The 144,179-nt window shown below is 41.9% G+C and overlaps 3 protein-coding genes across 7 annotated transcripts; 1 reads left to right on the top strand and 2 right to left on the bottom strand.

Moving 5' to 3' along the window:
* Positions 1-55,487: 55,487 nt before the first annotated feature.
* Positions 55,488-60,393, bottom strand: CRIPT (CXXC repeat containing interactor of PDZ3 domain). The gene is made up of 5 exons (XM_082756304.1): positions 60,225-60,393; positions 60,065-60,130; positions 59,657-59,711; positions 58,894-58,997; positions 55,488-56,205 (listed from the first exon to the last, which is right to left on the bottom strand). Exons 1-5 carry the CDS (start codon positions 60,238-60,240, stop codon positions 56,141-56,143), a joined length of 306 nt encoding a protein of 101 aa, XP_082612430.1. The 5' UTR covers positions 60,241-60,393; the 3' UTR covers positions 55,488-56,140.
* Positions 60,311-80,776, top strand: PIGF (phosphatidylinositol glycan anchor biosynthesis class F). Of its 3 annotated transcripts, XM_082756300.1 has the most exons (6): positions 60,311-60,331; positions 60,520-60,755; positions 62,344-62,435; positions 63,242-63,358; positions 68,544-68,652; positions 80,643-80,776. In XM_082756300.1, the coding sequence occupies exons 2-6, from the start codon at positions 60,528-60,530 to the stop codon at positions 80,754-80,756; spliced, it is 660 nt and encodes a 219-aa protein (XP_082612426.1). In that variant the 5' UTR covers positions 60,311-60,331; positions 60,520-60,527; the 3' UTR covers positions 80,757-80,776. The 3 variants fall into 3 exon arrangements, with proteins under 3 accessions (XP_082612426.1, XP_082612425.1, XP_082612427.1); XM_082756299.1 differs by lacking the exon at positions 60,311-60,331 and having other exon boundaries at positions 60,506-60,755; XM_082756301.1 differs by lacking the exons at positions 60,311-60,331; positions 80,643-80,776 and adding an exon at positions 68,892-70,108 and having other exon boundaries at positions 60,506-60,755.
* RHOQ (ras homolog family member Q) lies at positions 78,433-98,132 on the bottom strand. Of its 3 annotated transcripts, XR_014317138.1 has the most exons (6): positions 97,645-98,125; positions 97,456-97,514; positions 82,998-83,162; positions 82,113-82,208; positions 80,625-81,364; positions 78,433-79,114 (listed from the first exon to the last, which is right to left on the bottom strand). XR_014317138.1 is itself a non-coding variant. In XM_082756303.1 (5 exons), exons 1-5 carry the CDS (start codon positions 97,784-97,786, stop codon positions 81,328-81,330), a joined length of 495 nt encoding a protein of 164 aa, XP_082612429.1. In that variant the 5' UTR covers positions 97,787-98,132; the 3' UTR covers positions 78,433-81,327. The 3 variants fall into 3 exon arrangements, 2 of the variants coding, with proteins under 2 accessions (XP_082612429.1, XP_082612428.1); XM_082756303.1 differs by having other exon boundaries at positions 78,433-81,360; positions 97,645-98,132; XM_082756302.1 differs by having other exon boundaries at positions 78,433-81,364.
* Positions 98,133-144,179: the final 46,047 nt, after the last annotated feature.

Here is a 144,179-nt window from a genome sequence, read left to right on the forward strand (position 1 = left end):
GACACAGCATGCAAAATACAGGTATTGAGCTCTTTCTTTCTATAATGTCGGTCATACTACAAGTTGTTCATGTGATAACTTATTTTCATCTGACTGGGGAGTAATGAAAACACATCTCAAGTAGCTCTAGACGATGAACAGAGTAAATTAACCAGCACAGATCTGGCGTGCCATGGCTAGGGCAGTCTAGCTCACTTTGAAGAGTAGATACACTGTAAGGTTTTGTAAGCATTTCCCCAGTTCTTATGCAGCTCGTTATTACACACCAGAAGGTTGTGCTTTTATTCTGAGTTCACAGATAAGCCGGTCACTGATTCACCCAGGAGGGCTGTAACTTCCCTGCCCCGTGCCAGTGCTGCTTGCCACACGCTGTGACGTGGGTGGTGCGGGTCTGGCCATGCAGCTGTGGAGCTGCCAGTAGCCAAATCATGGCTGTTTCCTTCCCTGCATGTTCTAGCAAGCTATGAGAAACAGTTCTTTTTGTCTGATCCACTGTTAATAAACTAGATTTTCTGTAAATGGGTGGAAATCAATTTCCTCTCTTTCAGAATAAGCTGGTGCTGCCAGCTTGGCTAGAAACAGGGAAACATGTTGACATCAATCATGTCTATATGCCTTTGTACACAGACTGTACACCATCACTGAGGCAAACACATATGTACATTCTCCTCATTCCTTTGAAAAAAGAAAAAAAAAAAAAAAAGATTGAAGTGAAAAAAGAGAACAAGTTAGTTCCAAAAAAAAAAAAAAACCTTTATGTTGTACTTTGAATAATTAGGAATACATGGCTTTGCAGGGCCTATTGTATTCCTCCTGCTGCCTGGCAGTAGTATTGCATGGTTGCATCACCTACATGGCAGCCTCACTTTGTATTTTGCATGACTTATATTTGCCTCATCCTCTGTTTAAATCACTGCATCCAACGTGAACCTGAATCAATGAATTTTTCAAACAGGAGAGTAAAGAATAATCACTGGACTGAGGTAAGGACCAAGACACATTAGAGAGGACGCACAGAGATGAGTAGAGATTGGAACACATCCCTCGTACTGTGAGATACCAGGAGCTCAAGCAATTTGCTTAACCAAAGGAGAGGTCATGAGGTGGCTTGATTGCATTGTGCAGGTAAATATGCAAGGAGCAGGCTTTGGTAGTGAAGGGTTTTCAGTATCTATCACGTAAAGATGTAACGAGAATGATAATCTGGAAGCTTAACCACATTAAATTCAGACCAAAACCAAAGCTCTTTCTTTTCAACAGCTTGGGACAGCACACATAGCATTGGGTGATGATTCTCCACCACTAAAATCAGGACTGTTTTCCAAATGCTATGCTGTAGTATAAACAACAGTAAACTCTGGCACCCCTGTGGTCTGTATTACATATTATTGAGATTGTCCCTTCTGATCTTTCAAGCTAGGATGGCTGGCTGCCCTTCAGCTAGCTTTCACTGGCGCTCCCAGAAGCTTTAGCATTCTTCATCTCTTGCCAAGCAACAACTGGAGGAACAGGGAATTCCTTCCTGACTTTGCAGCTCTCAAATAAAATCAAGTACATTACTTCCTTCATGAGCCTTAAAGCAAAAAGCTTCTTTAATTGATGGGAGTATAAGGTCGTTCCCAGCAGCAGCAGCAAAAAGAGCAGAGAAAGTGTGCTTTCACAGACACAGTGTGACTTTGCACTGCCCAGCTTTTAGCTTCCCTGTACTTGGAGAAGCGGCTGTGGACAAGGGCTAGGGACAAAGAACAGGGAGTGGAGAGGCAGAAATCTAAGAGTTACCTGTCGCTGGTAGAGAGGGTAGTGGTAATCATATAGTCCTGTGCCAAGAAGTGCAGGAAGGAGGCAGGTATATTGGTATTTATCTCTTTTTATATCTCTTTACTGTCATCACGGCAAGGACCAAGGAGAAGCTTGAGTTTCTTAGACACCTCTATGATTTTTATATTAAAGAATCTTGTTTCTTCTGTCTTTTTGAGGGCTAGTGACACCTGATATGATTATGCACTAACGCAACTCCACTTCTGTCCCACTCATGTGCCCGCTGACTGCCCACTGATAACTTTTCAATGAGAATTTCAACTGCTTTTGACAAAGAAGTAAAGTATCAGAGATGTGACATTTCCACTAGGTTTCATGGGAATCAGTGGCTGGGTAGGGGAAAGAGACAAACATGTACTGATGCTAAGGAAGAGGCTGTTGAAGTTGAGACCCTTCCTAATTTCCAAGAGGCAGGGCCTTGCCAACTAACAAGGCACAGACGTATGCTCCATATTTGTATTACATATCCTTTACATGATCATAGAAGCTATTATTCACATAGTATCACAGAAGCATTAAGGTTGGAAGAGACCTCCAACACCATCTGGTCCAACCATCCCCCTACCACCACTATCACCCACTAAACCATGTCCCCAAGCACCACGTCCAACCTTGCCTTGAACACCCTCAGGGACGGTGACCCCACCACCTCCCTGGGCAACTCATTCCAATGCCTGACTGCTCTTTCTGAGAAGAAATTTCTTCTCATTTCTAACCCAGACCTCTTCAGGCACAACTTGAGGCCATTGCCTCTAGTCCTATCACTAGTATGAGCAACTGGATCCACCTGAGTTGGCCAGTGGGCGCAGTTCACACAGAGTTTTTCACTTGACAAAGTGTTTGCAGGATCAAGGTCTTATCTTGTAACCATTCATTAAATCGTATTGACTAACTTCAGTGGGTGAAAGGAAGTGCCTGATTAGTTTGTACATTGTCTTCTATATAATTATTTACACATCTCAGAAGGGAATGTAAATTGTTAGTCCTCTATTCAACAGCACATTACGCTCTGCTGATATATAAAGCATCTGCTTGATATATGCAACGGACTCCCTCACTGTATTTCTCAGAAAAGTAACAATCAAACCAAGATATAATATCCCAGAGTAACACGGTCTAAACTAATATGCTGTAGTGTTTCCAAACCTGTTAGTAAATGGTTCGGTCCACTGTCAAAGACCCACTGTGGGGGCATGCAGGGGAATCGTGTGAGAACCCTCTTATCTGTTGTCACTTTGCTCACTGTGCCTGCATCAGCTCCTTTCCTCAGGTGCCAATGTACTGAAGTCAAAGTTCTTTGTCTCTCTCTTAGTTTAGAATCCAAGTAATTATGCTTTTATCAGGAACACGTTACTTTCGCTTTTTCATATTCACAATGTTAGTTTTTGTATTCCTACACATTTATTTATTTTTCGGGGTTCTCCAACTCCAATGTCTTTTAAAAATCAGGAAAGGTAAACAGGAGTATCCCTATCTATCAATTGAAAAGTCATTGCCATATTAGAATGAGATCTGAGGTGTGTTTGTATTGGATGTGGGGGACAATAACACCACTGTGTTAATAAATATATATAAATTTTAGAACAAATAACTGGCAATCCAAATAATTCTTTCTTGCCATTCATCAGCTTGAGTGATAGAGAAGAATTCACTCGTGTGCAAAATAACATGACTCATTAGGCTTGGGAGGCTTTTTTATTTAATTTGGAAAAAAAAAAAAAAAAAAAAAAAAAAAGAGGACTCTGAGACCCAGCACAGCTGATCTTCCCTTTTTCAGGATGTCTATGAAATGGAGTCAGACATAGATGCAGCATTCCTAAAAGCATGCAATTTCTCTATTAGTACAATATTTCAAACACAAAGATCTCCAAAGTCTGGGGATAATATGTTAATTTCCCTAAAAAATAGTTTTAGTACATCCAGAAAGGAATCATAAAAGCCATGGCCACTTGAAGGGAAAAAGTCATGTCAATAAAAAGCTGTTCAAGATCTTTTGGAAGGGTAATTTGATTTCTGTGTGCTGTGTAAGACTTGGCAGTTTTATTCCAGTAGAACCGTGTCTCTCTCTATGACCTCCCAGACCGTTTTACCACTTTGTTGTCCTCTTTCCATTCTCTGTACCACAATTCCCAATCTCCAGGCATCTTCTTGATGTCACCAGCTGCCTTTATAAATTCATGCACTTACTGTGGCACTAGGATACAGGCTTGGATCTTCTCTCTCCTGCCAGACCACTTGAACTCCACCCTTACAACTACAATAAGCTCGACTTACCCATAGGAACAGCATTATTGTAACTCAGATCTGCATCTGACTCAGCCATAGCTAGAGCCCAGCAGGAAAGATACTGTGGTTATCTTCCTTGGGCTTCATCCACCACATACACAGCCTGGCACTGAGAGCTGGGGGATCTGCTTCGATTCTGGGAGGAAGCAGTGGTGCAAGGGGCCAACACGGAGACCTCAGCACATGATGCTACTTGCCATGGTTTTCCTGGACCAATGCGTTCGTATGGACGTTTTACAAAGCTGTGTCAGCAAGACTCTGAGAAGGATATGAGAAAGCCATGGACAACTGTGGATGCTCTAGACTATGGGGGTACAATGTGTCTATTAAAAGAAATCAGATCACATCCTTTCTCAGGATGTGCATACGCCCTTCAATGCAAAGCAATTCTCCAGGAAGACATCTGGGCAATCCCCCTTTCCAGCAGGCAGTTCATTTTCCTGAAGGAGGGCAGCGATCCATTCATTGTGGGAGGACAAGGGGACGCGGTGGGGAGGCAGGGCTTGGAAGAAGGTGATCAGAGGCTGGAAACCAAGCAGGCCGCTGCCTCCCACGTTGGCCCGCTTTCATCTTTCGATGTTTATTTCCCGGGCTTGCCGCCAGCAGCCGCATGCTCTGCCAACAATGCCGGGCTGCTGGGCATGCCCTGCACGGCGCCCCCGGCCTGCTGCTCCTGGCTGACGCTGCCCATGGCAGGGCTGTGAGCCGCCGTGGTGGCCGAAGCAGCCCTGAGCTGCCACACGGGGTGTGTTGCCCCAGCCCACCTCGCCCTGCTCCTTGCCTCTCGGCGGGCTCCTGATTCATCGCGGCTCTGTGTGAGGAATTGCCTGACCCTTGCAAGCTCTGCAGCTCTGGCCCCGAGCTCCTTCGCCCACTCCCTTCTCCAGGGTTTATCCTGTCTCCACCCTAGAGCAATTCTGAGAAAGCAAATGCAAGCTTAAATCAAACTTTTTTTTTTTTTTTTCTATTCCAAACAGTACTTCATGACGGGACATGAAGTTAGGCAAGGCACACATTTTCCCCTCGCTCTTAGCAGCTCATCAATCACATACTAAACCTCGGTTAGTGCATCAGGAGGGGTAAAACTGGAGTTCAGCAAAGCACAACAGTACCCTTTCAATTTTGGCTGATGTAGCAGGCTTCTCTGCAGACCCAACATCTCTACGCTGTGTCCAGAAGGCAGTGTGTCTGTGAGAATCGTGGTGCAGCTATAGTGGTGGGGCTTTCCTAGGCTGGGGTGAATAAGTGCTTCTTCTAGCCCACAGTAATACACAGCCCAAGGTCTGCCCATGGAAGTCAGGGCAGTCATCGAAGTGTGGTCGTTTGATGCTGCCTCCCGTCTTCCAGGCCTTTTCTCTTCAGGCTGGAGCTAGACAAACACCCCTCTTCCCTTCAGCCAGAAGGAGGAGAAGAATTGATGATGGAAAATGTAAGCTATCATCAAGGAAAGATAGCTGGAGAAAACAAATAACCACTTTCATTGTCCTGTTGAGGAAATCTTGGCATCTGTGGATAAATCCTGTCAGGAAAGGATACCTTGAAGCAAAAAGGATGATGAGCATGTGCTACGTAAACCATGGGATCTGGGAAGAGGGACCTACAAAACAAAAGTGGATGCCTTCTGGGGAAGGCGGAGGAAGCTCCAGCGAGTGTGGAGCCTTGCCTGGTGTCGAATTCAACACAAATAATCCCATCAGCAGGTCAGCTGGCTTCGTGCAGCTGGGCACCTTGAGCTAGTGCTAGCCTGCTTTGCCCTCACAGACCTCTGGCTGTTGCCTCCACACAAAATCTGCTGCAGCGTGGCTGCCCTGCAGCTTGCAAGCATACCTGCTAAATTTACAGGACAAAAAGTTGCACCTTGCCCAAATGAACAGAAAGCAAACTTGCACTTAAATATAAGAACCTCAGGTATCAGAAGAAAGCTTTTTGCCATGTTGACCTGTATAGCCAGCACACCTGCCCTGCCGGGGGACTGCCCCCCAAAGAAAAGGAAAGGCTGCTGAACTGTGTGGGGCCAAGCCTGGGAGACATAGATCCAAAGCAGGTTTTTCATCTGGACTAACTGAACATGAGTGGAAGCAGCAGGGAATGAAATAAAACACTGGCAGAGGAAGAGCTTGGAAGCAGTTACTTGCTTTCTCCTTCAGCTCTTTGCTTTCTCCTGCCTGCACCAGTGCAGCTGAGCTGGGGAAAGAGCTCGAAGCCTTTCTGAATTGTTCTGAAGCTGAGTCATTTGGGTGGATGAAATAAGGACATCTGTGATGCTCCTTTCTCCATTATTGCATACCTTGAATGAGCACTGGCACCGCGGCTGAAACATCGGCCTTCTGATTCAGTTGCAGTCCTCCCCTTCGCGCAGGAGTGAATGGTGATTCCTCCTGCTGGGCACAGGACAGCCAGGCTCCAGGACAGCTTCAGGCAGGCACAACCCATACAGTGACATTCAAAAGTACTCTGACATGTCCAAGCATGACCCAAGACTGCAGGATGTGGTCTTGATCTTTCTTTTAATAAGCAATACAAAACAACTGCTAGAACCGGTCCCCAGTCTACCCTCTTTTGCTTACATGCTGTTCATTAAGCAGCTTCCGTTCATCCCCAGAGTCTCGAATTCTCCTCTTGCAAGTGCGAGGAAGGCATCATTTGAGAATATTTTCCTTTGAAATGTATTTATTTGTGATCTGTAAATCTACTCTGGGGCTCTATTACTAACTTGCGAATTGACATACTTTTATTTTTGTTACCAGTAAACAGCATCCACCGTGACCTTAAAATGACATGGGCTGAAGGTTTTGAGCATGAGGTAGACAATTTTGGAAAGCCAGTGCTTAGCTTTTCTGAAAACCAGGTCCCTTTTTAAGGTATTTCCAACCAAACACATGAAAGCAAAGAAACCCCAAATCATTAATTACTTTTGAAAATTTTAGCCAGGGAACACTTTTTTAGTGCTGGTTGAGGAGTCATTAATTATCATTGCACTGAATGTAATAACAAACCAGACCTCCCCAATGGGCAAAGGCAAACCACTTCTCTTCTAGATTTTTTTTTATGGCAATAATAAAACATATTATTATGCACCTCCAACCACGAATGTTCTCCAAAGCAACTTGATATTAAAACCCAAATCATCTGACTGGATGGGTTTTTACAGATCGTTACAGCAGGGCAAGCCAGGAATGTTATTGGAGTGGCCTGAGGCACAGTACTATTCCATGGAAAACGAATAACAGTTAAAAATGTGAAGTGTTCCAGAATTCATTTTCTCAAAGGGGATTTGTGGCACTGTTGGGAGATTAGAGCCATTCCTACTCAACCAGCTATACTCCCTGTGAGCCCTTCGTTTGTGCCTGTTTCATCTGAACGGTCAGGTTTCTTTCACTGTGGCAGAATATAAATGTGAGCTGGCTCTTCTGTTGTCTGGACTTGTTTATTTTTTCCTCCTTTTCTTTAGCAGCAATGCATTTGCATAGTTTTCCAGGCTACAGCAGCAGCAGTAGGAAAAGGTTGGGCTGAAACCCAGTTAATGCCACTCCAATATGCTCCAGGTTTGCATTTCAGAACTCGGTCCCTGTGATCGTACTCTGTACTACAAGATTTCCCTCCATGCTTTGCAAGATTCAACGTGGAAGCCCATTTTTTTTTTTTTTTTTTTTTTTTGTATAGCACTTTTCATCTGCAGATGTCACTGCCTGTTGGAAAGAGGACAAGCAAAAGGATGTGCATCTCAGCTACCTGTGGTGCCTCCTGCGTCCTCAGAATAGACCTCTGTGCACATCTGCGTGGGGTGTCTCTGCCACTCTAGGAGTGATGCGGTTTTTAAAATGCTTCAGGTAGTGCAGATCTAACACCAGAACGAACAGGGTTGCATTTTTGCACATCTTTGTGAGTTTTAGAGTGAAATTTAGGTGCAAACAATTAAAGACTCAAGAGGCATGGCTGAAGTTTTTTGAAATTTAGGTCTGAGACCTGTATAGTTGCATTAAAACTTCTGTTTGTTCCCCAGGTCTTGGAGGCACCTGACTGTCAGCATGATCTTAGTATAAGTTGAAGCAGCCAAGCAGTCCCCTGGCATCTGCACAGGCCATACTCCTGCTGTAGAAGAACCTGCCAGGAGCTGGGCAACCTTATGGTTGGTGCCTTCAGTCCATGTAGAGACTCATAGACTTATAGCAAAGAAGTTTTGAACTTGGTCTGTGGTTTCAGAGCACTGACGGTCAGTGATGTAAGGCTGAGGATCTCGATTTCTTACATTAAAATCTGATTGTAATTATTAATGTTCAGTGTTAGTGGCTACTGCTGACAGCTAAACATAAAGAATGAAAAAACATTGAAAAGGTTCATACAGTGTCAAAACACCTGAATGATTTAAATTAAATGATCCTGTGTCTGTGCATGTGTACATAGATAAATATAAATAAGTAATCAAAAACATGAAGGTAGTAAAAAAGAGAGAATGTCTTTTGTGTTTTTTTGTTTGTTTGTTTGTTTAAATCTCCATCAGGAAACAAAAAATACAGTGTATTTGTTCATGTCTTTGGGATTTGTGTGTGTGTGTGTGTTGAAGGAAAAATATGAACTGGGAAATACAACTAAAGCCATAATTGAGAAGAGCTGTAGAAATGAAAATTAAAGACAAATGAGAGCAAAAGGGATGGAACATTAATAAACATACAGATCATGCAAATTCAGTGTCATTTATGTTAGGATCAACTGGATTAATGTTAAAATTAATACCTATTACTCTGTGAGGGCTGTCTGGATTTACTACAGGTTGGACATTACAAGCTTGGGTATCTCCAAGGATGGAGACTGCACAACCTCTCTGGGCAATCTGTCACTGGACAGCCCTGACAAGAGCCTGCCTCCTTCATTCCCTCTCACCAGGTGTTTGTACAGACCGTGAAGATCCCCTCTGAGACTCTCCTTCTCCAGGCTGAGCAGCCTCACCCCTCTCAGCCTCTCCTCACACGACAGAGGCTCCAGACAAAAAAAAAAAAAAAAAAAAAAAAAAAATCAAAGAAGTTGAGAAAGTATTAGTTGTGGATTTTCAAACCTAGAAGGGAAGTAAATTGTTTTACATGTACTGTTTATTGATGACTTATTTTTAAGTGCACATGGAGACTTACCACATGTTCAGCTAAGTGGTAACTATTCATTTCCTAAACTGGTTTTCTTTTCCTAGGCTTTAACTCCTAGGTTAGAAGAGGATGTATTACCCTACCTCATCACTGACACAAAGGAAGCCCAGGTGACTAGGCAGGACACCTGGCCTTCAGGTATAGGATTAGGTAAGACAAACTTCCTGATCCCCCACGTCACACACCCACGTACACACACCCACTGGTTTGGCCATGTCATTAGCACTGACCAAGCACGTAGCTCTTCCCAAGCCTGCACAGCAATTGATGCACCTCTGCTGTGGCTGTGCTTGCTCAAGGAAAGGCAAGGCCCCATTTTCCACCCCTTGTGTATCGCCCCGTGCTGTTGGAGTGCTAGCAGGGAGCTCTGGGGTGTTGCTGCTGTTTCCCATAGCCATACCGCACTGTTTGGGAAGCTTTTTCAGAACTTTCTCTAGCTGCTCTTGTGGACTTCAAATGGGATTGCCTTTGGTTAAGTCACTCAGGTTGCACAATGGGCCGAACTACTAACCACATGTCTCATCAGACCTTCACTTCACCAGAGAGCATTTCGGTGAGTGTCGTGCTTCGCTGCCAGCTGCACAGACTATTTTTGCACCTAGGATAGAGCCTGCTTTTAGGACATGTCTATCAGGACCAACATTGACTCCAGGAATGTAGACACAGACATGTCTGAAAAAGCAAGCAGCAAGTTATGGTTGTTTTCAAGCCTCTTCTGAGGCAAGAGGAGGCCTCAGGGGTACATCTCAAAGTGTAAAACAATGACCAGATTAAAGGAGATTTAAAGCACAGATTAAAGGAGCCCTTATTAGAGTACACATTAGAAGAAGTAGGACAACTAGAACATTTTCTCAGGATGTGCTCAGAACCACACAGGAATTGTTTCAAAGAGCAGTGGCTTATGACTAAAAGAGACAGTTTGAAGTGTTTTTGGACATCATGTGTCTCTTGCCTTTACCACAGCTTTAGCCTTGCATGGACAAATAGTCCAATTCCAGCACAAGGGGCATTTACTTTCTTATTAAACTATGCAGTTTATATGTTGGCATTGTCTGAAGCAATGGTGCCTACTAGATTTTTATGCTCTGACTCTTACGACCCCTCTTCTCCACCCTCCTTGTGTTGAACACCTATTTGGGTTAACCTAAACATATTGCCTGGGTGACAGCAAATCATGTGGTCAAATAATAATACTGGTTCCAATGCTCAGTTTTCTAAGCAATCCTACTTCAGTTGGGCTATTTACGAGGATAACAACCATTCTTGTAGTAAAGGAATGCACTATTAGATTATTTTTTTTATTTTTAGCTGGCAAGTAGATGGCCTTTTAGCTGGAAATATCCCTAAGTTGTAAGTAGCTATATGACTATAATAAGATTTACTTGAAGAAACTTAAACATTCATGCTGATCTCTCCTTAAAACATAAATGTCAGAGTAGCTGAGATAACTAACTCCCACTGATTCCAGTGAAATAGATACTAATTACCCTTTGAGGATTTGAACCTGGACCATAACAGAAGGCAAAATGTAACTTAAAGAAATATATAATAGAAAAAGTATTATGACATTATAAAAATAACTTGCATTGCTGTTGTACTGAATATTCTGCACTTAGATGTTTTCTTAAAAAGACTTACAAGATTTATAAATCTGGTTCTACAACATTTTAGAATTCAAACCTGGGATAGACCATGTCATTTATATCACAGCAATCTCCTTAATTTACTTTAAATCAGTTCAGTTTACAAGAACGGACATTTTTTTCAACAGGCTCTATTTTCTCCTATATGCATTTGATAATACAGGCCTCAGGACCACTCAATCGCTACCAGAAAGACTGTAAGTTCTAAAAGCTGGCTCTGAAAACAGCTTATTGCTGTACTTGTTGGAGCCAACAGACCATTGTCTTAGGGACAAGATGTGTATTAATTTTTGATGTTAGCTAACGGCTGTGTGAAACTTCTAAAGAAGTTGTCAATAGTCAGCATTTAACTCAGTGAGACAAGAAGATGCAGCCCACGAGGCTAGTCCCAAGATCTAGTTGACTTTGGCCCCCTAAATCAAGTCTTCCTGTGTAGGCACAAAACACTGCAGTTACAAACACCCAGCTTATGCCTGCAGACAGACATTGAACTCTCCAACTGCCTAGATGACACACAAAACGTTGGGTGTTCTTTTGAGTGAGGCAGTTTTAGATGTACTGGGCTTCGCTCTGAATCTGAATATCCTTCCCTTGCATTTAACAGAATGTAACAGCTTCTCAGATGCCTTTATAGTCTCACCTTGTGAAATGAAAATATTCAGCCAGCTTCATGGTATCTATTCTATCACTTATCAACCTGCTGAAGGCTATGTATTAGCATCCTCAGAAGGACTGCTATGTCTCATATGCATCAGAATCCCCCAAAGCCACCCAGGTAAAATTTAGACGTTAAATCCCAGCTGCCCATTCAGAACTGGACCTGAATCCATCTTTCCTTGGGTCTGGCATAGGCTTTTTGAGTGAAGATTACTACAGTGCCATCTAGTGCCACGTTGCTGATCCTCACATACGCTGCATAGCATGTCTGAGGGCATTGCTCTGTACTCATTACTTCTAGCTGTGAATACTTAGATCTCGAAAATGCAGTCCACTTCCTCGGGAACATTCCTTCCTCATCCCGTCTTTTTTTCAGGGAAGTCATAATACAGATTATATATATTTCTATAACAGACCTTTCAGCAATGCTATGCAATAAAATTGGCACCGAGCAGTGTGACTGTGTGGAATGGGGAAGGAACTGGAGATTATCTTGCAAAGACCATGTGTTCCCTAATCTTCAAAATGTGCAACTTTTAAAAATAGGAATGTGGAAGTTGCTCGGTAAAGTAAGCTTAGAGAAGGGGTCTGATGCCTTCTGGCATGGCCAGTCTGGGTGCTGGAGAGTACCAGGGAGGTGAGGGGAGGTATCCCCGAATGCAAAGATGCACAAAAATAGTGAAAAAGCTATTATTTTCCCTATATATATGGGAAGCAATCTCTGTTGAAAAATCCATAGAGGTTCCCACACCCCAGGAGATGAAAAACTCTTCAAAACTTTCTATGCAATCCTATTAACAAAAATGCAGCTGATTCACGTGGCAATACTCCCTGTCAACTCACCCAGGTCTCCCGCTTTCCCAGACGAGGAGCCCTGAGCGGATCTTGGCACAGGCATGAGAGGAGAGCTGCCCTAAAGTACCCATAGATTAAGAAGTTACCCAACGGGCAGCGTTTGAATTTCTGCAGGCTGAAGCAAGGCAGCGTGCCTCCAGACAGCTAATGCCATATTTCTGAAGTCTTTTTAAAGTAATAATACACAGAAGGTCCTAGTGAGAAACCAATGGGAAATGAGCACTTAGGAACTCGTGAAAATCATGCCGGGTTCCTGTCTACATCTGCAGAAGCTTTTAAACCTGACCTCAGGACATCTTGTGGCCAAGTAAACGTGCTTTGCTAAATGTGACACTCATTTTGGGCACTGTGGTACAATGTGACCTGTGGCCTGTGTGATTAAAAGTAGCTGCTGTCGCCAGATGTTCCACGTGTTTCCCCAGGCTGCTTATTTAGAGTGCTGGCACCATCTACCACCACACGGTCCAGCACCAAGCAGGCAAATGACTTTCTGTTGTCTTGAAGAGCTATAATGTTGGGGTGTTTATCTGAAACAGTTTGAGGCCATGTCCATGATAACAACTGGAGGATGGATAATTTCAGGTGTATGACAGTTTCCACTGAGACCAGTAAAGTCTGTTCTGTGATTTCTCTCATCTTACAATCATTGTAGTTCAAGAACTATACTGGGATTGCTCTTGAAAAGTCCTACTGACACTCCCAGCATTCTCATTTTCATAGCACCTTCAATACTGATCTAAAATTAGACTCTGTTCCTGAACTGAATGTATTGCTCTTCAATATGCAAGCCACAAATTGACAAAAAAAATCCGTCTTGTATACTTAGTGCTGAATTAACTTGCAGTAAGACAAAAAGATTTACTTTTTGCCACATCTAAGGTCATAAAGTAAATAATAAAACTGTTTTCCATGAAGTCTGATTGAAAGTTTTTGCACCTTATTAGCCATCAGAGCAAATTTTGTCTGGTAGCAGAACTATAGGTAAGATAGTAAAATATGTAAGAGAAGTAACATTCTAAAACTCTACGTTAAATAAATATGTATCAAGAAATTAATGCATTCTACAAATCCAGATGTATTATTGCTATTTTATTTTGACTTAAAAATAGGTACAAGCTTTCACATACTTGATATAAATGTCTAGACCTTATCTTACTTGAGTGAATTCATGTCTGTTTAATAAGCAGAATGGTGCCAACAATTTTATAGAAAGCCCCACATGTTTTTTTTTTTTCCCTCTGGAATGTCTCCAAGCAAGTCACACTCCTCAGAAAAAAAAAAAAATGTTTGGCCCTGATCCTGAAAAGACTTATGCATGTGTCAAGTTTTACATGCTGTGAAGAGCCCCATTGATTTAAATAGAGCCACTCACAAAGCAAAATGTTAAGCATCTGTACACATTTCACCAGGTTTAGGATCGTTGTTTGAAATGCATTTATATGTTCTTAACCGTCCTTCCTAATTGGCCTTTTGTCTCTGTGCAGTCAATACAGCCCACTGTTCGGTTTGTGTGTACCCAACACCTTCTTTAACTGTTGTGTTATTACTTCAGCCTGAATTTGCTGGACCATTTCACAGGATCCTGTGAACTGTGCAAGAGGAAACTGCAAGTCGGGAACCTACCTCGTCTATGCCTTTTGCAGATCAAGAGTGCAATACGCTGTCCTTAGGACAATATTAATAGAACTCTGTGAGTTAATGAGAGATATAAGAATTTGATGCAATAAAAAGTGTCTAAAATCCACTCAGCAGGAATAGGGATGTCCCCCCATGAATGACAATAACTTTCATTTTTAAAAAGTTTCTAGTGCTGTTCCTGAAAGAAAAAAAAAAAAAAAACCAAATCACTAATGTGATTTGAGAATGACACAGTCTAGTACCATCTTCCTGAGTCTGCAAAAGATAATTCCAGTCTGCTGCTGCCAAAGTCTTCTCAAATTGCAAAGGAGTGAAAAATGACAGAGTTTAAACTGATATGAGAAGACACTTTTTGCATTTTGCCAGGTAAGTCTTACAGAATGGCAGTGAATCTAAGGTCTTCCTAAAGTCTTTGAGTGAGTGGATAAGCTATTTTGGAGGTGCCCACCATCTATCTTGGATAGTGCTCAAGTTAGAGAACAGAAAAGAGTGACTTATAATCACGTCTGACTACCACCCACTTGGAACATGTCACAGAAACTAGGGATAAAAAAGTCTGATACAGTTTAATTTAGGGACATTTGTACTGATTTTTACTTCACACTCTACATTAGCTCTGATAAGAGTCTCAATTTTAGGACTGTGCTAAATATGTCTTAGCAAATAAACGTACCAAATATGCAAGCAAACTGCACAGACTTTACTCTTTCTTTAAAGGTCAGGACTGCATTCCTATTGTGTCTAGAAAACATTTCACACAGTTTGTGAGTGCTGCCTATGATACATAAAAAAGAGCTGATTGACAGCGTCACAGTTAAGCACAGTACACAACTGTCTCATTCTTTTAAATGTCAAATAGATGTTCCGCTCTGCTATATTTCAAACTTGTTAAGAGACTTAGATATAACAGGTGTAGATCAATTTTTCACTGTCAAGCAATAAATATAACTTAAGAAACAATATAGAAACAGAAGGCTTTAAATATAAATATTCCCTTCTCCTAGGAGTTAAACCAGAACATATCAATACAAGGATCTCAGTGACTTCTGAAGAGTCAGTGACATCTGAGTTCACATTTTTACCACATATAATTGGTGTTTTGCATATAAACTCCTCAATGATATTTAGCAGGTCCAACTGTTAAACCTTTGACCTGGACTCATTTCTGTCAGAAGGACTTTGATCTAGTCTGCTGTCTCTTGTGAGAGTGAAAACCAGGTGGATGGGCAGAGAGAGTGAAACGTGGGTGTATAAACTGAGGGAGAAGCAGCCAACAACAGCAATGGGCCAAAGAAATGGAGGCTGGTGCAGAAATAGCAGACACCCAGATTTCAGAGTTCAGGGCAAGGGTAACTACAAGGGAGAGGGAAGTGGGACTTCAAGCCTCAGTGTGACTTGTGCTTTTTTTTCAGGCTGCTTGCCAACAAAGAGTTTATTGATTTTTCTGGTTATTGTTGGATAATATTAAGATATATGTCAAGTTCTGACCTGCTAAAAGTGTTCCGAAGGCTTTCAGTCCTTAGCCGGAAGAAGATTTTGCCAGTCCCCCAGTCCAATATTTAACTTGGCCATAGGCTGTCTGAGAATGCAGTGGAAGATCCAGCTGGAGTACATGGGGTTGGGCATGGGCTCTGATAAGGAGAGGTGAGATCAGTCTGGAAACCAAGCTGTACAGAAGCCTCTAAGTGTAAATGTCATCTGCAGCTTAATATCACATTGAAATGAAACACATTCACAATGAGCTTTTGTGGCTTTAAGAAAGATTCGGGTGTCCTGGTGCCCTTAAGCACAGCAGATCAGTGCCTGGGATCCTTCTCCCAGCTGCTGTGTCCAGCTGACCTGAGCTGTCTGCCTGGCCAGCTGGGGTGCAGAACTTCAGAAGCCCCACTAAGTAACTGAGCCCTTGGCTACGGTCACTTCTGATGACACTGGGCAGCCCCTTTCTAACTCTCTCCCTCACCCCAGATATCTTCCTTATCCCTTATCCCATCATCTTTAAAAGTGAAGAGGAAATTGGTAAATGTTCACTGGATACCATCACCAGGCTTGCAGGGACTTGGGCTCCAGTGCAATGATGCTGCAGCGCCCATCTCCCTGAGCAATGCAATCCTCTTTGAGCTTTCACGAGCACAGCAGAAGGCTCCCAGAGTCAGTACTTCAACACAGGTCTGCTGGCCAGCCTGCAGAGCAAGAGAACAACAGAGGGATTTATTTTACCTGTTCTGTGTTTCCTGATGTCAAATATTTGTGCACGCACAAGTCAGCTTTCATAACCCACTACAGATGATGAGATATTTAGGAAGAGTTGCTGGGTTTGTTTTGCTTTTGCAGAATTGTCAGCTCAGGAGCTAATCTCTTGCAAAGAGTATCCCATTTCTCATTGCTGCCTAACACACCCATCTCTCAGTGGTACAGTTTCCTATCCCCTCCATTTAATAGCCAAAGCTTCATTTTCATTCTTTATTACAATTCCTTTAGCTTTATACAGTTCAGTGCTATAACTCCAAATAATCTCCATCTGGAATATTACTTTGGCTTTCTTTTTCATATTACTGGGAATCCATTTGGTTTTGTCAGTGTTTTGGTTTGTTTAACTCTGCCTTCAATTTTTTATTTTTTTAAAAACTTTGGTGGTGAGTTGCTGGAAGATTGTTAGCTGAGTTTCTGGATGGGTTGCATTAGTTTCCCATTCTGATTTAAAGGCACAAAATGCTAAAACTTAACAGGTTGTGTCACAGCAGAGATTTCAGTTTTTCAACAGCCACAAATAATGCGTTTTGACATTTTGAGTGTTTCTTTTTTGTTGTTGTTGTTGTTGTCCTCTTAATTCTTGCAGTGCACTTGTGATAGATACTGTCAAGATAATTAGTTTAGATATGAACTTTCACAGCTATTCAGTTGTGTTCCCAACTCTCTGTAATTCCTCCTTGGTGCTGGAATGCCTACTTCTGTTTGTTTGTTTGTTTGTTTGTTTTTAATTTTTTTCCTTTTTTTTTTTTCCTCATGATTATGTAGCTTCTTGTCTCAGGACAAGAAATTATTGTATCAGAAATTATTTTTCCTAATAACAGTAATGTGGATTTTTATATAACTTTTCTTGCCGTAAGATTGGTATCATTCTATTCTTTTCCCTTTTATCCCTACAGTATGTGTTAGAACAGATTTATCTCGTTACCATCGTGCTCAAATAATGTCATGTAAATCCTTCTCTTTATGATTCCTATGCATGCAGAGCAGAAAGCAATAAAGTCAGTCATTCAGGACCAGGTTTTGTTCTCCTTTTCGCAGAAGTAAAACCGGAGACCACTGCTGACTGTTCTGTAGTTGTCAAGGTATTTCAGTTCAAATGAAAACAAAATTTCTGCTTTAATGCATAGCCAGCAGGGCAGCTCTCTCATTGCCAGCAAGATATTCATTCCTAGCAGTCTTTCAACTGTCTTTTCAGAATAGTTACAAAGATAGATGGTCAAATCTCTTTTTTAGCATGCTCTGGAATTACATGGATAATTAAGGGTGTTTTTCAAACTTCTGCAGAAATTCATTGCACTGTGAATAAAGACCACTGATTTATTTTTTTTTCAGTTTCCCTTCAAATTTAAATACATTATAAGTCTATTTTACTTTCTTGATCTTCCTTTCACACACCATAGAACCACGGTGCTGTTGCAGCAGGCTTTGATACCTACTGTTGCAACAATACATCTGTCCGTACTCTGAGGGATCATCCACAGATCCCCTCTCTCTTAACATTCTTCCCCTTCCTTGGGCCTAAAATTTGGCTTATTCATACTCTGCTCAGAGGGCTTTCCGTAATATGACTGAACAGTGCTTGATGATGAAGTGAGAAGAGAAGAAGATTTTAAAAATATTTTTTCTTTTCTATTAATTTAGCACTGCTGAGTGATTTGAGGTTCTCTGTCAGAAAGTACTCAGGTTACTGCTGTGACTCCTGTAACTGCAGTGACCATGGTGAAAATCTAAAAGTTTGAAAAGGAGTTTTTCCTCTCCTGGAATTTCTAAGAGTCTGCTCTTGTCCAATATTATACATTTTATTCCTGGTTCGTGCGTGTAACTTGGGGAAATTCTGCCTCCCAAAAGAGTACCTTTCCTTCAGTAAGTGGAACTGTAAGAGAATCCATCCAGCTCTCCTATGCTTTGCAAGTAGCTTATTCCTCACAGGTAAGCTGCCTTCTTCTGCCAGGGCAGAGCTCTTGGGCTGCAGGGAAAGCGGAGACGGACAGTTTGTGGGCCCACAGCATTTGCCATTTCGGAACCCAGATGGGGTATCCTTCTACTAGAAGTGGTGGGCTTGATTTGCAAAACCCAGCTGCCTATATTATGGCTGAGTGAGACAAGATGACAGCTAATTCTTTCTGGCTGCAGGGCTTATGAATAAATGAAGACTTGAAGAGGCAGAGAGAGAGAGAGAGTCTACGTTCTTGGGGAGTCCTCTGTCACATGAGGAACAGGAAGCATGTCCACATGCAAAAGAAGCAGAGTCAGGGAGGCCTAAATGACCTACAAATTATTCTCTCCTAAGTTTCAAACACTTCTCTTTATACTGTTGTGAGGTAAAGATTTTCCAAGGAACGCATCTGTAATTTGAACACTTCTGACACCTTTATTCCTAAATTTGGAAAGTCTGAAAAGATTTATTATTTTTGAGTAGTAATTGCACTCTTCTCCTGACAGAGCAGTACATCGCACTGTAACAGGACTGACACTACGGCTGCAGCATTCCCTTGTGTCATTCATTCTGTCACACCAACTTTTTCCACCTCTGAAATGTTCTTCAGCTTTTATTGACTGATCTCATCAATGTGCCACAATAGAGACACTGAAAAACAATTGCAAATTCTGGTATTATATGTGGGCTTGCTGGAAATACTTACCCTTTTTGAGAGATAATTACTAAAAACTAATTAAATTTAAATTTGCTTTAGAAAACACATGAATTGCATTATTGTTTTTAAAAATTGCAATGATTTCAAGAAAGCCTCTTTTTATAGCTTCTAGACTCTTATGGAACATAAGTTTTCCATTAAAAAAAAAAAAAAAAGTTTTATTTTTCAAAAGTAGCTGGTTTTACTCCAAATGCCAAAAGCTAAGACATTTGAGAATGTGAAAATCTTTTTCTGTTTTCATTGGCAAAGAATCCCCATTTAGAGGAAAAATCAGCAGGGAAGAATAGAGGGCTTTGCAAGAGACCAGAGAGCATTATAAGTACATTTATTATCCTGGCACTTTTAATATTTCTTCAAATGAGTTTGTCTTACTGTTACAGCTCCCTTACAGTTAAATGCCAGTCAGGTTTTCAGTGTTCTAACACTTTTCAGGACTCAGAATCACATGATATGACATAGTCTCTCAGAAGCCCACTGTATATGTTTGGAATAAAGTCAATGGTTTTGATAACTGTTTACATTGTCTGAATCATTTCCCTTTCATTTTCCTAAAAGAAAAGCCATTTGAACTAATGATGTCTGCTAAACTGACATATAAATATCATATTTCTTTTTTAGATGTACAGATCCTTGAGAATGACTTGGTGGCAACATTTCAAGCATGCTGCTGTTGCACACACCTAAAGTTCACCTCCTATGGTTTGCACAATCCTTTTGTGCAATGTGTTGATTCAGTGTGTGCTCCGTCCCTCCTCTCCTTGTCTGTCCAAATGATAAACTAAAAGTTCTCAGTGCTGGGATAAGAACAACCACTGAGGTAGCTTTTGCATGCACAGATGAGCAAATACGTTTGCCCTCTTTGAGCATCTGGCCTTTACGGTCAAGTAGAAGAAGCTCCTTCCTCACTTTTGAGAGTTAAGGATCTAGAGGCAAGCTATGGATAAATTAGGAAGACCTCATAAAAGAAGAAGACTAGACACCTACTTCTCACCTCCTTGAAATTCATCCCATAGATTTCAGCAAAGTTATTCTTTTATACTTATTAAAACGGGAACAGAGCAAAGCTCTGAGTTTGCAGGGCTATACTTCTGACATAAACAATTCCACCTCAATATCCAAATCCCCTCCCTATTGTCCTGCTCTCCATGACCTGCTCTCTCCTCACTCCTTCTGCTCCTCCTCTCCTTCAGTAGCTCCTGAAATTTTTCACTGGTTCTTCTCTCTTGAGGCCTAAGCTAGAAGGTTCCCTCTATCTCTTTTCCTGCAGGAGAGAAGGTGCTTTTTTGAGAGAGAAAAAATGCATACATATGTTGAAAAAGGCTGATCATAAGGAAGGTGTTCCATAACTTGTTTACATACAAAATTACTTTGCAGATCCAAAATCTGTGTTAGAGAACCCTGCTAGTTTGATTTAGCATGCGTGACTTGAGTCACAAGAAGTAAACATATTCCAGACTTGCTGCTTCTGTCATCTTCCCTCTGTACGTTGCTGTATGAATCAGTGAATAAGGGTGTGAAGGTCAGCTAAGTGACTCACTGAGTATATTTCGAGAGAAGTGAAGGTGGCAGAATTAGGTCTTCCTGGATACATCTATATCTTCAAAGGCATGCTGCCTCTTGTCTAATCCTTTGCTTTTTACTCCCATGAGGCGAGCTGAGGTGGAATATTCTCAGCTCACCAAGGCAGGAGGAAGGAAACGAGGCCTCACTGGGAGCTCTGAGGGGAGGTGTTAGAGAAAGTACAAGTGGGTGCCGTGTTTAGGTGTTCCCATCACAGGGTTTGTCAAGCATGACGGAGCCCAGCAAGCAAAACGTCTGCCCTGTGTCACACAGGACACATAAGCCTTGACAGAAAGCACAGCAGAGGTTACAAAAGAACAGATTGGGCTTTCAGTCCTCTCAGTGTTCAGTTTTTCTAGTACATACAGCAGAGAACCAAGACAGGAAGCCTTGCGAGCTGGCCTTTAAAAACAAACAAACAAAACCCACAAAGACACAAGAAACACTCCTGCAAAAGACTGTTGCATGTGCAGGAGCTCTAGCCAGTCAAGTCTGTGCTGTAATTCCTGAGCATGCTGATTCATCTGTGAACACGCAGAGTCCAAGCTGCTTTGTGGGCCCAGATCACCTAGGCTCGTCACAGGCGTGGTGCTGCTGCCGAGAGCTCCAGTAAACTAGGATGCCTCACCAGCAGCCTGCACGGTGACAGCCAAAGCAGCCAGGACACTTAATTCAGCTGTAGCCCCCAGCTAAGAAAGAAAACATCCAGGATGTTGTTGAGGGCAAAAAGTTGGCATTTGGAAGTCTGCAAAGAAAACTGACGTTTATGTGCATCAGCCATGCCAGAGGCCCTCTGGCAGGGTGTGTGTTTTGGTTGAGTCTTGTGGCATGAAGGGAAGTTCCTTCTGCGGGAGATCCCACAAGGAAAGAGGCATCCCTGGAGAGGCACTGTTTTCAAGGAAAAGTCTGATTCCCAGATGGCAGATTATCTCTTCAGATCTAGCCCATGATGTCACATGCCTTGATGTTATCATAAAGATGACCAGTGTCTGTGGAGGAGTGACTCCAAAGTGAAAGCGGGAACTGTCAAGGAAAAACCGAAGACTGAAGGGTGGTTGCCCCTTTAACAAGATCAAAGAGGACTGCCAAAGATCACTGAAGCCTAGTTGTTTTTACCAAAATGCCAAAAGCCACCCATGGGGCATGCCCATGAGGGCATGGCATTGCATTCACCCTCTTCTAAGATACAATACAATACTTTCCCTGAAGCTGCTTTTATATTAGATTGGATGGCTAAGTGAGCAGATCTTGCAATGACTTACCTTTCCAGACCCACTTTCAGTATAGGGGAAAGTGGGGAAATATCCTGTTGCTTCATAGAAGTTAGAGTACAGAGTAGGAGAGGATTGCTCTCACACCTGGTTCGCTACTGCTGAAGTTTGACCTGGGGCCACCAGTAAAACTGAGGTTTCCAGGGTAGACCAGTGGGACAAGACACCGAGTATGCTGTGCTTGAGCAGCCGTAAGAACCTGAAGAGCCTGATAATCTAAAAGCCAACGCTTTGTTTCAGTACTGCTAATGACAAGTATTCAAAATTCATGAGGCAGACATCCCAGATCATAAGGTTTTGTCATCACTGTTGTTGTTATATCTTTTGGGGCTCTTTATCTTTTAGAATACATAATTTTTCTTTGCCACTACACAAGTAAGTGTGACAATATGGCATTCCAGGATTTACATTTAGGAAATCCACATCATCCCACTATCATAAAATACACGCTAAGATTATGCGTTTGTAGAGCAATGATGAAAGTTTTGGGTTACTTTTATTTTATTTAGCTCCACTTCTTTCATGGAATTGTTTGAGTCACATGGCATGAAGTGTATTTAAATAATCTCTGGAAATAAATTTGTAGATGTAGAAAACTTCATTGAGATTTGCAAGTCATGTAACTCACTGGGTCTTGCTGGGATGGAGTTACCTTTCCCTGCAGCAGTCGATATAGCGTTGTGTTCTGCACTCGTAGCTAGAACAGCATTGATATCACATTGAAGTTTTGTCTACTGCTCCACAACACTAGCACAGCATCAAGACTCCCTCCAATGTCCCCCAAAAGCCAGTAGGCTGGGGGTGGGCAAGATGTGGGGAGGGGACATCACCAGGCAGCTGAGCTAAGCTGACCAAAGGGATATCCATACCATGTGGTGTCACACTCAGCAATAAAAGGTGGGAAAGGGGAAGGAGAGGGGGGCTTCTTGTTATGAAGACGCCTTTTCCAAACAACCATTATGCATATCTGCTTCCTGGGGCATGGCTGAACATCACTCATTGATATTGATGGGAAGTAGAGAATAATTTTTTTTCTCTCTCTGTGCTTCCGCACAGCCTTTGCTTGTTGTTTCCCTCTTCCTTTGACCTTTAATTAAATTATCCTTATCTCAACCTGCGAGCCTTTTTTTTTTCTTTCCAGTGTCCTCCAGCTTTTCTGAGGAGGAGGGGAAGTGAGAGAGCAGTTGTGGTGGAGTTCAGCTACCCAGCAAGGTAAAACCACCACAAAACCCAGTACATTCTTCTCATCACATAATGGCTTCAATTCTCACAAGAGCCTACTCACATTTAAATAAAGACAGTCTTCGATGTGGCTGAAATCTCATAAATCCTTAATCAAAGGACTCTACTGCCTTTGATTGCATGAAAGCAGTCAGGTGACATCAAGACTGGCACTCTTCACCGCGGCTTACATACCGATTATAGATACACTATGTACAGTTTTTGGTTGCATGTGAGAGCTCGTGACCTTCTGGGTTTCCTTTCATGTGCCAAAACACGAAGGGCTGCTTGTTCTCCTAATTATCCATCTAACTAAGACAAAGGAAACCCTTTTGTTCTACTCAGAAAATACAACCTTTGAACTTCAAATGAATCCCATTTTCCCAGCTAGGCAGACATCTTGGGAGGAATCAGGACAGACCTGGACTAGGTATCTATGCCGTTTAGATGCCCTAGGTTGTTAAGGGATCTACATTGGGCAGACAGGTATGATAAGGACTTACAGAAGATCTAAGCCCTTTTTCAGCAGCAACTGAAGGCTGGTCACGATATAAGAAGACGTGAGATGCTTCTGATTAGCCAACTGAATCACCTAATATTTAACATTCAAAGCTGCACCTAAACAGGATGGCTGTGGGAATTCATAGAGTCTGTAGCGTTCACCATCTCCTACATCTATATATGCAAGCAATCAATTTTAGAAGAGCTGTTGATTCTGCACACATTTCAGGGACTGAGTCTTATTCAGGAGCTAGTGCTGATCAGTTGCCTCTCTGTCCTTTACTTTTTTCCCATTAATTGTTCATGAAGTCTTGCAAAGCTGATAGAAGGCACACACAGGAGCCAGAGACCGAGGTAACACATATCATGCTACTGAGCAGACACTAGAAATAGTATGTGACTGAACAGAATTAATTACAAGACACAAGCAGCAATGCAGGATTGCACTGTCCTCATTTCTTTACTGGGATGTTCCATGCCAGTGGGCATGGTGCTCAGTGAAGATGAAAAAAATAAAAACAGCTGCTTGGCCTGTCTTTGGCTGACTACTGCAGCAAGCTATGGGATGCCTTCAGAGGAGGCTTTTTTCCGCTGTATAGAAAACATGGCAGGATGTTATAGGGTAATAGATAAAAAATTCACCATAGAGGAACTTCTTTACCTCTGAAGCAGCAGCAGGAACTTCTTGTAGATCTTCCATAAACCTAATGCCCAAGACAAAAGGACAGAGAAGGTTTCATGCAGGATGACCAGCAGCCTCTCTAATTCTTGCATTTGTGGCCAACCTGAGAGCTACAAGAGCTTCCATCCAGATCCAGCCACACAGAATAGTGCCAGGAGGAAACCTTGTAACCCTTGTAACCCTCAACAGCATGACCCCAGCAAGGCAGGCTTTGTCCTGTGCTGGGACTGCTGGGAGAAACAATGCCTCCTACCAATGTCACTCCTTGCTGAGAAGAATTACTGTCTTTATTCAAAACAATAGCAAAACTGCTTTTGACTTAGGAGAAAACAGTTTCTTCTTTGGAGAAACAAAGGAGTGGCTTTGTATTTCCAGACTGAGTAGCTCTTATCCCAAGAGACTGGAAAAGACTACAGCTATTAGTGATTCATCGGTGGACGCTCAGGCAGGACTTTCTGTTTCCTTGAAATGTTTGATGGAAATGCCAGAATCTGACCTGTTAATAACATTCAAAATTGGAAAGTTACTCCTTAACTTTGAAGACAATTCTCTTGGTCATAAGTAATGTTTGCCAGCTATAATCTCTGAGTGTACAACTTGAAGTAGAGTGGACAGCAGGTAACATGCAGCTAAACAGAGAAATCAACCCTTTGTAATACTTCCATATTTATTCTTTCACTCATGAGCATTCAGGCTGCTTGTGTAGTGCACATGCATACCCTAAAGTCTTAAACTCACTGAATGCAGACGCTTCCAAACAATCTGGGGGCATGAGGGGTGGTGGGAATGCTGCAGACATCTGTCACTGTGATAACACAAGTTAAGTACTTTGTTCTGCCTTCAGTTTCCTGATGACAGGAGTGGAAAACAATTATTGTTTTCCCAACTGGATTCTGAGTTTATTGTCCTGGGAACATTCCTTGCAGATGACAGCTAAAAAGAGAAGAAAGTATTTTACCAGATGTACTTCTAGTTCTTCTACTGTTTATCCCTCCTGCCAATTTGGAAGCCTGTTTATTTGGTTTATTGAATATTACAGCTAACTCTTTAAAATATCATACAGCAGGACTGGAAGAACTACATACTCAACCACTACGTTTTCTTCCTTTGTTCAGCTGTTATCTGACAAGGTCATTACTTATAGAGTGTAGACACCTTCAAGACACAATATGGCAATAAATTGTTCTCGTTTTAGTATCAGTTGTAAAATCTGCAGGATGACTGACAATTATGAACACCTTAGGAAATGAGGTAAGAGTATTTAATACTGGATTCTGACATCTATATTCTGTGTTGGAGGCATGATCTCTGTAGCAGGACGTGTATAACAATTGAATGGGAGCCTATGACATGTTTCATTCTTACAGCTCCACTGCCTCTTCCTCTTACCAAATGATAGTCACTATGAGAAACCTTTTTTCCTCTTCTGTTTTTGCATCAAAGAGGAAAAGATAATAATTATCTTTCATACATCTAGGCAGCTGGAGAGCTTCTTAAGCACTTGCTTCAATAAAGTGTACACTCCTGCCCCTGTGGTCCCTACATGGCATAATTCAGTGATGAATGTATCTTTCACAGGACCTTACATCCTGTGTTGGTCTGTACTTTAAAAATATATATGATACAACTTTTAAATAATTTCAGTACATGTATTTTTTACTGGCTCTTTACAGACATTGATCAATGCCTGTGCAATAATAAGAGCTTTGGAGTGACTCATTTTAAACCTCCTTTTAGCCATACCCTCAGGGAGGAGCAGAGGGTGAGTATGTAACCTTTCAGCATGCATACTCGCAACACAGCAAAATTAGAAATCCAACATATGTGAAAGTTAAAATCAGAACCTTGTACTTTGCCATCAGTGCTCTGAAGGATAAAGGTCACAGGGTCCCACCTGTTTTGGTACCCTCTATAGTACATACAGGGTCTGATCAGCATTGCTAATGGAAGATCTGTGGGCTCCCTCCTCCTCCCAGAGATATTCCACCACTTTTCCCTCTTTTTCCATCTCTACTATCTACTGCCATGTGCTGTATGGGACACAAGTGGAAGCACAAGGAAAAATGACAGTATGTTGTTTTCAAACTCAGAAATATGGGAATGATCCTTCTCTGAGTAACCTTCAGTTCTTGGGAACAATAAAGGTTTGCAAAGGCTCAGGAATAACTTCTTCATCTTCCTCTGAGCCATCCTACAGCAAGTATTCTAGTTCATTTATGTTTTTGAATCATTCAGTCCTATTCTAAGAGGGAGATAAATTCCAGGAAAGTATGTTTACTCTTCTTAGTTGAAGGAGGTAAGTGCATAGACACAGCAGATCAAAACTACTTTGCAGAAAATTAACAAAATGTAGTCATTTAAATGAGGAAAATCTGTAGTGCAGAGCTAAACCTGGCAGTCCAAACCCATTTCCAGGCATTCCTCAAAATGGAATTATTTCTGTTATTCAGAAGTTCTGGATTTAAAGCTTCACATTGTAACAATGAGCACAGTTAATCAGCTTGAACATCAGGCATACTTGTAAATATTCAGAGAGAGTTCAAAACAAAGTGAAAATAACCCTTGAGAATTTAGTTAGGATTGCAAACAAGCAGTGATTTAAATAGAGCTACAGTCTGACCTCCTTCTACAATCCTCCTGTTATTTGATTTCTGTACTTTGCCTGTTATGACACTCCAGACATACACATTAGGATACTAAACACACAGAAGATGAACTAACATGATGTTAAAAATGACCCTTAAAGAAATCCCTCTCCCACAGAAGAAAAAGCGACAGCCTCCCCTTTTGATCCTTCCTTTCAGAGAAAGCCTCAGGCCACATCTCTACCAGAAGCCTTTTCCCCACAGAACCTGTATTGTTTCATATTGGCTTACACTAGTGTCATGAGAGCATATCCTGGTTGTTTTTTTTGCCAGGGGCTGAGTTTAAATGGAGGATTGTTTTCTTTGGGGAGGATAATTTTATTCAGGTGACAGAAAGGCTAGGTTTTGCTGGCTAACATCAAATGTGTATACAAATACATGCAAATCAATAGTGACAAAAGCTATCTTCTGTTGATAAACCTTTCTAGAACAGACCAGATGTTTTCCACCATCTCTGGAAGTCTTATAGGATTTTGGAAACAAAGGGGAAGGCTTAAACTCAAGAGCTCACCTTTGAAAACAGTTACCCATGAGACCTTCCTGTTTGAGGCAAGCAACTAAGTTGATCTCACCAACTTAGGAAAAGAGACAGAAGAGCAGAATCCTCAAAGGGCACATCCATTTACAATCACAAACATGCTCAGATGGGGCATAAAGTATGAGTTTTGTTCAAAGTGTAGTTGTAGCGTCATGGAGCTAGCTCCCATCAGCATCTTAAATGGATTCTGCATCCTATACTTACGTATTAGTACGTACTAGTGTTGTTTAAACTGCTGTTAGCACCAAAGCCAACTGAATGAGACCTCAGATATAAGACAGTCAGCCTAGCACAACTAAATAGATAGTCCTTACATTTACAAAGTCCAAGCCTTACGGCACTTGTTATGGCAAAATAAACACCTTAAGTTGTAGCTGAAAATGAAGTGGAATCTGTAAAGGGAGACGAAATATGCTGTGTATGATACAATGCAGAGCACAGGCACACCCCTCTTGTATTAGCTTGGATTACCTTTGTTCTGTTGAGAAAAAGTACAGTGGTCCAAGATGAAAGTGAGAAATGAAGCGAGAAATGCATGGAGTAAGGCAGCATGGTCCTTGTCCAAGGCAGGTATTGCAGATTGGTAGTCAGGCACAAGGAGGTTCCAGCCTCCACTGCAATTTGTGCATCCTGAGGCCGCCAAGGAATGCAAGCTCTAGGTTAAAAAAAAAAAAAAAAAGAAAAAAAAAAAGAGAGAGGTAGGCATATTGTTAAATTGATGGGAAAGGTCACATATCTGTCACATCATCTGTTTAAAGTAAATATATTTTTTTCCCGAAATTTGACAGCATTAATGAGACTTAGAGATCTATATCTGCAAGGGATTTCCTGGTATCATTCAGTTTACTCCCTAGTACCAATGCAAAATGAAGTGTATCAAGCTATTCCTGACAGATGCTTATTTCATGACAGCTTCCAGTGAAAATGATTGCACAATGACAGCAACAGCATCCCCTCACACTAGTTCATTGCCCTTCTAACTAGATGTTTTTTTCCTAGTGATTAGGCTAAATCTTTCGTTACAAAATTCAGATAATTGCTTCTTAATGTCTTACCCGTACTGGACACAGACAGCAGTTGAATCGACTTCAACTTCATAACAACTGAAAACATACTTAGCATTGTATAGCAATGTTAGATTGATAGAGAGCAATTGTTAGATTGCTCTCTCTCTTCTTCTCTCAGTTCCCTCTTTTTTTTTTTTTTTTTTTTTTTTTTTTTTTTTTTAGCCTAACTTCCTTCTTTCCTTTCTTGGCACTTAGGTTTTCTGAACTGCCTGTCATTTCTACTGCTTTTCTTCCCATTGTCTAGCTTTTCATCCCTTTCAAAACACAGTACCCAAAACAGGACTCTCTTTTCCAGCTGTGGAAGAACAATCCAGTGCCAAGCAGACCAGAAAAATGACCTTCTTTGGCCTATGTATGACCCTATTATTAACACTTCCCAGAACATCATTTGTCTGTTTTGCAATCCTGTCACAGAACTTGACTCATACTCAGCTTATGACCCGTGTAACCCCAGGTTTTCCTCTACAGAAAGCACTGCATGAGGATTTTGAGCTCACTCTGAAGAACAGACTAGGGTAGATCACGTTGTGTTGTGACAGCTGTGAGGAAAGAGATCCTCAGGGCCTGTATCTACCAGCCACCACCAGCCCAGACATAGCTGAAAAAGGTACTGTCAATTATTTTGCACCAAAACCCAGGTGGTATCAATCCCCAGAGAAAGGCTTGATCCTGCCACCTGTTTCATGAGTATAGTCTTACATTCATCAAATTATTTAATACAACAACAAATGGGCTGAAACAACTGTAAAAGGAGTCCATGGGCAGAGGGCAGTGGGGAACAGAGCTATCAGGAGCATGCAGATCATTTTATACAATTACAGGACTTCAGCCTCAAGACTGTCATGCCTATTACCTTTACCCTAAGTATGCTGAATAAAGAACAGCAAAAGGATGTTCGTGCTACTAATTGCTTATTTTTCTTCAGGTGTCTCCTCCTCACCTCGCTTCTGCCTCTGAATTAGCACAGGATTCACCCCACCTCACTGAGCTAAACCTGGCGTCATCTCAAAGCTTGCCTTTTAGGCCTCCTCTGCAGTCCAGGAGAGGAAGGACTACCTACCGAGCTCTGCATTATCCCTCTCCAAAATAAATGTTTTAGATACATGGAGTGTATCACCTTCTGAAAGTGGTGTCTCCATTGACTAGCGAGGAGCATAAAGGACAACGTAGGACCAGATGTCTACCTCTCCAAGAGCCATAGAAAGGCAATCACAGTTATTTCCTTAATGATGGCTCGGGCTCTCTAGTCCAGCTGATTACTTTTCCAGAACAGCGCTTATAATCTGTTCCATGCATAGCCAAACTCATGATGTATGACAATCCACACAGTTTAATTTAAATGCTGAATATCCTCTCTGTTCTCTGTCTTCCACACATCCTCTGCCTCTATCTCCAGTTATCTGTAGCAAATTGTCTTTTCCCTGCCATTCCTGGCAATACCTCAATAACCAGCAGCTGGGTCACATTCATGGAGTCACAAGAACAAGACAAAGCTATCAGTTAAAAAATGATATCACCTCTCCCTGACTTTCATTTGGCCTGACATAAACCAACAATGGGATGTAATTATTTTTTTTGCCTGACTACATTTCTCAAAGCACGTAGAAGGAAGTGTAATTTGCTATCACAGCATTTTTTTCCTTTTCACACTTGGCTAACCACACTCTACATTTCACACAGATCTTTTCAGTCAGCTGCTGCAAGTCATGGTCTCAACATATCAGAAATCAGAGGCTACGCTGCCTCAGCTTGCTTAGAAGCCATAGCACTCTACACTAAAACTAAATAACTTTTACTGATTTTATTAAAACAAATGTTTTGGTAGCAAAATTCATAAAATACAAAATGCTCTCAGAAAAGCTCTGCTAACAGATTTTTGAAGAGTAGCTTATATCATTATACAGCACATGTATATGTAGTTATGGTTCTGTTTCTGGAGGAATCCATGCAAGAACTGGAAGGTCAACATCATTTCCTAGAAAGGCTGATAATCATCAGCTAAATTTGAGATGCAAAGGACTGCAGTTATGGAATGGGTCAGAAGCTGACATTAACCTGGAACAACAGTAGAAAATAATTTTCTCCACCCAAGCTGTGCCTGCAGATTCATTTAACACCCCCAACTTATTTCCCTGAAAAGTATTCTACATTTGCCTCTAACGGATATAGAACTGTCCTTCTGAATTGATCAGTTAGTTCAGTGTAACATCATGAGAGAGAGAAGGGTCTGGAAGTCACAAGCATCAAGATGTTTTTGAATATCCTGCTCTGCTATATTTGTATTCTCTAACTGGAAAAACTTAAGTGCATTAAATTAATTAGGTAATAGTTCCCAACACCACTAGCCTTTATTGCAGCTGAAACCTTTTTGTAGTGCTGTTGTGCTCGGTGGTCTAGAGTTTATCTATTTTTTTAACACTAGGTGGTGCCAAGGGACCACACATATCGAAAAGCTGACTAAAGAAGCAAAAATGTTCAATTTAAAGGCAACATAGGTGCCATTGGGTCCGTATCTTGTTCTGTGAATTAGTTCAGTTTCTACTGTTAAAATATCTCCTTGTCTAGGAAGTGACAGGAACAATTCTATGCAAGATGACAATAATTCAAGTAAACTCAGAGGTGATTTGGTGCTGTAGCCTACAGAGCAGACAGTAATTCAGCAGTAAAGTTTCAATACGTGGATATTACCTGCATGGGCAGGTCCAGATTCATTTGGTCCAAAACCTTTTCTCTGACAGTGGCTGGTACAAAGTGTTTCAAAGGAACCTTCAAGAGCTTCGTGGCAAGTAAATAGTCAGACTCCTAGCCTTGGTCTTAGCCTGGTGCCTAGCACATACAGGTTGGCTTAAGCTCCAGTTTATGAAGCCAAACTTCCCCCAGAGGTGTTTCTAATTCAAAAAATAGGATGTTCATGTTAGATAGATAAATACTAGCTGACCTATTTTATAAGTTAACTACAATTACAATGCTAAAAAATACAAAAGTTGCAAATTATACAGGCTTATATAATAACAAAGGTTCTAAAAATCTTCATTTTCCTAGATTTAGTACTTTCTAGAGTAGAAAATATCATATTTGCTCATCTGATAGTCTTACTGGTGTCAGTATATGTGACCAAACTCTGTAATGAGTAAGAAACAAATTTAGAGTAATTTTAAATCAGAAATCCACATACTGCTTTAGAGCAGTATTTCAGAATAGAGGTATTCCACGAGGGAGTTCCTATGAAACTATTATCTGTGAGATAATCATGTTGATAGTTTGCAGGAAGACTGTCATTAAGTTACCAGTAGGAAAGGAAAGAGAGAGAAGGAATATTTGAGACCTCATTAGCATTTCTATTCTGATACTCCTTTGTTTCAAGTTATTGATGCTTTTCTCCTTTTCCAGTACAGGTCTGCCTGTTTGTATACAGTTAGATTTCTGTGGAAGGAGGAATTTATGCCTGCCAAGGACATGCAAGAGGGTGCATTTACCTTTTTCTAGGTTTCTGGGGAAGGTCTCAGTTGATGGAGTTATTTGTCAGTACAGGTGCTGGATCCTGGCCATGCTATCTGAATAGTTATCATAAGGAACATCTCGTACATGTTAATGCAGCTGCACAGAGAGTCTATTTCCTCAGTGAAGTGAGTACAATTTCATAGGTCCTTCTGACTTAAGTCTTTCAGAAGCTTCCTTGGATCTGTTCTTGATGTATAATTGTTCCCTGGGAATTGGACTGTGATTTCTGCACAGTGCTATGTCTCAGTGTCCTTTGTGCAGCAGAATGTATGTAAATAAATCAATTTACTTTTAGAGGACCGGTCTGCAAGACTACAGATATCTCTTGCAGATATTTCTTAAGCAGGCTTACAAAAAGCAAGGCCCGGTCCATAGGCAACAGAAATGATGTGATGTAGCCCACCATAAAGGGGACTGAGCACACAGAAAGCACTGTATCTCTGTTGCTTGTATATCTTTCATTTACTAGAACTATGCTGCCTCAACAAAGTCCCATACAGAAGCTATAGTGGGAGGGTGCACAGGACAGGCAAAGATACTGAGAGGAAAACAACATTACACCTGTGCCTAACTGATGCTGATGCTTAAAGACTCAACAAAAGATTACAACAGCTGTGAAGAATGAGGAAAGGTCAATAATACATGACTGTCTGGATGGCATGGTAAACTGGACACAAGCAGAAAATATAATAAAACATAAGTTACAGATGTAAGAAGAAAGAATGCAGACCCATACAGCAGATGAAAGCTAGAAGATCTGTCCTGAGAAGGTGACATTGGAAAAGACTTGGAATTGAATACGGTGGGTTATCTGCTTGGCACTAGCTACTTGCTTCTGATGTGATTCTGTAGCCAGGAGGGCTAATGCTCTCCATAAATGTACTTCTAAATCAAAAGGGAAGAAGCCTATTTGACAGCCGTGTGATTAATCTCCACCAAATTCAGTGCTGGGGCACTGAGAAGGCTTAAATAAGACTCACAATTACCATTAAAAAATTGAAAATGTTTTGTAGTGAAAAATGTGAGCAATTTGCTTTGCTTTAATTCTGAAACAAACCTAAATCTGTAATCTCCCGTGCAGTTCCTCTGCAGATTAGCATTGCTCCACGTGCCCTCTGAGTCCAATACTCCAAGCTTACAGTACTTGGGCAGATTAGGTTCCTAGGATGGGTTAAATATTCCTGAAGAAATATTCCTGAAGCTGAATATTCCTGAAGAAAGAGAGTGAGAGTGACAGAAAATAAGTCCTTTACCCATTCACTAGGGATCTAAAGGGAATAAGGACTGCAGTTCTTCTTTCAGCCACCTCCAGGCTGAAGTCACATCCACCTGAGCAGCTCCTTGTGGTGACTCCACCACCCAGGGAAGCCCAAGTGAATAGAGCTGTGTGCTGTGGCAGTGGGAAAGCTGGTGCCTTGGCTTACTGGTATCTGCAGGATGGGCATTCACTTGTCTCAAAACCCATGCTGAAGCCTCAGATTGCTGACAGGACATTCATGTGTCCTCGTTTCCCATGATTATGTGAGTGGTCCTTGCCACTAACTGTGCAGTGATGGCATCTGAAGACCTGAGTTGCTGCTGACACATGACTACAACTCATGCCATCTGGGAATGAGTGGCCTTTGTGGGCCAAATACAACCCGTTGCCCAGACTTTGAGCTGTCTTGCCTTAAGCATTCCTTCACAGTCTCATTTCTGAGCGTTGTAATTGTAGATCATCTGCCAAAGACTGATTAGCTTCAAAAGGCCAACTTCAGTTTCCAGGTGTCCTGACAAAACCACCTACACAGCATCAATTCAAGCCCAAAGTCAGGAATGGGAAAACTAAATGATACTGCTGCAGTGCTCAGCAAGCAAGATTTCCACACTAGCAAACAAAACAACAAATAAATAGTTTTATTTCTAGTTAGCCCTATAACTTAACCCTTTTTAACTGGAGAAAAGGAAAAATAGCAGCACATCCACTAGATATGCCTGGATAGTATGTAATACCCAGGTCAACCACATAACTCCCAATATGAAGCTAGAAATATATCCATCCTCATTCTCCAAAAGCTATCAGGGCTGGCTGAGATAACCAGCTACTGCTCACGATGCAAAGTTCAGGCTCAAAACAGATGAACTGATGGGCTGGTCTATGAGCAGCCTGTGTAGGGGATGTCCATCCTTTAGACTTGGCAACCAGCTTACAAAAACAAAATCAGAACACATCATAATTTTCAGCCTGCAAGACAGAACTGTTACAGAGTGATAAAATGGCCCTGGATGTCAGAACTGCTTTTCCCAACTACCTCTTTTTTTTTTTTTTTCTTTTCTTTTTTTTTCCCTAATAAAACCAAACTTATAATGTTATACAAATCATGCCAAAAACTTCAGCTCCAAAATTGTGAGTTTTATATACACGCTGAACTACAAAACTATGCTTATGTAAAATGAAGTAGGAATTAAGCTCAGAATAAGGAGTAATGAGATCTTGATTCAGATCACAGCTCATTTACCAGTTAATGACCGCTAACAAATTTCATAAGCTACCTACATCTGAATTTGCCGTTTGGAAAAAAAAAATCATAGTATTACATGCTTCACAGTGAAACTATAAGGTCTAGTCTATTAAACTGTGAAGTGCGGTGAGATACTGAGAAGATGTTAGGAACAAATAAGATTTATTTGAAAGTACAGAAAATGATCTGAACACAAAACAGATTTGGCTAAATTAATAGGAGGAATATATACTCTGTTTCACTCTATTAGGATGAATGGCATTTTGCCTGGAATATGAGTCACAGGAGAACTTTATATTCTAAGTGTAAGACATTGCTAGGCAAGACAGGAAGGGGAGTAGTAGTCTGGAGGATAAATTGCAGGAAGAAATAAGTAGGAATACGCTGAAATGATAGCAATAATGCATGAAAAACTACGTTAAAACAAAGGTAAATTGTATCTTATTACTTTAAAAGCAGTTCAAGCTAAAAGGCTCAAGGATTCTGCTGAGAGAACGAATCAGATCACAAAGCACAGCATTCATCATGTGAGAGCTGAGGACAACACATCTCAGGCTGGGAGACCTGGCTCTGGAAAGAATTTTCAGTAGAGTTTAGATGAATCACAGTCTGAGCTCTCATGAGTCACTGCAAAACCTTCATTAACCCTTGTAGGCCCAAACAAACAGTTGCAATACTAACTGCAACTCCCAGCTCTCCCGGAGAACAATGAAGGAATAGCAGAAACAGCCTTGGGAAAGGGGAAAAAAAAAAAAAAAAAAAAAATCTTTGGAGAAAGGAAGAAAGTGAAATGTGATAAAAGCCAGAGTCTCAAAATCCACAAGGAGATTCCAGCTGGCCGAGGCATCATACAAAAAGGGCATTCTGATCCTGCAATGGCACAAGGGCTGACAGCAGGTATTTTTAGCTGAAAAGGGATGATTGGAACAAGAGAGCTGCAAGTGGAGAGAGAAAGCCTCGCCATAGTGAAAGAGCCTTGCTGTGAAGGTCCTCCCACTTAAATCAAACGTGGGATTGTACCAACAGAACCAACACCAAAAAGGAGCTGCTTGTTGTGGCTTGTGAACATCTTTTAGCACTTGTGAGAGGCCAAAAGGCCAGCACAGAGGGTTGTGAGGACTGTGGAAAGGCACACAGAGATGCCTGTAGCTGTTCCCTCGGGTGATGCTAATCAGCGTAGCTCTGCTGGCTACATGGCCCCAGCCCAGCCCCAGCTCCACACGGGCTGTGCATAGGCAGCACCAGCAGGAACAGCAAGGGTGGCTCTAGCTGAGGCTCTCTTTACTCACTCAAAGCCAGGGAGCCTACCAAAAGATAAAACCCATGGGCTGATATCTAATATTGCTATGCAGCACATTTAACTAGTGCTGTGCAGAGGTGTTTCAATTGTCCAAAAATGTTAAGCTACCACCAAACCTGGTACTTGCCATAGGGTTAATGCAAAGAGCTACCATGCTGCTTCTGGACTGCTACAGCGTGGTTTACTACTCCATGGTAATTTGTTCATGTTCTAGACCTCACCAAAGTTTCACATACAGCCTTTGGAGGGTTAAGGACTGTTTGGTGAGCACCGAGTTTTACCTACTTCTCTTCTGGCATGCTAGCAGTGATGGCATTTATGGCAACACGTTGCCTTCTGCACTTTCTTGAAGCATCCCATGCTTGCAGGCTGACTATCCATCTGTTAGTGAAACATTACTCATTGCTTCTATAAAGGATCCCCATGCCACATGAGCTAGGTGCCAAGTCTTATTCCCAACAGCTTTCTTGCTCTCACTTTCCCCGTGTCACCACCTACATTTGGATATAGCAATCAACAAAGCCTCTCCACCCACAGCCCTGGCCAGTTCAATGCTAACTGGATATGCAAGCCAAGAACAGAGGCAAACCAAGAGGCAGGCTAGCCAACGGAGGAGGCAAGGCAACCCAAGAACAGAGGGGAGAAGACAGCAGTGTTAACTAGAGCTGCAAATGATCAGCAGAATAACTGGAACACTGAATAACGTAACATCAGTGAACACTGTGCTTCTGCTGATGGTCATGCATGGAAACCCTGAGATCTTGTCAGCTTTGATCATCTTGACCTCTGAGGCAGCCTAATTCCAAGGCTGTTATAATTCTGTTATAAAAAGAGAAAAATACCAGTCCGGGATGCATTAAAATAAGTATCTTATGTAAGACTAGAGCTGATTAATCTGCTGTATTCAGCAAAGATGAGGCCTCAGTTGCATCCCTATGTCCTATTTGTGTATCGCTCTTCAAGGAAATTGCAGGCAAGCTAGATAGCACACAGGAGAAGCCACCAAAGTGACAGGTTTAAGAAACATGACCTGTAAGGCAAGTCTGAAAGAGTAGATTTCAAAAAAGGGAAAAACTGAGCTAGGCAAATGATAACTTTTCTAAAGGGAAGTAAGGATAAGAGGATATTTAGTTACTGTCTTTCCTTTTGTCTTTGAGTTGGATCAGTTTTAAGTGGTTTCATTTTCAACATGGGAGATTTCTGCCGGGTGAGTGTTCTAGTACAAGAGTCCTGACAGAAGCCCCCAAAAGCTTCTGTCAGTAATGGGTGAGATAAACGTGTGCTAGGAATGATCTACAGAATTTCCATCCTGCCTTGGTGGGCTAGGAGGGTTAAACTGGGGGCTCTGTGGAGGACTCTTGCATCCCCCAGTTCCTGTGAAACCACGAAACCGTGTTTGCTCCTGGGGTGGCTGGAAGGGACCTCCATCTAACAAGGATGGTGGCAGCTGAATCTATGCAAGCGAGTAGTGGCATCATAACCAAGGCTGTAAAGGCTGAAAGAAAAGAAACCAGAGACTTCAAATAGCAGTCTCACAAAGGAGAACACCCAAAAACTAAATCGGAGGACTGATTTCCCTGGCAGCGTCAGCTGACTAAGCCTCTGGGGGGGAACATTGCAGTGAAAGGGTAAGGGGCCACATCAGAAGCAACAGAAAGGGAAAGGAATTTGGAAATGAAGCAAGGCCACAGGCCATCGGTCTTTTGAGAGCGCAACAAGAGAAGTCTCAGTGGAGAGGAGTGAAGCAAAGCCATGCTAGAGGGTATTCTGGATGGGATCAGAGACGTGTTGGAGGCAAGGAATGTGATTAACAATTCAGTGTTACTCAGATCTCGCCTGCTCTGGAAACATATGGCATTACAATAATCACCACCAGGAACTCTTCGAAACTAAGCACACAGAAACCACAAAAGCATGTCAGGGCTGAAATGAGAAAAGCTTTGAGTGACGTTTCTGAGTGACAGCAGGACAAAGCAGACAAACTGCCAGTGTAGGACTGCTACATTTCATCTTTACTGCTTGCCAAATGCAGCACTCTGCAGTGTCATTAACAGAATCCAGTCTTAATAAATGTCATTTGTGAAGAGCATTCACAGACCCTGATTTAACGCATCTATTACCAACACTACAAAAATCCTGCTCTGAGTCACTTTTGATTGAATGTGTTCACACAGATGGCAGTCAGATATGCAAATATCACATCCATAGGACTTACAGAAAATAACTTCTTGCAGCAATAACCTGGTCAAAAGATACCCCTAGAACTTTTTGCACATTAAATAGCCTAAAAATATGTTTGCTAATTTAATCTAGGTTTTACTTGCTGCTTTTTTAAAATCTACTCACCTATGCTTTCAAAGACAAAACAATTCCCCCCCACCCTTTGATGCACTTTCCCTGGGTTTATTTATAACGCTGTGCACATGCCCTCCGAATTTTGGTTTGACAATGTATTAAGCTTATTACCCAGGGTCTCACTCTAGGCTGTCAGTTTTATTTAGATTCCATCCAGATTTTAAACTTATGCCTAGGCTTTGATTTATCTGGCTTGGTTCAATGCCCAGTGAAGTTAATGGAAAGTTCCTATTGACCTGAAACAAAGTTAGATTGAGGCACGTTTATGTGTCTAGCTTGATCTGACATCAAAATTCATTTTTCCATTAGGTTCTCCATATGTAAAGTGGGTTAGCAAACTGTCACAAAGTCCTGAATTGCTTTCTGAGCACAGAGATGTGAAAAAGAGCATTGCTCGTGAAGTTCTGCTCCAGCTCTTATTGAAATGACCAGAAACTGTTTCATTTACTTCAGTGGAAGCTGAGCTGGAGCTGCGTATCAGTTACATTCATTCCAGGATTTATTCCAGAAAGTAAAAATCTAATATAAAAAACAGATGGTTTTGCCCTTTTTGGGTCTTTATTGAATTGGAGAGAAGGTAGGAGCTCGGTGCTGTTCACAATTGCATGAATTTCATGACATGCAATCTCGACTTAACTTTCCAGAGTTAGGTGAAACTCTCAGCTTACATCTTAAAAAAAAAATAAAAAATAAAAATAAAAATAAAAATAAAAATAAAAATAAAAATAAAAATAAAAATAAAAATAAAATAAAATAAAATAAAATAAAGTGTGAAGTAAGTTAACTGCTTTTAGCACTACAGAGAAAGGTAGAAAAATATAAATCCTAAAACCTCAAAAATAAGAAGGCCATGTCCACTCCCCTAAAATGACTTGGGGTGAAATGCTATGATTTTTAAATCAGCTTCATGGTTTGGAGGTCTGATTCACTTTTAAGTGCTTGGTATTGCTAATGCCTCTGTCTCACTATGCTGGATAACTTACTCCCTGTGCTTTGACTTTTCCCCAAGACTCTCAACAGAATCAGCACTCCCATCATGCCAGAAACTGTCAAAAAAAAAAAAAAAACACCCAAAATTTTAAAAGGGAGAAAGACATGTAGCATGTTGGAAAAATTAAGTTTATCATGAGATAATATGGAAAGGGATAAAAAATTGCTGTTTAAACTAAAGCATTATAGTCTGCCTTGATTCCTGTATAAATCAAACTGTAAGATTTGTAACGTGTAACTGTAAGATGTGAGAAGATCTGCAAAAATGTGTAAGAATGCACGGGGTTGTTTTTTCTAGAGGGAAATCTGTTTCAGGTGTAAAATGCAACACAGCTTAAGTAAACATTTATATCTGTGAATGCTTGTGCATGTATGGATAGCTATTTGAAATTCTAAGGCTCAGTCACTGGTACAGAAAATATTACTGATCGCCCCATCTAATTCTGTGTATGATCTACTGCTCATCTGCTGTACCAAATTTCTTCAACATAGAAACTATTGCAACAGCAGCCTCATCATACGCTGCTCATAAAAATGTCTAAATACTTTATTGGCTCTACATACCTGGATGTCTAACACTGCGTTGCTATTCATAACAAAATTGCTAGCAGTTTTCACAGGAAAGAATTTGTGGCACCACCTGTGCTCCATCCAGGCTGGATGCGGCTCTGGGCAGCCTGCTCTAGTGGTTGGCAACCCTGCCCAGAGCAGGGGCCTTGAAACTGGATGATCTTTAAGGTCCTTTTCAACCCAGGCCACTCTATGATTCCATGATTCTCTATGATTAACTCTGACCTAAACCTGCACCAAAATGGGGATTTAGCTGAAATAGTAATAGGTAAACAAGAAAACTTTTCTAAAACAAATCAGTATCTGATAATCCATATTCACAAGGCAAAACCCCCCTGGTCAACAAGCGTATTAGGCCATGCTTACTTTGACAAGCAAACATGAATTCTTGATGGATTGCTCTTCTCAGGATGGGCTGTTAGGTTCTCTCTTCAACTGCTCTTCTCTTAAGCACCTTTTTTACATTCTTATTCAGAAGGTATTCATAAATACAGTATGGGAAGCCTCAATGTGGTGGTCTGATTCAAGTTAAATAGCCATCCCTACCTAAGCATGCTTCACCCCAGGTAAGTGCCCCAGGAAGCTGACTGGGGCTTGGGAAGGTTTCCTCTCTTTTCCTGTAGGACTAAGGGTGCTCGTGGTTCGTTGGTTAGGTTTGGGGGGTTGATTTTTATGGAGAATTCTACACTGTGGAGTAATGCTATTCTTGTTTTGTAAGTTTTTTGAGTCAATATTTTGGTTGCAAGGTTGCAAGGAAACTTTGGGAGAATTAGAAAAATTTTCTTTTTTTTTTGTAGAATACCCACCAAATAAAAGCAGAACTCTGTGAAAACATTGTAAGTTGTATTTATGTCAGCGAAACTATGATAACTTACTATTGTAAGGATGAAGAACAGCTGAACCATTCATGCACCGGAAAACTGTTAAAATTTCTCCCCACAACCTTCTCTTTTTTTTTAAGTGAACAAACTCATTCCTTAAGCTTTGCTTTAAATAGTTTTTGTTTGTTTGTTTGTTGGTTGTTGTTTTTCGTTTTTTTTTTTTAATCTGCCATCAGGACAAAGTTTTCCAACTAAGCCTTTAAAATGATCAAATAGAGCAGAATAATTACTTCCCCTGTTTAAAATATGACAGCCCAGTCCATTCAGCCTAGAATGACACTATTTAGTTGACTCAGATGCATTTTGTAAAATACTTTGTTCCACATACTTTTCTGCTGCACTACACTTTTCTATTTATGCCAAACCCCTCCAGGTCACAAAGTTATGCTGATGGGTCTATAATTTCTGATGTTTCCATGGAGCTGAACGGGTACCATTTCTCTTTTTCAGACCTTGCAGATCCATCCAAGAGATGGCATACCTGAGCTGACTGCCAGAGGTTCATAGACTATTTTCAGTTAATTGCTTGAGTAAAATGAAAATTAAGAATGTCATGCTTCTTGTATACGACAAAAGCAAGGAGAAATTGTAGATTATTATCTACTGTTTGATCCGGAACAGCCACTGCTCTACATAAAGGTGTTGTCTCAGATTAATAGGTATGAACAGATTTTACCTTGTTCTAATTTGTCCGGTACACGTCTTCACAACTTGGCTCCCTGTATCAAACGGGGTAAGCATGCCAAGTAAGCACTTACTGCTGCGTGCACAGCCCACACACGTTTTCCAAGTGTTACAATTATCTTTGTAATGAACATCTTCTAAACACAGTGCAAGACTGACTTCGTAGTAAGGTGGGGTAAACTGCAGATGCGTCATTGAGGAAAGCCTGGATGGTTGGAGTGTCATGACACATGAAGCAAGACTCAGGGGAATGGGTTGTTTGGCATCTCAAAGGAAGCTTCAGCTGGATGCTGGATGCAGGAAGGGAGTTGGGCTGGGACTGGGCCAGGGGAGCATGGGGGCTGCAGGTGTCAGGCAGCATGCAGCTGAAGCAAGAGGCAGGTGGCTGGGCCTTGCCCTTTCAGAAGATCCCTTTCCCTGTCAGAAGGTCCTAAAACAAAGAACGGGCTGTTCTAGCAGGGCTGTGGAGGAAAGCTCCCAGAGCCCCATCCTGAGCCAGTCACAATGTTAGGGCAGTGTAAGGTCTGACTCTGCACCTCTGTTCGCTCTGCACTTCTGCTGTCTGTCTCCAACTGGAGGTAGCCTTTACACCTTGCTTAACTGTCTGATTACCCAGAATTGTCTTTGCACAGCTAATCCATGATAGTAGTATCATTTTATATCATCCTTTTGGAGGCTGTTTTAAGTTCCTTGTTATATCTGTATTTCTTTAAAACTTACCTGTCTAGCTTGAGAATTGAGAAAGGTGCTGATCAGGAATGTCCAACATACAGATTTTGAGCGTCACAGCTAATGGCAAGGCTGCACCATGTGGTAGGCATCCAGCTGTGTCCCAGGGGGTTTTGAAGAGCCAGATAGAGCACTGTATTCCTACTTCTTGAGTGATAATTTTTTACTTAATGAGATACGCTGTTGCTGTGATGGCCTATTTTAACTCAAGGGTCAGCCAAATCAGACACATGTACAAAGAATCTTCTTAATTTAAAAAAAAAAAAATGCTGACCAGGGTTTTTATTTCTTTTTTGCCATTTTTAGTAACAGGGATGATAAATAATCTGAGCTTTACTCCTACAGATTAAATTTGTATGCTTTAAAATCTTCTTCACATTCCTTTAGAAATTCTTCTACCACTGATAGTCTTACCTTTTTAACTCTGGATATTCACATAATAGCAGGTTAGAAAGTCCTCCAATTACTTCCTCTGTTGTATGTCAAGGGCAAGCATTTCAGTACAGGTTAAAATGTGGCAGTATTTAAAGACCAACTAAAATACCTATCTTCACTCAAAGAAAAATCAGCAAGTGGTTACAAACATATTTGTTATTAATGAAATGAAAATAAGAACAAACATTGACATGCATGTTTTTGTTTATCTTTCATTCTGAGAACCTATTCAAAGCCACCTTTTAAGATGTTTCTCCTTTAATTATGTATGACAACTCATTACTAAAGCCAAAGACAGGTCTTGAAAGTGTTTACATGTATCTACTACCTCTGTGCACATGGAGGTTGCCTGGGCTAACACGGTGCTTCACTGAACAAGGTCATACACCAGGTCAGGCAGTAGGCTGACCAAAACAGTATCTAGGAGCAATTCAAAAAAATGAACACTTAGCAAGTGATGAGAAGAGAGATTTGTAGAGCTCATCCTTCACTCTTAGCCTGACTGTGCTTTCCCTTTATTTTTATAAGTTCAGTTGTCAGATTCTCTGTTTCTCCACTGGCAAGATGCTCAATTCTGTAGTTAGTTTAACGCTATGATAATGTTGTCGCTTTGTTAATAAATGGTAATGAAATTTTTAGGCAGCACTAGAGCAATGACTTAAAAGAAGGATTGGAATGAAGAAAATGACAGATAACTGGAAGGAACTACATACAAAAAGAGGCAAATTACGGAAAATGTGAGAATTGCTATACCCCCCCCCCAAAAAAAATAAAAAAAATGTCTATTTTGCTCAGTTTCTTGTAATCCTGGAAAATTTCCTTTCTCTAAAATAAATACTCACTTCTTTCTGGGCTGCAGCCTTTTGTCTATAAAACTGAAAATAATCCTATACCCAGTGCTTTTGCTGTGACTCATTTCATTCAGGGATCATGGCTTCTGTGTGTCAACTTGATTCTGCTTCGTTGTAATTCAAAGTCTGGGAGGAGGTTCCTCTTCTGCTACAGTGCGCAGGGGGGTCTACTTTCTCATCCCCTCACATCAGCACACCCACTATTTGTAAACTTGGGGTTCTACTTGGATTTTCCACAGTTCATTTGATTTTTTCTGTCTAACAAATTCACGCCATTGTCAGAGTACTGGAAAATGACCTTATGAGTGTTATATAAGACCCCACATTTAGAAGAACACGATAATGGGTCTTGATTAGTGACTGGTAAAACAGTTAAAGAAAATCAAGTTTAATCCTAAATAATTATCACATTGCCATAGGGATTAAAATTTGTCAGAATTCAAACTTGGTGAAATCTCTGCCACATTCATATCTAGGTGAATTGTTCAAGACTGGAAATGTACCTGAGTCATAGGTTTTGAACGCAGAGCTTTCAACACTCACTTTTGAACTCTCACTTTTTGAACCCTCACCTTCTTGAACAGATGGAAAGATGAAAGGGCAAGTTGGGATGCAAACTCCTATTCCTACTCATTCTTCAGAGTAACCACAATAGGTCAACTTCAGATTTCTTCAGCTCAGAACACACCACTCCCAAAGCTGTTTTTAAGTGCTGGAATGTACACCTGCACTTCCCATTTTCCCATTCAGCAAATTTCTCTTTGGCTTTTTGGTCTGTAGGCCTCATTTGTTGCTGTACAACTGTAAATACCCCTAGGGCAGTTTTCTATATGTCAGATATTTGCTTTCCACTAGAAGCTCATTTCTGTCCTTTCAGGTATGCTCAGTGATGTTGTCTGATGAAGGTCATGACGAGATGATGATCACTGAGGGTATTGGCAGGTTCTCCCTTTATAAGCACCACTTAACACCCTTCTTTCGCAAGTCAATTAATCTCCAGCTGTTTTATGGAAAAGATGTGTTTCTTTCAGAGACTTGGATGTTGTGTTGAATAAAAGAAAATAAAACTGAAGATAATAGTAAAGAGAATAAAGGATACATAAAGAAATACGTGAAACAGTAGCTTCTTAGGAGGGTAGTTGGAAAGGATGAAATGGGAAAGTAGTTGTACCTGTGGCAAAAAGCAGTCCAGGGCTCGTCACTCTAGATAAGCACTGAAAGCGATAGCATTATATTTATTTCTACAGCTAGATAGCAGAAAGCTCATGGCCTGGTAAGGGATAAATCTGCACTGCTCTAGGCATTCAGAATTCCCGCTGAAGTGAATGCCTACAGCAGGAGCATTGCTCAGGTAAACACTATGCAAACTATGCTAAAGAAATATCTTTACCCAGTCAGACAAACTTAATCCTAATTTTACATTCACTATCCTGAAATCCTTCCACAACTGAAACTCCCAATACCTTCATTTGTTAAGAATGACATTTGAATAAAGCTGATCGTTTTTTCTCTGAAGTAGAACAACATTTTTCTTCAGCTATACGTGTTGTCTATACCAGTGCTGCTTATCTAAAGTTTTCTCTTTTTATGGCACCAGTGCACACTCCATGCTAATCTTTGGCAGCTTGTATCACTTGGAAATTGCAGAAATCTGACCGCCTGCTTTCCACCTCACCAAAAATCCTGCCTGTGAGCCAGACATATATAAGATGTGCCTCAAGGTAGACTGATTTAATCATTTGAATTACTGTTTTAATCATGATTTACTTTGGCAGATGAAAATTCCTGACTTGCATAGTTGATTTAATCTTCTTTTCCATTTCCACATTTTTGTTATTTCCCTCCAGAAAAGTTTGATTTTCATTGATTAATAATCTAGTCACTTTTTGCACCAGAACGTAGTCTCTGCTTTATATTGGCTCTTCTTTTTGCTAATCACTAGTGTGTTCTAACACTGTTTGCTAACACTAATATGTTCTCTACATACATAAGTACTTATACAACATGACATGTATTTATTCATATTTCTTATGTTTATATTTTACTATCCTAAAAAAGGGTAACTGATATTTTTATAGTTGAATTCTTTTTTATTCCTGATTAGTGCTGCTGTGACCATGGGCAGCCCCATAGAACTGGCACAGAAATCCTCCTCAGTGCTTGCTTTATTTAGCCTTCACCTTTCCTTTCAGGATCACTCCTACACATCATTCAGCATTTATGCACTTTATTTTGCAGGTACAAATCAGACACATAAAAAGAAAGAAAGTGGTTGCATCTAGCAAGTCTGCAAGGGAACTGGTTGTATATGGACAACCACATGGTGTGTGGAATGCTACAGTTTAGGTGCAGGAGGTAAGTCTCATTTTCGGAAGTAAGTGGTGATTCAAAGGGTTGGATTTGCAGCTAAGATTTACATCTTGGTACTGCAGTACTGCTGTGTTCTTACAGACAAGAACAGTGCAGATAGTCTGTGGTTTGTTTGTACCACTAACAGACTATGACAGCGACGTCAAAATATTTTTATTTGGTAGGAAATTAGAGTTTACATAATAGAATTTTACTATATTTTGTGTAGTTATTTCCAGCTGTATTTCCAGCAATGGTCTTTCAGCCCATGGAAATGTTGTCTCTTCTAACCCTGCATCCCAATCAGACCTCTTGAAAGGTTGCATATAGAACACTTGCCATCATCTACAGGCAAGAAAGAATTGGCAGGAGGTGCTCCCTGTGAGAGGCACATAATTGAGGAGTTGGCACCTCACCCTGAACTGAAATAGCCTCATAGACATGCTGCAAATATTTTCCTATTGCCCAGACTTCTCAGCAGTGAGGGACTTGGCAGGGAGCTAAATCCTGTATGAAGGGTGATTATTTTGTGATCTGCTTAGTTAAGATCTAACCACCAAGCATACTTATTTTACTGGCAGCTGCTGGTGACCCTGCTGGTCATCTGCGAGGCTTGCCAGATTACTTTTGTAAGCAAGTCAGGGATACCTATAACTTTCAGACTGATGCCTTTTTTTTTTGTGTAGGCAAAAAGATTTCTCGCAAATGAAATTTTGTTAACAGGTTGAGGCTATCAAATAATCAGCGTATGCCCTAAGTAAGGAAAAGGAAAAGGAAAGGGAAAAAGGAAAAAGGAAAAGGCCCACATACCAAAGAGACAAAAAAAAAAAAATGTGTCAGTGACCATACTGTATTTCTACTGTACTCTGAACTGCAACACAAGGACATTGGGGATTGTTGTACAATTGTGATAGCAGAACTGACAATGCACTAGAAAGATACAGACTTAAAAGACTTCAGAATATTTCCTGAGCAAGCAATTCTAGGGGGCCCTGCTTGAGCAGGTGTGTTTGCACCAGAGGACCTCCAGAGGTCCCTTCCAACTTCAAACATGCTGTGATTCTGTGATGGTAAGGTAAGGGCAAACATCTAACATGCCATTTTGTGGACACATATTCATGGCTATGCTTAGAGTTGACAAGCAGCAGGCCAGTCACCAGCGCCATTCTTGCACACTTGCAAAAACCAAAATCCATGGAAGAGTTCATGATGCTTGCTGGTCAAGAATGAAATGGAAACAGCTCCTAAATCACAGTTTAATGGTACTAACAGGAAAAACAATTGCCAGAAACCGATCACCATATGTGGTACATATGCATTAAGTTTGGAGAATCCATGTGAGAGCAACAGCGATTTCACAGCTTTGCTCTCACTTCTTGTTAGCACCTTGCAGTCTTCTAAAACGCTTGCTAGAGTATGCAAGTACTTAATTCATAGCTACCCAACAAAAACCAGACAAGGTGTTTTCTCACTGTTGGCAGCACAATGTCACTGTAACACTTTGCTAGCTGGAGTCTAAAATGACCTACTCATTTCCACCCCAAAAAATTAAAGACAAACCTACTCCTCCCAAGTAACTACTAACAAAGCCCCCAGAAGATGAACTTAACTACAGATCTACAGAGATAATAAGGCATTTTGGTGAGATTTGCACTGAAATCACATTCTGGGTGACCTTTAAGGGGCTGGAGCCCGAATCTTGAGTATTCTGTCCTATTTCAAAGTATTCTATTGTTTATTTTCCAAAAGATGCACAAATGAAATGAAATAAAACTAAATTTTTTTTTTTTTTTAAAAAAGGAGGAGGAAAAAACAGGTTTCTATAGCCAGTTCCCCCTTTGAACAGGCAGAAGATACAGGATTCATGGAATCTGCTTTTACAGTGTCCTCCATCCCGGCTGGTTGGCAGAATTAGAGTGCAAGCTACAACTCGCAGCTGGTATGGCAAGTGTCACACTGCTACAGACACTGCTGTCTGGTTAGCTGCCCTTTGGAAGTCACAGACCACCGGAGAAATAGTGAGGCAAGAGAGCCATTAGTTTCCAGAACTGCCCCTTTTCTCAGCACGAACGCTTCAACATCCTTAAATTGCAACTCTTCAGATACACGGAGCATTTATGGTGCCTTCTGCAGGATCCAAAGAAGCGAGGATGAAGCTGTGTTTTTTAGACCTCTATGCCAAAAATATTCTTAACCCTTTTCCTTATCCTAAAGCAATTTTCAAAGACAGGTTTGCAATGGTTTGAATGACATAACATATCATATCATGAGATACCATGCAAAGTCTATAACATTGCAGTAAATCAGTAGTGCACTTTCAGCATGTTTTAGTACATGGAGAATGCTTAATTGTCAGTAAACAGGCTACCTTGTTCCTCCTGTGAAGGGAATTTATTTATTAGTAGCTGGAAACTCCAGTTCAGCAGTCCCATTTGCCACTTTTTGCAAAAACAATAAGGTTACGCTATGGTGTTTCTTAAGATCTCTGGGATCAGATAGTCTTTCCAGATCCTTATGCACAGGAAAAAGATCACCTGGTATTGCATTGCTATTTATCTGCTAGTGGCAAGCTGAATTTTTATTAAAGCTTTATTGGAAATAAGCCCACAATAACAGTAAATCAGACAGCAGTTATAAATAAGAAGGAACAAGTGACATTTTCTATATATTAACATGAAAAAGCCATGTTTTGTACCTTATTCATACTGTGCAGTACCATAATGTGACTTTTAATCTGATTTTGAATCAAAAGTTTACCTTCTATATATGTTTAGGGGTTTTCTTTATTATTGATTGATTTTATTATTGTTTGATTATAATACCTGTTCTTTCTACGGTGTTCTTGGTTGTACCCATTTTATAAATGTAACGTTTTCCACATGCAAATGTGCTTTCAGAGAGAGTTGTGTACTCCTCGATGCCCCACATCCCTGTTGACTCATCTTCTTGATAAAATGTTGTCTTACAACAACCTGGATATGCCTTAAACTTAGGTATAATTGGGAGAATATATCATAACTCATAGTTGTCCAAATAAGACCAAGTTAAACTGATACTGTTTTATATATGAAATGTTCAATAAATTCCACATTCCCTGCCTAAATTTAACCAACACTGAAAGTTGAACAATTAAAAAGAGAAAATCTTCAGTAACTAGCTGTATAGCCCAAAATATTAAGTACTGGTGGTAAAACTTATGTATATGCAAGTGCACATAAACACAAAGTGGTTTGGAAAACTGTTTAAATGGTCTTCCAGGAAAAATAAATAAATAAATAATAAAAACAATGCTCTATTTGGTTTCTGAATTAATCAGCTCCTTCATTATAAGGGCTCCTGTGTTGAACTCTTGTCTTATTCTGCCCTGGTCAGACAGTAAATTATACAGTAAGTGTTACACACAACAGAGGGACAAGCCATGTCCTATCAATATACGTGTGCCACATTTAAAAAAGAAATAAGTTCTAACTCCAACCTGACCACCTTCTTTGGTAGCCTTGGACAGATCAACCAAATGGTTCTCATTTATCTACCCTGCCTGCTGTTGCAATGGAAAATAAGCACTTAGCAAGTGCTCAAGGACAGAAGCATGCACTTGTGCACTACACGCTTTTACTGTTGCTAGTGTTACCATTTCCTCCCTCAACTGAGCACTATCTCTTCATTATCAGTATAAAGGCAGGAATAAAGCCAGAGCCTATGGCACTTTATGGTAGAGCAGTCTTTACAAAACTTCCTTTTACAGCTAGCATGTGAGAGGTGCACTTGTCAAAACCTCACTCATTAATCTATATATTCACCTCCAAACTAGCCTCATGACCTTGTCATATATAGAGATTTATACTGGAGAGGATTTTTAAACTAAAAAAGAGTAGGTTGAGATTAGATATTAAGAAGAAATTCTTCACTCAGAGGGTGGTGAGGCCCCAGCACAGGCTGCCCAGAGAAGCTGTGGATGCCCTATCCCTGGAGGGTCTCAAGACCAGGCTGGATGGGGCTTTGGGCAGCCTGGGCTGGTGGGGGGTGTCCCTGCCCATGGCACGGGGTGGAATTAGATGGGCTTCAAGGTCCCTTCCAATCCAAACTATTCCATGATTCTATTAATTTAATTATTTTAATCAATAATAAGATGGCAATAGAACAGGGTTACATGCCAACTACTTAACAGCCATGAACACCTTTCATCGCACAGGCCCAGTTACACTGATGTGCTAGTGAACAGGAGTAAATGTATCAGAACAGTAAGCATTCATGGCAACCTGAAAATGACATAAACTTAAAATCCTTACCTTTATGTCAGCAAAACCAATAAAAGAAAATCAATGGTCAGCAATGATTCCCTGTAAAATGGCCTAGTAACAGTGTTTAAGATGCCTGTGCTGAGACCCATTAGCCAGTAGAAAATGGGAGTTTGCACATCAACTGAAACAGCTAACAATGCTGATATTTAATCATCATAACTATGATGAGGCAGAAAAAAAATGAAATCTCAACGTTTGTTTTCCCAATAAGACTTGGCAGACAAGCATGTAGTAAGTGCATTTGCAGGAAGTTCTTACGATTTGCTCTGAAAAACACCCTTAATGAATTGCGAACATCGCCAAGTTCAGTCTGTGTCTTTCAGTGCAAAGAGAGAGACAGAAAGGAAAGAAGTTTCTGGAGCTTCTCTACCACTTGAGAGCTAGTCTGGAAATGCCTGCTTAATTAGGTAGTTATTTGGCCATCACTTCAGTGGCGTCTGAAAAATATACTTGCTATTTACTGCAAATGAAAGGCATCAAAAAATCATTCAATTTCACAAATGTTTGTCTTCATGAACCATGTAAGAAAGCAATCTTCACCAGCAACACCCACATGGAAAAGGCTGCCCTCAGTTTTTCCTTCAGTTTCTTGGCAAGATTTCAAACAAATTCTTCCAGGTCCCTTCAACACATCTGTTCCTGTTGTCCTAAAGCGGGTGAAGCAAGCACTCCTTATCAGCAGAGAACCCAGGTCTTCTGCTGGTGTTAGCCAGACACAGTGAACACCTGTACACCTCATGCAAGTTTTGCTAAATGAAATGCAGCCCCCACCCATAAAAGTTGATGAAAAATCAGTTTCTGATGAATTTCAGATGATAGCTTCTTCCATAAAAGCGTAAGTCCATGAGGAAGAGAATCACTTCAAAGCCAACTGCTCTTCACAACAAGGCACATTTATAATCTTCACTAAAGAAAGATTTGGCCCTTATTTGTAAGGGCTGTCCTCATGCCTAATCAGATTGTCCATCCAGTTCTGCTGATGGGGATGTTTTTTAAACACCATTACTCTCAGAATTTTATTCTCAGTGTAGCAGCCCTATCCCAAACTAAGTTTTGCCATATCAAATGTAAGCAGCCATCGCCCTAATTCCACATTACTCTGCCAGTGGTGGCAGACCTGATTTAGGAGGGTTTCCCACTAACATCCATCTGCATTACTTCTAGTCCCCATGATCAATTTTAACTTCCCTTGCTCAAGCTTGCTTCTTTGTTTTTAAACCTATCTGTCCATAGATGCAGTGTAAAGAGTGCCTACGCATACAGCTGAACTTTGCCAGCTCAGTGCAGGTCAGAGGGCCTGGCACAAGGACCCTGCTGAAGCAGATCTTCTGAGACAAGGAAAAGTACCATGGGACTACAGGCAAATTCTACGAACTGAAGTCATTGTACTTCCCCTGAAGGCACTGGGAACAAAACTTTGTGATGTAAGCAATAAACAAAACTCCTTTAGCTAATCAAATGCTACCTGCGTATATTTGTGGTGGTAAAAAACAATATTCAAGCACATTCAGAAGTACTATCTTTACTTAATTTCAATACCATGGTTCGAACATTAGCACAGGAATTTGAGGTACTAAAATTCTCTCTGTACTTGCACCCTGAAAAAGCCTTTTTCTTCCCTGATACTAACCCTAAGAAATCTTACATTTGCTTTCTTGTTATCTACAGAGTGTTCTGCTGTCTCTGACGATATAGTTTGCTCCTTCTCTTGGCTTACTGTCTGTCAATGAATAATGCATTTCTCATGCTGCGGACTCTCTCCATGGCTGGGAAACATATCGCTCTGTTAGGAAAATGTAGTGACATGCTTCATTGTGGTACTTTGTGCAGCTGCTTAATTCAGTCTATTGTTTATTAATCTTTGCACATATCTCTTGTGTTTACTGATAATACAAAGGCACCACTCATTCTGCCCCGGAATTTGTGACAATAAGATGGGCAGAGGGTCCTGCACTAAGTGACTCTGGGCAGGGCAAGGCTCAGCCAGTACGGAACCAGAGTATCTGTGCTCTAAGTTAGGCAGCGTGGAGAGATGGGCTGACTGCAGGAAGATATACCAGAACAAGTACGTAGGTGGAAGAGACAATCTGAAACCTGTACATCTCTTATTTTGCTTAATATTGGTGCAAGTCTGGGCCACTCTCAAGAAAAAATCAATGCAAAGAGGTCAGCGTCATCCCTGCATATAAGGCATAAAGTCTTTCTTGCTCTGCTTCTTATAAGGAACACAGTAAGCCTAAGAAGGGGGAAAAAAATACAAATAAAATAACCCTAGTGCCTTTTAGTGGCATCCCAAATGAAAAGCCTGGATTGTCCTTTCTCTAGCTTATGCAGTAAAAACAGTATAACAAACAGGAAGGCTGGGAACAATGCGAGGACACCCTGAGACAACAAGGACCCTTCATAGGTTACTGTTTTCATCCCACCGGCTGCTACAAGCCCATAACATTTTTATAGCTATTCCCTCTTTTTCTCTCAATAATCTGCATCAAAACATGGTTCTTTCTTAGCTCACTAATAGCTCTAACATGCAGAAACAGCATGGAGAATATAGGAATTCAGTAGTACTGAGAAAAATTCTAATCCAACTAAATCTGGCAGCACAAATCTCTTACATAACCTGTGAACTGGAGGACAGTCTGATCATCTGGGAACATTGATGTGTTCTTCTTACTACATTAAACAAAAATGGCAAATTTCCATAACAGATTTTCTTTTGCTTTTCGACACATAATGTTGCAGGAAAAGAATCACATGCTAATGAGAAATTTCTAAGATCAACAAAACATGTGTTTGTATGACAATTCCATTATACTGGAGGTATATATAAATTTAAAAGTTAACTTTAAGTTAATTTACCAAAATTGCTTTGAAATGCAGTGCAGCTCAGAAGCACAGGACAGGGCTTGTGGTCTTTATTTATAGTAGAAACTCTCCAAAACAACACTTTCTGAAGAAAATGGGCATTTCTGAAGCTGACTGCTACATCAACAAATTTTACACAGACTTCAGGAACTAGGCCTCTCACGAGACTAAAAAGGGTTCAGAGGTACAGATGGAAGATCCTAAGCACAGACAAACCACTAGCACAGCAAGCCATGGTTTGTATCCACTGTAAACACCCTCCCTGGAAAAAACAAAACAACAACAACAACAAAATAACAACAACAAGCCAGTTCACCTCCTGTTTTTTCACCTGAGATACATTATAACACACAAAAGCAGCTGCTCAGTAAATGGGATACAAGAGCATAAAAGCTCTATTCACAAAATAATTGTCAACAAAGGATTATATTTTTTACTTCTGTTACAAAGTGAGGTAAGAGTTCGTTCAGTGCCAGTATTTCACTGTGCAATAACCATTGAATTGATACACTGCACTCACAAATTACAAACAGACAAACTTTTGAAATAAAGATATTAAAAAATGTTAGGACAACAAGAACAGCATTTTTACAGAATGGCAAAAATAATCTTATGGGATGCATCCGCAAAGGGTGAAGAGTTTGGAGAATAGCAGAGAATCTGCCACCTGAAATCACCTTAAACAAGACTTACAGAAGTCTGAAGGTGAAGGATAAGTTGGAAAAATGTTTAGTATCTCCTAACTCAATTAAGAGAGAAGAAACAAAATAAAATGTACCAGAAAAAAAAAAAAAAAAAAAAAAGAATGGATGATCTAAAAAATACGGGAAGTCCTATCAAAGACTTACAGAGAAGCTTAGAAATCGTAAACCCCACCTTATTTGTGATTTTTAGATTTCTTTTCGTCAAGATGGGACTTCTTGCAATTGTTTTTAAATGCTACTTCCTACATCAAAAATTGCCTTGCAGCTATAAACGCCAGTTAATGTTTTCGGATGGTTAGAATTACTTGGTTTGCAACTGTTACTCCTAATATTCGTCATACATTTAGCGTGATACTGCCAGTGCAATAAGGGATACCAGTTACACGAAGAGTACCTTACAATGGTAGAGGACAGAAAAAAAAGTCAGAAAATACGTATTTTCAAGCCAGGTCCTTCAATGCCTTACAATAAAACCAGCATAGAGTAACTGAATTCTGTTAACTCTTCCCTCACTACAAACTATTGTCTCCATCACGACAAAGGAAAGACTTTCTCCAAAACATATGCTTCACATTAACTACGGTTTTATTTGTGCTCTGTGGCTGTTGTCAGGGTCTGTGTGTTACAGAAGTGTTTCTATGTAGGACAGTGATCCGTATGTGTACTTGGCTGTCATGGTGACCTCGTGATTTGTTTGTCAGGTGGTTAAAATACTTTTAAAATTGTATCACTCTTCTGAATTACACCTCTTTGTCCGTTTAAGTTAGTGAACAGGCACAATGATTTACACACACATACATGCATTTTTTGCTAAATCCAAAGACAATCAACATGAAAACAAACTTGGCCCCATTTTTTGCATTAGTTTTGCATCACGCCTTCTTTTTCATTCTTATGATAGTATAGCTTAAGACATAAAGGTGCACAAGAACAGCTTAAAAAAACAACCTTTCTTAGGGCTGCTACACTTTATTGAGCTGTTTTGGGACTAAAACAAGCAACCAGGTAAGGATATGGAACCATACACTCTGCCAACAAGTACTTGCTACAAAACTTGAAGCCCTTTATATTTTTCTTCTATCTCTACAAAGAATGTGCCATAGAGATGTGCAGTAACATTAGAATTCCTTGATTTGCTTGGAAACAAGCAGACTTCACTATGCAGAAATAAAGCTGCAGGCTGCCAGCTAATCCCCAAACCTTTGCTGAATTGTTCATGTAGGTGACACTTGAGAAATGAAAGGTAGCAGCATTCCTCTTCTTTTGGAAGACCCACATCATTCCATCATCCTGACAAAGCTCCTCAGTAAACAAAAGAATTACCATTTTAGTAATTGCAGGATGTCAATATATTCGGAGAAGACATTTCTGAATGCTCACGAATGGAAAGTTAAGGATGACAGGAAACGTCAAGCAACCTCTTTTTGAAGACTACTTACAGCACAACCACAGCACAGCACAAGCTAGGAGCAAAGAGAGAAACTTTATCAACCAGTACTCTTTCTTTATTTTCTCCCACTAACATACAGAAAGAACAGTGGTTGTTCAGTCTCCATTAGTCATGCGTTAGAAAAGAGAACAAAAGGAAACCTAAAGCAGAACATCTATTCATAGGGAAATTCCCATTGAGTTTTTCTGTTATGATTGAAAGAAAGTTTCAGAACCATAAGAGATTGACAAGAAGGGACAGCAAGAGGAGTAAACACTTAAATAGGTCTAATTAAAACTCCATCAAGAATTAGAGTAATATTCTTTTCCTATAAACTGTATGCACAGTAAACAGTTATTACTCCTCATAACAGAAACTGCTTTCTTATGTAGAAATGAACAGAAGGACAAAAGAAATGCAGAGTCACACTCAGCCTCACATGTTCACAGCTGTTTGCTTCAAGTCTTATCTCAAACAAATGCTGAGAAGCCAGCCAGTTTTGATCTTTCAAATTTGACATGTGTATAAACAATTACATCATGGAATTCAAGAGTCAGTTTACAAGCAAGGGTGTAAAAGCCAGACTAATTTAGGAAATAAGGAGACCGAGACCTAGAATTAGAAATTGATGCTCATTATTTTATTGCCTTGGGCCACCAAATGCTGTATGTAGAACTCCTTAGGGGTTGCCAGAAGAATAGCTCACCAGCCCTATTGCAAAAGCACGAACTGGCAGAGTAATGCACTGCATTTTAGTAGCTTAACAATCTGCAATATAAAGAACCCTACTGTTTCAACAGAACAATTGAATCAAACTCTGAAAAGCAGCACTTCAAAGTACAGGACATAATAGGGATGAGAGGAATTATAAATACGCATAACTAAACGAAGATACTACTTCCATGAGGTAAAATAAGCTTATATTTACGCATCTATAAAGCATTACTACCAGACAAGCAAAAGACTGGAGATGCAGCAACAGAACAATGCATTAATCTCAAGGATGTTGGTAACATAGTTTCAACCTGTCACTTTGAACTGTAGCAGTTGCTGCAAACCATTACTTAAGTATCAATTAACATTAGTGCTAAAACAACAAAAATCAAATATCATGTACATTTCTATACAAACAATCAGGCAGTCTCTCTCTCCCCTCTCATTCCATGCAAGTGTATTATCTTCCAGAAGGTGATATTCACAAATGATTTCAGAGAAAGGTTAACGTACAAAGTTGCCTTAGTTAAAGTCCATGAAAAGACTGATCAATATAATTAGACAGAGGTTTGCTTGTAGTTCTTCGTGTCCAAGACCTTCTTGCCACACATTGAGCAGATGCCTATAAGCACACAAAAGGTGTGTAAATTATTCCAAAATCATTAAGTCTTTTTCTTCAGAAACATAGCCTCTGTGTTTTTGTAAAGATAATTTTCAACTAAATGTTAAATGAGAGCTCATTGACAATCTGCATGCGCACCCCCTCACCAGATATTGCTAATTCAGAAGCAGTAATATGATTTCTAACACAAATTAGTATTTGCAGCATATGTGTAATACTTCCACTTGAAAAATAAGCTCTATTTTGAGAGCATTATGATTCATAACAGCACCTGAAGCCTCCATAATTTGCTTGAATACTGGAGGGCAGCCAGGAAAGGCTCCCATCTGGCAAACAATTAAAAAATGGTGTGTTATTAAACTCTGTAAATCCTGTAGTCTGAGAGAAGTAGCTAAGCTAAGGAAATATAAGCACCAGCAAACTGCTAAATGGAAGATTAACAGGTGGGGAACTTTAGGCAATTGAGAAAGTTGAGTACGATTTCATAGAATTAAACTATTTAGAGTAGCAGAAGAGAGAACTAATGGACACTAACAATGCGAGAGAGTTGAAGTGAAGATGACCACTGTTGACATAGAAGACTTTGACCTAAACCCAAAGAGTGGCAAGACAGAAGACAGGAGCAGCAAAAAGTACACAAGTTTGGCAGGGGCAAAGGAGGTAGTTTCTCAGTGTTTCCCTCTTTTTCTAAAACGGAAAGGTGCCAAGTCTGTCCTGTAAGACCACATCTCCTTTTACAAGACTGTTCATCAGCAGACAAAAAAAAATTGTGACAACTATTTCTGTTGCCTCTCTCCAAATCACGGGCTTTTACATATTGACATCATGTGACTGGACACACATTTGAGAGCCCACTAGGAAAGAAAACAGCGGCGAACTTGCCAGGAGATTTGTTCTGGAGTTCAAAATCCAGTCCACCCACTGTTCACTCCAGGTCTAAACTGAGGAGTAATTAACTTTATGTCTCTGAATTTCAGAGCTACACAACAGTTGAAGCACCACGCAGTAATACTGCACCTGCTTCAAGAAACATGCCACAACCTCATTCAATGGTCAGAACTAGAACCTAAAGCACATGAAGATTAAGTTCTGGCTTTTAAGAGGTTTCTACCTGGAAAGATACACAAGCAGGCAAAGATGAAATCCTGAAGGCCACCCAAAACAATGATAAGTTTAAGAGCAAGGTTCTACCATATGGGATTTAGGCAGCCATCTGGTGAGCATCTAGCAACTAGAAAAGGCAATGCTCCTACAGCAGACTGCTAAACCACTGATTCAGTGACACTGTGCAGTTATAGAACAATTAACGTCATTCCATAAACAAAACTTACTACTGGTTAGGTGCTGCTCTACAGCTAGCAATTGGTTCAACCCCTGTCTGTGGGGGTTCTTCAGTATTAATGCTGTAACTGAGTTCACGTTGTTCTTTTTTCCCCCTTAGAGAATTAAAAGTTTGAGCCCTTTTGCTTATCTACTCAAACCCAGGTGACTGGTAAAATTTTATAACCCTAAGGCTCTACATGAAACTTGGTTGAAACTGATTTTTTTTTGTTCCTGAGGGAACTTCTGAACAATTTTTTTTTTTTTAATAGTGAAAGCTTTTAATGAATACCTGAGAAAGAGAGCTTCTAGGCATATGAAGAATTTCAGCACATTCATACATTAACTCATAAGTACAGAAAGATTTTATATATTACGTACTGCAATGTCTTACTTTCTAGGGACACTGATTAAATTCTTATTTTTCATTTTTATCTTAAGCCAATCTTGACTTTCAATGCATGAAGTATATTCACAATTGGGCCACAGACTCCCTTTTGAGAAATGAAGCTCTCAATTGCTTATGTTAAACTACTGAATGAATAAGGATACAATGAGGAGCAAAGACATCCATAAGCATAATTTATCTTCAGATACAGTTTTTTTAATTACTTTTACACCCCAGTTTATTTTTCCTATTTACTCCCCAAGTATACTATTTTTGTTAAGCTAGTCTATTGCTTTACCACGACTGGATTATTTTTTAAATCAGTACTTCCAAGTTTTGAATTTAGCTATTGCAAGAAAGGTATAGTGGAGAAGGGGGCAGAAAGAGAACTGCAACAAACAAATGAATTTCCTTTTTTCTTTTCATACCAGGAAAAAAAATCAAACTTGCTAGATGACAGTTTTCAATACAATTGCCAAGATTAAGCTTACTTTTCATCTATCCAATTCTACTGCTTTAGATACCAGAAATATTTTAAAAGAAGTTGAATCATAGAATGACTTATGTTGAAAAAGATCTTCAGCAGTCTGTAGTCCAGCCCCCATCCCACTCAAAACACAGCCAACTTGGATGAGGCTGCATGGGACCTTTCAAGTCAAACTCTGAATGCTTCCAGTACAGATTGCCTGAGCTCTACGGATCTGTTATTACAATATTTGACCACCCTCGTGGTGTAAATTAGTTTCCTTGTATGTAATTAGAGTATCCTGCACTTTAACATGTGTCCATTGTCTCTTATTTAATTATTGTGCAACCCAGAGACAACTCTGACTTCGACTTCTCTACAGCTTCCTATGACTAGTTAAAGACAGCAATTAAATCTCATCTCAGCCTTCCCTTTTTAAGGCCAAATTCAAGGGTTCTGCATGCTCTCTAATTTCAAGCCAAACTGTGTTAATATGGTATTCAGTGAAACTCACCTTTTTTATAGGCACATCCTTGACAATAGTGAGACCCTGGCTGATGGACGGAACTCTTACAAATCCGACATATTGCAAATTTGTTCTTCCCATACGGATCAAACCTGGGAAATAAGGAAGAGTACTTTATGAACATTGAAATAAAGGTACTTCCTCTGCCTCATTCTAAAAAGTCTAAACCAGAAGACATGGACGGAAACTCCAGCAAAAAATATGATTAAAAAAAGGAACATACAAAGGTCATTTCTAATAGGATACACAAACTCTACAGAAAAAGGCCCTCCTTCGCTAGTAAGAGAGATTTCTTGCATTATGAAGACCAAATTATTAAAAACAGAACTAAAAACGTATCTTTTTACTAAAATACAAGGTTATTTTGAACTTAAAATATCTTCCAGCAGTGCCCCCTTGCATAATGTAACAGAACTCTCCCAGACATTAAAGAAATGCTCAAGAGATCGTATAGGCAATCTTAGCATGGAAAACAAACCTTTTCAGCTCCTCTCTTAACATAAACATCAAACCCTAGCAGTTTTAGGGAAGACTGGAGCAATGCAGCTGCCTAGGCTCTGATTCAGCTGAAAGCATTCAAGAAATACGCAGGGATGTAACTTGTACCAAATCATAACATGCCATAACCCACACAAAGAATTTTTTAAGAGAGTATTTGGGGTGAGTTTTGAGAAGTTACCAAGCTTTACAGAAACCAGGTGCCAGCTGCAGAAAACTGACGCTTTAGCTAAAGTCTGGCTTAAATACTGACCTTGCCTTCTTTGAGGTCAACGCCTTGTTTTCGTTTAGCTTTCGGCCACCGCTCTCTACAAAAGGAACAGAACCACAAAGCAGTAAATTTCCCAGTCTCAGGGATACGTGGGAGAGGCTCAGCTTGCAGCTTTTACACAAGGAAGTCACAGAGATAAAGCACATAGAGGCACAGGACACCAGGCCCAGCACCCTTGTTTGTATACGAGGGGGAAAGCTGGATATGTTCAATATTGAAAAGGTCAGGGCAAACAAATCCCCTGTGGATTAAATTAGCAGCGAAGGGAACTCCAGGAGTGGGGAGTTAACCCGATAAACTACCACAAGTTTTAGCCTTAGGACTGTAAGGTGGCTACTAGGGCAGGGAGCCGGCCCCGAGCGATGGAAGCGTTGATGCCGGGCGCAGCACCTGTGGTGTTTCTCGCCCCGTCCTTCCACGTATCGGGAGTGATCACGGTGCCGAGCTTCCTCTCACCTACGGAAGGAAACGTTAGGAAGGAGAAAGGTTAAAACAGCGCCGAGACACCCGTGGGGGGGACCGAGAGGGATGGGGGGGAGCGGGGACTCACACTTCTCGCACACCATGGCTGCCCCTCACAACACCCGCCGCCTTCCGGGCCCGCCCCGGAGCTGACGAGCTGCTCTCGCCGCCGTTTCCCGTCGCCGGGCGGCCCCGGTAAGCGACCGAGGGGGAAAGCGACGGTGTCAGGGATATGGATAAGGACGGGGCTGGGACCCTGCGGCCGGAGGGAGAGCGGGGAAGGGCGGCGGGGCAGGCTGCTCCCGGCGCGGGGTGCCGGGTGTGGGGGCGGACGGTGCCGCGACATGGCCGCCGCTGACGCCTTGGCGCTCGCTGCCTTGCAGGGCGCAGGATGCGGGATGCCGAGGCCAGGCGGCTGTGGGCTGCCAACCTGCTCCGCGCCGCCGCCGTGCCGCTGACAGCCGTCGTGCCGGCTTTCTTCATGGACGGGTTCACGGTTCTGGGGACGCACCTGGCCTGGCTGTGTGTCTGTGTGCTTTGTGTCGGGACCCTTAACGTGGGCTTGTGTCTGGTCCTGAAGCCAAGCCTGCCCCCTAAGAGAAGTTCCGTGGCTAACAAGGTAAGCGCGTTCTTCACTTACTGCCAGCCGACGCGGAGGGGAAGATAATTTTTTCATTGATCTAATCAGATGAGAAAGGAGTTGGAGTTTTTGGTGGTGAATCCTTGTTTTCCATGAATGAGCTGAGTGCAGCACCTGTTGTTAAATATCCTGAAAATATTGGAGAATTTACTTCATTCCTTACCTGCCAGCAGCCCCTTGGGTGAGCAATTCCCTGCCCATTTCTTGCCGACACACTGTGGGTCCCTGGCAAACGCCAGGGCAAAGCGGGACAGACCCAGAAGTCATCTCCTGGTCCAGGCCTGACCCTCAGCGTTACAAGGAGACACTCTTCTCCTGTGTCCTTACAGGTTTGAAATCGTTTCAAAAAGAAGAGAAATAGCGTGTAGGATTTGAGGTGTAAGAGAGAGAAGAGCAATTTAAACAAAGTTGTTAAGCTTTAAAAAGTGAAGGGAAAAAGTACTGCAGTGGTCGCAGTGCTGTGCATGACTATATCAGCACACAGTATATACCTAGGAGAAACTGTTTTGTAGTTGCAGACTGTAACAGAAGCATTAAAGGTATGAATCCCAACATATTAGGCTTGAAGAGGGCAAATTCAGTGCAGCACACAACCAGTCCCTTGAGGGCAGCTCGAGAGTTGTGCGCTCCCCATGTGCTGCTGGGTAGGACAAAGTCAAACACTCAGGTGGTGACTCTTAAAGAGTTAAGCAGACATCCCTTAAAGCAGCATCTTTGTATGTAGCACTTCTGCCCTAATATCCTGCTGACAGAGAGGGACGTAAAATGCACAAAGTCATCATGGAAAACAAGAATTTTAACCATCTGTGACTTGAAAATGAAGTGGGCATCATGTTCTAGGTGAGATTTCATCCCAGCCTATTGTAAGGAACGAGTATCAAAAAAGTGTTCAAGTGAGATTATGGGTTTCCATCGGTGACCTGACCAGAACAGACCTAACCAAAACTCTTTATCGAGTGTCTGTACTTCTGTCCAATACAGTGAGTGCCCAGAAACTGTTGTTTAAATTCATGGACAGTTGTTGGTGTTTTGCAGATCTATGAAAAGTCGTGAGTGTTTTTCAAAGGGATTTAGAATTTAAGATGCCAAATTCAAACCATAGTGGGTTTTATTTCATATAACTTTATGTATTATGTTTGATTTTGCATGTCTTTTTTCATGTTAAGTACTTTGTTGCTTTTAAATACTTTCTCACATTCTGTGAAAGATGCCTTTTAATGAATGGATGTAATGCTCTGATGTAAAGCACGTAAAAATATCTGATGAAACTATCTCTGTTTATGTTGTCATTTCCAGTTGTATTTTTTGTATGTTTGTCTTAATATTACAAGGTGGGTGAAAACATTTTAGATGGAGTGAGTGTGGTCATTTGTAATTCATTATTTAAAGTATTAAACATAAGGAAACCTGTGTGGAAATGCACCATGCTGTTATCATACTATGCTGTAGCTAAAATTAAATATCTAAAGAAATGTGTAGTGCTGTTGAGAAGATATTGGCTAGGTATGTTACTTATGTTCTCTCTTCTTTTGAAACATTATTCTGATATTTTATTGCTCTTTTTTAGATATCCAGATTTCTAAAATGCTGTATATACTTTTTCATGTCTTGCATACTATTTCATGCGATTATTGTTCTTTATGGAGCACCTCTCATAGAGTAAGTCAGAAGACCCTATTTTTCTCTAAACGCTTTAATGGGGAGTTCTCCTTGCTGATATTGGTATAAGTTCTTGTGTGTTAGCTGGCACATCGGATATTTAACGATAAGTTCCTGGCAGGGGGGAGAAGGATGGCTGTCTTTGTGTAGAAGTTAGCTCTTACAATTTCTCTGTATTTGGAGAAATGTTTCAGGAGACAGTTACAAACAAACACTATAATATTTGTTATACTTATGGGTACAAATATTTTCCAAGTTTCATTTCTCCCATAAGCTTCTAAAATATGCATCTTGCTTATCTTTCATCCTTTTGATATTAGTATTTTTAATGATAATTAAGAAAATAGGAGAAACGTGAAGCAACCTAACTGATATTTGAGAGAGATGATCAATTACTGACTAACAATGACATCGTCTAATTTGGGTTCATGGTTGCTTCCAGAATGTCAAACTAGAAAAATGAATATTGAAGTAAATAGCCAAACGTTCTTCAGAACTGATGTTATGTATGAGGTATATAATGTATTTTTTAAAATGTTGCAGGTATCAGGCATTAAAGTAAGATGCTACATTGCAGTCTTTGTTGAGGTAACAAACAGATACCAGATTTTTTTTTCTATTTTTCGTTACTGTTTTAGAGTAAGAAGAAAAGACTTCTTCTACATGGGGCTTAAGAAAGCATGCATGCTTTCACAAGTTGACTGAGAGGGTTTTTTCCTAAGTCTTGGAGCTCTTTAAAAAAAATAAAAATAAAAAAAAAATAGTAGCTTTACCTCACTTTATTTTGTTATATTGCTTCTTCGTAGGTCAGTGACTGAGACATTTTTGTTTGCAGTTCTCCTGTCTACCTTTACTACTTTACAATGTTTATGTATGCTGGGACCAAACATACAAGCTTGGATACGGGTATTTAGTAAAAATGGGTAAGTTCCATTTCCACCCTGGTAAAATTTAGAATAGAGTGAATTAACATAAATGAGATATCATATTTTATTTTTTTTTCTGAAAAGAAAGAGGAAAAAAAGGAAGCTTCCTGAATTATGGGTGCTTTTTCACTTTTATTTTTTAGGGCCTGTGAAAACTTTTCTGACAAAATTAATAGTTTTGAAGATGCTAAAAAAGTGTTCAAGTGAAATTATGGGTTTCAATTGGTGACCAGAAAACTGACATTTTACGTCTCATATCCAGAGACTAAAATCTTGCTTTATTTGTTTGAAGGAAGTAAAGTTTCAAATGAGCATTTTAGTGATATAAAACCATTCTGCTGGCCAGTGTGATGATCATTAAAGAGAAAGGAGTCTTGTGACTGAGCTGCATAGGGAAAATCATACCTTTATAAAGACAGTGTTTACAGTAGGAATAGTAAGCCAGAACAAACACACTTTTAACAATATTTTTAACTTGGGTGTAATTGTGAAAATAATATATAATCTACTATGTAAGTACATAGTCTTTGTCAGTGCTCTCTTTCACATTTCAGAGAAAGCTGTTTTCAAGCATTATTTTCTTCAAGAGTATGTTTAAAGGAAAATAAGCTTTTTTTTTTTTAACCTTGTAAAAGCTCTATCATTACCATGTATTAAGGATAACTTATTTTTCAGAAATATTCTATCTCTTCTGCCTTTTTTCGCTCATTAAGTAACAGGAACATTGAAAGGCTGGAACTCTGAAACCTAAAGAAGCCCTACGTATGCTTGAAGTTTAGTAATAAGATCTTAGCCTTCATTCCCGTATAACAGTTCATACGGGCAAAGTCTCACCTCCAAAGAAAAGGAAAAGTTGTATAACTCTGAGCTAATGAGTTGTTTGTGTTTTAAACTTGCATAGAGAAGGTCAAAAATAGACTTTTTGTAATTGTTTCATGTATAGTTTTTTCTATGATCTCAGTTCTCAGCTTACTGAAAATTATCTTAAATGCTTATCCAAGTTGGTTATGCTTGCTTTTGATTTTCAGTGGAGGGAGTGAATAGAGTAATAGAGATGACACCTTGCAATAATTCAATAAAAGCATGGAGTTGTTTAGCCAAAACAAATCCTTGCTGATTCACTTAGTCATTATTGGAAGTTTTGCAACTGGAAATCATAGGTGAATTCCATTACTACAACAGATGTTTGACAGCAGTCTGTCTTTGTGCTAGGTTAGATTTTGAATGCGTGTCTGTTTCTTGCCTAGTCTGGATCCCAAAGTTGTTGCAGTATAATTATTGCATAGGAAACAGGTTTGTCTTGCTTTGACGTTTTTGCTGTGACACTTTGTATGTGTTTCTTACTAGTGAGCCATGTGATGTTATCAGAATAAAATGCGTATTTAATGATGCTGTTTAGCTAGACTGCCCTTTGAACAAACACAGACTACAAAGAAATACTATAGCATTTTTTTATGGATTGCAGCAAAATGGTCTTTTACAAAGAATTCTGTTGGCTTTTCATTTGACCTCTTGAATGAGTTGGGAGGTCCTGCACTTAGGTGTTAGCTGACTGTAATAAATCACGCCTACAAGGTTGTTTCCTCTGACTTAATAGTTTGGAATGAGGTGGGACGGGTTGAACGGAGTAAAAGGGCAGTAAGGTGAGATCAGCACGGCTGTGTGCCTTGAAAGAAAAGTGTACTGAATTGAATTGCACTGAGACAGCAAGCTGGGAAGTCTGATTAAGAACACAGTGTAGAATGAAAGAGGAACTTGTTTACAAAAAATGAGTACAATTTAGACTGAAGTAATCGTTGACACTTAATTTTTGTTACTTTCATTTGCCTGTGCAATATTTAAAAGATGGGGATGTGCTTGTGCTTTTGTCTTCACAGAAAAATGGAAAAGGGCATCTCAAAAAGTTTATTGATGTATTAAGTGTAAGCAAGTGCTAGATGTTAATATTAATTAGCCAGCTATTGCTCTGGATACCTACTCGTGATGTTACATTGAAGTAACTTGTGGTATATAACCGATTGCATTGTAACAGCTGTGGTACAATTGTGTCATCTGCTGTAAACAGATTGGGGATCATTTTGTGAACCTTCTAATCAAGTGGTCACTCCTAAGAAAGCCAAAAGATCAGTCCATCCGTCTAAGTCACCTCACCTGTAGGGGGCAGATGCCACATGCCAGCTCAGGATGACATGACCTGTGACGCTGCAGGTTTATTGCTTGTATTAGCAGTGTTGGGGTTTTGGTGGATGAGGAAGAGGTTGTTTTGTTGGAATGCATGAAACACAGTTGTAGCTCAGGCAGAAGATTTCACATGCTTCGTGTTTTCAAACTGAGTGCGCTTTTTGAACAGATTGAACCTAATGAAATAAAAGCTCAAATTTCTTAGAATTTTGTAAAGAACAATTTGCTCTTGCCTGAGGAGTCTGTGTACATATAGAAAGTGTGAGAAAAGGAAGCTTGTGCATTTTGCATCATCAAGACTTGAGTTTTAAGTGGGCTGTACATAGGGCTCTTCTTCTCACCGATTTTCCATTTGAGAAGGGATGGGCCCACTCCAGCTGTCTCTGGACTCCCTGTGCTGACATGCACTGTGATGACACTGATCATATGCTGTCGTGTGCTGCTCTGAGTGGATAGAGGGAAATAAAAGCTGTGGGAAGGCACATTGACACTAATGGAAGTAAGAGGCTTTAAAGGGTGTTTCAGTAGTTGTTGGCTAAAATAGCCTCCCACGTAAAAGTCTAGAAGAAACCAGCTTTCGACTGCCAATTTTTTAATTATTTTTTACTCTTCCTTTTGAAGACAATTCATTTCAAGTCCCTAATCTGAGCAATTGTGTTGAAATTTCTGGTGTCATAACAGATGTAAGATGTTACTTGGGTGGGAAGTAGATTCTATTTGGAGCTTGTCCAAAAATACAGTATAAACCAGTAGCTTTACAGCTGTGTCCAGTTCTCATTTCTCTCATCTCATCACTTATACTGTCCTGCTTACTCTCACAGATTTGGGAATGTCCTTTGGAAAGGTGGGCATCATCAAAGTGCTGTACTGCTTTGTATTTCAGTACTGCCACAGTGCAGAAATTCTAGATCTTGTCTTTCTAGGAGCTGTCTTAATAAATTCTTTTTTTAACTAACCTCTTAATTCAAACGTTATTTAGAACAGCGCTTAACTTGTATAATTAATGGGGTTAAATAATGATTTGAGGTTTTAAAAGGTCTTTATGCCACTAGTGATAATTCATCATCTTAAATATCACTGGTCTTGCCTGCAGAATCATTTCAGTTCTCATTTATTCGTGGTCTAAAAATACAGAAATCTATAAAACATGAAGTTCATAAATGTTTCTACCGTTGCTCCTCAGGTAAAAGAAGGATTTGTGTGATGCATCAATGAATACCTGTAAAAATCCTGATAGGTGACATCCCATGCAGAAAAGAGAGTAATCAAAACATGGTTACTGTGATACGATGTTGGAGGACGCAGCATGCTGTGTTGGGGTAGCCGGTGTCCGTGCTGCAGAGGGGATGAATGAGAAGCTCATGTTGTTGCCAGACTGCCAGTGGCTGTCCTTCACTCGGGCACTGCACCTTGCTAATTCTGTTGTTTTGCTTTTGGACTTGGTCTGGTGACTCCATCTGGTGCAGCAGGATGTGTGTGGATTTACCAGATAGAATGTCTTGTGAGGTATAAATGTACCTCAGTCAGCCCTCGGTGTATTCTCCTGGCTCTTTCACTCCCTTAGGGCTGTAGTGAATGTTCTCCTCTCCCTGCTGGCTCACAACTGCCTGCTCAGTTACTCAGCTTCTGGAAATAATTTACTGATTTCAATGTGTAGACTTCTAAATACTTTTTAAAAATACAAATAAATAGAGTTGTGTGCTTAAATCTAGTATTATAAGTTACAGGGATGGGGTTAATGTAGAAGAAATAGTGCCTGTTTCTGCCCCCAAATGTTAGCATTGAATTATAAATATTGTAATCTGTATGACCTTTAGTTTGCAAACAACAGAAAATGTTTGCCCTACACTTGTATTTCTGTCAAATATTAAATGCAGCAGTGAGTTACATGTACTCAGAAATAGTGTGAAATTTTGGACTCTTCTAAACAAGGGTTAAAGGTTTAAAGCTTTCTTGTCATGCAACCTAAACATTATTTTTGAAGATTGGGGTTTGCTGCTGTCTAGACCTCTAGCCATAAAAATGCGCCCCCGCCCCCCCCTCAGTTGCCTAAAGTTGTATTTGTGTTTATAATTTAAGATACAGCAAATCTAAGATTCAGATCTCTCCTCTTACAGATTTGGAGCAGGGATCTGAACCCAGTTCTCCTGCCTCTCAGAGCTATGCCCTATGGTGTTCTGAGCTGCTCTTCTCTTTTCTTAACTCGTACAAAGAACGCAGATGCTCATGGCTTGAGGAAAGCAAAGCAATCACTTGATAAACTGATAATGGACAATAAGTGCTTAGCTACTAAGTGGAAATCCAACTTTTCCAAAATTTTTCCTAGTGGTAGGAGGCTATAAGCTCAAGACCAAGCTCATTCATATCTGCTGTGGTACACTATGCACTATGCGAAGCAAAAGGAAGCCTTCAGCATGCAAGAAATACATCCTGCTGTCAGCATAGTTGAACTGGGATGCAGTGTGACTTAAGGGCAGTAACATGCAGGCTGCGTTTACTTTGCAGTGTTTCTTTTCAGTTCATCTAAGTTTGCTTTGCAATATTAACGTAGTGGACTTCTCTTTTAAATTTCAAGTTGTCTTAGGCATGAAACAATGGATCTATGCTACAGAGTACTTTGCGATCCCATACTACCCCTTCACCTCTGTTTTTTCTTGCAATGCACATAGTGTTTTTGTGATGTTTTATCTTGCTGTTATTATGGTGTTTCAAATTCAATAGGAGTGTTTTCAGGTAAAATAAATTAGCTTTTTCAGTAAACACCTCAAGGGAAAAAATCTCTTTAATAAGTGGTATAGAAAGATTGTGATTATAGTGAAAATATGCAACTTACATTTTACATATAGTTTGTATATACCTGTTAGGGGAAATTTGCATGCAATTTATCAAATATATTGACTATTTGTTTGTAATCTTAAAAATCTTAGGAGACATCAGATCTAACATTCTGAACTGGTGACTTTTATTGCTGTTGAAGTCTTGTAACACACTTCTCTTGCAGAGCTACCTCCATCTGGGAAAACAGTCTACAGATTACTACAACATGCAGTATACTAGGAGCTTGGTTTGGAGCATTTCCTATTCCTCTTGATTGGGATCGACCTTGGCAGGTTAGTATCTACAACTTATCATAAATATATTTATTTTCTGGATATAAAGCTACAAAATTGTCCTGCAAGCTACACAAAATTTCTCTGAAACTGTACAGGTGTACTGGATTTACTCATACCCTGTTTCTGTAGTGTTGTGCCAAACATTTAAAATGCCATTAGAAGCATCTGTGCTTACAGAATGAGGGAGTAAAATGCAGAATTTTTGCCCTTCCTTCTTACAAGATTCTTTATTATAGATTTATGAGCGTGTTCGCTGCATGCAAGTTTTCTCATGAAGTAGAGCTGTAAGGGTTTTGATATGAAGAAGCTAGACAAGGAGGAAGAGAAATGTGAAATGATGAAGATGGCTCCAGGTTTGTCTACCTTTAGTCCGGTATCTTTTATTGCTTATGGGTAGGAAAGGAAAGATGCTCTCCTAGTGTGTTTTAGTTCCCCTCTATCTTCCATAAAAGCACTTAGCAGAATGCATTTAAAGTAGATTTGGATTGATTTGTGGAAATGGTGCAGCCAAAGCAGTGTACTGAAAACTTACCTTCTGACTTCAGGGGAAGGCAAGGATTAGCTTCATAGTTGCACAATAAAAAATGTGAAGCTGGCATTGCAGATTCCGTTTTTCTGAATTCACATCTGTGCTATTATCTTCATGTTTTGTTTGGTATGGCAAAGTGATTCTATTAAATATAACCGAAATCTGCAATTGCTGTAAAATGATGATACTGGTACCAATTCTTCCTGAAGATCCTCAGTGGATATTTTCTTTCCTCAGGTTACCAAACTCATAAACTCTCAGCTGAGTAGCACCTAGCAGGCCTGTTCTTAAGCAGACAGTTTCAAAGGTTTCTCTCAGAAGTCAGTATAGCAGGCAATGCTTTTCTCTCAGGTATTGGAGAAGCATTGTGGCCTAGAGCTGTAACAGAAGTTTGTCTTCCAAAAGTAGAGAACAGCCTGTTTTTATACCATCAGCCTTCTATACACCACTGTAAAGAGACATTAGCATTTCTATTTCAAATATAAGATTAGAGGAGTAGAATAACACCCTAAGTATAAAACAAAGTTTTCATCCCTGAAACAGCTTGCTTTTATTTTTGCAAGTTATTTCATCGTCAGTCTCACATAGAGACTGACTAGTGTTGGCAACTAGTTTATTGTTGCTGGACTTTCCTGAATGTCATCCAGAAAAACAAGGGATTCGTTGAAATGCAACCTCATCTCTTCTTGCAATGACCTTTTTGCAATGAGAAACAAGTGCTTCTTTTCTTGCTCAGCTAGGATTTTAAAATGGCCTGTCGCATCTGGCAAGTTTTGTTTTATTCACATGCTTGCATTTAAAATTGTCTGTCTTCACTCACTGTCATTTGTGCTGTGAGTCAATCCGTACAAGTGCTGATGAAAACTTGCATTTATACAAGCGTATAATGGCATGTTGTCCATTCCCCTGCTTTGTTCACATCTGTCAAAAGGAAAAAGTCCAAAATGCTCTGTCTCCTTTTCGCTTGGTGTAACTCACTGAATTACTCTACGTGTTGCATTTCCTCATATAGAACTTCATCTTCTGGAGTGAAAACTGTTGTGTATGAATAATAATTCAGAAAATATTAATTGATCAGAATTTAGGATTAGAGTGACTCCATGTACATGAGTTTTGGATGATACTTGGTGACTTAAATGTAATATTGAGTGCCATCTGATACATCCAGAAACTCACATGGGACTGCTGGATATTGCACAGGACATAAAAGGGAACCCATCACCTTCCAGAACAGTAGACTGAAGAGTAGGATGCCTAAAATGGCACTGCACACCCATATTTAGGTAAATGAATACCATCCACAAGTGTGACTGCTCATCTCTTTTAAGAAAATACATGCATGTGTGTACACACACACGCACACAAAATCTCTAATAAGCTAATATTCTATGTATGAAAACTTCACCTTTTATGCACTGATGGTATAAGGAAAGATTAACGAAAGTCAGTAGATTCTGATTAACAAAGCAAAGACATTTAATAGCTTAAATCAGGTCACTTTAAATACAGTTCATTTCTTTACTTGTCCATTCCCTCTCACTCCACAGTAGGAGGCAGAAGTTTGGTAATAGTCTGGTGGCTTTCACTGTTTGAGAAGTCTTCAAAGTCATACAAACCAAATGTAACTGACTGAAGTTAAGCTCTGGAATCTATACATCTAAAAAGATATTATCTGGCTTCTCAGAACAGCAAAGCATCTGCAGAAACCTCAAATACCATAACTTGTTGCTATTTCTGGGCATGAATGCTTCCCAGGGAACTCAGGAAGCAGCAAAAACTGTGGGTCTGTATTTCTCTTTCCTTTTACCATCTCCACCCTCATTTCTGAAGTACTCTTGATACCAAAGTTATCAGGGAAGAGTTTCTGGCTACCAACTCCTGCATAAAAGTTTTTTTTTTTTCTGTAGCTAGATCAGAGCTTTTACTGCTGTGTTCTTTTCATTATGTTCCCTTAATTTCTTCGCCATCCCCACTTCTCCTTGTAGGATTTAAAAGCATGGAGTGGGTGAAGAAATCTTACTATTCGTTTTTGAGTCTAAACTGCTCGATCATTACTTTAATCATCATCTGAGCAATTCAAGACCTCAGATGAATGGAGAAGTTTGCTTATCACTTGTGCAGGCTGCCACTTCAATGGTCTTTGAAAATTACAGGTTTAAGTGCTAGTTCTTTTAGGATCTGCTGTATAGGGGAAAATGAAAGAAGCTCCTTATGAAATATAAAGGTTTTAACAATTAAATTATTGCAGAAAATTGACAAAGTGAAGCACCAAAATTGTAACACATCTTGAAGGCAGAAGTAAACATCCTTTAAAGTAGCTTGCTTAGAGAATCCATTTGCTCAGAAGTCTGCAGTCATCTATTGATTTATTTTTTTGTTTTGTTTTGTTTTCCTGAAGGTGACCTCTTAAGTATTGGTCACCAAGCACAGAGGGGGGAAAAAAGTGCAAGTGTCCTGGCCAGACATTTTCAGTAGTTGCCCAGAAACACTGCTTCCTACTTCAGCCAAGCTGACGTGTGTATGAATGAGCTTTGTCGAAACACTGAACTTTTTGCAAGGGTCAATATGACTGTTTTGTCCGTCTGTCCCCTCCAAGTATGAATTCGGTAACACAGGTTACTACATGTAGTAGCTCTGCATTGCTGTCTCAAATCTTCAGAGCCAAGAAACATTTCTGTCATTTCTCCAAAGTTCTGTGCAGAAGCAACGAAACCTCTTTCTGCAAGAGTATTCTTCCTGCTACCTGATGTCAGGTAACTACAGAAGCTCATGGTAGACTCTTTCACAGTAGCAATGAAAAACAAGAGGTCCTTTAAGGTGTTGCCTTCTGCCTGAAGTAGAGGAAAGAAAAATGGTCCTAATAAGGGATTATGCTGTTGCTGCAAATCTGCTTGCTTTGGGAAGAAAATCTTTAGTGCTGATTGCCTATCTACTGAGTGATTGATCCAAGCACTGACTTATTGATCATAAAAAAAAAAAAAAAAATACATAACATAGTTATGTGCCTAACGCAGTTGTGGAAAGAGGTTCTTTAAAAGAGGAAAAAAATCAAAACCAAAAATCTCCCCTCCAAAAGACATGGGTTGGGAGTGTTTTGCGTAGAACCTAATCCAGCCAGTACGCTTACAGGAACGCCTTCAGATTAAGCCCCAAACCAGGTCTGAAAAAATCATGCAGATATTAACGTAGGCTCAAAAGTAATTACAACCCATTCAAAACTAAATTATTTCTAGGCATCTGCATAAACAAAGTATTAATCTGTCAAGCTTTTGACATTAGCTGTTTCTTATATTAGTGTAAAACCAGAAAGCTTGGGGATTACAATTCTGGTTTTATCTGTCTCAGATTCAAGAAGGGACTCAAATGGTTTGGACCCAGGACTGGGTTTTGAGATAAGGACAAGTTTCACTAGTGCTTGGCTGCTTTTTGTTTTTGTTTTTTTGTATGTTAGACTCTTTGTTGCACACAACCTGAAAAAAAAAATAGTGGAAATGGTTCTCCTCTGGAACAGAAAGTGTGCTTTAGATATTAGTTATTATGTGGCTGTTTTTCTACAGACTGGGGCATGAGAGGCTGGAGAGCAGCCCCACAGAAAGGGATCTGGGGGTTTTGGTCTACAGCAACTTGAATCTCTGCCAGCAGAGTGCCTTGGCAGCCAGGAGGGCCGACTGTGTGCTGGGGTGCATCAGGAACAGCGCTGCCACCTGGGTGAGGGAAGGGATTGTCCTGCTCTGCTCTGCTGGTGCGGCCTCACCTTCAGTGCTGTGTGCGGTTTTGGGTGCCACAGTATAAGTAGGACATAAAGCTATTAGAGTGTCCAGAATAGGGCTACAAAAATAGAGAAGGGTCTGGAGGGGAAGATTTCATGAGGAGCAGCTGAGACCCCTTGGTTTGTTCAGCCCCGAGCAGAGCAGGCTGGGGGGAGGCCTCCTGGCGGCCTACAGCTCCCTCAGGAGGGGAGCGGAGGGGCAGGCGCTGAGCTCTGCTCTCTGGGGACAGCGACAGGACCCGAGGGGACAGCATGGAGCTGGGACAGGGGAGGGTCAGGCTGGGGGTTAGGGAAAGGGTCTGCATCCAGGGGGTGCTCGGGCACTGGGACGGGCTCCCCAGGGCAGTGGGCATAGCACCAAGCTGCTGGAGTTCAAGAAGCCTTTGGGCAGTGCTCTCAGACATCTGGCTTCATTTTTGGGTGGTCTGGTGTGCAGCCAGTTGGACTCAACAATCCTTGTGGGTCCTTTTCAACTAAGGATATTCTGTGGTTCTGTGATCGTTTTAGAGAGTGGCATTAAAGCCTTGAAGACCGCTTGTTGCAAAATCTGGATCTAATGTTTCTGTTGGTTATGGTTAATGTTTGTGGTGTAACAGCGTGTTATGGAAACACAGCTGCCTCTGTGTCTTATAATGTAAAGGCAATTCATTATTTACAGTGTTGCAGAAAAGGCAAAATTGTTACTACAAGAATACATACATACATACGCTGATACATACAGCCATTCTTCTGATGCGACTTGGTTGCTGCTTTGTGGCCTTAAAAGAGCAATTAAGGAGAACAACAGAACTGTAGGTTGGTTTTTGGGTTCCTGGAGTTTCCCAGTCCTCAGCTGTTTGTACTGGCATCTATTCCCACAGTCACAGGATCACAGAATCATCTAGGTTGGAAGAGACCTCCAAGATCACCAAGTCCAACCTCTGACCTAACAATAACAAGTCCTCCACTAAACCGTATCACTAAGCTCTACATCTAAACAGCTTTTAAATCTTAACAGAAGAACTGAAAAATGATATGGTAGTCATCCCCTTACACCATGATTCATCCTTAGATGCTCACAAACCAAAGAAAACATTTGTTCTGTAGGCACACCTCTTGCGACACACAACAAAACCAAGGTAACAACAGATTTCTCAGAAAATCTTCACTTTATTTTCCTTGTTCATATGATAAAAAATATTGCATACAGGGGATATTCAGACTAGTGGGCCTGCCTACATTTAAATCTAATAATGTGAAATGCATGTTTTAGCATATAACAGACACCTGTAAGTAAACTTAATAGGAACAGAATATTGGTTTGGAAATAAAATGACATTCATTGTCTGAATGGTGTTTCAGAATGGAAACGAAAAATGTGTAAAGCATTCGTTAGAATTACAGAATATATTGCTCAAAGTCATTTGGTGTCCTGATGATTCATTTCCCATTATTCTGTTGTTATTCTTTAAGTAACTTTTTAATATCTAGTTTGGCCATGCCTATTGCCCATTTGCTAGTTTTCAGAAAAAAAAATATTTTGATGCAAAACAGTTGGTCAGGGTGGCCTACTCTGTGGTTCTTCCTTGGTTATGGGCTTCATTCTGCAGACCTGTCTTCAGCAAAGGTAAAAATGTAAAGACAGCTGTCTTACAGGAATGCAAGTCCCTACAGTAGTTACATTTCTGTATTTAAAAAAGCAAACAAACAAAAAAAAACCCCACATTTTTCAAGACTTACTCTGCAAGACATATTTCAGCTTACTACAAATGTCAGACTGGTAGAATAACTATTTGCCAGTGTTTTGTGATTACTGTCAATTTTTAAAGAAATTTTACAAATAATTTTTGAGGCTTAATTATGGTCATTTACCTAAGGTTATTCTAGATGATGTTCAGAAGTTTTAAAGAGTCAGGCATCCATCTCTGATTGCTTCCAGGCCTCTGATACCCAGCAGTTATGTAAGGATTAGGGCTGGTTGGGACAGTTCCAGCAAAGAAATAGGAAACAACTGCCTTTGCTGCAGTTTCTCATTTTGTTTTCAGACTGACTATTTCAGGTTGATGGTGTGCTTTCAGTAACCGCTTGTGATTACCATCTGAGCTTTGCGTATCATCTGAGAAATGGAACCTCAAAAACAAAACACCACCGAAACAGAGTGGGAACATTTAGGTGGTACTAGATGCTATGTGACGCATCCTTTCTTTGCACAGCCTGAGGTAATTTAGTTGCAGAACAAGATGGTATAATTGAAGACGAAAACCTCATCTACACACTATATGCTGTACAACTAATATTCCAGACATCTCATTCAGCATTGACAATAACCGAATTTTGGAAAAGTTCCTGTTTTTATTGCGTACTTTGACACCAGACTTTTTAAACATCTTTAAGTTCACTGTGTACGTGCCCACCTGTTTTTTTCATAGCGTTAACTTCGATCTGTAGTAACTGTTGATAATGATAAAAAGTGGCTTTGAAAACATACTCTGTCTACAGTGTTTTTATGTCACTAGGTGACAGTGAAGTGTACATTCCTACTTTGTACTAGATGAGTAAAACTTAACAGGTAGAACTCAAGATAGAAGTGACAGAACTCAAACAAGCTGACTGACTGCCCTGTAGCTAGCCAGTGACTCTGAATATTGGCCAGATACCTCTTGGACAGCTCCAACCCAAAAAAGACTCCGTGAAGAATCTTGGGTACAGATCTTTGTGGTTACTTGAGTAAGGTGAAACAGAACTACACATTTTCAGACTATGTTGCTATTCTTAACGCAACTCTGAGAGTTTCACTCCTGGTTTTGCTTTCGCATCTATTACTTACTGGGAAAGTTCTGTTGTAAAAGAAGGTGCTTTATGTGAGTAGAAAGGACGCTGTCCAGTGGGGTGTTTGTTTTGGTTTTGATTTGTTTGGGTTTGATTTATTTTGTCTTATTTTGTCTTGTTTTAAACAGAGGTAGAAGCGTGTTCCACTTTAGTGGGGTTTTCATTGTTTATTTAAAGGTATGTTTTCATAATGTAAACCTTAATGGTGAGGACAAAGGCAGTTATGCTTGCTAAAATTTTAGAACACAAAAACACAGAAACAACTTCTAGTTACAAATACCAGCCTGAAAAAAACTTCACACTTTTCTTCTCCTCGGCACGTGCTTGTCAACATACACAGTCTGTACAATGTGATCAGACACTTCTAGTTAACGCTCACACAACCAAAATAGATTAAAGGTACGTACTGAATTTTTTAAAACAGTACAGGTTAAGCAATCTGGAATTTAAGGCATGTTAGAAACAGAGGGAAAGACTTTGTGCTCATTTATTCAGTTTTTAAATGAAACAAAAATCTTACATAGCTTTCCAATTGACAGTCAGAAATGGATCTTTTGAAGTAGCAACACTACAAAAAAAATCCTAGTTTAGGACTATGAGAAAAGCACTCAGCTAGAGAATGGGACTGGTTTACTTAAATAAACAAAAATCCCAAACCAAACAGTAGATTGCCCCCACTGCATTTATGTAATTAAACTTCCAGCAGTCAGCTGCTTACTTTACAATGTCCTTTAAAACTTCATTGGGGTGTTACTGCTCTGGTCTGTAAGAATTGGCCTTTATGTCATTATCAGTGTTTATGTAAATCCCGCTGCATGGGATGCAAGTTGCAGACTCATAACAGAGGACAAAACTGTCATGCAGCCAGAAGTCTGATTTCATTAGTTACGTGCATAGTACGGCGGAGCTCCCTTGCTGTGATCCTGCAACATGCTCTGCTTTCCATGCATGTGCTAAGCATTCGCACATCAGCTCACAGGTGTTCTAAAGAGCACTTGGGAAACTAGCTCATTTATGTCCTGAAAGGCTGGCAAGTTCTGTTCTCAGTCCTTGTTCTTAAGATAAATTCTTACATACATGTATAACAGAAAGCTTGCAATTCTGCAGTGTCTGTTTAGCTAGCCTAAAGAAATTCTTGTTAAGTCCCATCACCGATGCCAGATGAACAAGGGAAAAAGAAAACTGAAACAGCAGAAGTCAGGATTGTTTTCTATTAATCATTGGCTTCTGCTCTATGCCTTAAAATTCAATTTTTGTGCTTCCTGAGCATGTAGGTGGGGATTTGTTTTTGCCAAGCCACTGTTCAGCTTCCTAGTAATCATATACAGGTTGTCAGAACTGGCCTGTTTCCACATGCGTTTGATATGTAAACCGACTGTGTTGGTCTTAGGCTGTGGGGATGGTAAGCTGATGCTTCCCAGCTGCTGGGATACACGAGGTATTTCAGGACAGTTTCCTGAAGAATGTTCTGTCCTGCCTCCTACGCTCCCCATATTTTTCCCTCCAGATCAACTCCTTCCCCCTCAAAAACATTTAATTAGGCAGTGATGCCTAACGTCTTATTCCCCTGCTGCTGCCCCAGCCCAAGCATGACATCAGTGATGGAGCAGGGTATGTCAGCTTCCCCATGGCAAAAAGGGGCATGAAGTAGGACAAACTGAGCTGAGTAGTGCTCAGAAGGAGACAGGGCTGTGTTACAAGTTGGATACATTAAACAAGTGGAATGGAAACTTTTGAAAAAGGCAGGTGGGTATCAGCTGCTTGGTGTTAGCTAAGTGATAGATATCTAAGTCAGGGGTGCCAAACCAAGTTTAAGAGAAAATACTGAGACAGGGCAAAAGCAGACTGATCGTGCAAGTCAAATTCATTTTAGAAGGTCCAATGGAAAGTGATTGGATCTCAGAAGAATGAGGCCAGCAGCTAATGCAAAGGAAAGCAATCCGCTTTCTTAGATAGACAAATTGCACTGCATTTGCCACAGAGCAAAAAGCATCCAGAAGGACTGTTATTTCAGTGCAGCTTAAGAGCTGCATCTTAATCCGTCTTTGATAATTTGCTTCTTTAGATACACCCTTGAGTGCATCTGGCTATAAATAGTCCAAAGGCCAGCAGTCAAGAACAAAAGGTGCAGAGCTAGTATCATCACCTGTTCATTTGGTTTTTGCCCTGCTTTAAGGGTTAGCAAAAATAGCATAAGCACAGCAATTCTCTTAAATCCAGGCTTTTAACTCCTGTACTTAGGGAGTTTTAGGAAGGCCAGTCAGTCTGCCTTCAGAACTATTTTGGGCCATTTGACCAGTGTAAGGTAGGTGACACAACAGTAATAATGTACCTGATGACCTAGTGCCCTTCTGTGGCACTAGAAGGGTGGTGTTTCTTTTCTCTCTCATTCACAGTCAATGAGGAGTGTTATACGGTTTCTCACCTTTAACCCTTCCTTACCTTTGCTGGCTGCCACTGGTGAGGGTTGGATTTCAGAGGTCACGCGTTAAGTGAGGCAGCCTGAAATGTCTGTGAGGTAACACTGGTTTTTAAAAAGCAAAGCAAAAACCAAATGGTTCGGAGGGCAGATGGAAGTATCAATAACATTGACAGTTACATCATTCAGAAAAACTATTGAGAAACTGTGCTCCACGTCACGGTTCAGTCAGGAAAAGAAGCTGCAACAATCAACAGAGATCCTTTTAATTGTAGCAACATTTGCCCACTATACACAAAATACCAAAAGATACAGGGTGAATGGGTCATCGGGGATACTGATTTACCGGTTACAGGAACATGACAAATTCAGAGTCCGACATCTACTTACACTTCTGAAAAGCAAATAGGCAACTAGAGATTCACCTAATGTAGGTAAAATTTAATGAAGGATCATTGATCGCTCACAGATAGAGAATTTGATGCAAAAAAGACCACTGACTTGTGAAGCCTCTGTCCATAGTTTAGTAGCTATTAGAGTGGTATTTGACTTCACCAGCGGATAAGAAAGTTTGATTGCTGTTTCCACCAAATGTTACTGAGTGAGCAGCCGGGGTCACAGGGAAGTGGTTTGTTTTTTTTTTGCTTTGTCCTTTACACACACGTAATAGCCTGCAAAATGCTAGAAATAACTTGATTAAATTTTATTTAAAAGTTGAAAAGATCTACCTGAAGCATAAGTTTAGCCAAGGCCACAAAGTCATGTGAGTTTTAAATACATGTAATATCTTACCATGCCAAAGCATCTCAAGGTTTTTTTTTTATAGAAGATCTACAATGCCACTGTTAAATGAATGGAAACAAGCAAGTCTTTGGTTTGAGAGGCACCAGCCAAAACATTCTGGCAACAAAACCAAGTAGCAGAGAGACAATGTCTGGAAATGGAAGAATGAAACAAGGTCAATAAAGAGTACCTAAGGCACCTTGTTTATAGTCATCTTTGCTACACTCCTTAAGACCTCCAAATAATATATAAAACTGCGAATGCTAAGGAATGTGAAGATGAAACAGCAGAGGACAAAATAAGTTACTCTTATTCCTAGTAAAAATTCCGATGATTGAAGGAGATGAATAAATACATTTCTCCGAGTGATAATGAAGTAAGAAGAATTAGAGCTAGGAAGATGAGTGAAAGGAGGAACCAGTACCATTAAGAATAAATTCATTTGTTAGTCGTGAATTGCCAGTCAAAATGAAGTAGGAAAAAAGCCTGGGCACTGAGATGTAGATATATTCTTCAATGTCTAGTGCATTTCTCAGTCTCAAGTACTATAGAAGGTGGGAAAATAAAATCCCCCTTAATTTAAAAAATAAAGAATAGGAGAGTGCAGTCTGTACTCGCTTAAGAACTATACAGCAGGAAGTGCAAAATTGACCCTGCAATGTGCAAAGGAGAATTTTGAAGAGGGATGGGAATTCAGTTTATTCTACAATAAATATTTTTAATTGCCAGCTTAGTTGGGACCTTCATCAAATGCAGCACGTAGTTGACTGGTAAAATACGCTACATCTGAGGATAAAACGGTTGCAGTTTTGTTTTGGCCCTTCCTCCGTGCAAATCCAATTTAAAAGGGGGCGAGGGGTCCATGACTTCTCTTCAATACTAGATGCTTTGTTAAAGTGAGTCAGCTGTATTGAGTCAGTTCCCTATTTTTATGTTAGCAAATAAAGCTTATAATTAAAACACTCCTAGAGTCTTCATCATTTTTATGTTTTATATTCTCTGTTATATTATAAAATACGGTATTTTTCCTGAACTGGGTGCAATGTTCAGTTTCCAAATTTATGTTCCCTTCCTTTTGCTAGCCAGAAAGGGAACTCATCCTTTTGCCTGCTCTTCAAGACCAAAAGAAAAACCTCTATTCATCTCAATCTCTGGCCTTATTTGAGCAGTTCATTTAGACACACCTCTGAAAGTTTCAGAATGTCATGAGAAATTGGAAGGAAAGACTGAAAGAGGCAGACTTAAAATAGAACAGTTTCAGTTGGAAGGGACCTACAAAGATAATCGAGTCCAACTGTCACAAAGAAATCTTCAGGTTTCCCAACGTGTGCAGCAGAACAGGAAGTTAGGGTAGCTGAACACTTCACGGGATATAAATACTTCCAAGTTTTTCACATAGTTTTGGGAATATCAAACTAACGTCTGCAATAGCCAGAAGCCTGGTTACATTTTAATGTGTATTAATTAAAAAACTGTACAACAGCATTTAGTGTTCATGAAGATGCACGTATGACTGTTACACTTTTGGCATTTTTAGGAAAGCACATCAAGCTTTAAAGCAGAATGAGACTGCATTGTCTTTCAGTACCTAGGTTACACTGAGAATTTGTGCTCACAAAGTACAAAAAACCACAAACATTCTTCTCAGTGTCTGTTTTTACCTTGCATTCTCCCCTCAGGTATGGCCCATTTCCTGTTCCCTCGGAGCTACCTTTGGCTATGTGGCTGGTCTGATTATTGCACCTCTGTGGATACACTGGAACCAGAAGCAGCTTACATACAAAAGCAGATAACTGGAGCAAAGAGAGACAAGGTATTTCTTTGTGCAGATTCCATACAGACTGTGCAAACGTTTTTTGTTGGGTTTTGTTTTGTTTTTTAGATATATATGTATATGTGTAGTCAAAGCCAGAAGACTATCCAAATTCAGTTAGAGTATTTCAGGCCAAGCATCTCCACTCAATAGCATCACACAGATGCAGTTTCAACATGGTGCAGTTTTTGCTTCCTCTAGACTATGTAACCCTGAGAGATTGTACCTTCCAGTCTTAATAAAATATTTGTAACAGACGTGGTGGCTTCTTATTACAAGTTCATTGAGTTTGATTTTATTCCTCTGGATTTCACTGGTGGTAGAAGGCAGAATCATAGTTTTAGCTTTCACACAAGTTCGCCGTGTACCTTAATGCGTTGCATTTAAATTCAGTAGAATTTCACAGTAAGCCTGGCCATTGTCAAATGTATCTCACGTGATTAAACAGCAGTTTATGCATCTTGAGCCTATCCTCTTCTTCACCGTGTGTTTCTTTGGAGTCAGAATGGCTATAATAGCTTCATCAAAAACAGTCTTCAGTCCCTTCTGTGTTAAAGCTGAACACTCCACATAGCAGTAGGCTCCTATCTGTCAAGAAAATAAGTTAATTCAGTAGCAATCTACTTCAGCTGTTCAGATCTCTGCATGTCAGAAATTTGTTTCTATAGTGACACCACGAAGTTTGGCTGCGATCTTGAAAATTTATCTGAATGTGCTTCCTCCTGTAGGAGACACTAGATTTGTGTTTTCGCCAAAGATCCGGCATTTATTTAAGCTGGTTTGGTTTATAAAGGAAGCATATTAAATAAACTCTTTGTATTGGCAGTGGGGTCCTCAGGCATTTTTTATAATTAAACAGCGAAAAAGAACGATATAACCCATTTCCGTTTCAAAAAAAGTCTCTGTAAAACTGTCCTGATGAACAGGATCCATGCAGTGTGTTAAAACAGTGTATAGCATTCTGAAATAATTTCCTAGAAATGCTTTCAACATCTTGCTTCAAAATGGGGCTTGGACAAGATGACCTCCAAGAAGGGTCCCTTGCAACCTCAACCATTCTGTGAGTTTTTGATTTTAATTATCTCCGATTCACGCTTACATAGTTTTTAAGGAGTTTCTAGACATAAATTTAGAACTATTACTAATAAGCTAGTGCTATTCCATAGATCTAAGCTATATTCAACAATATAAGTAAATATTGTTAACTGGTAACTAGTCATAAGGTTTCATATGCTGGCTGGTAAAAGAAATGTAAAGAAAGAAAAGTCAGTTGCAAATAGATGTGATTTTTTTTGCTTCTTTGCTACTTGATTTCATTTAGGAGTATCCAGTTTACCTCTTTTGCTAATTTCTGTCCTTGCTCCGCAGATAAAGGCTTCTCTTTCATATCATTCAGTCTTGCCAGAGTTTTTGGGTCATCACGAAGATCAATCTAGCAAGAAAGATTGAAGTCATGTTGGAATAGTTTTTCTAAACAAAAGTCAGCAGGTTATATGACATCCTCATTTTAGAGCATAATTATGTAATGGAGTATGGCATGTAAAAAAAAAAAAAGGTGTCACGTCATGGTTCAGATTGTGGATCCTTACTGCTTCAAAAGCTCTAGAAATTTAAGCTGTGAGTTCGTGAGCTACTTTTAATCCAGAAGGACCACACATTTACTCCCTAATTCAGCTCTTCAGTTAGAATATGAGAAAGTTTATCTAGCAGTGCCAGCAAAATTAACCCAAATATAATAGCAACATGTTGGTCACTTCATAATTGAAGGCCAGTCCATGGCCCACGAGAAGCAAGAGGAAATTGTCTCAATTCTCCCCTAGATCCTTTGCTTCCATAAATAATGGATATGATCAATGGTTGCAGACCAAAGTATTCCAAGTAACATTGGAGAGTTATTAGATGAACAACCTTTATTCCTACAATAGTGCTATGTTAGTATGAACAGACACTTCTATTCAGTAAGTCCCATGACTTGTACAGAAAGTCACCCTGAGGGATGCAGCCAACCTTGCCACCCTGTTTACAATGTACAGATTTTAACAAAATGAAAGTCCCTTATTAGAGAACAACACAGATCTACTCTTTTCTGGCAATTGTTAGTGCTGTTCTGCAAAGCCAGAAGGCAGTGCTGCTCAGGTCCTGCTGGATGTGAACTTTCAGCCCGAAGAAATCATACAGTGAACTGATTGATTTAAATAAACTAGAACAGAAACAGATATACCTGTGTTCCTACTAGTAAAAAGGGAACATTAGGTGCATACTCCTTCAACTCTGGTACCCATTCTTCCTTCACGTTTTGAAATGAAGCAGGGTTTACCACTGAGAAGCAGATAAGGAAGACATCGGTCATAGGATAAGATAAAGGTCTCAGACGATCATAGTCTTCCTGAGAAAGAAAAATTCTGTTATCTGCAATCCTAAATTGTTGCTTGTATTTCATTAACTGTATATTCAGGAACCGTACTCCTATTTCAGGAAGTTTGTTGAAGCAAACTTTCTGAGTGTTTACAACTATTCCAGGTTAGTTAGTGTGGCTGTGAGAACAAAATCTGCACATAAGAGTAAGTATATGTGAATGTAAATATAAAAATAATCTCAGTGTTAAAACCGATAGAAACTTACCTCTGTAATAGAATATGTGGAAGATTGCTCTTTAAAAAGTTTTCATTTAAAGGAAAAAAAAATGTTTACAGTCCAAACATACTTGCAGATCAGAAGTTAGCATCTGTTTTACCAAAGAAAAGTTAGCAGCTGTGACTGCTACAGAGCCACCCAGGTTATACAGAACGAGGCTAGATAAAGGCTGCTTAATGCACTTAACTTAATGTGCTCTTTTGGATTGTATGTAGAAGTGATATTTGAGTTCCTCCTTAAAATTTTCTTTCCAGCTAAGAAATTTTACTGTCCTGTGCTAATGATCGGGGCAGAGGAAGGAAGGATCAGAAGGGAGCTCCTTTGTCCAGACTCTGCTTTCTGTAAGCAAGCTCAGCAAACAGCGGGAAGGAACAGGAATTAAAGATCAAGAACACTATCAAGGGAACATTAATGCCCTTTGGGAAGAACGTGTCGCTTTGAAAAGATTATTATTTGGGTCATTTAGAGCCACAGCATTTAAAGCCCCCAGTCCTACTGCTAGTGCATACAGTACCCTGGCAAGAGGTACTTGGGAGCACTGTCCCTGCTGTCAAACAGACACAGTCCCTCTAGCAAGAGAGACAGTGGGGTTTGCCTTACATTTTAGCTAAGGCCAGGAGGGAATATGCCCCAGCTTCTTTTTGCAAGGATTCTTTTCGTCTGTAGTGGTGAATCAATGCCCTGGTATTCCTACCTTAGACTTTTGTTTTCTAATATATGTCACTAATACTGAGCCCTGTCATTGCCAAGATGGTGAAGGATGACAGGTTTCTGCCTTCTCTTCCGCAATAAACACCAGTGCCTGGTTAATCAGGGGGCTAGGCAGCCTCTCTCTTCGCCACGTAAGCTCCCCATCTTAATTAAATCGCACAAATAGCAGAATTACTTGTTCACTGAACGTAGACAGAAATGTAATTCAACTCCATGTTTGAAACAAGCCAGAAAATCCAATTTTCGTTTCCTTGGCAGCTGTCACATTACTAGATTAACCTATAGTTGCACCCTCAAAAAAGCCCTTCTTTGATTAAACGTTAGGTTTTTAAGGTTGTGTCAGTAGAATTTAGAAAACATGTGAGAACTTTCTTCCTCAGAACAGCTTCTGCTAGATCCATCTTTTCATCTGGAAGTCAGCAGCTATGGGAAGAGGACTGTTAGCATGAAACGGAGAAGAGATGAGAAAAGACGTGTGGGAGCAAGCACAAGAGGAGATCCTGTGCAAGCGAGGAGGCAACCACTGGCCAGCACTCTCCGGTGTCCCCATTTGGGCAATTTGGGTTATACAGACTTCGCTGCCAGTCCTATACACTCCGCAGTTTGGTCAGTAAGCCAGAGCATGCTGAACTGTGAACACGGACACACCATTTCACAACCCCAGTAGCCGAAACTACTGTGAAGCGTTTTGACAGCCCTTTTGGAAGATCTGCTGTTTCTCTACTACTGTCGGGGTCCTGTCCTGTTTCAGAAGAAAAACCTAGTAAGCTTGTCTTTTGAGCCATTATGGCTATTCATCATAGAAAGCAGAAATAAATTTTTTTTAAAAATCACAACTGCATCTCAAAACTATTCCACATTCAATTGTTTGTGTGTGTGCTTTACGTTTCACTTAGAGCCTGCTCAGAGTTGCCACTCTGTTTTCTAGGGTGGAGATCAAAATCCTAAAAGAAGCTTCCCAACTGCAAATTAGACCGGTCCCCAGAGTACAAAATCTGCGTGCAGGAACACTCGCACAGATCCGTCAGTTGCTCTCCAATTCAGCTCTACTAAATCATATGCAGGATATTACTGGAAAGGTTTTCCTAAAAAAACAAAAAGTAGTACAAAGTCCTAATTTATGCCTACCACCAAAGAGTTGCCTTTACTACACAACATGTTTCGTAAAAATCTCTCACCTGTGTTACAATACTGACCACGTTAAATATTGCAACGGAAAAAACATTTTACTGTCGCCAGTAAAATGTTTTCCTGCTAGTCCATTGACTTTAAAATATCTGTGAGTTAATCCATTTCAAATTACAGACAGATGGTTTATTCTTGGCAAATACTCATCATTTGCTAATCCCAAAGCCAAGTTACCTTTGCATGATTTACTTCAAAACTTTTACATTTAGTTTAGCATTTTTAAGTCCCACTGGATACAAATCCTTGTACGTTTGGCCACATCTTGGCAGTGCACGTGACGTCCCAAGTGTTCACCGGTGATCATCCGTGAGTGAGCAATTTTAGTGCTTTTTAAGGAGTGCTGATTGCTGATCTGTCCTGCCCCTGCTATTTATACGCCTCTGGATTTATACCCTGCTCCGTCTGCACTGGGCAAGCTGCGGGTCCAGCCTGCGTAATTAAGATGTTAAACTGAAGACAAGTACAGTGTGATTGGATACTTTACGTACCACAGCCACAGGCGTACGTGGTATTCGCTACAGTGACTTCACTGCATTGACGCTTGCTTAAATTAACAGAGAATTTGGCTATACCCGCCAATGCTGCTGCCTGAAACAAGCCAATGCTGTCAGGCTCTCCTTCAAACCTCACCTGTGCTATGACAAGTGTGTTCATATTGATACTCATAATGGCCTACCACCGCTTGTTTTAGTAAGACAGGTAATTCTAATGTAATCTTCCCCCACACCATCAGTTTTAAAGCATCCAAAACTTGGCTATTTTTTATCCTGGTCCTTCATCCTCCTAAGATAGAGCCTGGCTTCAATGTTAGCAGCCTCCAGTGGGCCGTCTGTGTGTTAAGGCTCCTTCTGCTCTCCAGCAAACCCCCAGAAAATAACAATCCAAACTGAAAGCCTTCTCTGGCGTATTGCTGCACTTGGTAAAAGAACCTGAAGTACCACATGAATTTAGGCTGCATATTAGAGAAGCCTGGAAAAAAATCTGATCGCTTCAATTATAATTTATTTCCTGAATCTAGTGTAAGGGAAATAAATGTGGCTTATTCTAAAATTAAATGCAATGGCAAAATCCAATTATCCTAGTCAGTCAACATAAATTCCAATTTGAGTGCATGGACACACGGCACTGTACAGCAATTAAACTTCCAATCTAACTGGGGGAGGCACTGCCTATATATTTAGGCATTAAAAATATTTAAAGAATTTAACTGGAATATTTTAAGAATATAAATAAGATGGGTAAGGAAGCCACTAAGGATCAGAATATGCACTAAGCTCTTAAAAATTCCAGACTGTGCTGAAATGGCTCGTTCTCCAATATTTCCTGGACTTTAAAACAAAAAATGTTCACTGTTTGCTGAAGCAGATAAATACAGATAGAAAAAAAACATGCTGAAAATGTAAGAGTTGTAATGACTTTAGGCAAATTGGTTGCAAGTATGTTGGCTTAATCAATGTTATATGGTGCTGTGATCTATGGACACCCCCTTGAAGACACTAAATTGCAACAGGAGCATCTGTTTTTTAAATAGTACCTCTGCAGTAACCCAGGACAGCTGCTAACAGAGAGGAGACATGGCAAAGGAGACAAGATGGAGGAACTGGTGACTTGGCTTCTCAGCTGCAAGCTGGGAAGGACTGGTTTCGGGTTGGTTTTGTTTTGTTTTTAGGAGTGGAGAAAGGAAATCCATACTTTTAAATTTTCATTTCCCTCTAGTTTTGATTTTCTATGGGTAAATCTAGCATTGCCTGTATCTTTAGCTCCTTAAAGTCTCTCCTGTAGATGTCCTTTCCATTTGCTAGAGTAACTCATTATCTGCCTCTCCAGTTTTCTGCTGCCTTGTGCTGGAGTACTGAATCACCGTTTCTCATCGTATTTTGGTTCTTCAGGTGGATTTGTCTTAATGCATCCAAAATGTGGCTATTTCTTTACCTGACCTTTAACTTCTCAAAAATAGAGGAACTTTTTTGCATGCAGACTGAAGAATGGCCTTGCATTTCTGCAGCTGTGTATTGGTCTTCATTGCAAAGGTTTGCTCAAACCAAAAGCAGAATGCAGTGCTGTATTTCAAGTTGTCTAATTGATTTTAAATTAATACTTTTGCCCAGTTCCATGGATATCATCTGGGAGGCATAGTTAAGAACACAAAAACTGTATTTCTAACTCTGCAAAAAACATAATATGTCGCCCTGAGCGAATTACTATTCTCTCTCTACTTGCATCTTCCCATCTGTTAGGGTGTCCCAAAGGGGTTTGCTAGCTTAATAATGCATTAGTCTTTGCAAAGCACTCCAAAAGCTTTTGATGTACACAGCTTACGTGCAGTGGGATATTTTTTAAAAATAAACTCAGACAAACTGAAGTCTAATGATCTCATAAGCATGATTTTGTTTGGTTTATCAGAAAACTGAATGCAGAGGTGCAGGCATACCTGTGATCCCACAGTATTAGAGCCTCTATTTTATGTCATCCCCCTCTTCCCTGACCAAGTTAAAGTGGTGGGGACTGAGGTCCTCACCCCTCTCTCAATACTGTGAGACCACAGGCCTCTTTCTCCTCCTCTGGAATGGGATTAGGGTCTCTGTATCCCATTAGGAGAGATGAAGAACAATTAGAGAAGCCTTCTTGCAGTCAGGACCGTCCCACACCTTGACCAAGACATTTGGGGAAGTGCACACCTCTAAGGTCTGCTGTTACAGGCAGTGAAGAAGACGTGAACCTAGATCATTCTGTTTTCCTTGCAAATATGTGGGCTGTTGTCCTTAAACAACCAGCAGAAACCAAATTCCAGTACTTCATTAACACCAGTGGCTGGGGCTCTGAGCAAGGTGTGTCATGCTTGTGTCTGAATTCAGGCCTCACTTTGTACTTTGGCAGAAACAAAGTTAATGACTTGGAAAGAAATGTAAAGTATACATCTCCAGTCACATAATGCTGACAAACTTATTAAACAAAAGGAGAAGCCTACTTCTTTTGTATTCTGAAAAGGTATAAGGTGGATGGAGGGGAACAAAATAAAGCCTGAGTGGTCTCTGGAAGAAAAACTGGAACTTGACAACTCTGGGTTTGTGCCTCTGCGTTAGCAACCATCTGTTGCTTTCACAGCTTACAACAGCAATCACAAGAGGAGGTTCTCGCTCCCAACCATCTGTTTTTAGAGGGGAAGCCAAAAATAGACATCAGGCGGAGTTGCTAGAGGAATGCAGCCTTCGTGTAGCGCAGGGCAATGACAACCGCTGCTCACAGGGTCTCGGGGAGGCACACAAGCGTAGCGAGCTGCTTTCTGTGGAGCCGAATCCCAGCTGTAAGACCAAGTTGTAATCTGCTCCATAGTAGGATGGTTGCAAATACAAACATATACAAGATTATACAGTCCATACAGATTGCCGAGCTCTAATTTTACCATTTTTGGAGTGCATTTCAAACCTATCCAAGGTTCCAGTGTGTGTAGTTTTCCTCCTAGTAAAGAAATTTCCACTTCAGTAGGCCCCTGGTAATATTTTGGTAAATGTAACGAGCAAACCGTAACAACTGTGGTGTCTAACACATCCCCGGGGACTTAGCAGCAGCTGACAGCTACCCCAGCGGGCAGATCCTACTGTCTCCCCCAGACTATTTGGGATGAGAGGCTGAGCCGCAGCCCTGCCATAAGCCCCAGCGAGCAGCTGCCTGCCCAGAAGCAGTGCAGGAAGGTTTCAGGTGCCGGGCTGAATCACGCTGTGGTTTCTGATTCTACTACGTACTAGGTGGGGGAGGAGAGAGAGGGAAGTGGGCTGTACTGCCCTATAGGAAGCACAAATTGCTTCCCTGCCTTAAAAACCAGCTCTCTACAGCATTTCAGCACGGGCCGCGTGCACTCTGTAGCCCTTTGCAAGCTGCAGCCCGGCCTGAGGCCGCACGGCCTGACACCGCTGCCAGGCCCGGCCTGCAACACAGGCCCTGTCCCACAGATTGCTACGTTTGATTTTGTGATTTCCTACATCTGCAGACAACCTCCAGCTGCCCCTAGTTTTGGGACATGCGAAACAGGGTGATCACTGCCTGGCTGCAGGCCCCCAGACCCTTCAGTGGCTTCTGGCGATGTGGCCCACACGCCCAAAGGCAGGGTCGGCCTGTTGGGGCCTGTGCTCTCAGAGGTTTCCCAGGGAACACAGAAAGCGGCTGATTTGGGTCCAGCAGCTATTTTTAATTTATAGAAAAGGCTGCAGGAAGACAGGCTAAATGCTCTCCCATTGTATTCTAAAAATGAAGTAAACCGATGTAAACCCATCTCTAAGCTCCTGTGAGGAGGGCTGTTCACAGGACGTATGAATTATACATTGAAAAGGCCCAGTGTTTGCGAATTAGGATTTTTCTTCTGACAGAACTTCCCTTCTGGCGTATCTGAGATCTACGCAGCTGCTTACACGTCTGAAATGCTTTTCTGTGTAGAGAAATAACCAGCTGAAAGATGGAGCCTATTAAGATGGATTTTAGAGCCTTGAGACAAGGACGGAATATGCCCTTTATTATACATAAAAATGCCTTTAATTGATCAAAATTGATCCCAGTCTTAATGTGGGTTTAAGTACCATCCAAATCCTACATCTTGGCATGTGGTGCTGCTAAACTATTTGCCTAGACAGTCTCAACAAAACACTGCTCTCTATCACCACAGTAACTTCAGCTTGCCAGCCTCTTCCTGGTGTTCTGAAAGTAAAAGTCTGATTTTTCTCTGCAAGACTTAGTGTTTTAGCATCTTTAACATGGATTCAGCAGACTGCAGGCACTACCAGTGAACACACTTTCACTCAAACACACCTAGGGCAGTTGCTCAGCCACCAGGAGCTCCTAGGAAGCGGCAGGGTGACTGCCGTGGGCAAGCCCTTTCACTCGTTATCCAGCAGAAATTGCGGCTCGGAGGTGCTGTGCTGGTTTCCTGCTCTGTCACTGACCTTATGAGTAACACTCTTCCCACACCAGTTTCACACTTGCTCTGCGAAAGGAATTCACCCCAGTTTTGGTGAGTGTGGCCAGGAACAACCAGGGGTTTTCATTCTTTCACATCGGGTAATCAGGGAAAAACAATTAAATTCACCCTGGCACAGAGGATCTGGTCAGCACCTGCTGTTAGGAATGATGGATTCTTTCAGTATGTTTTTACAGGAGAAAATGACTGTCAAGTAGTCTGTTTTCACTGAGAAAACAAGCCTTGGAATAGAGGTGGTTTAATACAGTTATCTGTGTCACGGCAACAAAGACTGGTCAGTCAGGGGTCCCGCTCCCTTTCACTTTTCACAAATAAATCCCAAAAGCACATTCTTCAGTCCAGTGCTGAGAAACACAGCTTTGTAAGACAGAAGACTAAGACTTCATCACACTGACTCTGCAAGATTAATTCCCATCACACAGCTGCATAGAGGGCATAAGCTGCCAGAGTACCTTTGCCATCACGTGCACTCCATAAACGCATCACGGTGAAAGTTCCCGGAATTAAAGGTGCTCCTAGGAGCCTTCTGCATCTCATTTTACGTCAAGCCCCGATGTGTCAGGGCTAACAGCTGCCATCGAAGAACGTGGTAAAACATCTAGTGGTTTCACTGCCACAGATGCTAAGGCAGCTGAGAAACCTTCTAGGGTTTCTCCTTCTGAGGAGAGGAATACGACAGCCACCTCGCTGCCCATGACTGGGCTACCTGTGGGTAGCAGGTAAAGATACACGTTGATGCCCACGTTGCTCCTGGCATCCAGCTGTAATTCACTCCAGCACTGCATCCCAACTGGACATCAGACAACCCAGGGCAATGAGCCCTATAGATGATCTTTCAGCATTCACGGCTGCATCTGATTTAGAGCACGAGCTGCCTGAGGCACATTCGGTCTGTGTTTCATTCATCTAATGCAATTAGCTCACCTAGGATGCTGACAGATGCTCCCTTGCTCTGGAGAATAACACTGCCATCTGCATTTTGATACACACACCAGCAAGTGCCGACCACTGCTAAGAATTTCTGCCCACGTGCCACAAAATGGATGCAGCAGGGATTAAAAGAGGACGAGGACAGCAGCAGCTCATGAGTCAACTGACACAACCTTTACAGAAGTGCTGGAAGCATCACGTAGCATTCAGGCATTTTTCTTAACACAGATCACCCAGTCACCAATCCAATCCAAACCAACAGACTGCTTAGAAAACCGCAGCAGAACAGAGCAGTAAAAAGATGTCATTCCCCTCCTCTTTGGCCCAGTTCACTTTTTTTTTTTTTTTTTTTTTTTTAATTAGAGGAGCCACAGTTTTGTTAGAAGCGTAACTGCTAATTTGGAGGTTAAAAAAAGTCCTGAATTTCTGTCCCAAAGCATCTGTTTTAACAATATTGTTTTTTTATAATTCCTAGTAAAACTTCAAGATTTGGAATCAGTGTTTTATATTATTTCTTAAAGCCCAGGTTCCCAGAGTACGATGATTACATGAAGAAAAATAACATCCTGTTCACTTTTAAATGAGCGGTGTTTCCAGTCCCCTGTGGACACAGAGAAAACCTGAACACACAAAACTCAAAGGAAAACCACTTCCAGCAAAGGGCAAAAGAAAAATTCCCAATCCGTTTTCCTTTTCTAGGTTTTTAGGTGCCTCCTAGTGTGGTCCGGGGATAGGAATAGCTGACTCATCATTTTGAATGCCTGGGACTGACAAAACATTGGTATTGCTATTAAGTTTTATGTTCATTTTGTCCGTGTTCTCAATAAAGGAACAGGAACAAAGCACTCTGAGCTCAGCAGTAGGGTGCCTGCTGACACAGAGCTGTGGATCAAGCCCTAGCTGACGTTTTAAGTCCTTTTGCACTGTTTCTTGCCAAGTAATTGATTGGGAGAAAGGTCTTTGCTGCGGAGGCAGTACTCTAGATGACGTCTGGCTTGAAGGTGTAGATTAGAGGCTGACTCAGGAGCTAAACTATAAATGAAAATAGCACTTTTTTGAGACTTTTCATATTTACCAAAACATGAAGAGCTCTTTGCAAAGGAGACATTTCAGTCAAGAACTCTGACTACACACACCAGCTTACAACTGGGAGGTGAGAGGATATGCAATAACGTTATACTGGAAAAGCAACAATTATTGCTTGCACTCAGGATTGCCTTTTTAGATCATGGTGTTTGGATAGCATAGGAACATGGCGCTGTACCTCAAAGAAACCGTAAATGAGCAAAATTCAGAGAGAACTCTGTCACAGCCTAAGCCCAGAAAAAAAAAACATTTTTACTTGACTACACAATCAGTGTAGTCAATCACTTGGCCAAGACATTCTGGATCTACATTTTCACACAAAACCCTTACGTTTGGTTTTAAGATAACTCAGTCCCAACCTTCAGAAACGCTGTGGGGCTTTGGACACTCTGAAAAAGAAACAGCTGTCTTGGGTTTGCCACATATATTCAGTGGATCCTCTTGGGAACTCAGAGCAGTATTTCCCATCCTCAATTCCCCATCTGGTGATCACAATACCTGCCTGTCTTTCTAGGAAAGGTGTGACGCTTTCAAGGTGTGAATCACAGTTCACAACACGGTGTTGGAACGTAAGCTTGGCACTGGGATTATTATTATTATTGGAAGAGCATTTTTAAAAGCCAATCTGAAAGTAAAAGTCCCTTTCTCTTCAAAGGGAAAGCCCATTTTTGCTCAAGTATTTGTCTACTGAACTGTCATCATAGAGACTGTAGGCTCACGTGCATCACTTCCTCCTTTTGCCTAGAAATCTTAAAATTTCAGAGGGGGAATCCGGGCGCGTTTCTATTTTCAATTACCTACATCCAGCCAGTTGCTGCTGCAGAGCCGTTCAATCTGCACGGCTGGCAACACCCCTAAGGGCTGAGGCTGAGCTATTCATAGGACAGCACATTCATAGGACAGCACGCTGGCCCGGAGCGGGCTCGCAGGCGGCCGCAGCAGCTGCTGGCCCGGCCGTAGCAAGGCGAAGGGAGCAAGGGAGAGCACGTGGGAGGAGGGAGGTGCGGGGTAAGGGGACAGACATGGGGCAGAGTGTTCATGGCTGATGTTTAATTCTTGGAATTGCCAAAATCATGCTAATGATTGTAGCAATTGTAACTCCACAATGGTTTTGTGTTGTGGGAGACCGTGCTTGCGTGCTGCAGTTTGCGTTCGGCGCTCTGGCCGCGCGGTATCTGCGGCATATGTGGTCCGAGGGGGGAATTCCTGTTGCACAACAGAGCAGCCAAAAGGGCCAGCAGCTGCCGCTCCTTTCAGGATGCCAAAGTGGTACCTGCTAAACCAGGACTACCTGCCACAGCCAAGAGAAACATTCAGCAAGGATTACGAAGATGACTGCTCTTTCTTATTTATAGCAACTGCTACGAGTTGTGTGTCCATCCTTTTTAATAACCATGCCCCCATCCCTCTCTTTCCCACAGGCTCATTCGCAGTTATAACCACTTGTTTATACACCTGGCCTTAAGGCAGGCGCTGATCTCGCTAATATTTGAGTTAGATTTACACACTTCGGCAGCCTGACCAAGTTTAATACAAAATTGCTTTTAACATCGGTTTTAACTCAGTTACAACAGCCAAAAAAAATCAGCAGATCTGAATTAAGGGGGCTGCAGCTGCAGCAAGAGTAGCCACCAAAAACTGAACCAACGAAACCAGGCAGCAGCTTGTTCTCATGTTGTGCTTAGTGAGTTTCGCAGCTACTGTCTGGGTGACAGCTGAGAAGCCACCGAGTGTCTTACCCTGCTCTGCTCCAGCCTCCTCCTGGCCTGCCCCCAGCTCTGCCAGCCCTTTGCTCCACAACACACCGGGACCCCAAGGCTTCCACAGGTACCTGCTCAGCACGTACTGGAGGAAATCGACCACACCATGAATGAAAACCCCACATCAAAAGGGAAGGAGAGGAGGATGAGCCCTGACTGCCACTTTAAGCAGCAGGCTCCAGCGTGGAGCACAACCCCCTAGAGGTAAACGCTGTGTGTCCTCACGGTTACTCCGGTCATTTGGGATATGGCAAGGGGACACGCAGCCCCTCTGTGAATGCTTGCAGGCATTTCTCCAAAAGCTTTGCTACCACGAGAGCTGGCAGTATTATGCTTGGTATTATGAAAGATCAAAATGATCACCACTTGGTCCTAGTTCAAAAGCGCTCTACCAGGGCGAAGTCAGCAGACTCCTGATGGAGCCACGGTTCCCTTCCCAGGCTTATTTTACCTGGCAGCCGTGCTCCATAAAAACTGTACTGGCACGCAGTTACTCTCCCCCAGCAAGCAGAGATTGAAAAGCCAAAGGCACCCAACCAGCAGCATCACGAGCACCTCACAGTTAAACTTTGGCAGATTTCTGCTCCCAGCTCTGGGCAATGCAGGTGGAGGAGTGAGGGGATGAGCCAAGAGCCAGCCAAAGCCAAGGGCTGTGCCCAGCAGCAAGGCTAAAAGGAGCTGCTGCTCCACCTCCGGGAGGAATTGCCCGAGGAATGTCCTCCCTAGGATGGCAGGGCCACCACAAGGACCAGTTCCCATCTGCCTCCATGGAGCAGGAGCCGGCCTCCGCAGCTGCAAAACCAAACGGGCTCCGAGCGCCTCCCCTGCCCAGCAGCTGTACTGGCTATTTTCTGCTGAACCACGGCCACAGTATTTTCAGCCAAAGCGCCTGGATGCACTGCACGCACACAGAGGGGGGAAGGTCTGTCTGCGTGTAGACTGAAGCTTGTGAACTGTGTCATTTTCCCCTGCTATATATAACCTGAAAAAACGGGACTTTAATGGATTTATTCTCAACCTCCTGGAAACGCACAAAGACGCGAGGCATTACGTGCTCAGTGCAGTTACTACATGTGATTTGCCTATGTTGTGAAGAAGCTTGCTAGAAACGCATCCTGGGTGTCATGAACTCAACAGCTTACAACCCCTCTGCCAAACAGAAGTCTGTCACAAGTTGCTAAATACATAACCATGCAAGCTACAGACACCCACAGGCTGATAAGTCAGAATTTCAGGCTGACGAGCCTGCTGCGCACCAGCTAGAAACCAAAAGGTCTCGATTCCTGGCTCTGCCACGGGCTCGCCGCATGGATTTGGAGCGATTGAGAAGTCCAAGCCTTGGTCACGCTCCGTGCCCCAGGAGATGAGACCTGCAGGCTGTACCGACTGGCTCTGCCCAGGGCTGGGGACAGGCAGGCTTTGAAGACAGCGAACTGCTCAGATGCCACACAGTAATCGTGTGCTGCCAAGTCTGGAGAAAATGATACTACCAGGCCAGTACTTTACAGTAAAACTATTTGGGGGTGAGAGAATTAGAAATGAAAACACCGATGTACGCTGGCACAGAAACCCTATCTTTGAGCAGCAATGGATCCGAGCTGTACAAAAGTCTGTACAAACAGCAGGCATGCACCAGATACAGCAGACTGCTTCCTCAACATGGAGAAGGCACCAGCAATTCGTGGCTCTTCTGCTGTTAACTACATAAATCTTTAAACTTGGAAGTAAGCTTTCTTTTATCCCCTGGCTCTAGGAGAATGGCTTGTCAGCAAATCCTCTCTGATGAAGGAGGAAAAAGAAAGAATAAAATTGTTGGTCTAGGGTCTTTACATGGGGTCCCCGTGAGAATCTCCTTAGTCGTGCTGCTTGTTGGGATGAGGCTTTCATGGGCAGCCCCAGGTGTCCACCGCTTCCCCCCATACGCTGAGCTGGGGTGAAGATAACAATAAAGATTTTAGTATCACCTGGTAGGACTGACTAAAAGGAGAGTTTTGCCAAGACCAGACATATTTGTAAGGGTAGCTTCATTAAAACACTACATGAGCTAAGGCTCCTCTGAGTTAGGACAGCAAGTTCTGGTCCTGGGTACATCAGAAGCTGTAATGTGAGTTTAGGATTTCAACTTCTCACAATTTGGACAAGAAAAAAAAAAAAAAAAAAAAAAAAGCTTACTTCAACTTTTTACAAATCTAGATACACAATTTAACACTGAAAAGTTTTTCTTAGCTTAACAGGAATACATGCTCACTGTTTGCTGCAAACTGGCCAGTTTACACTGCTAGCTTTAGAGGGGGCCAAAGCTCTCCCCGTTTGGTACTCAGCACATTCAGGCAGCGAGGGATACCACAAAACCACATTAGTTAAGGTTACACAGAGTTGACAACACGCGCTCCCATTAATAGTAACAAGTCAGCACAAGCTGTTTGAGACAGCATCCACAAATAAGCTGTGCATACGCACGCTAGCGCTAGGTGCTTATTTTTATATTTTCCAATGCTCATGATAGAAAAATAGATGGGTATTAACGAGATGCTTTAATTTGCCTGAGCACTAACTAGATCCTCGTGGCGTAGCACACTTGAGCGGCATTTTACAACAAGCTGTGTTTTGAAAAACCATTTACTACGGGAAAGCAGGGCTACGACAGAAATAACAGATGAACTTAGCTTGCATAAATGGGACTGGTCTGTGCTTGGCTCAGTGAGGTCACAGTGAAGTCAGCCTTTTTGGTAAGAATCTCACCCTTCAGCTACCAGCTTTTTGGAAATGAGGCATGTTTCCTGTAATTCTCCTCGAATGGGGTTTATTGCTGTTTTCAGGCCTCACAAACCCACGAAGGACTGTCTGAGTGCTGCTTCCCTTAGGGCTGCACGCAGACCCGAAAAGTTGCTCTGCTTTGGCCAACCAACAACTGCTCGATGTCGGATGGGAGGCACTCGGTCTGAACGCACAGCTTCAGCTGCACCCGGGTCCGGTGGGATTATTTTAGTCTCTGCTGGTTACGGCAGGGAAGCGCGCTGAGGTCATGTGAGACCCAGCCACACGCTCACACGCCGAGAAGTTTTCATGTAAGAAATCCCCAACTTTAAAAAAAAAAAAAAAAAACACACACACACAAAAAAACAACAAACATGCTGCTTTTCTATATATACTCCGGGTCTCCTTGGGGGGGTCTCCTGCACCCCCCGGGGCCGGGCCCTTTTCCCTGGGGCGCTTTTTTTGTTCCTCCTCCAAAGCCGAGGGGGGGGCTGCGCAATGGGGCCCGTCCAGCGCCACCACCCCTCGCCACGCAGGCTGCCGCACCGCCTCGGCCAGGGGACCCGCTTGGATCGCCTAAAATACCCGTAAGAAAAAAGAAAAAAGGGAAAGGACCCGAGTCCAGTCCCGGCTGGGTGTCTCACCTGTCCGGCGGTGTCGTAGAGCCCCAGCAGGTACTGCTTGCCCCCCACGGTGACGCTGACTGCAAGGAGGGAGAAACGGAGCCGGTGAGGCGAGGCAGGGCAGGGCAGGGCAGGGGCGATCCGTGCGGGCACCCCCTGCCTCCTCCCTCCCTCCCTGCCTCCCTCCTTCCCTCCCCTCGCCCCCCTCACCTGCGTAGTGGTCGAACACGGTGGGCACGTACTCCTCGGGGAAGGCATCGTTGGCGTAGCTCATCAGCAGGCACGTCTTGCCCACCGCGCCGTCCCCCACCACCACGCACTTCAGCATGACCGCGGCGCTGCCATGGGCCATGGCCGGAGCCCGCCCTCATGGCGCCGGGCCCCCCGCCACCATCGCTGCCTCCTTCTCCTCCTCCTTCTCCTCAGCGGGCGGCCCCCCCGCCATCCGCCGCCGCCGCCGCCGCCGCGCTGGGCCCGGCGGGAGCCGCCTTCCCCCGGCCGCGGCCGCGCAGGGGAAGTGCGGGCCGGAGGGAGGCGGAGGGCGGCCGCGCCTGGGCGAGGAGGAGGCGGGCGGCGGCGTCCTGAGGCGGCGAGGGGAGCCCCCGCCGTGGTGCTTTGGGAGGCTGCCGCCCAGCTGAGCGGCCTCGAGCCTTTTCCAACCTGAGCGATGCCACGCTTCCGTGACATACTGGGTGTCCCCAGCCCTGGCAGCGGTGCCCCAGGCTGTGCAGTCAGTGGGGAGTGTGCTCCCTCCGTGCTGCTGCTTGCAGAATCGCCAGTGTTGCTTCACAGAATCAGCCCTCAGCACTGGCACAATCTCAGCCAAATGGGTCTCATCCATGCCATGCCTCCGTCTCGCAGACCGATTAGTCTGCGCTAAACATTGAGAGCAAATGAAGATGGGGAGCTGGTAAACGAAAATGCTCGCCTTGGATCTCCTTGCCACACGGCACAGCCACAGGGAGTAGCATGTCTGTGCAAGTGGAACCTCATAAAACGTCCTAAAAGCCCCACGGCCAACACAGAGCTATGAAATCTACCTTAGGAGGCAAGGGTTGTAGATGCTCAGGCTGTTTCATCCACAGAGTGTTTCTTGTACTTGTTTTTCACCCTCTATAGATGTTTTCCTGCAAGAACACACTGCAATCCAATAAGAAGGATTTATGAGAAATCTTCGTTTTTTTGTGACAATTTTTATTTCTAAGGACATTTTTTGACCAGTTCCAACTTATGAACTCAACCGTTACGTCAGCATCGCATGTGAGTGCTAAAAAGTCTTTTTTTTCATATTATGAATTTAAATTTTACTTTCTAGGGCTTCGGTAAGACCTCTCTATACGTGTGAGGCAGAGCACTCACTGTGAGGAAGAAGCAGAGCTAGACTGCTTTAGGAGTAAGGCCTATTCCAAACATTCAGGTCAGTAATGGAGGGAGACGTGCAGACAAGATCCAATAGACTATGGGAAGTCTGTGAGGAGATAAATCAATGGAAATCCCATAGTTGACCATGCAGCTAGATGACAGAAGATAAATACGTATTGGAAAGCAATTTCTGGGGTATACAAACTTCTGGAAATGAGAACATGGGATGAGAAGTAGAATCAGAATGTCCTTTGTGTGAATTAGCAGCAGTGGGGAAAAAAGATGGAGCCAGGCCTTTGTAAGCAGCAAAAAAATAAAATAAAATAAAATAAAATAAAATAAAATAAAATAAAATAAAATAAAATAAAATAAAATAAAATAAAACCAACAACAAACAAAACACACAAAACAAAAACCTATTTGGTCTATGGATCCAGGGAGTAAGTGTTAACCTGGCTAAACTCAACAAATTTTATAAAGATAAATCTGTCCACCTGAATTATTAACTTATTTCTAAATTTCATCTCTAAATTTACACAAAATTGTTATATTAATCAGTTGTGCTACCACTCTCTGTTGTGAGTACACTCCAGCATTTCTCCATCCAGATCGTCTTGGTGATGCTGCTAGATAAACCGCTGTGTCTCACTTTGTCACCAAATTGTCATGTGCCACTAATGGTGACATCTCACCACAGAGGCGAATGTCTTCCCACAGTGGGTGAAAAGACTTCATGGAAGAAGCCAGTACTTGAGGAAGCATCCCAGAAAACTCCAGGTCCCAGCAGTAGCTCCAAATGATACGTGAGTAACGCTCATATTAGTCCCACAAAAGTCAATCAGAGGATGTGTTTTTTTAGGCATGCCTGGGTTTGCAAGATTGGAGCCATGTTTTAAGATTCTCTACAATACTTACAGGCTTACAAGAAATGTAAAGTCTTTGTGAAAGTCAGTAGAAAGGGCAATGTCATCTGAATGTCCTGTTTGCAGCCTATCATCTTTCAGACCAATCAATCTCTCGTTTTCAAACAGAGTTCTCAGTGGTGTAAGCAGCAGAAGGTAATACCGGAATGGACGTAACACAAGCCCGTATTTCAGTCTGAATGATTTATTGACACCATAAACGGTGAGAACACCATTTCTGCAATTTATGAATCAGATCATTAAGTTTTGCTTGTCTATCCAAGATTAGGTAATGCAGAGATTGTTGTATAGAGCTAATACAGAGGAAACATTACATATTTCTACTGTGCTAAAAATGGATAGGCAGTTCAATAGCTGCAGATACAATTCTTTTGGAATCTCAGCATCTAAGCCATCTCCAATATTTTGTTTTCATAATTTACAAGAGCAGTGATACTAATTTCCTCTCAGTTTAAAGGGTCCCACCTGCGTGCTGGCTTCCCTCGCAACGTTTTTCTTGAATATGGTGACGGTCTCCATGCAGAAAGCACGCAGTCTGTAAAATTAGAATAAAAGAAATAAAGAAAATTATAAGCCATCAGCTGTAGTCATCTGATTGTTTGAGCACACTTGCTCTTTACAGTGCTTGTGGCAATCCTCCGTTATATGGAAAGCCCCTGCACAGGTCTCTTGAATTATCTAATCTTATCCTGTTATCCTATTACAGTTTGGGATACCTTATTAGCCACCCTAAATGATTTCCTTCCTCTTTGCATGGATGTAACTGAGATGGGAGCCTTTCCTTAACTTTATGGAAGTGTCATTACTTGTGTCTTACCAGTAGGGAAACAGTGGCACCAGGGCTAAAACTAGAGCCCATTGCTGAGAGTGAGATACGATGTTTTAAAAATAAATTTGGCACTGGACACTGGAAAGTGTCACAATCACTAGTCTATGTGCTTTTTCTTAATAACGTTAAGCTTTAAAGATGGTCAAAGAAAATATATCAGGGGAACTCTTTTCTCTGAAAAGACAGCTCCTTTGAGGTGAACACTTTCTGAAATCATGTGAATTCCATGAAGATGTTTCAGGAGAAGCAGAAAAATGTTCCGGCAGCTTCAAAGCATCCAGATTTTATAATTTTAGATCAAAACATTTCAATTTCTAAATAGTTATGGTTTCAATTTAAGTTATCATAGTGTTAGAGCATAGTGTAAGATAAATAAAAAAGTGACCTCATGAAACATTTCAATCATGCCCTTATTTTTTTCCCAAAAGTTTTTAAAGGGATTTTGAAAATTTCAGGTCGTATTCCTAATTAGTGCCCATACCATTCCTACCTGCTGCAAATCACAGGAGGAGGGTCCCAACAGGGAGAGCAAGGTTCTGCAAAGATCTCAGGTATGGACAGATGCAGTTGGTCTTGCCTCAGTTTGAGAATCAGGAAGCAGAGACCCGGTGTTCCTCTCTCACTTTCCTCCATGCAAAGGCACTCGTGAGATACTCAGCTCCTTGGATTTGTTTGTAGCTCCAAACAGCAGCATTTAAGTGACTATCAAATCCACTATCCATCTAGCAGAAGCAGTGAAGATAATGGATCTCCTGTCAGGAGGAATGCCTCTTGACTAAAATCAAGGAGAACTCAGCAGCAGCGCTAATGAACGAATTCTTTCATAAGAAGGGAGATAAAAGTGACCTTAAAGGGGATATTACATCATTCTAAGCAATGCATTTAGGCAAGAGTAAAGATCCTAACACAAATGCTCTGGACATGGCACAGAAGCAGTGAGCTAGAGGTTGAGATGCCTTCAGACACCCGTTTCATCCTCTGGAAGGAAGAACTTCACTGGGTCTGTCTTCTGCAGAGATCAGCCAGCTAAGCTACTGCCGACATCAGTTTCCGTGTTATTGCCACCCACTCTCCTTTCCAGGTGAGCACCCCTTCGTGGCTCATGAGCACCCAGTTGGGTGGTTTTCATTGCCTTAGATATCTCCAAATGACTAGGTACTGCAGTTCGGGACAGCTCTTCTGGTGCTATTCCCTATTCAGCAAAGGGGCCTGAGCAGAATAAATCGCTTTTCAGCTATTTAGCACTGGGCTAAGTGTCAGAATGAAGCAATTCTCTTCCCCAGGCCAAAGTAGAGACAATTACTTGCAGTTCACCAGATATTTTGTTGGAGATAAAATCCACCTCACGGTGGGGTTTTTGTACACCGACAGTCACCACCATTGACAGCAGAGAAGAGAGGACAAAGCAAGCAAGGGCTTCCTCTGAGCACTTAGCATCCTCTTTTCATGCTACCTATATGATTCCATACATCACCATAGCATCAGAGCATCCCTTTCACTGTTGCTAAGAAATGTACACCTCTGACTCATTCCAGTGCTCAAGACTGAGTAGTCTAGCATGGCTGTTATGTACCACAGTGTACCAAAAAGGAGAAAGAATCAAGATCTTGAACCTTGGCTCCGTGCTAGAGACCAGAAAAGATATTCTTGTTACATGAACAGGACAGGATTTATTTAGGGAATTCTGACTCCTTCCATGGCTTGTAATGTCCAGTGTAATGTGGGGGTAAGGAATGGTGATGGGTGGGTTATTGGGAAGGGGGGTGGATGGCAGAGAAGGGGAGAATTGAATGGAAAGGTGGAGAACCTTGCAGTCACCCCACTCAGTCCTGCTCTAGGAGCTGAACCTGTCCTGTGCTGGGAGGGAAAGAGTAAATCCTTCCCTGGCAGTCCTCTTCCACAACTTGTCATGTAATTTGGCATGTGGAGAATGCTGAAGGGAATCCAAAATAGATCTGAGGACAGAAATCCAGAGTTGGGGGAATCTAACATAGTATATGTGAGCTGTTTGCTGTGAAGCATGCCTGCAACAGCAGAGAACCAGAGAGCAAAGAGAAACCCTAAGTGCTAATAGCTTATAAGATGCTAATGGCTTAATAGGGCTGGAAGGGAAGAGAGTGCTAGAAATTTTCTCAGGAAGGGTTATGTATATCCTGATAGGAAATGGAGGGAAGGGAGAAGAGGAGACACTAGTCATTTTCTTCTTCTGAGGTGTTTGTTGTAACCAATGTGAAGCCGTCATTTCTGAGGATTCTCTCACCACACTGGCAGAAACTTCACCTTCCCAGTATTTCAGCAAGTGGTAGTGACACCTCTCCCAGCACAAGAGAGAGAGCAGGGCCTGGCAATCACAGAGTTCCCTTTGCTCATTTCAGTAGTGCTGTTGTCGCAGTGGTAACTACAAGCACCCAAAGAACCTCTAAGATCTTTGAAAAATATGTCTCTATTAGAAACGCTACTTTGCAGAAAACGTTTAGTAACGTATGGTTAAGATTGCAACTTGTTTCCATAAAGTCGAGTTCAGCATATTTTAAACCTCTGAGAAACCAGAAAGTACAGAGCATAATAGAGCAGTATGAACTCCAGTCTTTATAGCAGTGCCTGCAATGGAAATAATTCACTGTTCCAGTAAGCATCTTTCAGAGAAGATAGTATATAACCGGTATGGCACAGGCACACCTTCCCTTTGGGAAAGGGCGCTGCATTTACACTTACACTTCCTTTATATATATACACTGACCCAATTGCATAGAAACAGTTCCATAATAATTAAGTTTTCTCTTTCCTGCTAGACACCAGGTAACAATATGTGGTCCCATATATATTATTAAGCCCACAGAATATTTTTCCTACTTTGCCCGAGTGGCAGTGGCTAAAACGTTCTTGTGTCCCAGTGCTGACAGCGTACAGAGCTCAGCAGTGAGGAGAGGCAGGCGGTGGTTATCTCAGGATATATATATGTATACATACACACACGTTTTTCTTTTGTTCCCACCCCCAGAAGGGATGAGTGCTGTGGGGTTGGGCTCCAGCTGTGAATTATGGCCTCCCATACATCCTGCCAGCACAGTTTACCCAGCCTGCTACCATTTGGCACAGCAGCGCTGAGCTGAGTAAATACCACCGGCTCCCCATCCCTGCTGCCAGCTCCCAGGAAGGAAAAATAAAGTTTGCCTGAATGTTGACCTAAGCGCTGTGTTACCTGGCTTCCAAAACTCTGAATTCTGCTGAAGCTGGTATTTTTTAGTGGCTCTAGCTACTGTTAGGAAGCGCCAGCTCTGCTTTAATTAAGGGTTTTCACCCATCAGTAAGAAGGGAAGGTGTTTGTATGAAGGACCTGAAATTCGATCTTTCCTTAATCCTCAAAATATGACTTCTGCGGGCATCTTTGCGATTTATTGGGCCATGATTCATGAAGAAAAAGAAAAGCTGAAGTTACTCGAGTCCTGAGGTTTCTAGTAAGAACCAGATGCATGAGGGAAAGGCAGAGTGTTTTTGTTTTGTTTTGTTTTGTTTTGTTTTTTCCTTCGGTGTGTGGGGGCTGGTGGTTTGGTTTTCAACATTTTCTTGCTGACGGGCTCTTTTATACCAGGTGGGGTTTACCACTGTTTTACTGTTTTCTTTATTGCTTTTATGAGTTCTGTTTTCAAAGGCAGTCAGAAAACACTGAGCTAAGGATAAGTAGGAATATGCAGGAGTGTGCTGCGACCAAGTTCACCGCCCATTAAATCACTACGGAAAGAGATGTTTGATGCTGGGCACAAACAAGAGAGATAAACCTGATCTAGATCTTTGTAGCAATAGTTGTAAAAAAAATCAGTGCTGGTATGAGTCAGCCCAGTCGCATCAGCTTCACTGATGTCTGAATTTGGTCAGTGGAGGAATCTGAACAAAGAAGGTCTTGCCTTAGAAATAAATTTGACACGGCCTTTGCGCTGCAGAGCAGTGCAGGAGATGGACAAAATGATTTCAGGCACAAACAACTCCAACACTCCCAAAAGGAAGATTTCTGTGGCAACCAGTAATTATGTGTGATTGGAACCAGACAAAATATTTTCAGAGAGCTGTTTCTTCCTGAGTCAAAATGAGCTTCTTTTAAAATGAACACATTCTTAAATGAAACGGAACGTCTTCACATATGTTCCAACTTGTGCCCCATGCCTCTCCCAGAAATAAGTAATATGATCACTCATTTGCTAGAGCAACTGCCAAAATGCTGGGAATAATGGCTGTAAATCTTCTGAATTTCAAGCTTGCTGAGTTGTTTTAGATTTGCCTGCTGGCTCCAGACAAATCGCAGTTCCCTTACTGGTCGTCTTGCTTCATGCAAACTGAGAAAACAGTAGAAAACTACTTAATGTTTTCAGACAGAGGAACTGTGCTGTGTGTGCTGCCCTTTAGCTAGAAAAGATACAGAAGTTGCTGCTTCCTTGTGCGTGGATCTGTAGTGTCTTACTGACCACGAGAAACCCAAAGAGACAGACAGGAACTGAAGGACGTGAACATTTGCAGACATAGCAATCCACCCGGTAAAGGCTTCAGAGAAAAGTAAAATAGGCCACCCTACACCTAACATAGTAACATTGCATAATTATAAGTGATCTTACGAAGTACTCCAAAATCACGGACAACTTTGAGTTTAAAAACTCATTTTCTTTATGTTGGTAGAACGGCACGGAGCATAGATATGTGGCAGTCAATTTTGTGAGTTTATGAGCAATGGTGTTGCATTAACAAAAGGACGGATTAATTAAATCTATCATCATTAATGTACTTCTTTTGCAGGCAGAGTGAATCAGTCCTATTTGCTACATCGCGCGTTCCTTGAACGGCAATCTGCAGTAACCCAAACACCTTCAACCTCATTTGCATCATCTATACCAATATGTACTCGCCTCCCAGGCAAATCTCAGGTTAGGGAAGTACCACCTGATCCAATGGTACTTTCAAGAAAAAGGATGGAAAAGAGTTAACTGTAGAAAGCACTAGCAGAACCAGAAAAGGAGCGTTCATGCTAATGACAGCTTTTGTGTAAGTGCCCTGCCACCTGTCTGACTGCCTGCAGGAAGCCAGCCTTTGTGCTCTGCTAGGGTATGCCTCAGAACATTTTAATGGGATATGGCCTGGATTTTAAAGAGCCATCACTACAGGGGAAAACTTGGTTCAAAAAATTGCAGCCACGCTAGACTGCAAAATGAACAAAGCATTTCCAAACCTGACTGGGTCTGTGTGTGTGTGTTATTCCTATATATGCACAGAAGCTCTTTTTTTTTTTTTTTTGCAAGAATTATATTCTTCTATCATATTGTTTGTATTAAGAATCTATAGAGGTTTATTCTTCCCCAAAATCTGTGCCATGGAGTTATAATTCCATGAGTCCCACCTTACTTTAATTGGTTTCATTAAAATTTCTGCCCTCATGACTGTGAAGAAAAGGTGGAGATGTGAACTGTAGAGCTTCAAGCACTAGAAGAAATTTCAGCAAGTCTGAGGATTGAATTTTGGGGTCTGACTCTTCATTTCACGTATTTGGGGTTAGTAGCATGGTTACCCTCAAGACTAGAAGGGCTGAAAAAAAGTGCCGTAATGCTCTCACAAGGGTTAGAGAGGACATTTTCTATTATGCTTCCTTCCCCACCCCAAGACTAGTACCAAATTACATACGTTGCTTCAGATTTCCAACATTTCCCAATCTGGATTAATTTACATTTGGAGAGAGGGTGTGAATTAAACTGTTATAAAAGGCTTAGATGCAGTGCCAACTTGTTACTATGCTCTTTCAAGCATCGAATGCTTTTTCTATTAAGGAAGCTCTCAGAGAATTTCTTGCATCTGGAAATCTCTCTCGTTGTACAGCTTATTTATAAATGGAGAATTAGCCATACACAAACAAATGCATTCATAACAAAGCAGCTCCTGGAGCCTTTGCTGCAGCTGGAGGTTCTGTTGTATTGTGGCCTATAGCAAGGTGTTGCCTTCTTCATGGAGATTTCAATCTGAATAAAACCTAGCTGTTACAGGGGTGCAGAAAGCAAGACAAAAGACTGAAGCAACAAGACAAAAACAGGACAGAAGAGCACACACTGAATTGTTACAGCCGACACAGTGAAAACTTGCAGCCTGCAGCCTGAATGGCACTTACAGGCCAAAGTGAGAAGATGGGCCCGACGCCACTTCTTAATTCATTAGAAAATGACTTCAGTTTGCATGCTTCATTTCACACATGCCACGGGAAGCATGCCTAGCCACGAGTGTGAAAGCCCTCCTCATCTTCTGCTCTCATTTTATCCTGAATTCTCTTGTATAGCAAGTGCCTGCAGGCAGGTACTTCCAGTTTCTGCCAAGCAATGTGATGTAACTCCTGTCCACTGCTGGCTGCAAACATCACATCTATGCCATGTTTTCTAATCAAGACTCTCGGGTATTGGATGAGGCTTCATCTGATTCAAATTTGGCTTTGTAAAGGATGGTCTCATTCTAGCTGCTGTTGATATCAGTATCGGGGCTGTGCTGGTCACTAAGGATTCTGCTAGCAAATTGTATTCAAGTCCTGCTCAAATCCTCCCTTGGCAGCATTCAGAGAAACCTTTCCCCTATATATTATCTTAATCAATTAGCCTCTGCCAGTTTTTGTAGGCCCTGTAACAATTACTCAGGGATCACAGATTTCCCAGCGAGTGCAATTTCCATCCAGAACCATTATTGCCCAACATATCCTCCAGACTCTTCAGTATGTTCATCTACTTGTGACTAATAGCCTGTCCTCACTCTCAGCTCACTGCTACCTGCATAATCATCTTCCTTCCTTCAAACTAGGGAATATGGCAAAGAGTTTAGGGCTGAGCACCTTTAGTTTATCTCCACTGGGCCTGCAGAAGCAGAAGGGATTCAAAGCCTTCAGAGAGAATTGGTGGGTTTTTTTGTTTTGTTTTCTTTTGCTTTGCTTTGTTTTGTTTTTCTGTTGTTCACTCATTTGAATCAACACCTAGAAGATCTTCAGAGATTTTGCATTCCCCTTTTACTGGATTTCTTCAGTCCACTGGGGTTATGTGGCTGGTATTGTGAGGCAGCTACAAAACACAGCTGTTCTCTCACATCACCAGTACCAACATCAGAGACAGCCTAAATGCTGTGGGCAAAGGTCCTAGTCCTTTCCATCAGTTCATCTTGGTTACTTTTCTCTCTGACTCTTTGCTGAGTGTGAAGACTGTAAGTGTATGTACCAGCATGCAATTCCTAAAATGTAAGTAGTAGTTTTATGTTGCTTAATAGATGAGATAGAGGTGAAGTGATGTGAACTGGAATGTAAAGAAATTACCAGGTAGCACGTTTTAAATGAGCAGAAAACAACTGCTTTAACACTGTATACTAGTGTTGCAGAACTCATAGCCATCAGTTGTTATGGCAGCAAAAATGGATAGATGGGCTTTAAAACATTAAAAAGATTTGTGGAGGGTGGTCCCATCCTTAGCTATTAAGTACAATTGTCCAAATGCAACTTTCAAATCAGTAAACTGCTAAACTTTGTTTGCCAAAAGCTGCCATAAAGTTCTAGGAGAAGAAACACTCTACACGGAGAAACATTCCCTGAGCATCAGCTCTTGCACCTTGTTGAGGATACAATGTCAGTCTCAATGAACTTTGGAGTAGCACAAATGTTTTTGTATTTTGCTTTAAAATTCTGCATTTGGCTAATGCTTTGTATGGCAATTGATCTGTGTCGTACAGGAACTTATACATACTGGTCCATGCATTTCTGGTGAATATGTCACTTGGAACCAATAGGATATTGTTGGACCCTAAGCAGTGAAATATATATAAGATAATTAGGGGGTTTCCTAGTAAACACATACTCTTCTCTGCCATAGCTCACAATATAGAAATCTTCCCTTACTTTTTATAAACATGTTAAATGGAAACTCAAAGGATGAGAACCTGTTCACTCTGTGCTTGCATTGCTTTTGAGTCTGTGATACAAAAAGGAGGCTGCAAAGTGATAGAAAACACTGGTGTGCTGCTGTACTGCTCCTGACAAAACCTGCAGCAGATCTGGCTATTCTTGTCATTGTAAAATAATCAATGAAAAAAAATACTACTCTGTCCAATGATATCCACCTACGAAGCCATGCTGCAGCTAAGGTGAGAACCATTCAGCCAGATAATTTGGAATAAAAGTCTCAAATCCCAGTTCCTCTAGGAAGGAGACTGCATTTACTCCTGCTCAGCCTAGCAGGCTCAGAGCTCTCCCGAAGCAGAGAGGTTAAATTCACCGCTCCAAGCAGTCCTACCCAGGAGACTGCCCTGAAGCTTTCAACAGGGAAAGGATTTAATTAACCAAATTCTCAGAATGTGATTTTCCTGGTATATTGCAATATTCGGTATAATAAACGACTGCCAAAATGTATGCTGTGTGATTCATGGTACTGGTTTGTTTAGACAACTTTTAAGATGATCCCTAAGTACAGAAAGAGCTCAGGCACCAGAGGAGGAGGAGGGACTTCACTGAGCAGGTTTGAATGTCATAGATGCACAGTTATGGGTTAGTAATTGTATCACGGTTGACAGATGCTGCAGCAGCCATGTGACTAGAACATGACCTCATATTTCTGCTTTCTCCCCTCCTCCCAGTGATGAGGGTAGCGCTAGCACGTAAATAAGCAAAAGGCATTTACAGGAGGCTAGTTTGTGAGTTACTTAAAGGAGAAACCTGAATTTGCACCCACAGATATACTATGTATGGACTATTAAGCAGCTTCTCAACAGTGGCAATTACGCAAAACTCTTTTATCCTCTTGGGAAGCAAACTACAGTTGCTGTTAGGGTAAAAATATTGAATCACGAGTCACATGGGCTTAGATCATCACTTCCCAATGAAAAATCTGCAGGAGGGGCCGTAGAGGGAAGAAATGCCTCAATGATCTGTTCACAGGATTACCACACAAACAATGAGGCTGCTGCAAGCTCAGATGTCCTCCAGGGATCTGTGGGAGGATACTGCAGCAATAAGGAGGTTGTCTCTGTCCTGCCTCTGCTCAAGCGGCTCTGGATGCTCTGGCAAGATGATTTTGCAGGAGGCATATAAGAGCTTCTGCCTTTTTTCCAGGAGTCCTGGGGGCTAAGGACTTGCCAGGACAGCCTGGAATGGTGTTTCATTTATTGGGGATTTTCCAGAGGTACTGAGCGTCCCCATAAACCTGCCCATTCCTTTTTGCGTAGATTTTGGATCATGCAAGTCCCAAAAGGGTTCTTGGAGGAAGAAACAAGATGCTCTCTAGACAGCTGAACAACACTCAGCATGAAGGGCAACCCACCCTGGAAATTTACAAAGATGTGATCAGTCCTATAGGGATAATTTTCTATCATAGCACTGTTACACAGGGACCAAAGCTGGGGCTGCCTGAAAGTTAGAAGTTCTAGAAGTTAAATTAAAATCTCAGCTTTCATGCTGACCTCCTGACATGTTACACCATGCATGAAATGGCAATAGCAATTTTTTTCCTGAGTTATCCCAACAGAAAGTGTTTTAAAAATGCAGAGATTTTTTCATTTTTTAGTTTTCTCACTAATAAATCTCCCACTTACAATTGTTCCTAGAAAACAGACATGAAACTTTTCAGCATGGCTTCAATGTTGTTAAATAGACAAAAAGATTTTTCTGTACAGTTACTCTTCTCTAGCCCTTCTTTTCTTTAGCATGTTGCTTATCTTCTCTTTGAATTGAAACATGTCGCAGTTATTCTAATCTACCAACTGCAGTAGTAATACTTCGGATCAGTAAGATTCTAGTTAGTCTTCTTAATGTTGACAGTGTATTGGACCAGGATGGAATTTCTCTGCTTTGGATAACATGAGTTTCAGTCATGTTTTGGTTTCAGATCCAGGAAAGCCTTTGCTTGAATAGGTCTGACTAGATGTGGTAACTGTTATTTTAATTACCACAACTATAGTGTTAATGTTCCTGAAAGCGCCAGCAGCTAGTTGGCCTGTTGCTTGTGCCCTGCTTTGATGCTGACCTGTTAAATGACTTTGCTGACTTGAAAACCAGCTAGTTTCTTGCCTTTTTCTGTGTAGAGTGTTGAACAGACAGGTGCTACTGGCAAAGCCCTCACACAGGGCAGGATGAAGGCCACGGGGTGTGGGCAGAGGAAGGGGCCTGTGGTGACCTCCGGAGGCATGCATGCTGCTCCAGCCTCCCTCCGGTCTTTACAGCCTGTCAAGCCCATCTTCCTCCATTGTTGTGGCAGTTCCCCATGCCTTATGTTCGGCCTCGATATTTTCCTGGAGATCTGACAGCGGTTGCTGTGACTACACATCAGTAATCCATGGCTATGTCATGGCTCCTGTCCCATCCCTGCCCAGACTTTCACACCCACGGCTCTGAGATACTTTCAGCCAGCACTTTCAGTCAGGAAGCCTTTCAACGGCAGAGGGGAAGCCTGCCCGTGCTAAAAGTGAAGATGCTCATCGGTACTGGAGGGGATAATCCCGGCTTTAAGGTCCACGACCCGCCTCGGGCGCGGGCGCCATCTTGGGAGCCGTATAGGCGGGCGGGGCGCCATCTTGTGGTGGCTGTGGGCTGGTGCCATTGCCCTCTGTGTTACGAAGAGTAGTAAAAACATCTCAAAGTGCTTCTCGGTGCAGAAAGTGAGGGAACAACTGCGACAGCAGCCCCCCTCTGATGCCTCTTTGCCCTTGGTATGCACCACATGGGCGCACGGCGCTGCACACCCTGCAGCAGTGAGGAGAGCTGGCACCCCGACAGGGGTGGCAACCCCACCAAAGCCCCAGCTGTGGGGTTTGTGGGTGTCTTCCTGAGCACCAGCTCCGTCCCAGCATATGGGAAGGACCTTCCCAGTGGAAACCACATCAGCAGCGCAGGACTGCCTCTCAGCAGCTGCTGAACAGGTAAAAATATTGTGGTGTTAAATAAGCATTATTCCTGTTCGGGGTGAGCCTACACCTAACTCCTTTTATGTGTACATGGCTGAAAATACAGTTTCCACATTTCACCAAGAATTATTATTCTCGGGTATATATTTTCACCTGTTGCCTGGCTTGTGATAATGTGTTTTCTAGTAAAAACTGATTTGCAAGTAAGCATTTGGGAAAGCAACCTACTGACCAGCTCCACCTAAAGAGGTGATGATGGTGCTCAGAAACTGGTGGAGAAAGCCAATTTATCCCCAGTTTTGAACTGGTCTCCCCTGCTGCCAGACAGAAACAACAGACAAGTGGCTCAGATAAACACTGCAGAGAGTTCACACACCTTCTGGGGCTTACGTACTTTCCAAAGCTGGATTTGAACTGAAAGATGAGATGAGCCTGGTGTAGGGATAAATAATAAAGCAGCAACAGTCACTTTCAGGTTTGTCACCTGTCTTCCCTTAGGTAGTCTCCCTTTATCCATCTTCTCACTAAAACCTTTAAAGAAGTGTTATTTAGACCTCAAATGTCTCATTTCATTGGATAAAAGGTTTTCAGAGAAGTACTCTGTATTCACAGTGTTATGAACATAAACATCTACATTTGAGTGAGTATAAATTGTCCATTTAAATGCCTCTAAACATTTGGAAATCTGCCTCTTAGTGTTCAGCTTAATATTTTTTTCTTTTGTTAGTATTGTTAAATTAAGTAGTAATCAAGTAATTGCTATTATTTGTTAGAATAATGCTGGGGTGAAAGCATCAAACAACCTAACGCATACTTCACTGTTTTTACTTGACACTGTTCAGAAATCAGTTTTACTGAGGTAAAGCAGTCCAAGGCCTCTGTGTGAGCCCCACCTAAGCCATGGACATTCAGGAGTGACAAAAGCTCATTTTTACAAGTTTGCACTAAGGTCACGTGGCTTGAGTATAGACCACCTTTGTTTTTATTTGACTACACACCTGACCTTCTACAGCCAGTCTAGGAGGAAAACTTAATTTATTATACAAGGGTTTCAGGATATGCACCCTTGTAAGTGCTATGTCTTGCTGTAAATGAAATTTTATTCAGGGAGTAGATTAGATGACAGTATCATGGGCAATTTGTCTAGGGCTTTGCAATTTTCTCTTTTGACTTGAACTGGGAATTAAATTAAGCTGCTAAACTCTGCTTTTCTACTCACAATCTGCCTAATCAAAGCAGGAGATCCTCCTGAATATCTAAATGCCCAAGTTGCTGGTAGGAGTCCCTGATAGATTTCTCTTTTAAATTTAGCACAGCCCAGAATAGTAACTCTTACATAACATATACACAGCACATGTGGGGCTTGCTACAATTTCAGTGATAGACTGCAGATTTCCTGCCTTGCAGAATAACTAAAGCAGACAGCATTTCAGTCATCCCTCATATATATAAAGCCTGAGCAAATAAGTTTGTTCTTATGGAGCATAGGATAATGTTTCCTTTAGATATCAGAATATAGTTGACAAACAAACAGACTTAAGCTCTGGTCGTGTGTCAATGAGTGACGCCGTGGCCTCCCTTTACTTCCAAACCTGCAGGTGTGCTGGACAACCTGTTCCTGACAATAAAGGGGGACAGGAGACAAGAACTTAAACTCCACCGTGGACAGGCTATTGGGGTTGTTCAGGAAGTGGAGTACTCAGATAAATATGATACCTGCTTATTCATGGCTAATTGTCTGTGGAACAGACAATTGTCTGTAGCTTGCTGAGCTGGGTAGGAGGCAACTGTTCTGGCAGGCCTGACAGCAGGGTACCCTGTCCTCCCAGGGTTACTCCAGTGCTGTTACGCTGGAGGAAGCAGCAAGGACCTTCACAGTGCTTAGTCAGGTGGTGGTAGTCATGTGGGCTCTTGAACAGGATTTCTATCTCACAGGGATCCACAGATACAGTGTCCTAGAACTGCTGGCGTCCTGCATACAGAGTACAGGCTGGACTAGCATAAAAAAAAAAAAAAAAAGGAAACTTACCAGGAAAGGCACTAAAGCATTAGTCAGGTTAACCTTGAATTTTGATTCTGCAGAGTCGCCTGGGTAATTTTTTGTCTGCTAAGTATCCCCGCTGCTGATTTGGTAGAGTACCCTTTTCAAGCAGGTGTAAATGGGGATGCAGACAAGGCAGTGTGACCTCAAAACCAGTGGAAATGTCCCAGTTAGAAGGCTGATGTTGCACTGGTTTAACTGCATGTCCATTCAAATCCTGCTTACCCTGATGGAGCTCCCCCTACTAGACCAGGACATGCACATACACGCATAGCTGCGCTGAGCTTGAGCAGTGTCATGCTGTATTTTTAACTAAATCATTGAAATGCCTCAATGAATATTAGGTGTGGCATTTTTCTGTCCCCCAGACCTGCAGCAGTGCTCTGAACCTCCGCTCTTGCCTCTTAGGAACCAGTCTGTGACTGTTTTCTCTGCTGATACAGAAGGTTGGGCATAGAACATGCGTGGAGTCTTCCTTCCTGCTTGCTTCCCTGCAGACCTAGGATGCTCTTGATCCCCAAAAGAAAAGGCAATGCTAACTGGAAGGGTAGCTTGAATGCAGGGCGTTGCTGTCCATAGCCATGAATGCACTCTTTCTGCTCCCTCAGTCCCAGAACTCCCCAATTCAGTGTCATTGTTGATCAAAATATGATCTGTCAAAGGGGTAAAAAAAACAAAATACGAGGATCCTGCCTTTGTGTAGGCAATAGACTGGCACTAAACCCCACGGTCAGGTAGGGAGGAAGACTCCAAAAAGTAAAAATTATAGTTGTAGCCTTCTATGGGTGTCTGAAAGTCTTGCTGTAGTTCAGGCTGTAGTGGCACGATTTTGGCAGTGAAGAATAGTTGGCTATTGGGGGTACTGGATCCCCCGCCGTTCATAATCCCTGTCAGAAGAGGATGCCTTCCTTGAAGTTTAACTACATTTCAAAGGAGAGCCATGGGCTTTAAACAGGAACTCCTGGGTTACTTTACTTGGTCAGTCCTTTGGAAGAAGTCATCCTAGAGTATCATAATTGATATCGTTGAATCCAGACTATCTGAGGCAAAGATTTTGTCTTGCTAATTAAGAGCGGTGCTATTGGCCTTCGTGGGAGTTTACCCTACGCTGTAGGTAGAAGCAGCCACTGTGAAGCAGTTGCAAAGGTTTAATTAAAAACAAACAAACAAAAACACCTTGATTAAAGGGGTTAGGTCAGAAGAAAGATTTATAAACAGCCTTGTGGAAGACATTTAAATTATACAAATACCTTTTATAAGACTGAAGCTTAAGAAATACTTACATAAAATATTTGGATTGAGGGTTTTGCCAAGAAACGTTGGAGAATTATTGGAGAATTTAATCAGGTTCTTGCTGGTGCCCTTCATGCAGGTCACCTTCATGCAGACAGCCACCACAAGGCTCTACTTAGCAGCGTCAGAACTGCCCTTAAATAATACATAAATTTGAGGTCTCCACGAGTTATTTTCACCCTGTCTGTATGAGAAGAAAAGCAAGTATTTCCTTTAATCCTGTGTGGCTTCTGCATTAAAACAAGCCTTGATATTTATCCCTGGCCATCTGGATTTAAACTGACATATATCCCACAGCTTCAAATACCAGAACATCTGAATTACCAATGTGCTCTTTAACCCAGAGTGTTTGTGCTTAATCACACCAAAGGACAGAAAAGTCATTACCCTCGCAGAGTTTGCAGTGGGTTCCTCCAAAAACCTAGGTGGTTTTGCTCACACTATTTCCTTTTGCTGCTGTGTTTGCCTGTTGCCCATTCTGAACTGAAAGACCATGACTAAGACCAGTCAAGGACCAGGCTCCGCAAATAACCGAAGTGGTACCAATAGGATTATGCCCGCAGGCTTTGTCAAATCAGGAGTTTCCTCAGGCAGTACTAATAACTACCGACTCCCTTTTTATACATCACACTAGGCTTCAGCTGCGCATTCGCTAATCCCTGGAAAAGAAATGCTGAGGATGTAGGAGATGGTGTTCCACGTACTCCCCACTCCATGCTTTATCACCAGAGGAAGTGACTGGTGCTGGCATTTCAAAATCTGTTACAATTGTTCTTAGACCGAGGCGGAAATACTATCTTGAAAAGACAAAATGCACATTTCTTGCATAGGTTCCTTTGGAAAAATTTGTTTATTCCACTTGCAATTCAAGGATTTTTGCTTTTGGGATTCTGGAAGCCTTTTAAAAGATTCAAAAAAGAGCACATTCAGAGGAAATACCAACCTCATCAGAAAACAGATATTTTTAAACTAGAAAAACATTTGTCCTCATCCAATTCTTACATTAGTGTCTGGCAGTGATTGAGGGCAATGAAGTTAAGTGGCCAAATTTCTGTCCTTGCAAACTGAAGCAGGTAACTGCTACATCTGAAAAATTGCTACCATTTGAAAGGGACATGGAAGAAAAAAAATACAGGAAAATCAATGACAGACTCTAACTGGTCCCAGAGTGTCTCTGTTTCTCGGGATATCCGCAGATGGTATGTCCAGTGAATATTTATAGGTGAGGGGGAAAGCAGTAACACTGGGAAGCCTCTGGTTTCTAAAACTGTGCTTCTTGTTCTCAGGGATTTTTGATTATCATGAGATCTGCATCTGCTTGTTATTAACTAATTATCTGATCCAGTTGCCTAGCAAAAATTTTGAAAGCAGGTGGTGCGCTCACTCCCCCCGCTTACATTTTCACTGCAGTGTTTGACCATTTGCCTCCTTAGCATCTGCTGAAATTCTCACAGACAATCCAGTCTTCTGATTCAGGATCGTCGCTGTTTAAGACCTTCTGATTGAGCAGTTATTAAGAAGAAAAGCACAAAATCTGTACTTAAAAGTATAACACAGAAATATAGCAAGAAAACAGTGGCTTTAACCACAATGTATGCCTTTGGTAGCAGCAGTCTGTTTGGCAGCATTTATGGAATTTCTCCAGTTTGGTCTTTATCAAAAACCACAGTGCAATGAGCACGTCTGTGATAGTCAAGTGATGTCCTCTTACCCTGAAGTTTGAGCAAGCTGAGGTAAGGAACAGAAATTTTAGAAGTTATGTGCTGAGAGTGCAGTCTGCGAATGTACCCACAGAAAGGAAACGGGCTATTTTTGGTCAGCTATGACTCCAGATTTATTGAACCACTTTATTTCATACAGAAATGATCTCTCTGGTACGGTCCTGAGGCTCTGCAGCGCTTCAGGAGCAGTAGGACAGAAGAAGGGAGCAAAGCACAAACTGAATTATAAAGAATATACATTAAAATGAAAGAAAAAAAATAGAGTGACAAACTCACGCAAAAAGATAGGACCTCAGGCTTAGTGCCTCCCTGCTACTGTTATAGCACATTCCACAAAATACAGTTAGAAAAGGGCAGGCACCACTGCACTGTGCTTGTTTCTGTTTGTTTCTTCTTCCTCTCCCTGACACAGGATACTTCTTGAAGAGCAGTATATGCACCCAAACTGCGTTCAGGACCACAACATCTTTAGTGCTACAAAAATAATAGTTCCCTCACCCTTGCTAAATCCAAATATTCAGAAACCATGACTCAGATGACTGAGATTTCAAAATGATGACTGGCTTAAAACTCATATTGATTTTTTATTTTTATTTCCAAGCAAGTAAGAGCCTTAAAGATCTTCAAATTGTCATCTGTTTTCTGGGCTCCGTGTTTTGCTCTGGAGTTTTGGTAGGTATGAGAGCTCAAAGCTTGAAACGAAAGTGCAATCATGGAATCACATGACTAGTGGCTGTGATGTGCAACAAAATCCTCAACAGCCAGCAGGACCGTTTCGATTTGTATATTTGTAAGATGGAAAAAATAAAGAAATTGGGCTTCCGTAGCCTAGTGCTGAAGAAGGATATAATGGATCTGATGCTCAGCTACGTGGTTCCTGCACTTCAGGCAGGAGGGGAATGACAGCAGGCAGGGAAGCAAAAGTATGTGTGAAGTTTGGATTCATACCCTGGAGTCCTGCAGGGGCCGCAACAACTCTTAGTGTGAGCCAGAGCATCCGCAGGGCCAGCCTAGTTTGTGCTCTGCTTCTTAAGGTCTGAAGCAAAGACTATCCAAGGCTCAGTGCATACCTGCTGTGCTCCCCATCTCCTCCGTGTGCTGGAGCTGGGGGCGCCCCATCCCTGGAGGTGTTCAGGGCGAGGCTGAACGGGGCTTTGGGCAGCCTGGGCTGGTGGGAGGTGTCCCTACACACGGCAGGGGGGTGGAATTAGGTGATCCTTAAGGTGCTTTCCAACCCAAACCATTCTGTGATTCTGTGATTCTGTGATTCTGTGACATTTTGCATACAAGAGCTCACATTTTTTAGCCCATATAAACGTCTCTCACACACATGCACAAAGTATTTGGTTAAAGTGACATTATCTTTCATTTAAAAATTTGTAGTGAATCCAGGACATACTGATACTTTACTGTTTTGAGATAAATGAGCTTTGAATCGGGATCTGTTGTATAAATGAACAGATTTGGGAACAATTTAAATTATTTGATTAGGGTTTTTGGAAGGAGTTTGTGGCATTTTAAGGAGTGAAGCCTCAGAGCCCTGTCTGTTAGCTTACTTATGTTGCTGCCAGTCTTCGTTATTGTTTGCTGCTTTGATGCAACTGCAGAAAAAAGCTCCCAGTTTCAGACTCCACGCTGGGTAGGGGTTTGCTGTGTGTAAGCAACAAGAGGTGCTGAGTCAGCCTGGGCTGCTGCACGAGCTGTGATTCTGGGCAGCAACTGAGGTGCAGATTAGTCCCCAAGCTGCTGAAGGGTGTATGTTTCTCCTGGAAGGCCTGTCTGTATGTTGGCACCCAGATAGGGGTGCCTTTAACAGGGGCAACTTATAAAAGAGTGTCAGGAAAATAATTTCTTCAGTGGGGACAGCTATTTTTAGATTTTCTGACCTTTATTGTGATACATGTTCTCTCTTACATACACACTCTGATACAAGAGCGTGCAATTGAATAACACGACTGAGCCCTCCTGCAGCACAGAAGTGAGCTCTGCCAACATCAGAGCTCTGCTTAGGCAAAGCTGAATTTGAGCTTGTCACTTTGGATTAAAGGTCATAAAGAGGTTGCAGAGTAGCACTGTGTGATACCAGTGTTAGGTGGGTGATTTTGAAACTTTGGTGTAGATGGCTTGTCTACAGCCAACTGAAGGAGCTAGTGGAATAAGCAAAAGCCAAGCTGAGGTGCTGTAGTTGCGATGTGCTGTAGTTCTGAAGCCTGTGTAATACCCACTGCAACAAAGCTGACATCCAGCAGATACAACAAGAGGTAACTAGAAAGGTTGAGGTGATTTATGTCAGTTCTCTTTTTAAATCCCATTGCAATGCCTGAAGACTGTAATGGAATAGCCAACCATATTTTATGACAGATTAAGAAGACAAGGTATGTATATACGTATATACACACACACATATATGTTTACCCAAGAGTGAGACCAGGCTCTTTGGTTTCTGTTAACATATGCATTTCTTATGCAGTACTAAAAAAAAATCAAAATGTTCACTTGGTGGGCACTACCTTCAACACTCACTCCAATGTCCACAATGAAATACCAACGTTGATGATCTGTGTTCAAGTAAGAGAGTTTCTGTCATCACTTTAAGCCACAGGGATGCACAGAGCACCCCCCTCAGTTATCTCAGCAAATGGTATTTTGCAGCATTTTGGTAGCCATGGCTCATTTTCAGCTTTAATAAAACCACAGAGGGTTAACAACTTGAATTGGGTTCATTCTTATTACCTTCTTGGACAGCTACAGTACTTGGCATCACCCCGGGGGATTGCTTAAGAGTTCTCTAAACCAGTAACTGTAAATGCAGTTAATGATCTAACTTTCTCTTCACAACTATTTAAATAGAAATCACTTTCTGAACTCAAACAAACACACACACAAAAGTTTAAATCAGGAGCTCATTTAAAACCATAAAGCCATGTGATCCAAATTTTCGGAAATAGTGTAGAAATTTTGCGACCCTCTATTGACAGTGTAGCACCTCAATGCCAGATCCTATGGGAGAGGAAGGCGATTTTATTGTAAAATCAAGAGCTGAAGCCAAACAGATATCATTGATTCACACTGCCAGTCTCTCTGTCCATACAAGCACCAGGATGCACATGTCCAAGCAACCTGCTGAGCAGCCAGGCACAGCCCTGTGTGTGCAGGTGTTGAAGTAGCCTGTCCAGTACGTGGGCACCGAAAACGTGTCCAGGCAGCCTGGCCAGGATTCCTTGCAGTGATGCAGAGGACAAGGACATCAGCGACTGAGTCCTCCTCACATCCGTGTTCTTTACAGATGGGTAATCATCTGCTGGTTTCGTATGCACCTTTTTGTATTCTTTTGGAGCTGGCACTAACAAATCTCTCCATCCTGGCCCAGCTCCATGATGAATCAGGATTTACTGCCCTTTGTTCTCTCAGCAAAGATGTCCTGAGAAGCTGCACAAAAAATAAAATTAAAAAAATGACTTGTTCATCTAGATGCCAACAACACTTGCTGTTCCTCCAGTCTTTTTCCTACCTTGTGTCCCTTCTGGTACTTCCACACCCAGACAATTCCCATTCATATCAGTCTTAGCATTTCTATTGCAGTTCTCTACAATAGCAAAAGACTTCCCTCAGTCAAAGTGTGCTCCTTTGAACCCTTAACATCCGTGTTTTCAAAAGCCACTTCCTGCTCTTTGTTCCTTCTCTTTTGCTGGGATTTTTCCGTGACTCACCCCCAGTTCTCACCACTGGGTGCAATGGCAGCCATACATATTTTCTAAGACAGTCCTATTTATAAGGAAAACTGTTCATGCCAGTGACTCACTTAAATTTTTCTGTTTCCAGGGAGTTACATGACACCAGCTGTGGTAGCAAATTGCAGATTCATTACATGCTGAGCCTTTCCATGATACAGCAATTTCATAACCTTATCCAGCATTCATAAATTGCAAACAAATGGATTTTTGTACCTGATATTCTGTTATTTAAGACAAGCTTTGACCTCACACGAGTTTATGGAATTATTTGATACAGCCTTAAACACGAACATGATTACTGCCTAGAAATATGGGGAAATTATACTGTATGTACCAAAAAGCCTAAATGTGCCTAATGCAAATGCTTATCATAGAATCATAGAATATCCTGAGTTGACCCAAAATGTTCATTGATTCCTTAAAGGCCAATATGCCTAAAATACATGAGAATGTAGTACAAAGCACAGGATGCCTCACTGCTGTTGAACACCAGTCACTTGACATCATTTACAAAGGTCCCAGGAGGAGGGTTACACAACCATTTCACTTGGTTGCTGGCAGTGGTGTAAATGACTCAACATCAACAGCACAGAGTCCACCCAGAATTTTTTTCGGTCATATGCACTGTGTCAACATGATGAATGCCTCCCAGGAAAGGAAAACGATAGCGAAGAGAAACCGTGTTGGTATTTCTGGTGGGCAGAAGGTTGCTGAAAGCTATCTTTTTCAGTTCTTCCATTTCATTTTCCAGGTAAAGGATTGACTGTAGAGATCTGTTCATAGATACGATCTATCAGAAATAGACAGTATCAAAAATTAGGAGGTGAAGCTGCCCCGTAGCTCACCTGTAGGAAAACTGCATGTAAACAGACACCATCCCGTGGGAATCCTGTACTCTCCAGTAGATCGATGGCCTCTTGTGACTCGAGGCACTACTTCATCATCAGACAGAACCGAGCTGTTATTTCTGCGGTGGGGACAGCTGACACAAAGGGACTCGCTTGTACAAACCCTGTACAAATTGATGAAACAACTGGGATAAAAACCGAGAATTTACCCAGCATCTGTAAATAAATGTAAATACAGTGTTCCACTGTAAATAAATTTACAGCCTTGTGCTGAGGGCATGGACAAATAGCTGGGAAGTATGGGCCAGTAAATGCGGGCTGATGCAAGGTAACACTTTTTTCATCTTTGCTGCTGGCTGAATGTAAATGAAGACTTGCATTCACCATGGTTAGAAGAGAATTTAGGGTTACTGTGGCTTTCTTTCTGTTCTGTCACGTCCTCATCACATGGCCTGCTTTTCAGTCATCCTGTTCCTTCACTCGGGGGAGAGCTCTTCCATCATTCTGGTGGCCTCAAGTGACATACTGAGCCGTTTCAAGGCTGCTCTGAGTGACATAGCTGCTTCCCGGCACTTTCTGTTATGCCCAGGCTGTAAGGACAAGCTGTATTACATCGAGCACTCCCAAGCAGCTTCGCTTGGACCCTCCTTCACTCCTGAGCACCGGACTAAGCAGCAGGCAGGTACCGAGCTCTTGTTCCCTTTTCAAGGAAAGCTTTCTACGGGGTCATTTGCGCTCCAGAGCTTCAGTCTGCTGCTAGTTGACCCCAGCAGAGCCTTGAGCTTTGCTGGCACTGAAAATAAACCCCTTGGCCAGATCCTCAGCCTCTGCACTTCAGCGTGCAAGGCTGTACGTGAAGCTAATGATACTTGCCCACCTTTTTCCCTGGGTGATGGATGTGTAGCTGGCAATCACGTTTGCGTGGCTGTTGGCGATTCCCGGATAAGTGCATTGGAAATGCCATTGCTATTTATGCACTGCCTAATTTGCATGATTTATCACTGTGGTATTGAAACACCCCTGGCCCGTGTGGGAACGCCGTGCTGGCAGGACAGGACACCCTGCTGAAGCCCAGCTCCACGGCCCCTGCGCCAGGCACCGGCAGGGCTCCAGCTGCCTGCGGCATCAGCATCACCCCCTCCTCCTGCCACGGCAAGGTAAAAAAAAAAAAAAAAAAAAAGAAAAAAAAGAAATAAACCTCATTTCCAATGAAACCGTGTCTGTGGCTTGTGTAAACCTCGGCTCCCCCTTGCCCCTACCTGCGCCCCGTCCCTCCGCCAGCCCCGCTCCTCCCCGGCGGCTGCGGCCGCTCACGTAGGCGGGGGCGGCCCCGGGAAGCGCCGGGCGCGGCCGCACGTAGCGGGGCCGCCCGCGGGGCACAGCACGTAGTGACCCCCTGCTGGCCCTGCCGCCCCTCTTCTCCTCTTTTCCTGTAGCAGCATCATGCCTGGCCCTCTAAACCTGCTGTTTAGTTCTTTCCCGTCCTCATGGCGCCGTTCCATCTTTTAATTTCGTCTCTCTTTTACTGTAGCAGCTCTCATCCACTTTTCCTGTGACTGCACGCTTCCACTACACGTGCCAGCAGCTGCCATCCAACTCATTTCGTTGGCCAGGAAAGCGAATTGACAATGAAGTAGCAAGCTGGTTTCCTGTCCTGAAAGGAATCCTTAATAACGGGTAGGACATGATTCTTGGGGCTGCTTCAGCTGCCATCACTCTGCCGCTACAGAAGTCGGATAATTAATAGGGTTCCCCCCCAAAACGTGCTCTATTCAGTGAAGATAATTGCCCCTTATTTACCAACCAAGTTGATGTCTCTTAGGGTAAGGGAGCAGTTCCACAACGGCCACTGGGTCACTGAAGCAGCTAGAAAACTGCTCTGAATCATGCCAGAGACCAGACAAGATCCTTTCTGCTCCCAAGATCTGAAGAATATAGAAAGTTGTAGGATGACCCGTGTCTACCCCTCGTCCTGCTCCTGCTCCTTATTGCAGCATTGAAGTTTAGCCTTTGATGTGTGGATATTGAGCAACTAGGCATCTCAGAGCTCAGCCTAGTTGGCTGTACGGTGATCTGTGTTTGGGAAATATCCCAAACTGCCACAGTTCAGCAGAACTTTAGGGCATGATAGTAAAGGGTCTCTGAGAAGACCTGTTTGGAGAGCCTCAACGGGTTAATTTCTGTTTGTCTGCAGTGGCAATCGCATCGCAGGCTCTGAGTTTCACTTTCAGTCGGTTAACATTCCTCTTGCCTGTTTCCAGCATGCTCATAGAAATCTGCGTGCTTAGGTCCCGTCCGATCCTCTCGGTCGCTTACCCTGCAAAGAGAAAGGAAGCAGGCTGTGTACATCTCCGCAGACAAGAGGATCTTCTAGTAGCCCAGTTTGTTTGGTCCCAGGCAGGTGTTACCAGAAACAAAAGTGCCTTTGTGCTTAGGCTTTTGGCAGGGTCTTTACTGTGTCTGCAAATGTTTGTGGTCTCAACGGCAGCTATGAATCCTTGCTGCTGCATGCTGCTGGGTGCAAGCTGCCTCTCCTTTATTCCAGCATAGGTTGTGTTTCAGCTGCAGTTTGCAGAGAACTCGTGGGATTGGGCTGCAAACAATCAGTACTGTTCTTTTTAATTGTAGATAGTAATGCGGTTATTATCTGTGCTGAGCACTACACGCATTTATGAAGCTTTTCACAAGGCAGCTCTGATCTCTGGTTCTGTGTAAGAATGCATTTTTTCCAGAGAGGCGGTAAGAAAAACCCTCCTAGGTGGCATTGTCCCTGCAAAGCCTGGGTGATGATACGTTCAGAAAAAAAGGACTAAGGTGGAGCTTAGGCCTGAGGTCATACCAACAGCTGGCAGTGCATTTCTGCACACTTAAATAAAGGCAGAGCGCTCCCACTGCTACCCAGGGCCTTCTAGATCAGGTAGAGTTGTTTCTCATGCCTTGTAAGAGGTCCTTTCAGGACCCAGATCTCCATCACAATTAGGAATCTACCTTATGGTCTTCTAGGGAAATTGGTATTTTTATTTATTTTTTTTTTTCCCCAAGAAAACTAACCTGTGTAGGGAGCGCAGAGGTTGTCAAAGAAACCATGCCTACCATTCCTCTCTCTTCTAGGATTTTAAGGGATCTGCAGATTATGATATGTTTATCTTAAACCTCACTTAGGAGGGCGAGATTTTAGTAGACAGTGAACAGCTGGATGAAGCAGAAAGTCATGGAGAGGGTGTAAACAGAGGTCGGAGAGACCTTCAAAGCCACAAAGACTCCCACAAGGGGAGTGAGGGAGGCAGCTGAAGGTGCAAGGGGATGATATGCTTGAGCAGTGCTTATCTGGCTTTCACCTTGCGGTAGCAAATCAGTGGGCTGGAACTGCAGCATGGCAGTGACACTCGTGCTTCTTCCTGAAGTGAAGAATGCCAGCCTAGCTGCAAAACAAGAGCATCCAGCCAGCAATGCTGATGCGAAATCCATTTCTTCTGCATCAAACTAAATCAAGCATAACACTCCTGATTCACGGTGTAACTGCTGTGCAAGTTCTTCCTCTTTATTAGAGTCTCAGTCTAGCTGATAACCCAGACTTGCACGGGCAATAAAGTTTAATAAAAAAGAACCAGGCGATAACATTTTCAGCATTTATGGCTGGTCCCATTTACCAAATTGAGTTAGGGAGTGTGGAATGAGTTCTGATGTACGTTTCTTCTTCTTTGCTTCCTCATTCTGAGCCAAAGTTTAAGCTGGCATAATCTAAATAGGTTTACAATAGTGCCAAACCGAGGCTTACAAAGAACTTTTAAAAATGAACAGTCTGAGTTATGGCTGGAGAGAGGTATGAATATACCCTTTCTAAATGGTTTCTAGACTCATACTGGGCCTTTTGTCTAGTGCAGGCTGAACAGGGAAGATGAAGCTAGAACTGACTTCCTAAGTCTTGTCCAGAGCTATTGCAGGCAGCCATGCCATGCCGTCGCTTTTATACCCTTCGGATGGCTCTAATCAGTGTAAAAATAATGAAGGGCACGTCAGGGAACTGCTCCAGCTCCCAGAACAGCCTCGTGCTGTGCTCCGTTGGTCCCAGCACTGCATTATGGCTTTACCTGAGAACTTCAGTCTTCCTTTACACAGATCTTTCATAGGATTTTCTTCCCTGTTCTATCCCTTGCTCCCTTGGTCCGTTAATTTCTCTTCCTCTGCTTGTTTTGCTTAGCAATTGCTCTTTTTGCTGCTTAGCAATCATCCAAAATCAAGGGGTCTGACAGAATTCCCTGTAATCTAGCTGCTCAGCACTGTCTAAAGTGAACGCGACAGGACATCATGCCATGATTGTTAAAAGTAGTGGTCTTTTCTTTTGCTGCTGGTGGTTTACTTTAAGAGTAATAGCTGGAAAAGACAGCATGGCAGCATGGTGAGGGAAACGTACAATGTCAGATCTTCCTGGCAATAGCTGCTCTATTCTCGAATAACCTCCCGTGGGAAAGACAGGTCCTCTTGCTTGTGGCATTTATGATGGCATTGCACATAGTATTGAAGAAGACAGTTTTTGAGTTCCCAAGACGCTGATGAGGTGTTGTAATACATCTTTGGTTCATCCATTCTCTAATCGAACTCAATTAATTAAATGATTTTTGATAAAGGAAATAGTTTATTATCGATGAAATAGTTTACAGGGCTGAGAGAGCATCAGGAAAGTGAGATGGGTTCTGAAATGTGAAGTATCAGAAAAAACACCAGTGACACATCACATGGCTCATCCTTCTTGTAAGGTGCCTTTCATCCTCACTCCTGAACACTGTAGATCACAGTCAGGAATTTCAGCGAAGGCTGATATTGGAGAGGAAGAACTAATAACAAGCAAATAATTCCCGAGATTTTTAATTATATATAACAGGGTTAGTGCAATAACATACAGCTCGTGCTTCTCAACAAAAAAGAACAGCAGTTCCTTTGCTGTGTTGATAAGGAGTATGAAGATGAAGCAGTACAAAAGCAAAGCAATCTGGTCTTGGGGTACATGGCTGTCCTGCAATCTTTCATCAGACTGTGGGAAAAACAGAGCAAAAATAGATGAGGAGGATTTAATCAGGCGGAGAAATCTCATGTACTCTTTCTGCCCAGCCCAGCACTGCTCACAGAGTGGCGCACAGTTGACCTCCCGTCTGAATTGCAGCCATGGATATTCCAAGGACAAGCACTTGGCACCGACACTTGTCATGGCCAACTGAAAACCAGCACAACTGCTGGGGAGAGTGCCAGTGAATTGCAGGCTGATGGCACTGCTTGCTTAGGGAGACCATTCAGCTAGTGCTTGATGGCGTGCGCCAAAATTTCTCTGAATACCTGAATATTCCAGCACTGAATTCTGCCTTTCTTGTGCTTCAGCCTAATTTTATGCTCTTGTAGCATAGACAGGAACAGCAATATTCTGGACATTTTTATGTCAGCTGCAGAATATTTCTTTAAATCCCAGATGATGAGCTAAATAATACAGTTTCCAAGAACTCGTACATAAAGTCACTTGAGGTCATTGCTGCTGCTCATTTTTGACTCCTTTGGAGACTTGTGCTTAGTTCATAGCCCAGTCTTGGGACACTGCTCCATTTAACTACTGTAAGAACAGCACCATGCTGGATAGCAACCCGTAGCTGCTTTAAAATCTACCGTGAGAGCACTGCTATCTCCAAAGAGTCATTCTGATTCAAATGAGAGTTGCATTAGTCTAAGGTTAGGTTTTTTCCTTGTGATCTTTGTCACTGGTAGACAAAAGCATTAAGGAAATAAATGCTAGCACAGAAATCCCATACTGCTACACCATCAAACTCACAGCAGTACTTTATGGATTCATTTTCCTATTCACATACTGAGCCATCCAAGGAGGTATTGCATGACCTCAAAAGACTTCCTGGAACCGATCTAAAGTGGATAATCCTGTACAGAATAAAGTTATTAGCTGTTGTTACTTAAGTTTTAAGTTATAATTCCACTTTCTAAATATCTGCTCAATCTTTGCTACTGGACAAAGAGAGGCAGGGAACATTCACGTATGGCTCTTCATCACCTGTGCAATGATTGACTTCTTAACATCACCTGCTCCATTTTGCTTTCAGCTGGATAATTGTTAACAAACTGCCACTTTCATGAGACAACCAGAGCTTTTTTTTTTTTTTCTTTTCCAGTCAGTGGCTTGGATCCACAGCCAGCAGTCTGAGTAACTGAAGACTCATTTCAGAGCTAGCTGAGTTTCCCCACAGCTGTAGTGCCATCTGGCCCGTTTCTTTTACATCATGCTGCATGTCTCATTATTCTTTTCCTATGAGCTGTCCTTGTGTCTATTAACCATCACAACTGCTTGTTTTCCTATGCCTGGGACTTGGTTCTCTCATCTCCTCCTCAGCTGCAGGATTTATTCAGTCACAGGGTATTTTTGAGCTGACCGAATGACTGCTACCTTGCCTCAGAAAACAAATGTGACCTCTGTATGCAGGTTCCAGCCTCAGCTATGCTCTGCTTATATGCCCCAGCCAAAGAAATATGGGGCTATATAATCCAGGGGTGCATTTCTAGATAAATTATAGCAAGGTATTCTGGAAGAATGCCTGGCTGTATGCAAACAGCCCAGAGGGAGTGTAGGAGCGAGTGGGCTGTGGGCCTCTCCTTGCACAGGGTATGGCAGTATCTTCAAGGTATCGCACAGAAAGTTAGCTGGAAAGGAAAGCACAGAGAAGGAAGACTTCTGTGTAGTGTAGCTGCTTTTTGGAGGACACTAATGAACCAGCAAGCATCTGGGAAGAGTTTTGGGCAAGGAAGGGAAAAGGGGCTTGCTTACTTCAGTCTGCTCTCAGAGCTGAAGATTGTGGCAGGGCAAATGGAAACTTCCTCCTCCAGCTCTGCCAGGCTAGAGGGAAAAGGGTGTCCAGCTGCATCACACTGAACCAACTTTTATTGAGGCGTGGAGGTGCTGAGGATCACATTTAGAACCACTGGGTGCCAAGCACACATCTGGAACTACCCACTCTTCCTCCTGGCTTTTTAAGCAGACTTACAGGTGCTGGTGAAGTTTGCAGCTGAAGAAAACACATTTTCTCTTTATGCTGCCGTTTCCTTTGCTTCTCCTCATACTGGCATTTCAGCATGGCAAGCTCCATGTCCACCCTCAGCTTTTCCAGGTCAGGCTGAGATGCTTGGTTCAGCCTGAGGTTCGCCTGCTTTGTCTGCAGTCGTGTGTTTATCTCACCCTCACCGCTGCTTAATTTCATTTGAAAATTATCATTTTCTTCCTGTACCTTCATCTGCCCGTGCATTTCTTGATTTCCAGCTGCTGGTGACTGGCAACTGCTGGTGTTCAGATCACAAAGACTTCCTAGAGTTTCCTCCTAGTGTAATTTGTGAGAAAAAAAAAAAAAAGAAAAAGAAAAAAAAAAAAGTTTTTAAAAAGTATTATTCATCTATAACCAAGAGAAACAAAATAGTATTTTTTTATTAATTTTTTTTTCCCTGACTGGTTAACTGCGGCAGATTCCTCCCAGTAGATTTTTTATCTATGGAAACACATGGAGCTTATGAAAATGTGAATGCTTTTTTCTTAACTATAGGAGTCAAGGGGGTGCAGCTTTGTCAAGTTACCGTGCCACATCCCCACAGCGAGATCAGGGCCTTTGACCCAGATCCCTGACTCCGGGGTGGAAGAGGCAGAGGGGCCACTGTCAGTGAAACTGAGAAGGAGATAAAAGTCAAATTTGTCACCAGTACAGCTCCAGTGAATGGTATCACACAGGGTGCACATTTAAGCGGAGGCTTTCCCTTTACAGGCGGGGTACAGCAGGAACCTGCCATACGGAAGCCAGAGGCAGATATGTTCTCCCTCTGAACAGAAGGAAATTTTAGCTTCTTAAAGCTACAGTATTTTTAACTGGTGTTATCACGTTTTACGTTTTTAAATCACTTTTTTTATTTTTTATTTTTTTTCTGAATACCTTAGCATCTCTAATGTTAACCCGTTTATCGACTATAAATTTCACAAACTTAATTATTGATTTCAAAGGCTCCTGTCCCATCCCAGTGCACATTCCTGCCTTTTCCTTACTCTGTGCTTGAAATGTCTTCCCCTGTCACCTGTGTCAAATGCCAAACCATTAGCATAGGACTGAACCCTAGATGGTGGTACAGGATGACTATGATATGCTTCCCTTGTTATTCTCAAATTAAGCGTCAATTGTGCTTGTAAACAGAAAAAAGCTAGAGAAAACTGGACAGTTTTCTTCCCACCCAGGTGTTTGAAGCTGACCTCACTTCTGAGTTGTACCACACAGACTCCTCCACTTTGGCCCTTCCATCTCTCATGTCCTGTATCCTCACGGCTAAACCTTCGTAGTCCGTCTTGTTATTTTCGGAAGAGAGCAGTTTTGTACTGACTGTATCAGAGGTATCTAGTTATAGTTGCAGATGGAGTTTGGGAGAGGCCTGCTGGGTACTTCCATCAGCTCTTGTGTAAACCCAAATAACTCTGTGCCCTTTCAAAGCGACGGCAGTTGAGGTAAGCTGAGGGATGTTGTCTGAAGATCTGTTTGTTTAGCAAGCAAGCACAGGAAGTCTGCCCAAGAGTTTTCATTTAGAAAAGATCAGACAGAAAAGGCAAACAGCCCCTGTCAGAGTAGTTAAATTCTGCCGTAGTTCAAAGTCTACATTAAAAAAAAAGACAGTAAACATGAGAAGAGACAGCACCACTCTTACCATTGAGAAGTTAGGCACCAAGTCAGAGGAACCACTGCTAGGCTCCCAGAGAGCAGCCCCTGTTTCTCAAGCCTCTCGCTGTTCCCCCCTGCGAGGACTCGGTGGAGCCTGTTTCAGCTGGGCCCAGCGCTGTGCCTGCAGCATCCCGGCCGTGCTGACCTCACTGATGCCATTGTGTGGCCTTCGCCACCCGCCCTGCTGCACCGGGGCTGCAGAGGGCCGTTGTCTCTCCAGCCTGGAAAATCTGATGAAATTGAGTTTCCCCAATATTTCTTGAGTGATCTGGAGCAGAGCCCAGCCGAGATGGAAGCTGGAAGCTGGTTTAAAGCTGTGGTCACTAAGCTATCGGTCTGATTTTCTTTCCTGCCTGCCTCCTGTTTACTGGCTTCTCAAATGGAGGAGATGCAACTTCTTCCACCTGATTCTGAGTGCTACAGTGTGGTCTTAATTCACCCTCCAAAATACTCACGATAACCCAGAAGACCTGGAGAAGAAAGACTTGACAAGGAATTGAAGAATGCTCTGGTGAAGTTTTCCTGTTTTTTTGATAGGAAATTTGATAGGGATATTTATACTGTGTCACATACTGATCACTTGGAATAACAAGGCATGGAGCTGTTATTTTTGTGCCAAAGGAGATCTGATTATCATGGTAAATGTTACTTCATGGTAGTCTTCAAAGCCTTGTTTACACTGAAAGTAATAAGATGCTGAAAAGAAAGCAAAGTGGACCTGGAAAACAAGCAAAAAGCAAGGCAGAAAATAGCAGTAGTGTTTGGCAAAGGCATGAGAGGCAAAAGGACTGCAGGCAAGAGAGCTGGAAAAGTGGAGGTGACAGTAGTCAAGCAATGAGATTATCAGCCCATCGACAAACACTTTGGCAATCTCTCAGGCAAAACATGATGGTCTTTGCAAAGCTGAGGAGGAAGGAGTGATAATATTTAAACAGAGCCAAGATATAAGGTAATCTGGGAGGGGTACAGGGAAACATGGTGCACTGCTTATGCTTAGTGAGTAGGACGATGATGTTGTCATCCATGATGAGAGGAGAAGGAGAAGGGAAAATGGGAAGAAATTTGAATCTTAGTCAGCTTAAAATATCCTCCAACACTGAAGTGTTGTCATGGTTAGATATATAGTGGAAGTTTTTTAAGAGAATCTCACGAAGTGTTCCTAAGGTATTGCTTCCTTCATAGAATCATAGAATCATAGAATATCCTGAGTTGGAAGGGACCCTTAAGGATCATCAAGTCCAACTCTTTGACACCGCACAGGTCTACCCAAAAGTTCAGACCATGTGCCTAAGTTCACAGTCCAATCTCTTCTTAAATTCAGACAGGCTCGGTGCAGTGACCACTTCCCTGGGGAGCCTGTTCCAGTGTGCAACCACCCTCTCTGTGAAGAACCCCCTCCTGACGTCCAGCCTAAATTTCCCCTGCCTCAGCTTAACCCCGTTCCCGCGGGTTCTGTCACTGGTGTTAATGGAGAAAAGGTCTCCTGCCTCTCGACACCCCCTTACGAGGAAGTTGTAGACTGTGATGAGGTCCCCCCTCAGCCTCCTCTTCTCCAGGCTGAACAGGCCCAGTGACCTCAGCCGTTCTTCGTACGTCTTCCCCTCCGGGCCTTTCACCATCTTCGTAGCCCTCCTCTGGACACTCTCCAACAGTTTCATGTCCTTTTTATACTGTGGTGCCCAGAACTGCACACAGTACTCGAGGTGAGGCCGCACCAGCACAGAGTAGAGCGGGACAATCACCTCCCTTGACCTACTAGCAATGCCGTGCTTGATGCACCCCAGGACACGATTGGCCCTCCTGGCTGCCAGGGCACACTGCTGGCTCATATTCAACTTGCTGTCTACCACGACCCCCAGATCCCTCTCTTCTAGGCTGCTCTCCAGCGTCTTTCATGCTCTTTCTCTCCTGCCTGTGAGCTGAACTGCTGAGCACAAAGTGTACATGTGAAGTTCCTGGTTATTTTGCCCTATCCTTGATGAGTTGTCATTTCTTATAAACAGTTTTAATAAAGAGTACAGAGAATTCTTCAAAAGAATGTCCTTTTAGCAGAATAAGAAGTGAAACAGCCTTTGAGAACAGAACAAAGATGGAATGATTATGAGAACTGATCTTCATAGAAACTAAGGCATGAAAATACGTAATGACAGGCAGATAATTTTATTTTGTAACATACATTGGGCAAAAAGAGATCCTGGAAAAGCATGAGGCTACATGAAGCCTGCACAGAAGTGGATAGGAAGAATGGATTGGGGTGTTTGAACTACTCAAAGCCTGTTGTTTTCCACAAGGAAAAAAAAAAAGCCTCATATTTAAAAAAAAAGGGGGGGGGGGAAAGTAATAAATGGATTAGTTGTTTTTGATAAAACCTTGGACTCTGACAATTGAAGTTTTTGGATAAAAACTTAATGAAAGTAGAGAAGTAATATAGAAAAACTATTCAAAGTGGAAAAAAAAATGTCAAAGCCGCTTTAGAAGAGCTGATACAAGTACTCAGTAGCACCATGGCAATGTAAATGTGATAGAAAGGAGAACATAACTAGCAATCAGACCATCCCATACCAACATTAGAGCTGTGCCAGGAGGAGTATGTGAAATCTTACCAGAACTGATGACATCCTTGTAGACAGTGGCACTCAAGCAGCAGCTGAACTGGTAGGAGGACAGAGCTCACATGCAGTATGGACAAAACGAGGGCAATTGCTTACAAGAACCAGCTTTATCTCTGGCCATAATACAGTGCTTTTGGTGGGAATCTTTGTTTCACTCCATGGTTACTGAATCGGGCTTTGACCTGTTGATTCCTCCTCTTCAAAGGATATCAAAAAGCATGGGGAAAGTTTTTCAGAATGTTCAAAAGCATCACCAGTGGACTGAGGCAAGTAAAATTTCAATAGAAAAGACATAGTTCCTATTGACTTTGTGTGATAAACACAAAGAAGAACAAGGGATTGCAGCTACCTTCCATTTTTTAACAATGACACCAAGAATTATTAGTAGAAAATACCATGAACTGTGCTAAAAGAAAGCCTAGATAAAATTTCTCAATGTGTATATATAGTCTTGCAGTGCCATATTATAAGAGCAAGAAAATGCCCAGTAACCTTCAGTACCTGAAAAAAAGGGCAACAGAGTACCCGGTAAATTTAATGAAAACATTTCCAAGAAGTTTCTACAGAATTCATTATGGAGATAGAAGAATGTAGCCTTTGGGGAAGAGGGGGAGATGACCTACTGTAGCTGAGTCATCCTCAGAAGATTTATAAATAAACCTTATTTGCCTTTCCACCATGTGTTATCATTTCTGACTGACAGTAAATTACACAGGACTGCTAAATACAGCAGCAGTATTGTTTGGATGTTTTTTTAAACCGAACTGAGTGTCAGATCAGTTGTGGATCTCATCAGAAGGTCATGCAACTAAAACCAGGATGGACTCAGTTGTTCTGGATTCACTGCCAGACCTTCACAAGCTGGGCACTGAGCTTGGGCAACCTAAGGTCAAACCTAACAACCCACAAAAATCAAATGATTTCTGAGAGCTTTGTGTCAGGTCTTCATCTGTTAAACAGAGAGTTAATAGTATTTCTTCTTCATCTTGTCCGTTTGTTCTACAAGATCCATGTTTTTATGTTCTTTAGCAGTACTGATGCAAATACTCAGTTAATGATTTTGGCACTTCTATTTTTCATAGATAGTAAGAGCCATGGGTTGGCTTACAGGGCTGGCTGCGGGTACTTGGGGTGAACCAGAAAGTAAGTGTATTTGTACAGAGTAAAAATAAAACCAGGGGTGTGAAGATAAGATGACTCACCTGTAGCTACAACACTCAGAACTGTGAAAAAGAAAATACTGCAATGTCAGTGCACTGACTGATGTAAATGAGACACACTCCTCCCCTACTGAGACCTACAGGCTCATTCCTGTCTGTCTTTTATGCAAGGCCAGGGGGTGCAAAGGCTGTGGCTGGAGCTCAGTGACCACTTTAGTGATCAAATTTTCCTTAGGTGGTAGGTAAACACCGAAGTCCTTTGTCAAGTGAATTATTCTTAGCAGTCTCAATATCATTTTTTCAGTTTTAATATCTTTTTCTTCTGAACTTTTAACCTTCCTTCTTCAGAGCAGAATACATCATACTTTAATAGCCTACCCCATCTACTTGAGCTGACCAGGTGGGAGTATTTTGGCATTTTCTGCGAATACGTTTGCACTATTGGTACATTGCCCAATCTAATTTCAAGCAGGTTGAGAGGATTTCTGAAGAGTACTTCTTGATGGAAGGAGATATTAGCAAAATGCATTTAACAACCGAGTCAGGTATGATCCTTCCTTCTATATTCTGCCCAAATTTCTTTCTGCCACCCTTTCTTGCTGATCTGTGGGCTGACGTATCTCCTCCATTTCCTTCTCGAACATCTTTTACATTTGGTTATCTTTTTTTTGTTTGTTTGTTTGTTTCTGAATCCCACCTCATCTTTGCCAGTTATAAATCATCTTCTGTGATCATCATGCATCAAAGCTGTTCCAGGTCCTCCAGATTATTTGGCAGAGAAAGCTCTCTAATCAGCTTTGGCAAATGTTCATTCGATACATGTTTTTCCATGCATTATCCTAATAGCTTACCTATAGGCAGATCCAATGACCTAGTCACACCGTGAGCTTTTTCTTCCTTTTGGAAGATATCAGACTATACAGATAAAGGCTGAAAGGCCTCTGATGCTGTTCATAGCAACACGCTTAACTGAGCTAAGGGAGAACCCATCATCCATTCTTACAGCTGGCCCAGGTCACTTTCTCTTTGTTAACTATTTTATTCTGGTCATCTCTGCTTTTCCATTTCAACTTCCTTCAGGTAGTGAACGTAAAACAGCTGGCACTCTACTTCAAAATCTCTTCCCTCCTATTTTCTATCTCCTATTAAAACTGCAAGCAGAGAACCTGCTGATCATACACGTAGAGCTATTGTATCCCCTTGTTCTGGTATGTGTTGAGATCTGTGACCTCATCTCTACCTTCCCAGAACTCAAATATGATACTAACACATCATATGGCTCTGATTAGAACTGGCATTTATCGCCAAACTGGCAGTGAAATCAAGAGCCATGACTTGTGGAAAATATTCTCACTCCCAGTTGAAAAGTCTTTGGCTCTGTGCAAGCGCTGTTCAGCCACAACTAAGACATTAGTGTGTTATCAGCATTATTCTCATCCTAAATCCCAAACCCAGCATCATACCAGCTACTAGGAGGAAAATTAACTCTATCCTAGCTGAAACCAGGACACCAGTTAGCTGATTTCTGGGAAATACCATCATTTACATAAAAAGAAGCACATATCACTGATGGCTGCAGTACTCTCGATAAAGACATTTTTCTAATATTTATAAAACATTCTTCAGCTTCTCCTGTTTTCACCATAACATAAATGTACTTTCTTCATCCTATTTCTCCCCAGTAGGTGGTTGAAAAACAAGGGATTTTCAAACCTGACTTGTGAGACCCTGAGTCGCTGGGTGCATTTGACTCCTTCCGCCAGAGAAAATGCATATACACAAGAAAAGTCAGTCTTCTTTTATAGCCTCCTACAGTATTTCTTCACTCCTACAGACTGGCATCTCGGCTCAGTGAGCGAACCTGCACCACCCACAGATCTCACACCTCTCTCCCCCTCTCGTTCACACACCAGCAGCCCACCTGCTCCCGCATCCTGATCCAGAAGCGCAGCCCCCAGCCCAGAGTTCCCACAGCAAGCACTGCAAGCAAAGCAGCAGGTAGGGCAGCATGGAGCCAGTGGCACACACAGAAATGAGCTGCTAGCAGTCAGTGGGGTGCAGGTAACTCCTTGCGTGGAGGAGTGGTGCTTGAGCTCAGCTCAGCTAAATGCTTCCCCACACAAGGAACTGAAACTGCTGTTGCCACCTGCAAGTCGAGCTGAGCTGGAGTTCACAAGGGTCATTTATCTCTCTGCGCTCCAGCTCCAGGACCATTTTCACTGTGAAGAAGCTTTGCTAGCAGCTGATCAGAATTTCCCTGGCTGCAGCCTGTGCCCACTGCATCTCAGTCTTTCCCTACGTGACTCTGAGAAGAACCTGGCTCTGTCTTTTTCACAGCTACCCATCAGGTAGTTAAGCAGGTCGATCCCCGCAGGGACTGTTCTCCAGGGTGAGCAAACCTACATCTCTCATTCATGCATTCCAGTCCCCTAGCCATCTTAGCACTCTTCTGCTGGACTTGCTTCAGTTTGTCAGTGTCTTTTGTGTACTGTGGAGCTCAGACTGGGTACAGTACTCCAGAAGTGTTCTCACAACTGCTGAGTAGATGGAATAAGCACTTGCTTTCACCTGCTGGCTGTGCTTTTGCTGGTGCAGCCCATTATGCTGTTGGCCCTCATCCCCATGAAGACACATTGCTGACTCATGCTCAGCTTGTCTACCAACACCAAATATCCTGTTCACCTGATGAGTTGGAGGCCACGTGGCCCAGTGCTGCAGCAGATGCTCTCTGCTCTCTCACCAAGACTGGTTTTTATGGGTTTCCATTTCCTTTTCATGCTTTAGATGAGATAATGCACCTTCTGCGGGAGGAGAGGGGGAGGGAACCCCGTCTCATTCTCTTGCTAAATTGTGTCTAAGAGTAAGTTTATGATCATCCCTCAATTATGTGAATGAAGCCATGTTGCTGCTGCCTGGTTCTGCTTACTGATAATATATTATATGGCGACCTAGGCAGTATAGACTATAATTAGGCATGCTATTTACAGCCACACAGCTCCCTTTTGAACTTAGAGTGCTTTTGCGGAAAGCTCAGTAATGGAGAGAAGTCTCCAACAGACTGCTGCTCTCCAATTACATATTCACCCCAGAGCAGCCTCATTGCTGTTTGACTGGAGACACAGAACATGAGACAATTCAGTGTTGCCCATGCTCCATCTCCCCATATTATGAATATTTGAAACCGTGTCAGTGACAGCCACTTCCCTGAAGTTTGTTATGCCCTTGTCTGTATAGCCCAATCTCTTCACGCTGGTACATCTCTGGCTGTTCCAGCCCATTCGCCATTCCTGGACTCCCTCCAGAATGGTTTGCCAAGCCTGATGTCAGAATGACACGTTTTCTTTGCTGTTATTATATTGCCTGAGTAATTTGTCTGGGAAGAAGAATGACAACCCCAGCAGGTCACTTTGGGATGATACAGCACTTTTCTTCTTTATTCTGTAAGACAGTTTTTCTCACGTTATTTTTAAAATTGGGGGGTAAAGGAGGTTGGACTGCATATGACGGTCAGAATCACTCTTGAGTTCTGCTGTATGGGCTGTAATGTGCTTCCCCTCTCCTTTCCAGTATTGCCTGACGTTGCCATTTGAAGAGGTGACTGCTTGGAGCTGCAGCAGCCAAGCTGAGGAAGGGGCTGAGTGCTTACCACTAGAGACCTCCCAGCTCAGATTAGAAGAGCAGCTCTGCGGTCCCGCAGAGAAGTTTTGAAAGGGAAGCTCTGGGAATCACTTCTTGGAAAAGGGGTGTGCATAGACAGTTTACCTACAGATTTTAGCTGACAGAGAATCTGTGTTTGCCTTTGGGAGAAAAGGAGGCTTAGAGCCTGGATGATAAAGATGAATTGTGCTGGTAGAAAACCTCAGCAGGAGTTACATTAAGGACTCAGTGTGAAGACCCTGAGCCAGCTGGGAAGGCTGGATGGGTATTCCCATGTTGCTTGGTAAGTGTTTTAGAGAGTGTAAATCCCCAGAAGAGAAATGTTCTCTAGGACTTGTCTAACTTGCTGGGGGAATGTGAAGGGAGCTGAGAGACGTGGCGTTAGCAGCGTTACGCTCTGCCAAGGGGATGCGTGCCTGGGGATGGAGCTGTGTTGGCTTCTCACCCATGCAGTACACACAAATGCAGATTGAAGACAGAGACTGCCTTTGACATCAAGAGTGTCTATGTTCAGTTAATATTTCTTTGCTCTTTTGCTCCTCTCTGAGTCATCTATTGTCCTTTGTTCCCAGAGCTACTCCATGAGGGAGTTCAGCCCTGGTGATATTAATCTGCTTTGTTTTTTCAGGAGCAATTGCCGTTTAAAGCTACTTGTTAGCTCCCTTTCTTTATTCAGCCCTTGTTTCTTCTTTTGTTTCTTTGTCCTATAAGGATTTCCATGCCTTCTTTTTTGCCTTACTTTTCTAAAACACCAAGAGTCATCTCCCAAATAACTCTCTCTGTGTGTCCTCTGAATTATTAACTTTGACCCAGCAGACTAAGAATCACTGTTGTGTTCCATCGCTTTTACTGTAATTCCACTTCCTTTTTGAGGAAAAAAAAAAAAAAAAAAAAAAAGTTAGCTAATGTAAATAACTACTGTGCACCGTTTACAGAAGTAGAGCTGTGCCTGGAACAACTTGGGCTTTTAACTGAATCATCCTGACCTTGGTTTATATTGTGAGGTCCTGGGAGAAGGGACTCATCTACATATTTACATCAAGACAGACATATTATTGATGTTCAGTAAGGTTAGTCAGAAAGAGGAAAGCACCATTCCAAAAAGTTTTTTGAAATGATACACGTGTATTTTTAAAAACAGATGAAAAAATATTGTCTCGATGACTTGATAACTGATGTATTTCTCTCTGAAGCAGTAACTGTATATTTCAGATGAGGATTGCTGATAACTCAGAAGCATATTTCAAATCCTAATGCCATACCAAGACAGTTATCACCATATAGGATGAGATAGGACAGGCTGAGTAAGTAAGCTGACATTTAGTGTGAGTAGTAGCACTTTGGGGGTACTTCTAAGTACAGCGGTCATTGTGACCTGAGAGAGACACCTCTCTCAAAGCTGAGAGAGCTGGGGATGTTCAGCCTGGAGAAGAGAAGGCTCTGGGGATACCTCATTGTGACCTTTCAGTACTTAAAGGGGTCTTATAGAAAAGATGGAGAAGGACTCTTTACTTGGGTCGATAATGATAGGAAAAGGGGGAAATGGTCTTAAACTAAAAAAAGGATAGATTTAGACTAGACCTTAGAAGGAAATTCTTCACTGTCAGGGTGGTGAGGCACTGGAACAGGTTGCCCAGAGAAGTTGTGGATGCCCCATCCCTGGAGATGTTCAAGGTCAGGCTGGATGGGGCCCTGGCCAACCTGACCTAGTGTGTGGCATCTCTGCCAGTGGCAGGAGGGGTGGAGTTAAATGATCTTTAAGGTCCCTTCCAACCCAGGCTGTTCTATCATTCTATGATTCCATGACCTCATCTCCAGGGTAGGAGGAGAACAAGAGCAGCTATCCAAATCATGGCAGTAGTTCCATGATGGTGTTTCACAGGTCTCATTGTTACCAGCATGCATGGTACCTGTCTATTTTCAGACCAGTGGAGAGGGCTTCCAAACAGCTAAATTCCATCTCCTCTCTTACTCAGTGTCTTACTTAGTGTATATCCTACATTTTCGAAGCAGAGATCAAACAATCTAACTTCAGTGAATCATCTCATTTGAACATAGATATCTTGAAAATTCAAAAACCTGAGATTTGCCAGTTATTGGAAGTGCTTCTATCCTTGCAATCAATGCAGCAAACTTGCTATAAAGAACTTGAGGGAAATCAGCAGTACCTCAGACATGAGACACCACCCAACCAACATCCATGAGGGAAGAAATCACATTCTGCCAGTTGATAGTCATTCTCTAAATTGATACTGTGTTCTAACAGAACTGCAGGCAATCGTGAAACTAATGTAGGCATAAGCAATGGGAGAAACCATATCTTATAGTCATGGCCCAAAGCCATCAGAAGAAAGATTGCGTTCATCCTTCAGTACTGATCACTCCTCAGCTTGGACTCTATCAATGGCACAGAACCTAACCAAAACTTTGGGCTTACAGCTTGGAAGAATTCACTTGGACGCAAAAACTTCACTAACTCTTGAGTGCTTGACATGCTGACTGCAGTGAAACAAAAGTAGCTCAGGTTTTATGAATAATTTTATGTTTCTTCAAGGCTCATTTCTAAGACTTCATGGAATAACTGCAGAAGTTCCTGTCAGGTATTTGAAAAAAGCCCTTTCACATTCCAAATGCATTCACGGTTCCTCAAAATCCTATACAAAAACTCAACTGTCATCTCCCTGCTGCAACTCTTGGGTATCTTTGAAATTTCACAAAATGCCAATTTAAGAAGTTATCTGGATTTGAGGGTCACAGCATTATTTGTCAGGTAAAAGGACACAACTTTACCTGTAGTGCCTCCAGATTGCTGTGCAATATTCAAGGCCAAATTCTCAGATGATTAAAAATAGCAGACTTTGAAAGAAAATGAGGTTTGTTAATCTATTCTAGATGAAATCTGATCCCTGGAGGAAGAGCTATTTTCTTGGTGCACAAGGAAAGGAGACCATGATTCATCAGCCCATGAAAAGGAATTACCCCAGCGCTGACACAGGAGTAGATTCTGAGCTCATTAGGCAAATGGTAGGAAAAGAAAAAGGATGGCAGAAAAATTAGACCACTTCCTCTCAGCACACCTTAAGTATTCTTGTCTTTGTCATGCATTATGTAGAGCCCATGTGTTCTGTGCTTATCTTCAGGAAATTCAAACATGCATATTCTGTGCAGTCATCAAAATTCACTGAAGAGATCAATGAAGCACAATTAGCTAGGATAATTGAAAAATGGTTCATCAGGATTGATAAAAAATACATAAAGGAAGCAGCTTAGCTTTTGAAATGCTTGGCTATACAGATTATCATAATTTTGACCAGTGGTACATATATTTTAAGTTTACTGAGACACGAAGTCTTTTCTTGCATTAAGTGTTGTCCTACCAGAAGAAGAGAAACTTGACCATTTGTCTGTAATTTTTAAATGTTTAACATCTTGGAGGTCTTACTGATGTTGCCACTATACAGAGATTGACTGTGTAGGGCCTGCACAAGACCTCCAGTGTGATCACAGTGTGAGGATGATTGTCTGTGTGTTAGCCGCTGTATTGACTATTCCCATGTATGAACTATTATGTGGGAACTTGCAGTGTCTGAGTACCAAAATATAAAAACATATAAAGGAGAAAAAATTCTCTAACCAATCAGTATGATTCATACAAGAGAGATATAGGCATAAAGCCAAGAAAAGACTGGATTCCTTTTCTGCTACTATAAAGGGTAAAATCAGAGTCATATAAAATGGTCTGTTGTTTCCCAATGCCTATTATCTAGGTTCTTTTAAGGTCCCCTTTTTATTTCCGCCTAACCCCACTGTTTCTGTCTCTTGGAACCACAGAGAGCTTTGTAATGCCCAGACATGTTACCAGAAAAACAGAGGTAATCATAATCAAAGAATGTCTAAAAACTTGCTCTTTTTATTATTATTATTTTTTTTTGCTTACTAGGTAACCTAATATCAAAAATGTTTTCTTGCTATTAGAAATTTAGATGGTGTTTCTCAGGATTTACTACCTCTATCCCCCTGGGATGCACGTTGGCAGAATGATGAAGCGTTGTATTAAAAAAGCTACAATTTCATTCATTCACTTTGAATCTTCCCGGTCTGGTGCATCCATTTACTTTACAATAACATTGAAGGTGCTTTCAACTGTTCCTGTTGAAAATTGAACAGAACTGGGGTCCATTTATTTTATAAACTCTTCCAGTGCAGCTGTTAGCACAGTCTGTGTTCCATCACTAGATTTGTATTTATCTCCTTAGTTTTTTCTTTTCCTTAAGAAAAACGTACCTTACACTGCCAGTGTTGTCAGACCATGCTACTAACAAAGTCTGAACTTCATTGTGAGAGCTGCATGGCCTAATGCTCTTCTTGATGCAAGTCCCTGTTAGTAACTACTTGTTTGGATAGGTGACATTTACATGCCATGTTCATGTGCTTCTTACAGAGCTGCAAAATATGCAAGCCATCAAAGTATGGCCTTCAGGATCTGGAGTGATTTTTCTGGCAAAATCTCTTCCGAAAAAGATATTTTAAAGTCTCTCAGTCTTTGGACTAAAGTCTAAGCTATCAGTGATACTTTCATGCACACCTGCCTGGATTATTCATCCTTGGAATAATCTTTTACATTGCTCTGTATTCATAAGAAATATATCTGAATTTTCTGTCAAAAAGAGTACTCACACTTCCATTTTCATCACCAAGTTGTGTTTCACATATCATTATAGTCAGAGCTAGCTTGTTATTCATATACCTGTTGCCTCTCCTGTGTTTATCTACAAGCTGTTGCTTTTCTGAACTCCATTTCTTTTGTGACTAGAGCTGTAGATGTGTTGACAAAGTTTGGCAGAGCCAACTGTTGAAAAAAAAAAAAAATCCTGCAGCAAATCCTGTTCATGCTGCTTTGGGAAGCTACAATGTTTTTGGCTGGTGTGGTTAGTTGCTCTTCTGCTTCCCCAACCGGCTCAGGTTCAAAACCAGAAAACCTGGCTTCTTCTGGGGAAAGCCTGGCCTCTGGTTCTTCTAAGTGCCCCATTGTGTCCCCACATGCTGTGGCCAAATCTCTGCTCTGCCCGCGGAGTCAGCTGAAGTTCTTTTTTTGTATTTCCCAGTTGCATTCAGGAGAAGTTGCTGCTTTGCTGCTTGGCATATTCTGTGTTGCCCCTTTGGGTAATGGCAGCTGATGCATATCTTCCATCCTCTTTCCATGTTTCCACTGTTCTTCCTTTTTCTTTTGAGATTTCTGCTCATGCTGCCTCTCTCTTCCATTCTCTTCATAAATATATTTTAGCTTAGATCAAATTCCATGCACATCTTTTCTCTCTCAATTTAAGTTATTGGATCTAAAGGCTGACCAGTAAAGGAAAAAAATGAGTAATCTTTCTCATAATAAAAATTAGTCACAAACCACAGCAAGAAAGGAAGCAAGGGCAACATGGGATTCCCAGGCAGCAGTCACACTCCCATGGAGAAAACGTGACACCAGCAAGAAACCAGAAGCAAAAAAGTCAGCCCCAAACCTCAGTTACATGCACTTGAACCCTATGTCTGTCCTATCAGTAGCAGCATTCTGTGTCACTAATGTCCCCTCCAAGGGCCTCATGCTGTCATGTTGCATGGAGCTTGTATTTTTTTGTGTTAACATAGCAGACAGTCTGCAAACGGACAGTACTGAGAAGTAGCACTGAGGTGAAGCATGGCACTATCATTCTGTGACTTGTGTGGCTGCTAAAAGCTGTAGAGGCATGCCAGGGGAGATCCAGTAGCTGCTTTTATGTCCCTGATAAATCCTGGGAGTTATGGGAGCACCAAGACACAAAAGCATTACCTAGGGGTACACTGGTGTTCGTATTGCCCTTTATATGCTTGCAAGAAAACAGATGAAGTTAGCAAGTGGGAAAGTGTGTAGACAGCAACTTCTGCTACCCAGAAATAATGTTTAAAATCAGCATCCGCACTAGAAATCTGTAGAGGTGTTCTCAGTTTCCTTCCTTTCCTGTTGTTTCTGGCCTGTTGGGTGCATTGATCTCGTTTGCCATGTTAATTTTTGAACTTGTTCGTTCCTTACAGCAACCCAGGGATATCCAAATCCCACAGCTTGTAGGCCGATGAGGCTGGGTGAGTAAGCTTTTGTGCCAGCACAAGCTGATTCTGCCATCTTACCTGGATATGTTGAGAGTGAGGGTCAGGACGTGCAACCACACAACTGGTCAGTCAGTGGTGTCTCTGTTCAGCACAGAGACAATTTCCTAGAGCAAGAATCCTCTCAAAAAAAAAAAAAAAAAAAAGAGCCATTACTTCACCTCCACTGCTCTCTCTAGCCAATGAGGTTGACTGAGCATGGGCGAACACCTGGTGCACCTTCAAAAGAAGCAGCCTAGCAGCATTTGCCTCTGAACAGAACTGTACACAGCTCCTGCCCTGAAGTTATCTCTAAGGCTCAGCATGGCCATAATTTCATTCATTTCTCCCAGTGTCTGTTCCAGAACTTTGTTCTAGTCAGCGTAGATCAAATATCTTCATTTTGGGTTCTTTGCACTTGCTCACGATGCCTTGTTGCTCGTATCCCATCCTGCTCTAAATTTGGTCTCCAACGCAGTGGATGCCCATATGAGATGCACGAGGCTTTCTTGAGAAGTTACCTTCAGATACTGAAATACATCCTGAAGAGAGACATCTGGCTCAGGCATGGGCATCCCCCTCTTTCTAAATATATGCCCTACTGTGTCCTTGCAACTCTGTGAAAGGAAATGAAAGAAAGTAGGATTTTGGAGTCTGTCGGTAACTGCAGCGCAAAGAATGGCAACAGCAAAAGCAATTAAAAGTTGTCTAATATTTTCAGGCAAAACTAATGATGGATCCCAGCCCCCTGTGTGTCATTCTGCATTCACTGTGCCTTGGGATTTGAAAACACATCTGTAAACTCACCAAACACTTGATAAATGAT

This window comes from Aythya marila (genome assembly GCF_965140915.1).
Source record: "Aythya marila genome assembly, chromosome: 3".
Classification (NCBI taxonomy): Eukaryota; Metazoa; Chordata; class Aves; order Anseriformes; family Anatidae; genus Aythya; species Aythya marila.

What these genes read in the sequence shown, in the direction of transcription:
- CRIPT (XM_082756304.1), bottom strand. An exon ending in CGGGGCGAGAAACACCACAG is followed by an intron (nt 59,712 to 60,064) that starts GTGCTGCGCCCG and finishes TTCCTTTTGTAG; the next exon opens with AGAGCGGTGGCCGAAAGCTA. An exon ending in AGGATGTGCCTATAAAAAAG is followed by an intron (nt 56,206 to 58,893) that starts GTGAGTTTCACT and finishes GTGTGCTTATAG; the next exon opens with GCATCTGCTCAATGTGTGGC.
- PIGF (XM_082756300.1), top strand. Translation starts at nt 60,528, where the DNA reads ATGCGGGATGCCGAGGCCAGGCGGCTGTGGGCTGCCAACCTGCTCCGC. An exon ending in GAAGTTCCGTGGCTAACAAG is followed by an intron (nt 60,756 to 62,343) that starts GTAAGCGCGTTC and finishes GCTCTTTTTTAG; the next exon opens with ATATCCAGATTTCTAAAATG. An exon ending in TATGGAGCACCTCTCATAGA is followed by an intron (nt 62,436 to 63,241) that starts GTAAGTCAGAAG and finishes GCTTCTTCGTAG; the next exon opens with GTCAGTGACTGAGACATTTT.
- RHOQ (XM_082756302.1), bottom strand. Translation starts at nt 97,786, where the DNA reads ATGGCCCATGGCAGCGCCGCGGTCATGCTGAAGTGCGTGGTGGTGGGG. An exon ending in TCTACGACACCGCCGGACAG is followed by an intron (nt 83,163 to 97,455) that starts GTGAGACACCCA and finishes TTTCTTTCTCAG; the next exon opens with GAAGACTATGATCGTCTGAG. An exon ending in GACAGAAATTAGCAAAAGAG is followed by an intron (nt 81,365 to 82,112) that starts GTAAACTGGATA and finishes TTTTCTTGACAG; the next exon opens with ATAGGAGCCTACTGCTATGT.